This window comes from Chaetodon trifascialis, chromosome 3 (genome assembly GCF_039877785.1).
Source record: "Chaetodon trifascialis isolate fChaTrf1 chromosome 3, fChaTrf1.hap1, whole genome shotgun sequence".
Classification (NCBI taxonomy): domain Eukaryota; kingdom Metazoa; phylum Chordata; class Actinopteri; order Chaetodontiformes; family Chaetodontidae; genus Chaetodon; species Chaetodon trifascialis.
In genome coordinates this window covers 22692272-22836450 of record NC_092058.1, presented here as the reverse complement: position 1 = coordinate 22836450, position 144179 = coordinate 22692272, and the positions used below count along the sequence as shown (strand labels likewise).

Below are 144179 nucleotides of genomic sequence, written 5' to 3'. Positions count from 1 at the left end.
CTGTTAATTTATGTTCTGTTTTTCATGTTTTTTTATATAAGTATGTCTTATCTTTGCAGAGAGGCAACAACAGTAACTAACAGGCTCAGGACAACAAATCGTTTCCTGGAGTCTGACTCACTGGAAGCGTGAGAGGAAAGAAGAGGATGTTTGGATTTCAAAGCAAAAATGTAGCGACAGCTTTGATGATGGTGAGTTCATCCTGAGCCTGGCCGCTTTGTTTCCAACAATTTCACTTGGAAGTTGTGTGCAAGAGTGTATCTGTTTGCTGTGCAGAAAAGCATTTAGGTTAATAAGGCTACTGTAATTCCACATTAGCAGATGTAAATAATTAACGAAGGTACTGCTGCTGTACCACCTGCTTAAATTGCACACAGCCCCTCTCTCAATTTGAAGTCACATGTGTCGATGCTGAGATGGCCACAGCTATTTAATAAAGCCAAAGAAATGGAGCCATACATTCTACATTTGTTTGGTCAGCATGGGACGGTGCCTAAAGGCTGTTTCAAGCCAAAAGTGTCAGACTGTGATGTGAGGGAGGTGCTGCACTGCAGCACTAGAGCTGCTGATTGAGCTTGTGTTGTTGCAAAAATCGATTGCTAGCTGAAAATTGAATACTATTTATATAGGCTACGTATTACAAAGTTAACATACATGGACAAAAGAAGGAAAAGGTCCTCAGCAGGCATGTAGCTATTCCACAAGTGCTTAAACATTATTTTTCTTTACAACTGTGTACTGCACCACTCATTTGTACCTATACTCCTCTCTTCATCACAATAAGACTTGAACAGTAACCCAACTGGATGCAGATTATAATGTACTGTTTGTATTGCATATATTTCATATTATTTATTACACCATCGCCTTTGTGCTCACAAATGATATAACACAATGTGGATGTGTTGCCTGCTCTAAAATAGGCTATTTTTTCATGCCATTTCCCACCAGTCCACAGTTTGACCCCTCCAGAAGCGTTGCTACAGAGACAAAATACAAGCAAACAGAGAAAACATCAACATATTGTTTATAGTCTGGAGCATTTGCCTTTTTACGCTTACTTATGTAATGTCATGTGGGCAAATCTATTTTTTAATTTGCTTGTTGGACTTATTTACTAAATTGCTTTTTTCTAAATGCAATGCATGCGTTGTCAAAGTGCTTCTCTGGTAAAATGCAGTGTATTGTTATTTCTGCCGCCGTACACGGCAGCTAAAGGGAAGATCACTTTGATGGTCACATAAATTTTGAATGCGAAAACAACAGCTGGAAACAGCTGTCTGTACAATGCATGGTGATGAAGCTAAACATGGTATATAAGATTAAAATAACAGTATGAGAAGGATTATACAGTTTATTAGAGGCCATAATTATTAAGTAAACTTTATGATAAGAATTTTACAGCGCATTGTCAAAGAAGTTGCACTGTTTATCACTGTAAGCTATTCATTATTCCAAACACAAGTCAGGGCCAATGCAGGCCATCATGTCTTTCATATTTGTTTCATCACTGTGCTGTAGAGGAAGCAATCCAAAACACTCCTGAATGGTGCCACACTACAGCTTGCGTGTTACTTTGTGGAGAACCTCTTTTCTCGAAGGCCCACAGCACTTCATTCTGCATCTCCAGTCGATGAACACTATGGCACATTGCATTGTGGGAGTTCACTTCCAATTAATTTATATTTATCTGTTTCTGTTGAGCCAAGAGCAGACATTTCTCAGATGTTACAGCTCCAGCAGCATTTCCAAAGCTGCCCTCTACATTACATTTCACCTCTGTCTATGGTTCTCTTTTCATCTCTTTCCTCAGCAGCCTCACTCACTGCCTTTATATTCATCGCATGCACATACGCGCAACTGTCACATACCTGATTTAAATGCATCTCAGTGGGTATAAGAGCTCAGAAACTACTTTAGGTCTCAGTTTGGCTATTCCAGAGAGCTGGCCTTGTAAAATGTGCAGTGGCTCTGTGGGATGGACTGAGTGCCTGTTTGGGCTCATGGCGGTGGTTGAAGCAGAGCTGCTGAGCAGGCGAACCCGACGGTGGTGACACATGAGGCAAGGTCATGTCAGTGTTCAGGCTGCACATTAACCAAACCAAAGTCATTCTCCAGACGAAGCATTTGCCTGAAAAAACATAAATCTGTTGCTTAAAGGCCTTGATACCCAATTAACTCACAGACAAAGGGACAAGCACAGCAAAACAATATCTTTTTTTTTTTCTTTGATTTAGATTTTAAGGTCATCCTAGTACACAGCAACCCTGTCATTTTTACAACGTCATGCTCCAGTCTTAAAAACACTGGCCTGTGAGAACAAATTTATGTGTCATTTTCTGCTATCATACAACGTGCAATAGTGGAATTTTGCATTTAAATGAGCTTGAAAAGAACTTTTTCCTTAAGTTGCATTTTGCACACAAATTACAGTGAAGTTTGACAAAGTGTGAAGATCGTGAAACATGAATTTTCATATCCCTAATGCTCCAGTTTATATTAGGGAGACATGTTTGCATGAGCACTGATGAGATGGTAATTGATAAATTCCACACCATGGGAAGTGGAGAAGAATGCTCAGCTTGCGTCATACATGGATGGTCTGGTTGAACTTTATTTCAAGTGGACTGAGGTCAAAGCAGCCTTTTGTAACCTTGAGCTGGAAAATCAACCTAGACAGAGATTTTTTCAGAGAAATACACTTTACATGAGGACAATTTGATACACTAACAGATGTGTGGCGAATGCAAATGTTTGCTTAAGAGGAGCCACACGGATTCTTGAGAGTGCAGTCTCTCTCATACAGTATCTCAAAGGCGTCTCTGAGTGGAAATACGGTGCAGAAGTCTCCGCTGATCACAACATATGACATCTACAAAATGAGATGCTTTATCTGAACACACTGTGAAAACCATAATTCCAACAAATCTGCACTTTCAGATCAGATTTTTTTTCCTGCTCAGTGCCACAGAACAGATAGCGCTGTCTTTGGTTATCACATCATATTTTTTCCTCCATAGATCACAAATGGTTAAATGCCAGATCACATCATTTTGACAGCCCACTCAAGCATTTATAAACCTATTCATACCATCTGGTAGCAGCATACACCACTGCTACCATTGTATTTACTGCACTGCTCTGGCCCACAGCCCCCGTACTCATGTTCAACCCCATGCTCCCATTCAGCATTGTTATTTCCATGGCTTACAGAAGATATCTTTGGACAGTCAGTTACTTCGACATCATTGGCTGGAAATGACAATGAGGCCACTGTTGACTAGACAAGAAGAGCTGCTGGTCTGGAAAGCGTTCTTGGCCTTTTACTGTGATATGGGATATGATCTGACATCTCTGGTCAAAACCTAGACAGAAATGAAATGTGGATCTTTGGCTTGTACAATCAGTGCATGCTAACCATGTACAAGTCTAAGTCGTGCTATTTGCTTTTTTACATGCAGTCGGCACAGTGCTTTCCTGACTTCTTTGAGCTTAATGCTGCTGTCTGCATGCTAACATGCTCACAGCAACAATTCTAACCTGCTGATGTTTAGCAGAAATGATTTTTACCTTAGTTTACCATGTTACCATGGTAACATTTGCTTATTAACAGTAGATATAAAAAGTACAGCACAGGCTGATGAGATTGTCAATAATTTTGAAGGTATCTGGACCAAAGATTGGGACAAATTTAGACCTGATTGAAGGATCACCAAAGTTAGTAGAATTCATTTGGACTGGCACATGAACGTCTGCACCAAATTTCATGTCAATACGTTGAGTAAATACTGAACTATCTCACTCTTGTCTCGCACCACCAGCTGACAGAAAAGTCAACATATATTTACATCAAAGTTAATGCCAATCCATCCAATAGTTGTCCAGATATAAGATTAAGATAAACTAACCTCATGGTGGCACTGAACCAAACGTCACCAAAATCTGTAGGATTCATCATCTGAGCACGTCCAAATAAAATTTAATTGCAATCCATCAGATATTGCAGTCTGGACCAACGTGGTGGACCGACCAACAGATTGAGATTGCCATCTATGGAGTAATGCCTCTAACATGGCGAAAACATGGCAGATTCAAAATAAATACAGGTCGTAATAAGTCAGAAAGTAGATAACTGTGGTTCATTTAAACCATATATGCAGGGACACACTGCAACAGTAGTTTGGAAAGGAAATGCCAACAAGAAGTTGTATGTTTCCCAGAATAAGATAACAATGGACATCTAAGTGACACGCATGGAAATGTCAGCCAGTGTGTGTCTAAAGAAGGAGCAGCATGCAAAGATGTAAAATATGTATATTTAACATTGAGAGAAAGTTCAAGCAGTGCTAAAGGTCATCGAAATGAGTCTAGAGGCCAACTGGATGACATCTGACAGTATGCTAATTATACAGCCACTGCACTGCTCTCACACTGCTACAGAACAGCCACTATACTCAAGGGGTTTCACGAATGTGCTTTAAAGCTCTATGTGCAGACTTTTCTTACAGTAAAATATTAACATTTCATTTTTGCCAGTAGATCAAGCAGTTTTATAGACAGTTAAGGGGAACTCCATTAATTTTACACATCAAGATCAATTTAATCATCATGTGGAGCAGAGAAGAGCTCAGCCTATGAATCTAAAAAACTGTAAAATGTCTTTTGTGGCTCTGGAGGAACTCTGTAAAGTCTGAGAAAACAGCCTTTCATGATGTCATCAAGGTTATATTGGCTTATGCTTGAGACTACAAATTTTTTATGGAAATCCTGTGTTAAAAATGTTGGTTGGCATGGCTGGCAGGAAGAGTCTATGAAAAGGTAATACTGAGTTGCAGTATGCTTTTTGTTCGGACCGTGAGGGACTAAATATCAGGTTCTGCTGCATCAGTTTTGAACATTTTTTCTTAGCCACACTGTGGCAACGTCAGTCGGTCCAGACTGAAATATCCCCACAAATATTTGATGGACTGATGTATAAAAATTTGTAGAGACATTCAATGTCTGCTGAGGAAGAAACATTTTTGCAATCCTAATGACTTTGGTGATCACCTGATTTCTTGTGTTGTGTCATGATGAGCATGTGATGAGCATCATCCAGTAATATATCTCAATATCTATTTGTTGGATTTGGTACAGACATGAATGAACCAGACATGAATCCTAACGACTTTGGTGATACCCTCACTTTTCATTCAGCGTCTCCAGCAAGTTTACAAGTTGGCCAGATTGCCATGAAATTTGGTACAGATATTATCGTCTCCAGGGGATGAATCTGACTAATTATTGTGATGCCCTGACTCATCATCTGTTGCTATCATGAGGTACAATGTATATTTTTCAAATACTTTGTTTTGTGACAAACATGTGCAAAACAAATGAATAGAACCTTGCCATTACAGCATAGGTCAACCAACACAAATAAATTATGCACAACAGCTATTGGTGTAAATCCAATATTTTGACACCAAACTGGAATACCTTAAAATACATATTGCTTAGACAATTTGTAGCAGTGATGCTACTCAGACATTTTACCTACAGAAGATTGTGGCGTGGTCTTTTAAGACAATTTGACAGTTTAGTGACTAATAAAAAGGGCTGCGAACCGTAGTGAATATGCCGTTATTAAATCTGTCACTTGTCAGTCAACTAACTTCACTGAAACTACGGTCCTAAAATGCTCAGAATTGCCTACTCTGATCTGTGGTGTAGACTGGATTTTAGCACTGGTTATAATACAAATGTTTGTTTTTGTTGAACAATGATAAAAAATGTTAACATTTGTGTCTTGTTCCACCATGATTTGCAATCACCAGGCAGCTCACTCTTGTTTATTGTCTAACAAATACAACACTGCATTTACAAAACTGGACCTTTTGTCCAAGGTGATGTAATTGTTCCAAGTTGTCACGTACAGCTTTAATTGAGAAACAAGTTATTTATCCCGCAACATAACTTTGGGTAGAGGGTAAACTGTTGTTTTGAATAATGGAGTGTTCAGCTGAGGAGATCAAGACAGGATAAGTGTGGCAGTCAGCCATCTCTCCCGCAGGAACACACTGAAAAACACAAAGTGTCTGTTAATTTTCTCGCTGGCTGACGCCTCAGGGGTAGAACAACATTTGCGAAGCCTACTCTGGAAGTGTGACCTTGGGCCCTGGCCTAGTACTTAGACAGGGAAAGCTTAACAGGTTTTGCATACCAAGAGAGGTGCCTCGTTGTTTTCAGTCCAGCGGGGAGTCACATTATAGCAGACTGAAGCAGGTCGAAAGATCCCTCCCTCCAACTTCCCCTCTGTTTACTTTGTCCTGAACACCTGCCGTCTCTCAGCCTGTAAATTAGAGGGTGCAACATAGGAGCAGTGTACAGTATATGTGGGAGTGCAGCACACAAGGATTAATTGCCAGCACAGTGATAAGAGCCCTCCTCCTGTCTGTTTCTCTCTACCATCTCTCCCCAGAGACTTCAGAACTCCTACTTCCAAAGCCCTTCAAGCACCACACCACCTCGGCTAAAACAGATCCCTGTGAGTGAACAAGGATACATATGTGGTGACAGAAGCAAACCTCCCAGTCATTTATATATTTATCTATCCGCTGGTGATTTTCAGAAGAATATGAAGAAAGTGATGAGCTGGAATGACTATGGGGAGAGCGAGAAAATGAGGAGAAGAGGCTGAAAATGTGTTTTTGTCACTTATATGAACCTGTTTGAGGAGTGTAGACCTTAAATATGTTTTCCAGCTGTCACCAAGCAACTGTATCAGAAAACAGGAGGAGGATTGCATAGCCTGTTATGCATCTATCCATCCATGCTGTCTTATCCTGTTCAGGGTTGCAGGGGTCTGGCAGGATAGTCCACACCCGGGAATAACAATGCAGTATGTGACATATATTGTAAATAGACCGACAACAAAGCCACGCTCACATTGTCATGCACAGGTCTTAGACATCCCAATTCATTTAACCTAACATCAGCCCAGATGTATTTGGACTGTGTGTTATGCAGCTCAGCTTAATTTGATCAATGTTCAAAAAACCTTCACAGTCCTTTAGTATAATCAACTCAAGCCTGAATCACAGACCAAATTGAGTCGTATCGCAGCACCAAACTTGAATGTGACGGCAAAGGATAATTTACATACCTGCCCATACGCCGTTGATGGAAATGCCCTCGGAAAAATCCAGCAAAAAGGAAATGATGCACATACTTGTGCAAAATTATGGACGCTTGGAGTCGTGAGATTTTGCGTAATCACTGAGAACTGTTCACATTTATATAATGTGACAAACCACATTGTGGGATTGTTAGCAGAAAGAAGTGTGTATGCCATTATGACTACTGTTTAGTTTATGTTGGGGGCATTTTTGTGTGCGAGTACAAATATATAGGACTATAGCAGGAGTGATTTCATACAAAGTTTGTTCTTTAAAAATGCAGGAAGTGAGTTTGTCAGAATGCTGAATGAGTGCTGAATGAATGTTTTAAATGTGAATGAATGAAGTCGGTTTTATGTATGATGTGACCTTCCCGGGGGTCTCTCTGTAAAACAGCAAAAACAAAAGGTGTAATTTGATGATGTCATGAAGGAGTGTGGGATCATGGGGCTTGCTGTCTTTATTGTTGCCGCCAATGAAAATCTACCCTGACATGACTCAGACAGGCAGACACGTTCACAGACGAGGTAATGCCTTAACGTTTTATTTAAGTTATGTTTAGTCCTCACCCTCTGACATATCATCTAATGTTTGCCATGTTTTTCCATAAAATATAGCAGCTAGAGGTGTAAATAGAATACATCGCCCTTGACAGGTGACCAAGTGAAGCTTTAGCTTGAATAAAATTATGGATTTCTCCGGGTTTGAATATTGGAAACATTTGAGATAATGTTGTAGGACATTCTAGTGTGGAAATGATACATATTAATACCTTTAAATCAAAAAGCACTTAAAGCTGCTACCAGCTGAAAATGAAATAACTTTGACAACTCTCAGCCTCAGGTGGTGGGGTTTTATTTCATTGTCACAAAGCCAACTTGCCACTAGCTTTACAAACACTTACAATTTGGATTTGGTAGCATGCACATGTCTAAGTTGCTGGAACACCCACTGCCTAAACAAAGTTAAATAAAAATAAATAAACAAAGTTCAGTAAACATTGCTTGCATTTTTAAGTAGGTTATACTCATGTAAATATGTTGAGCTTTTTTTTCTTCCTTTAAAATAACATTCTGGCCCACAGAACTCAGAACACAGGTTTTATTTTTAATTGCAATCAAGTGGGGTCCCAGGTGCACTGATTAGATGGCTCCAATTAAAACCTGCAAAGCTCAGTTTAAAGAGGATCACACTTGAATCCTATATTGTCTTCCTGTAATTAAGAAGAGTGGGCTTATATGAATGTTTTCTTCCCAGTAATTTGTTTGTTTGTCCTTTTTTATAATAAATAAATATAAGTATAATGATGTATAGGTGTATGTGTAGAGTACAGACAAGTGGGGTCATTTTTTTGTTGTCTGTTGTTCATTTGATTTTAGATGGCCAGGTTCTGACATGGGGCGGCATGGTGGGGCAGCAGGTAGTGCGCGTGCCTCACAGCAAGAAGGTCACTGGTTCGATCCCCGGGTCGGGCAGGGCTTTTCTTTGTGTGAAGTTTGCACGTTCTTCCCGTGCATGCGGCTTCCTCCCACAGACCAAAAACATGCTCATTAGGTTAATTGGTGACTCTAAAATTTCCCGTGAGTGTGAGCGTAAATGGTTGTCTGTCTCCAGGATAGGCGGTATAGAAAATGGATGGATGGATGGAGGTTCTGACATGCCTGAGGTTCCTGCTGCCAGTTACGATGGTTGGGACCCTCAGAAAAAATGACATTTCTAGAAGAAGTAACATGTTCAGAACAATGTCCTGGTTATTCAAGATAATCCACAGACCTCACACCTCACTTTTAATTGACACTACTTTGAATTAAAGAAGTAGTCCCAATGAATACTGCTCTGATCTACTCTCTGTCCTAGCATTAGCACATAAAATTCATCATCATAGTATTTCCTTAGAAACATGCAGTTATGCAGATGACATTTATTTTTTTACAGACTCCCAGCTTCCTTCACAGCTTCAGTCATAATACATGGTTTTGCAGGACACAATTTTCAATATTCATGTGTACCTGAAAACAATCAGTATCAAATCTCTTCCTTGAACTTCGGTGGCTTTATAAATTTGTTCAGTCATGTTTTGTCAAATTTATGAATATTTCAGCATCTGCAGTCTCCAGCAGGACTGATAAAATGATTCATGCATTTTTCTGCTGGAACCTTGAAACTTTTGGGCAGAAGACATTTTTTCCAACATCACGTCAGCTCCTTTGCAGTACCTGCCAATTTCAAAATTACATACCAGACTTTATGCGGCCTGATGACGGATTATTTCAATGAACTTTTAACACCTTCAGTGTTAAGATCCAGCAGTTCAAGTCTTTTAGCTGTCGAGGAGCCCAGGTTAAAGTCACGGGGGATGGAGGTGTTGTTGTACTGGATTTGAAGTTGTACAGTTAGTATTCACTCTGTTGTCTGTTTTTAAACTGTACTTCAAAACATATTTTTATAGATTCGCTGTTCTGACTAATGGTTATTTTGTTGTTGCGTTATAGTGTTTTGTCCTGTTCCCACATCCGTCTGTTGGCTTTGCTTTTATACAGATATTCTTACTGATAATTTTCTGTCTTTGTGTCTAAAGTTGATTTAACTTCTTTTGTGCTACAGATGATCTATATTTTGTAATTGTGTTTCCCCTCTTCAGAAAAGAGCTTCATGCTTGAAAAATAAACAGTTATTATTTTTACTATTTGGGGCTCAGCCAGTCAAAGTTATAAAGTGTAGCTTTAACAATGCAACAATCAGAAACAAATTTTATGCTGATTCACCTGCTGGGGCAATTTTGGAATGTTGGTTGAGCGAATTTGATTTCAGTTATCCCACACGGCTTGTTAATAACAGTAATAAGGAGCCTTTTCAACAGTGTGGATTCTTTTCCTAATATACTCAATGCAGAAAAGATGGAGCTGCATCAGTCTTTGTATTTAATTAAAGGATCGCTTAACATAGGCAGCATTACAACTTCTCCCAGAATTGATTTGACAGCCCTAAGCCTGCCTCTTTCTGTAGCTTGCACACCCCATCTGTTTGTCACCTCTTAATATGAACAGAGTCACTCAAGCTGAAAATGTGTTGCAAGACTAATATTTACGGAATACGAGTTATCCTAATGCACGCCAGAGCTAGCAGCATAATGCCTGAACACTGGGCTTATGGTGCACTCTGCATGACAAATACATGCTGGTGCCCGTGATACATGTGATTAGAAAAGGCAGTCCCTGGAGCATTACACGGTTCTAATGGAGCAGCACTGGTGAAGAAAAAAAGGCTTGACCATGCTTGACAGTAATCAGTTAAAGCAGCAATGATGATGTAATGAAAAGCATTGCTTTAACATGGACACTCAATTCTGTTTACCAACATCATTACTAGGTGACGGCCACCTAATGGCTGCGCTCAGGTTCCTTCATCATTTTAACCTCTTCATCTCTGAACATGGTTCTGAGCAAAAGCCTTCTGCACTCCATTCATTCATCATTTAGCAAACATACAGCAACATAAAATAAGGCACATAGCTGCCCAAGCAATATGTATTGTCACTTTGCATGCTGTGTTGGTGATGTAATATAATGCCCTCTTTTGGGTGGAGAAAAGGGATTTTTAACACAAGTTATTTTCCAGGGTGCACATTACTCAGTTCACTGCAGCTGAAAATGGTAGTTAATCATCTGAAGATTGATTTTGCATTTTTTTCCTCCAGACTTGCCTGCTTTAAAACCCCACTGAGCATTTTAATGTGACCGTCATCAGTGCCTGGAAAAGCGTCCTCACTGCACAGGGGCAGAGTGAGCGAATCAACAGGCAGAGGGATATCAAGACCTGACAGAGGCAAACTTCAAACCCAGAAGCTTATCTCATATTAAATTATTTACACGCCGAAAGAAATCAATTTTCAAAGGTAATGGTAAATATCTTCTGCCGTCTTCTGAAGTATAGTTCCATCTTGTGTTTTCAGCACACTGCCAGAACCTTTTCAAAATCACATAAATATGAATCAGCACAGATTTTTGTAACTGAGCTACGATCAGGGACAATGCTGATATTGTTCTGATTCCCTCCTCCAAAGCACAATCCCATTTGATGTGTTTAGAGCTGTGTCAGATCATTTTTAAAAGCACATAAATATAAATCAGCAGAGATTGCTTTAACTAACAGATTCTGGAGCAGCGGCTGATGCTCTGACCATTTTTCTCTCAGTTATGCTTGCATGTTTTTATCATGTTTGTGTTTTCTGAGGCAGATTGCAAATTTCACCCTGTATTAACATGGATTATCTGGATAAAGCATCTAATCATAGGGTCTTTGCAATTACACCTGCTATCAATAACATTATCAATATTGAAACTGTGCCTGCTCTGTGATCAAATCTAAACACTGTATGCCAATTACTGTATGCAGACAGCGCGGGCAGACTCAACAGTCAACTCAGGTCTAAGGACACGATGCAGGATCCTCTTTAGGGACTGCTATGACCATGGACATTAAGACAAGTGGATAGTAAGATTGTGTCCATTCATTCCAATAAAAGCTGCTCACTGGGCGCACACACCAAAAAAGTTTTTCAGGCTTCCTAAGGTTTTTTTGGCCCGTATAGCCAAGGCACCTTGGTGTGTATCAATAGTGTTTTTTCTCCACTTGCCCTCGTGAGAATACAGTTGACTCGAGTTGACTTGAGATCGACCTTCTGAGAAGACGGGAGTGAGTGAACAATGATGACTCACACCATGCATACTGCCCAGCACTGCGTGGTTGGCAAAACCAGCATTGTTGTTTTGCTTCTGTGTTTTAAACCTCCCATGCTTTTTCTCACAGAAAAGTGTGATATAAGTTTGAGTGTTGTGCCGCTTTTATGTACCTGGGTCCAGACCTCCAGATACATCAAGCTTTCAAGTCTTTTGAGTTTTCTTTTTCCAGGTTTATTTTTTCTTTTTTGGCATTTTGGCACTTTGGCCTTTTTTTCTGACAGGGGTAGTGGGGATACAGGCAGGTAATATGGGGAGAGAGAGGGGGGCATGGCATACAACAATGGTCCCCCAGCGGAGCTGTAGAAGTTGCATGTGCCTTAACCATCAGGCTACTGGGACACCCTGAATTTGTTGGCAGGCTACGATGTGTGGATATCAAGTGGAAGTAAAGAAGTTTATGTTTAGTTTTCCTTCCAAAATAAGCTGTAGGCTACACAAAATTGATAAATTCAAGAAGTGGTTTACTCGCTGTGACTCTATGTGAGCATCATTTTTACAGTAAATAAACAAAAATCCACCAACTCGGATGCACATTGTATCCTGACAGTAGCAGAAATAAGAAATGACCTGGAGACAGTGAAAGTTATTTAAATCAAAATGCAAAACAATTAATAACACGAGCAGGCACGAAAAGTTGTCCATCTCCCAAACTTCAGCAGTGAGTCGTAGCAGCAGGAATCGTATCCACCGACTAATAAGCACTGAGTCTTCTGTTTGGTACATGAATGAATCTGCTGAGCCGCAGAGAGGTCTCTTCCACATACAGATAGCAGTTCAACATATCGAGGGCAGCTAGTATATGTGAGAGCTGGTATCAGCTGCAGCCGAGTCGAGTCCAGTAAAACAGAACGGTCTCAGCAGCGATACAGCTACATTGAGCCCCGAGGGGAAAACACGAATCTGACAGTCAGCACCTGCGCTGCTTAAGGCAAGCTAAATGTTGTCACCAATGACTGAGTTTGAAATACCTCCATTTTGATCAATGGTCACTTAGAAAAGCACAGCACATGGGAGAAGGCGAGAGCCTTTGTTGGAAGCAGAGGGATGTTTCCTGGGGCAGTACATGCCAGTGCAAACCCGGTACAAATTGGACTTGCAAACGTATCAGAAAGGCAGATTTTTAGTCAACACAATGCAGTGCTTAGATAGTTGAAGTGCCATTAAGTTCCATTCAAAATCTTCCCAGCTGCCTTGCTCTTTGCACTTATGTGGCATATGGTGGCATATTCTAGAAATACAAGGAGTCACTTTGAGGTGCTGGTACTGCTCAGAATAAAATGTGTTTTTACAGCCGTTTACACCTAATGTCTGCAAGGAGACGGGAATGATTGAAAACTTTCAAACCTGTCAACATCTGGTGCCCTGGTTCATTGCACCACCCTGACCACTGTCCACATACCCCTCACAGTTAGAGAAGGCCAGACACAATGAATCCTAAAATCACCACTAGGCAACCACTCGCTTCAAAATATCAGAGCAACAAGGGTTGTGTTCACAAGTTCCTATATTAAGTGACTACAGTTTGGTGGTCAGAATCAGATACCCGGCTGAAAGTGAGACACTGTGAATATCCCTGCATTATAGAAATGAAAACACAAATCATAAATTCACAGTATAATTTTGTACACAGCACTCGAAGGATATGCAGGCATCACTCACGCATTATGATTCAGTTGTGATTTTGAGAGAGGTTGCTGGCAGGTGAGAGAATGGGTAGCAGAGGGTGATTATGAAAATGGATGGCAGCGATAGTGTAAATACAGTCATTGGAGGAGCATTTGTTTCTGAGCCTCTCCGGTGAGCTTATACTTGGCAGATTTGTCCTGCTGGCTCACATCCATTTTCTCTCAGTGTGATACACTGAAATCTGTGTGACATATTTTACAAAAACCATGACTTTGATGAACGGGTATGCCTCCTCCCAGTTGGTGAGATACGTGCACAAACTTTTAGCCGTTTTGGCAGGTGCTCCATCCCTCTCACGTTCATCCGTCTAGTTCTTGTTATTGTTCCTTTTCTTGCTCTTGTTTTATTGGTGGTTGCTGTTTTTAGAGAACGACCACTCGACAACAGATGTTGCAGCTCTACATACTGCCACCTGCTGTGCTGAGGGTGGCAGTATAGCAGCAAATAGACATTTCGAAAGTTAGGCCTCCTCTCAATGAATCTTGGAAGAAAAGGGGGGGTTTGAAAGGTCTGGTTTTTCAACTGGAAGTATTCCAACATGGGGGCATTTGTGGGGATACAGTGATGCGTTGCATAAAAAGAATATGAGACAGGAGCGTTAAGTGGGGCATCAGTGGCCCCTTGGACCCCCTACTTCAGGCTGTTTTGATGCTAACATCACTGATGCTGTAAAAAGTTAATCAGAGAAATGGAGAAGCATGCCAGTGTGAATTGGATTGCATTCTAATTTGGATAACCACATGGATATAAATCATAATCATATGTTCATAACAATGTGACCAGGGTCATACAATAAGGTAGGCTTTTATGCAAATGTATGTAACTTTAATTAACAAGACTGCAGACTGGTACTTCATATGACTGATATCCAATCAGCTCACTTGTCAAGCTCACACAGCCCAGCGCGGTCTAAGACACTGTGTCTTGTCTGAGTAAATGTTATCACTTTAAGGACAAGCAGCAAATGTTTCACTTTTGTGTCTGAATTATAAATGGAGGAATGTGCCATTGATTTTGTCTACATGTGAGTGATCCAAGTGTTAATTAATTAAAGAGCCCCATCTCTTTACTCTGCTCCTCAATTACAAGTGAATTAAACAATACCCAATGTGAATTATCGCTAATCAGAGGAATAGATTTGACCAATTAAAGTGTCCTCCAGTCTGGAGGTGAGGGTAAAAATATGTAGCAGACTTGCTCATAAATCCAAGTATTGATTTGAACACAGAGGGAGGGTGATTCAATAAATATCCCACAGCTCCCTCTGTGTATTGCAATGTCAATTTCTATACATTAAAAGAGACAATGATTGGAGACCATTAAGCTGAGTGCTGATGGCATCAGGAACGCAGAATATTGTTTATGTCATGTCATGTCAGAGGAGCTGTCGTGACTTTTGTTCTGAAAATTTTAATGAGAGACCTTTGCCAGCATCTTTGTATTTTGTATTCAATTACAGAGCACATTGTGAAGTTGCTGAATAGACTATAGACGAGGATGCAAAACATCCTCACACCTAAATCACTGAACAGATTGATTGTCAGTGACTCCCAAAACAACATATATGACTACTGCTGAAATATATCATCATTTGAGACAGAGGAATTGTCTAGAGATGGCCACAACACATTGTTAATGTGAACATACAGTGCATAGAATGTTTTGTGTGCATTAGTATTCCACTAATAATAAGCTAAAACATAAACAAACTGGCTGCATGAAGGTCTAGTTTCATGGTTAGTCCCCAAGTAGGCCACGTTAACAATGATGAACAAATAGGACCTCCAAAAAACAAAAACACAAAAATTCGTTATGCAAACCCTGGGTTCTACTTTCCTCTGAATTAACTCCAAATCACTAATCTGAATTATATGGTATGCCGTACATAATAGCCTGTACTGACACAATAAAACAATTAGTCTGTGTGATTAAAAAAACAAAAAATAAAAAAAACAAGCTCTGATAAGCTGACATCATCAAAGCTGTACCTCTGCTGCAGTGAAATAAGCTTGCAGTGTGCTGCACATTGTTGTTCAGATTAAATAAGAACAGCAAAAAGAATTATGATTATCATGATGAACCCATGTATGACATGATTTGGGGATCAAGGCCTATGACTGATGTAAAAAGAAAATGATGCCTTGTTGATGTGCAATCAGAGATGCAGGAACATGAAAGAACAGTGCAATGCTAACTATAGCACAAGCAGCACTTCTATGTGGAAGTAATAGGCATCTCATTAACAAATGGAGACATTGCACTGGATTTTCTATTTATCTCTTATCAGGACTAAAGAAGTGACATGCTATTATCACCAGCACCTGTAATAATCATAATCCAGAATTTACAGACAGTGAGAGGGTGAGCTTGAGCGGCAGACATCAAAATAGGATCGAAAGAACTGCGCTGATACAAAATAGACTGGACAGTCAGAGCAACTCTAATCTTTCATGGCTTTAGGGCAAAACTGAACTTTCAGTTTACAGAAATACAAGCTGATGCATTACGTGGCTGTATCAGGACAACATTAGAAGACCGGAGAAACTGAATCAGTATTAATGTACTTGTCTCATTAATGTCACAACTGTGTGGAGGGTGGGGAGAAGGAACTGCCTGAATATCAGTTCAGAGGCTTACAAGTTACACTTCCCATTTGTAAACGTCACTGTAACATCCAGCTGGAGCTTGTCTGCCAAAGTCAAACCTCTCACTCACCTCACTGTCTGAATAGATGCCCGTGGATTTGCCTGATCACAGGTGACTCTCTTGTTGTAATGCCCTTTATTCATTTATTCCGTAAACAAGTCACACTGTCATCGTTGTTTTTCTTTTCTGGTTGCGTGATCATTTTTTTTTCCATCATTATTACCATGGATACTAGTCTGCTCAATACTACTTTTAAAAGTTACACCCAGGCATAACACCAACATGGCTCAAGTCTAAATGGTTCATGAATCACAACCTTAAGTTGGTAGTAACTCTCAGGTTTAAGTCAATCATAACGTTACACCATGCAGGCGCACGCTGCTTCCAGGGTGAAAGTCCTGTTTGTTTGGTCTACCCACAGCTACACCACACCGTCCTCTGTATGATCACTTTCTTGCTCTTTATACTACATCACCTTACTTCCTCCTGTGCTCCTATTACTGCTGCCACTAGAAGCTGCAGCCTAACATTAAACTTAAGGGCGTAATAACCTGCTTGCACAGTCGACCTATAAGGCAGTTTTTTCCAGTGAGGACGGCTGCGAGTGTGTACCGAATGAGAATTATTTTTCTTCTAAATTTCATGTTGGAACACAAGAATCCTTAATAAGTCAGTCAGATAACAACCTTGAGCACTGTGTACCTATAGGTAATTTATTATTTAGATTTCTTATTTAATGATGATATGCTGAACTTTAGAGTAGAATATATGACTTGAGGTGCAGTACCATGTTAAGTATTCTGTTTAAATAATGACATGCTTTAGTATTATCAGTGCTTATCAATGTTACTGCTTTAAAAACTGAATTGCACTGTAGGCGCTAAATAAATATGCAAACGAAGACAATAAAGGGACAACAAAATAAACCCCAAATAACAAACCTTAACAGTTTCATAGCGTGTGCCAAACAGTGCATATGTACAAAAGGGTTGCAGACGCAACCTGGTCTGAGTGCAGGGCCATCAAATATCAATGCTTCATCACGCCGCTCGGTGTCTCACACACAAGTCCAGTGCAAACCTTTCTGCTGCAACATCAGATGCTCAGAGCAAGGTGACATGGAAAGCAAGAAAGTCCACAGATGGAGGAATGTGGGGTGGATGGATGGGTCAGACAAATGCATCACTGTGTGCCATTTAAAGTCATGTTTAATGCCAAATTTCATGTAATTACTCTGTGTGCGTAATGCTATGATTCTTAGTGTCGACGTTGCGGGTGCTTTTATTTTCCTGTATTTATGTTCTTTTCATTTTCTCTGTAATGTGAAGTATTTTGTAAAGTCTGTTTCAGTGCTGTTTTCGACATTTTGATTGTATTTTTGATGTGTGACAATAATGAGATATCATACACATGTTGATTTAGTGATAATACAGGCGCTCTAAATAGCCAGGGGTCTTAAAGACGAGTGGCGTGGACAGAGGTATTTCATGAAGACAGTTTGTTAAGCTACATCTATTTATGGCTAATGTAGAAGTGTTAAGCAAAGGGGTTCCACACGCTGGCCTTGTTTCACAATGATTCACTTTTTAAAAACAGAAACCTATAACTTTAGACATCTGACTAAAAGAGTCATTAACATGCATGGTTTTATCCATCTGTCCCCAGCAGTGTGCTGCCCAAGCCCACAGGTAAAGACACAGAGATGTGGTTATCTGCTAGTCAGAATTATACAAGGTGACCAATGCAAATTTAAGTTAAAATGTAGTATACTGAAGTGTAATTAAAATATCTTAACATGTTTGCTCAAGCATGAACACCAAGATTCATATCATTTGAAAGTGTTTTAGTGTGGAGCGAAGAATGCCAAAACAGTGTTGTTTCATAGCATGTTATCTAATATAAGGATAGTATATTTGGAAAAGAACTGAACCCACAATGGACCCATGGAGGATATCACAGTGATGACCTGAACTCTCCAATGGCATCAGATAAAGTTCTGTTCAGCAGATAGAGAGAAAGCAGCCTAAAGCAGTGGCAGAGATGCCAGCCCAGAGAGTAGGAGTGAATGATCGTCTGTGTCAAAACCTGCTCTGAGATGTAGGAGAACTAAAACAGGATTTTCCACCTTAGTTACTAAAAGCAAGTCATTCATCACCTTGAGAGGAGCTGTCTTTCTGCTATGAGGTGCACGAAAGGCAGATTGAAATTTCTTCAGAGACTATTACAGCATGAAAGATTAACTAATTAGTTTGGCACTTTTTTTGAAGAACCATGGGGAGAAATGGCAATGTAGAGATTAGTCAGTCGCAAGAAACAAAGGTCAAGAAGTATAAAGCAGAGGTATGGAATAGCAAGGGCTTTCTTTGGGGTTCGGGATGGATGCATTAAAAGTAGTTTCAAGTACTATAGAATGAATTCTCCAATTTTTAAAATACAACACAGTGATAAAGCATCAACAAAACGTTATAAAGGACAACCAAACAAAGCAAAATTAATAACTGAACAGACCTCAGTTACACAGAAAGCAGATAAGAAAGGTGATAATAGAGTCAGTGCTTTCATCACACCTGCAAATTCTTAGCTATTCTAGCAGAGGTGCACTGGGGATGGCAGTGTTGATCCCTCGGTGTGTGTGTGTGTGTGTGTGTGTGTGTGTGTGTGTGTGTGTGTGTGTGTGTGTGTATAGTCATGAAATTTTGTGCAGTACAGTATATGGTCCTCAGAGGATGAATATATAGCCCTTCAACTACCACCAACAAGAGGTTTCCAAGAGGTTAGTTTCAACAGAATAACTAAATTATTGCATTTCAGGCAGCCTCAGCTGCGCTGCGTGATTAATGCTAATATTGCATGCTAAGTGGTCCTATTTCTGCTGAATGTGTTGCTTTGTGATTCCTGTTGTCCCACAAGGTCTTTGTATCTGTATTTTATGATCTCAAAAATGTTTTCTTTCTACCAGGAATGATACAGTTTTTGCTTGAAACTGACACCTAAATCCCAAATTTCCACAGATTGTGTTGCTCCAGTCTCAGTACCAGTGCCATAATTTGCTGGGCATTGTTTTTTTATGGGAAGGTCCTGACAGTCAAAGTTATTTTTAATGCAACAGTAGATGAATATTTAGTGTCATACATAGTGTCATTGCTAGTTTCTGACCAACTCAGGGTTAATTTTCATGCTCAGCATCCACATTGCACTGCAAGCATATCAGTGTGCCTACAGAGGTGCTGTTCCTAAAATGAGATGTGGTGAGGTACATTGTTGGTCCAGCATAAGAAGATTGGATCATTAACCAAAAAAAAAAAAAAAAAAAACTGGTCTAAAGTCAATGGTGTAATATTTTCCTGCTATCGAAAGGGTGTATTATTCAGAAAATAAGAACCACAAACTTGTGCCTCAACGAAGATGATCGAGTATGACTGTAGACTTTGCTTATTCTGCCAGACTGTAACAGACATCTGTAATCTCCTGTCAAATGATTTGGAGACTAATGCCAGCTGTCCCTATGCACTCCGCATTGCTGTCAAAACCACTGCTGTGCTGCATTTCTTTGAAAGTGGGTCTTTCCAGCATTCCCTGAGTTTACACAGTCTACTGTAAGTTCGGCCATATACACAGTTACATGAAGCCTTGTTTGGCGAGCCAATGATTTAATTTGATTCCCTGTGACACATGCGAGCCAAGAAAGGGTTAAGTAGGAGTTTTAGGTAAAATCTGGGTTCCCTGGGGTCCTGGGTACAACAGGAATGTACAATGATGTGCAACATTGGAGAACACTGATATATCTGAATGCAAGGGAACCCATTCCTTCAACAGCCAGGTGATTTGCAATGCCACATGTAAGGCTATACATGTATTTGCAAATTATTCTGGACCAAGCCAAGACTCTTTTACACTGACCAACACTGTTATCTTTGCAGTCTTCCAGAGGGATCCACGCTTGGGGGGGATGGCTTTTGGGGGACAATGGCAATCTGGTAAAAACATGGCTAATTTCACATGACTACCATGCCAACAACAGTGGGTGGTGTTTCGTTCAATTGTAAGACACACAAAAGTAAAAGTAAATACAATGTTTGGACTCAGATGTTTAGATAGGTCAGGTGGAACATTACAATAAAGTCCGCAAGAGGTCGGAGCATCCTTTGTGGCATGTCGCGTGTTGCATAACATTGTATTGAATCATGTATGCCTCTTGGACATGAATGAGGACACATTATAGGACTTAGGACGGACTCATGCTGAGCTGCGTGTGCCACTGCCAGTGAACCCAAATATGCCAGCAGCGGCACAGGCACTGAGGGATCAGCTGGCAGAAGAGCTACATCATCTGCAGCCTGGTAAGCAAACTGACTGCCTTTGTGGAGGGATTACTGCATTTAATTCATATTTTTAATTCAAAAGGTATGAATGAAGTTAATTGAAATAAAAATTAAGATTTGACTTTAGAAAACAGAAAACTAACAATGATTTTGTAGACTTACAAAACTAACTAAAAATATATATATATATATATAGAGGAGATGTCTTTAATTTTTGTCTTTGTCAATTTGGTCAGATTTGTCAGATAAAGCACAAGGAGGCATTAGTGCATATGTTTATTTAGACTGGGATGCTGGATTTCCCAGAATGGGTGGCCTTTCGGGCAGATGATTTCATGTTGTGATTTGGGTCAACTCATCGTCTCTTCTCTTGACCTTGATGATGTTTCTTCTTCTGTCTCCTCTCCCTTCACAACTACCCCCTGCTGCTGCTGGCTGGGTCTGTTTGTTCTGTGGGAGAAAGGCAGCATTGCTTTGATCAATCAGACATTTCATTGTGCATTACACTGAATAAAAGGCTTTTTGTTCTGAAATCTCAGTATACAAATGACATTGTGTATTACATGTACGACAGTTGTCACTGCATTACTTTCAATGCCCACCTCTAGTCCCCCAAATCCCTCCATGCTTTTAGCACTCAGCTCTCAGAGGATAGAGGCAGCGATGTCCTCAGTTTAAGTCAGATCCTCAGTAGCCTTAGTAGGTGGTCCACTTCCCATTTCCACTTAATGTTTTCAGTGAGTGGTGAGCTTTTGTTTTCCTCGTCTCTTGACGTCATTATACAGGGGTGAAATGTTCAGTCAGACATGGGGGGGCCAAGATGGTATAAGGTGATAGGCTTATCTTGGACTTTTAGCTAATTAATGTTGTGACAGCTCTGACAGAGCACAGCATTCATCCATAAGGGCTGCTTTATTACAAACATTTCCACAGTATAAAACTGGCGGCTGACAGCTGACTTGTGCAGCTGTGTAGCAGAACACAGAACGTTAACTGCCGTCAGATTCTGACCAAAGTTACGACTGCTGTGCCCTGTGTGTAAATGCACACATCACTTTCTCAATTTCAAGATGGACTTAGTGTTTCAGCTCCTGTGTGATGCTGCAGGTGTTTAATAAACTGAAAGTAAAGAATCTGACATACAGCCAGCTGTGGACAACTAACAGAGGAACAGTGCTCACGTGTGCAGAATCCTGAATACATTCGGTGACATCCGAACAACAATATTTTGTAAGATTCACGTGTTACTGTAACATGTTTCAGACCTGCCAGAATCCCATTGATAGCTGTGTTTTGATGGATATTTCAGTAGATTATGAGATATAATACTACAGAAAAGTAAAGGAAGGAAAATACTTGAGAGTTGGTTTGTGATGTTGGAGCTTTGTGTGCACCTCTACTGACTCAAGCCAAACAAACTGAAACTTTTGTGCTCTCTGCAGTTTTCATTATGGACTTTGCTTATCTTATTAGAACTACATCATTGGCCTGTCCGTGTGTCTGGTCATATGTAGCACTATATTCTCCCTCTTCCTCTGCCTCTCTGTGCCAAGTTCTGCTCTGTTTTAAAGCACCAGTTCTGAGAATCAGAAATATGCAGGGCAAGGCTGAAAACATTCAGGGCTGAAACTGTGGTGGCCCACAGGACCTACGGGAGGGATCCAAAGCTTTGGCACTGTGCACACAGCCGCCATGTTCACTGTTGCTCCAAGAACTGCACATCCAGTGTCTTTTGGAGTCGGTTTAACTAAAGATTGGGTGGAAAAAAAATGTGTTGTCTTTCAGCCTTTTGGGGGAATCTGATGTGTCAAATTTCAATTTTTCATATATTTTGTGGGACAAGACCCCTTGTGCCCAGTAGTGATTTCTTGCACGTCATTATAGCCCTTTGGCATTGTGCAGCTGTGCTGGTGATGCCAAAAGATGAGGACACACTCACTGATACCTCAAAGTGCTTCAGCCTAGGGAGTCTTGGTGGATTCCTGCTGCTCATGTAAATGGTCTGGCCATGCACAGTGACAGTGCATGTCAAATAGCTAGCATCAAATAACAATGCTTTGTCATGCCCATTGATGTCTCATACAGACACACAAAATACCCTTTAGCCCAGGGGAGGAGAACCTTTGATTTCAGATTTGAATGCAGAGAGCTGAGAAGCTGGCTGGAGCATGAGGGTCAGCTCTGAGAGGTTCTTGGTAATGTCCACAATGAAGGTAAATGTTTCCACAGCAGGTTTCTCTTCACTTCTGAATTATCCCAGACAAACCAACACTTTGGAGGAATTTTATTTTGTCCAGTGTTAGCAGCTCCACAGCAGCAATAAGGCACTCCTTCACAAATTCTCCTTCTGAATGTGGCTTCAGCATCTTGGCTCATAGCTCACTCAACACAAAACTCTGTCAGAATATGATCTAATGAAAGTTGAATGTTGGGCATCCAAACTCAGCCCAAGAACTTTATTCAAGCACAACTGTCCTTGCAGCTCAGTCAGTTTAGTATGTTTTGAGCTTTAATGACTAAGACACACTGGTTTGCCTTTTACTTAAACAAATAGATAACCTTTTCTCCGTGTCTCTTGGAAAGTGTGACACTCCACATTGTTTTTCAGCAGATGCCATGATGCATTGGCGTGATGTCAGCCACTACATACATATGGCATTCAGGGACCACTCAGAAGAATGTGTTAGTCGATATTTAATATTTTCTTTTATCACTGAATAATTGCTGTTATGCATTTATGAACTGAGCGGCGGGTTGCATAAAAGGAGTGGTTCCCCAGCCGTCCTGTGGCATCTTTGTGAGATGCACCCGTTTTGAAAGCTGGACTCCAAATGCAGGACACAGATACAGATGGATTAATTAAAAAAAATAAATAAATAAATACATAAGAGGGAGATGATCCTGAGACACAAGAGAGCACAGTTTAGTCACTGGGAAAGACAAAGGCACTAGGACAGCTAAATGGCTGAGACATGTTAACAGACTGTTGAGTACAACAATCTGGCAAAGACTGGCAAGGAGAACCAGGTATTTATGCTGTGACTGGTGGTTAGTCGATTGGTTGCAGCTGTGAAGGCTGATTGGCACAAGGAACAGGTGTAGGTGAATCATGGCTGAGGAGGAACTGCTCAGTCCAGACAGACAGACACACACACACACACACACACACACACACACACACACACACACACACACACACACACACACACAGACGTGCATAAACACAAGCGGAGGACTCACAAGACACAAAGGGACAGCAGAAAACACACAGAGAGAGAGACACACAAAGGGAGACATAAACAGCAAGAAAGTCCTCAAATGGAGGAAAGTAGTTAGATGGATGGGTCAAACATCCATCCATCCATTTTCTATACCGCCTATCCCTTTCGGGGTTGCGGGGGGCTGGAGCCTATCCCAGCTGTCAACGGGCGAGAGGCGGGGTACACCCTGAACCGGTCACCAGCCGATTGCAGGGCAACATGCAAAGACAGACAACCATTCACACTCACACTCACACCTAAGCCAATTTAGAGTCACCAATCAACCTAATGAGCATGTTTTTGGTCTGTGGGAGGAAGCCGGAGTACCCAGGGAGAACCCACGCATGCACGGGAAGAACATGCAAACTTCACACAGAAAGGCCCCGCCCAGGGATCAAACCAGCAACCTTCTTGCTGTGAGGCACGCGCACTACCTGCTTGCGCCACTGTGCAGCCTATGGGGCAAACAAGTACATGATATTCATCCAGGAGACCAGGGTTCATGTCCCCTGAGAAATGAAAAGTGAACAATCTTTTTCTCAACCTAACCAAGTAGTTTTAGTACCTAAACCTAACCTGTGCCATTTTATAACAATGGCCACATCTTAAAAAGTCTTTGCAGCAGGAGCATTTGGTTTGGGCATTTAATAATCCCACAGATGGAATTAAATTGCAGTTAGCTGAAAGCCCAGTGTGTGTCATACAGACGCACCACAATTAAACACCTAATTCTACACAACATGTTGGTTGTGAAGATCACATGGATGCTTACTAAATAAAATTTAAAAAGCATTAATGGAATCGAAAACAGGATTTTCTGGCATTTTCACATACTCTACCACCTCCGAAACTCTTCCAATTAAAAGTTTTGAAACATTCATTAAGACATTTCATAAACTTGGCTAGAGCATACTGTATCTGAGATACAATATATCTACCAAATATAGATGTAGATGCATTTTAAATTAGTTGTAGTTGTATCAAGAAAAAAAAAAACTCAATTTAAGAATGAGATTAAAAAACGGAACAAATTCAGTGGCATGTTATTTAAAACATATAAGATTTGAATTTCCTTGCACTCTGCTCTTTTAAAGGGTTGCCAGGCTCTATTACAGTGGGAGACAATCTTCCAACCTCACCTCCTGGAGCACTTGTGCTGCTTTACAGCACACCAGTCACCAGCCATGCCTTTGCTATTTAATGGATAATTTGGTGCCTAATTTGACAGTCCTCACTTCAGCCTGTCTTGCCTGTAGGTTCAGAACAAGCTCTGCATCTATTGCAAGCTATTTTTACCTGAGTGCACATCCCTTGTTGAGGTAATTGTTGAAACCCTTCTTCTCATCAGCATCAGAGTCTGGAAGCCTTGTATGGTATTGCAATCTATTTCTTTTTACTGAGGAGGGGATGGTGGGAATGGAATGGTGAAATAGAATAAGGTCACAAAATTGTTTTTATTCACTGTATTATTTTATAGTGGTAGAGAATGGTGTTTCAACAGATGGAGAAAATTGAAACGCATAGAAACCAGGCATTGCATCAAACGTTCACCTCTGGATTTCTGCATCACATTTAGGAAGCCAGCCCAATTACTAAATGTGAGCCCTTCACAGGGAACTGTTGCAGAAGTCATGCGATTATCCTTTTATAGTCATGAACCAAAATCCTTCCCAATCCTATTTGTTGATAACCCCTACCTGTGCTGGCTTAAGAAATATTAAATGAAACCTGGGAAACAGTATCCATTGAAGTTGCCATTCTCTCCAGTAAACAGAATGCCATTATATCTGCCTGTAATGTAATCGAACAGCACAGACAACCCCGTCTCATCTGCAGTCATTGCCGGCACTCTGGAGATGGACTCCCTGTGCACATTCACTGTGTTGAGTGTTTTATCAGCAAACAATGATTCAATGCTTTGTGGTCTACCACAAGCTGTGCTTCTCACACATCAAGTGGAGTGCTATTAGAGAATATGTGGGGTGAAGAAGGGTGGGGGTTGGTGCCTTGGGATGAAGTCTCTTTGCACTGCAGGAATTGTGCTGACTGAGCCATTCTGATAGACAGGCCAAGTCTGTATTCAGAGCTCAGCGAGGTTCAGGACCTGATGTGACAGCAGCAATGTTTGCCAACTGGGGAGAAGAGGCCACAGCAAAACAAACACTGTGCCTTAGTCCAGTGGAAAAGTCTTAGAGCTGGTCCTGTTTGCCAAAGTCCTCAGGTCTCTCTAAAACAGGAGAGATGAGAGGTGAAATGATCAGCAATGAAAAAGCTTTTTTTTTTGGGGGGGGGGGGGTATTATTATAGCTGTATAGTACACATATTTCATCTCACTTAGTCTATAATCTTAAATCTCTGCAAGCTCCAAAGTTGACACATGCATTTGAGCATGATATATAGAATGAATTTGAACCAAGCCTTTTGAAGTCACACTCGGACAGCAGCACAATACTGTACAGACACTCTTTTGTGTCTGCAGCTGACATTTTGTTTGACCTTGTAATATTTTTATGAAAGAGACAATTGACCGGCAGACACAAAAACCAAATCTGAGCCACAGCTTAATTTCCATGGATGTACTGTTCATTTTTCCACATAATGATACAGTTTTAAATTGGCAAAAAATAGAGACAGAGCATGTGAAAGAAAGCAAGTTTCATACAATATTATGATATCTGTGGGGTTTCAGCAGCCAGCAGTTCAGGCAAAAGGTTAAGTGTCTCATCCAGCCTGAATATTATACACTACGAGTTCTTAAACTGTTTTTTGGTTTAAGATATTCAGATGTCCTGTTGAGTTAAGAGTAGAAAAGCAGTATTAGCATGGCTGACTTTGACAGCACTTAAAATTGTACAAAATAATTCATGTCTGTCAAGAGTGAATACCTCACTTGTAGGCAAAGAAAAAGTCTTAGCAAAAACAAAATGAGTCCATCACCACCCCAGCATGCAGGTAAAATCTATTTGGTAACCAAGGTTACAGGAGAGAAATTACATGAGACACTGGGTTTTCAAGTATCGGGGTAATTTAAGATGCATAGATATTACCCGCAAATATTATATCACCCGCAAATATTGCAACACTAACTTCACTGTGTTGCAATGCTAGCCCTGTTGTGTTGTCTATGAGGCTAAAAAGAGATCAGCGGGGCAAACCAGATACTGGCTTCTAACACCACAGTTTGCTTGGAGCTATCCCACTGGTTCTGTGAGAATGTGGTCCTGTGAAAGCTGCTTGTTGGGCACCTCAGAAGAGTGTTGACTCTCCAAGCATGCTTTTCCTTGCAAGTCATCCAGTTCAGCCTGTTTTGAGCTGTAATGATGCTCGAGATTGACCTGTCACTGTGAGTGCATTTCCACAGACTAGCACAATGGCTTCAACAAAAAAAACAAAACTATTGTTTGTCTGTTTCTTTTGGAAAGTTCGACACTTGGCATCCATGTTTCTTGACAGTCGCCATAATGAATGTCATTGATGACCGCTGCATGTCACGCTCACCCTGACCATTACCCGGACAGACATACAACTAGAAGCAACCACCTAGAGGGTGTTAGTCGACTACTATTAATATATTACTTGCCATCCTCGTAAACTGCTGGCATAGCATAAGGTTAGATAATTCAAGTGCATGACATGTTTTCCTTCAGGGCTTTCTGTCAGAAAACACCATTTTTAATGAGTTTAATGAGAATAGTCGAAGGTGAGCAGGTATGCTAAAGCTGCAGATGAGTGGGTGGAGATAGAGTGGGGAACTATTTTCATATCCATAGATCTGCGCATACTAACTGCAGGTAAGGGTGTAAAGTTACACCTAAACTTTCAGATATTTTTAGCCACACTAATGACATCTATAGATGTAATGTTGGTGTCTCTTGGACAGTCCACTACTTCTGTGTTGTAAAAGAAGAAATGCCATACAAACTGTTGCATGGATTGCTATGACATTCATGGTCCCCAGAGGGAGAAGTATACTGATTGGTGATCCTTCATTTCTCCACCACCAGCACCACCAGCAGGTCAAAGTTTTCACTTCACACTGCCTAAATATCTACTGGATGGATCGACACAAAATTAGACATTCACACATTGTTAGCATGCTGACATTAGCATAGCATGTGCATGAACAGTTGATAGTTATTTTAGTTTAACGTACTATGAGGATTTGTTGGTGTGTAATCACATATTGTTAAATATGATTTTAACTACTCTGTTACAAGAATATTCCCTTAAAATGTCTGTATGTATGGTTGCAACTGCAATACAGTGCATTATAAACCACCATATTATTTTATATTCTGCTTATAAATGCTAAGTAGGAGAGGTTTTAGTCAAGTGTTGACCCACTGTCAAACCGGAGAAGCTCACTCGCTAGATGTGTTGTCATAGCATGTCTTTTCTATCTCTGCCGCCCACCTCTGCTACAGTGTGAATAATTCAGCAAGGTTGCATGTTTAAGGCCGGTGGCATCTATGTGACCACTACTGCACAGATCAGGTACAGCCCTGGGCAAGTGAGTCCTGTGTCAGTGCATAGGGAGGTTGCAGCTGGAGAGTGCACAGTATACCACACCCCTCATCCCTTATAGAGATCAATCTGATATTCAGGAGCTTCAGTCCCCTTCAATCCCAAGATCCTCTGTTATGCCAATAAATTTATGAGGCAGCAGACATATTCAGAGCAATTGAATAATCCTGAGTATTTATGAGGCCGCGGAGGACCTCCAAAGCAGTAGCAAATAATGAAAGAAGATGACGATGTTGTGTGAAAACACTGACTGGAAGAAATGTGACTAATATTAAAAGTAACCTAATTGTGTGAAATAAAATGCATGTAGGGTTGTATAAAGGGGGGAAATTTAGCTCGCACTAATATGGAACTGTCAATTCAATAATATGTCCTTCAAGGTGCAGAATCTTATTCAGTTCAGCAGAGGTTAAAACTTGATGATATGACCAGACAATTCTCCAGTAGAACTCTTATTGTTCCTGACAGCCAGGTAGGATGGCTTCGAAATGACATGCAACAAAACAATGAGAAGAATAAATACCTACTGCCTTTTCAGCTGAGCAAAGAAATGTACATACTATGTGTATAGCCAGTTTGAATTATAGGACCAAATAAGTATTAGCTTCTCTTTGAACTGTTAAATTCCAACCTCAAAACTGTTATGTAGATTGTACAAAAGAAAACATTAATGGAATACATTTCATGATGTCATGGACTTCATCTCAATTCCAGTCAGCTTGGAACTGTTCACACAATTGCATGCATTAGTGCAACAGTATACATTTTGATGCTGGAACATCCCAATCCAACGTCTAGGAAAACACAGCATGCCCGGAATGTAAAATCAATCGCAACCTTCATTAGAGTCAAGCAAGGATCTCTATCGACACATACAAATGTACTGAAAGTGAAATGGATATATTCAACAACACATTCTGTGTGTGTGTGTGTGTGTGTGTGTGTGTGTGTGTGTGTGTGTGTGTGTGTGTGTGTGTGTGTGTGTGTGTGTGTTGTGTTAACCTTACACAACATGCCAACCGTGGAGACTGCTCTTTCCAATTAATGAGATTAGCTGACAGCGTATGTGCAACAGGATAGTCTCTGTTGCAATGCACTCTTCACAAACTCCACATGCTGGTCAGATTTACTGTTCCAAGACGCCAATGGCTTGCCAGTATTGTAATGTAGTATCCATTAGCTTTCATATTACCTCCGAATTAAGAGTCATTTCAGTAGACACAGTGGATTAATTTTACATCATAACAAGATAAGAACAAACTCCATCTTATTGGCTGTAACAATTGTGATTATTCAACACCTCATTTTGTGGAGGAAACAGTCCCTAAGTACAAGATTCTTCATATAAAGTTTGCTTCTTTTCTATATATTCTTACCACTGCCTTCCGGCATAAAAATCTGTCATATTATGGTGGTTTGCGGTGGCGGATGGGTTGTGAGGGCCGGGGGCAGAGGGAGGGATGCAGTTGGCACTGGAGTGCCTGTGTGCGTGTGTGTGTGTGTGTGTGTGTGTGTGTGTGTGGGCATGTGAACTTGGCAGAGACATGAGATGAGAAAATACACTCACCAATTCTATTGTCTCCTGGAGATTGTACATCACAGTTCAGCCTGGGTGGTGTGTTTCTAAGCTCTGTGCTGCATTTACCGTCCAAAGGCAGGATTAGCGAGGAACACGCAACAGGATTTGTCTTTTCTCTGGAATGGCTCAATTTTCATATCTCCTTCAGCAGAGGCTCAAGTTAGGGTTCAACAAATGGTCGGAATTGCAAAATGGCATGAATGGATTCTTAAATAAACGGAAATGTGAGAGAGATATTATTGAATAAATTGGCTGCAGTAGATAGCACTGATTTTTGATGTTAGCTGACAAAACAGTCGCTCATCCCATGACCTTGTGAAATAATATTTTGGAATTGTGAGCTTGAGAAATATTGAGCATCAGTGATTTGCACGTGGTAAAATGGTGCTTTCATAGTGGAAGGAACAGCACCCCAAAGTGTTCATTATTAAATGAATAAATAAATAATTAGGAATTTATGTTTTATTCCATAATGGCATTCATTTGTTCATATATTTTACATTGTATGCTTAATAATATATGCTATAATATAGCGTACAAAGTTGCTGCCAATATACCAATACGGCCAACACACTGAAGCATCGCAGCACTGAACAGCAAGTGGTATCGTCATATACTACCTACCCAGCTGGCTGACTATAGGCTGGGTTGTGAGCTGTGAAGGGACAGTGTTAATAGCAGCAGTCTATCGGTGGTTCCTCAGACACACTCAACAAGAGCAAACTGTCTTTCACTGTGATCACTCTAGTCAACAGGGGCTAGCTAACACTGCTAACAGTGTCTTCTCTCTGTGATGCAAAAGAGCTAATAATCTGTGGTCACTTGGCCTAGATAGTTAACCAGCTAGCTAGGTAGCATTAGCAGCCTTGTTTCCCAAATGAATGGAGTGGTCAGTTACTGGGCAATAAGATCTCCGCAGTCATGAAATGACATGTAAATGACATTTACATGAAATAAATGCACCTTTAGGAAAAATGCCATCATGACATAAAAACAGGCTGAAATAAAAAAATCTGTACATAAATAACAATTATATTAAATAAACAATATGAAAATAAGAATGATTAAAATATAATTTAAAATAATGAGGTTGAGTTTTAATGACTTCAGATTATTTCACAATTTATTTGTTCATTCATGTGTTTTACACTTATGATTATTATTTCACATTGACTTTTATTTTGTCAACATTGAACAAGCTGGGGCACCATAAAATGGATATTTTAAAAATGTACATTATAAAGCTACAGAAGCATAACTGTCCCTTAAAATCTGTAATATGTAATCAAAAAGTCAGATAGTACATTATATGTCCAATCTGATAATTTCTCAACTCAGCAAAAGTAAGAGGATCCATAATCCAATTTAGGATTATGTATCAATGCAAGAGAAAAGATACTGAGAGAGAAGTCAATGGAGCACCTGGGTCCATTACCTCCATCGTGTTTCAGCCAGTGTTTGAAGTGCGTGCAAGCCACGTTGAGGTACGTCTGGGGTCTCTGCAGTGGAACCTTTGAGGGAAGGATTAATAGGAGTCGGGGTCTGCTGATGCATGCTCTTGCTCCTTCGGGTCTCCATAATTCACATTGTCAGCTGAAGAGCCAGTGCCGAGCGCCAACCCGGAGCTGTCTCTCATCATCACACACAGTCAAGAGCCTGTCAGAACAGATGAAGCCACCGGCTCAGCACTGTCGAGGAACATTGAGCCGTAATTCACATTCTCCTGCCCCGACAGGCCTCACTAAATCCAGGTCCTGCCATGAAAAGCTGGCGTCTGATCAAGGAGGCCCTGTGTCACAACCACAGGAGAGCCACTATGCTATGAACTAGATTAGCAATGATCGACTCGCCCTGCCTCCCCATCAGATGATATTGGCACCAATAATTGGTATGTGGCTTTCCACAGCAATTCAGTGTGTGCCCGTGCATGAATTCTCACACTGTAGAAGAGAAAATTAAGACATATCTTTTCTGTTCATGGCTTATTCAGAATGTAGCAGATGTGTGTGACACATATAATAACTTCCTCTCTGCGTTTTTCTTGAGCAAATTGTATTTCAGTGATATCAAAATTAAACTCTGAGGGGTTGTCGGGGATTAAATTAGTGTAATGATACGCAACATCACACTGCAGTGTCCTTTTGCCACAGCCTAGAGAGGCGTGTGAGTTCATGCCACCCAGTGTAGCTGAATCTCTTCAACAGTTATCAGCAGCAGAAGCAGAGGCAGCAGCAGCATGATATTTGTGCTGATATACACATCTTGGCAGATGCACACAAAAGCTTCAAAGCCCCCATGTCCTTCTCACAGCAAAAAGCTCCTGTGAGTGCATTTAACAGAATTTCCACACCATCAGCATACAGAACCCACATCTGTGTTTGAGTGGCTTAATTAAGCTATAATGAAGAGCTGGGGATGCTACATCTAGCTCAGGGATTTCTGATGCCCAGTGTCAGACCTTATTTATACCACTAGGCTCCATGATTGGCACCTCAGTCTTCAGGAAACCTCGGGGCAACATGAACACCACGAACAGACTGAAGAAATTATGTTTCACAGGACTGCAAGCTCCAAGGAAGACAAAATACCCCAAACTTACAAACTGAGGAATTCTGGAGAGATCCAATAGTGAAAAACAAGAAAATATTGCTGAGACTTTTTCTCTAATTTCCCCTTAAAAAATATTTTTCATCGGACACAGATGATCGTTCAAGAATACAATGAAATTGCACTTGTGTCAACACTGGTTGATTTAACATAACAGCAGTTTAGGAATGTTAATCACCAAACCATCCATTGCTTTAGCGTGCTGCTGATACAAATGTATAATTCAAACAACTCAAATACATATTTAATTTGCTCCAGGCTTGTGTGCAAAAGAACAAATTACAGTGCAGAAAAAGAACTGACATATTAACATATGTCATCTGCCAGGCTCTGGTTTTATGCTAGCTGCTCAATTAAATGCCTGTTTAAATTTTCCATGTGCATCTCTTAAAGCTGCCACAGTTACACCCAGACTGCATTAATGGCTTGCTATGATGCATGCAACTTACAGGGCTATACTGTAATACATGTATTCACCCTGCAGTACTAAATGTATATGTGTAAATAACTTTGAGGAAATTATGTAGAAATTCTGTGGTCTAGGCATTAGGATGTGTCACTCAAGTCTTATCTATGCTTATGCATTAAGGGCCTACACATATAGCTGCTGTAGTCCATGCCATGGTTGACCTGCTCCTCCTCAATAATGTATACACCAGGGCTACAGATTTGCCATGTGTAGACTGCAAAAAACAGTGATTGATGCTTTTTCTGCTTCTGTTTTAGAGCTTCTCATGTAAATGAAGTTAGGGTTATCACACATCTTGCGAGGCTGTTTTCACTGCAAACTATCACAGTTGAAATAACTGTGACCATCAATTATGGCATGTCAATGGTCTGCTATTCAGTGGTTAGCCATGCAAACCTTTTTCACAGCACAAATGTAAAAATGTTAAAGTTGCACTAATTAATATTTTATTCTAAGTCTGTTTTATTTTCCATCTTATTTTATATGACTGTCCTGTCCCTGTTTTTATATCCATTCTGTCTTTTTGTTTTCATGCAAAGCACTCAGTGCATGTAGTTTCCTTTGTTGTAAAGCACTTTGAGCCACAGTTCTTGTATGAAAGGTGCAAAGGAAAAGTATTATTATTAACAATGGGTCAGATGTATTGTGAGAGAGGGGTCATTTGTAGCGACATAAAGACTGTGAATGTGATCAACCAACTCCACAGCTGCTCTCAGCTCTACATCTGCCCAGCACCAACTCGCAGGAAGTTAGCAAGTAGCTGGTGAACATAATGGAGCATTTTCTGTAGTCTCTAAAGACCCAGATATTTTTTTCAGGAGTTGGTGGAGACCAAAGAAAAAGCTGAACAGGGTGACTCAGCTTGCCTACATAAGTAAAACTTTTTGGCACTCATCGTAGCAGTTTGTCGGTTTTCTTTTCCTTTCTTCTTTTCTTTTCTTTTCTTTTCTTTTCTTTTCTTTTCTTTTCTTTTCTTTTCTTTTCTTTTTTAAATTGGGCTGGTGAAATGAAGGTAAAAATTATTTTGTTGCAACAAACAATGTCGCTGAGTTCTGTGGATACAATTTTTCCTGAAACTCTGCTTGTGCACCAACGAACCTTTAAAAAGCTCTATAAACAGAGAAAAGAGAATAAACTAAAATTGTTCATCCTTTCAAGACTTTCAGGTTGCAAACTTAAAACTCCACTCTTATCAGTAAGTATAACGTGTCTAGTGTATATCAAGTCTATCTATAATTCAGTTTCAGCACCTTATTGCTTGGATCCAGGGTACGATTTATCATTAAGGTTTATTATTTGAGCTTTGGCATAATCCTTTTAAGTTCTTTTAGCAGAAAATTCTTCATGGTATAGGAAAAATTATAAAGCATGAAGAAGATCATCTATCACTGTCTTGATCACCAAGCTGCATGTACCGGTATAATTTGCTTCCATGCACTACTTTGTAATAAAACTGGCAATGGAAATATGAATCAAAAAAGATTCACCAAAATGCAATTAGACAGGTGCAGGGGGAAAAGGCCACTGGTACATATGTTACAAATACAGTATCAGGTGCTTTTTTCTACCTTTGCTCTTTTCAAAATGCACATCTAGTGTTACACTACACAGGTTTCCAACGAAATGACATCCAATTTTAAATATCAGTGACAGTATAATCCAGAAGAATCCAAACATGCACCTGTGTGCTACACATCAGCTCCCATGTTGGAATAAACTATTTGAACAGTTGTAAATGACAGCTGCTTCTGTTCGACCACTGTCGAGTGATAATGAATCCAGAGTCAAAGGATTAACACTTACAGCAACTACGGCTGATGAAATTGATTTAATCATCAGTGAATTCAACAGCTTATTAGTTTCCTCACACAGATCCTGATGGAAACTACACTCCAAGACTGATCAAACTCAATGTCATTTGTTTCCCTAGTAACAACCATGCACTGTACATTGATGTGAGCTTGACATACAGTAGAAGTAAAGGTTTATTCTGGTTTAAAACAGTCTGGCACTTCCTTTGGTAATAATAACTTCCTTACTGTTCTCGCCAAAACATATAGTCAAGTCTCATCAATTTTAGTTGTACATCCAAAGACCAGATATTTGCCCTCAAAGGCGTTCTGTCTGGGCGATGTTTGACACTGTCTATCCTGAGGCTCTCAGTACAGATAAGGAAAAAGTCGTACCCCATAACGGCAAAAAGAGACTTCAGAAAGAGTAATACAGGAGGACTACTGTGTGTTGCACACAAGACGCAGTACTCAAGGGGACCAGCAACACAGAGAAGGGAGAAAAGGCAAGGATGCCATTCAACAGAAACATAAGAGACAAGAGATGTCAAAAAAGCAGGTAATTGTAGACAGCACATGGTGTGAGTACAGTTTTGAACAAAGACAGAGCCAGGAGTATTTTCATTTGATAATAATATTTCTTAATGAGGACCTTTGCAACAGAGTCGTGGGGAACAGCTACTTTAGAGCTCTTCACGCCTCCACTGGAAGGGCACCAAAGTCTGGCAAAGTCCCTGTGTGGGTAGCTGGCCGAGCGGTCCTACTCCAAGAGACTCTCCCAGCGTGTGTGAGGGAATGCCAGAAAATAGTCATAGCCCTGCCATTTATAGTGGTTAAGACAAGGCTACTGTTTGTATAAAGTTGAGTATCACAGTTGCAGGCCCCAAGTGTTGTTCTTACTGCCACAGAGGAGGAATAAAATTCTAGTTCATGTCAAATCCTGAGTGGTGTCACTCTGCCTGGTCTGTGACAGCTTGTTAACATTAGCAGCTATAAAGTCAGGATAAAGTGACTTACAACTGGAGGTCTCCAACATGGTTACCTGCAGTTCATACAAATGAAAAGTAAATAATGAATGGAAAACATCTTTTTTTTTTTTTTTTTTTTTAATTTCGGTGTAACAGTCAACACCTCTCTTAACCTTAACCATAAATGGTCCCCAGCCTTAACTAAGTAGCTGAAGTTGCCCGGACCTAACCAAACCATAGCCATTGCAATGGCAGATCAGAAAACATTTACTGTATGAATGAGTTTTGTCACGGTGATAGTGTTGGAAGACATAGACAAATAATGTCATTCTGGTAACAGGGACGGCAGACGGTCAAAACAGCTATGTGTAGATCATTGTCATGTGGTCAGAGTGTTTTGTCAGCTGGTTTCCTGGTCAATAAAAAACTTTCAATCTGGAAGATCCAAAATATAATAAAGAGGAGTCAGCCTCTGAAGTTATTAAAATAGGTCAAATGTTAGCTTCTCCCTCTGGTTATGGGTTTTCTTGAAATTGCTGTACCTTCAGGAATTCATAGAAAAAGGTGGCAGAGACTGTTTTTAATCCCTTTAACATCCTTGTGTGGTCACATTCTGAGCTTGATCTAAATCTGATCTAGGTCGCCCTTCGAAAATAAACTGCTCTTAGTATTCAGAGGCACATGCTAACCTTGTTTTTTCGAATTTGCTAACCCTTATCTATTGCAAGATGGCAGATGCCAGGCTTCCCACTCACACAGCTACATCTACAGCCACAAGCTGCCAAACACAGTCACAGTCCTCTGCTGTTGACCACAGAGTAGAGCTACAAGGGCAAATGGGGGTCAAATGCCTATATCAAGGGTAGTTCGATGGTAGTCGTTGAGGGAGGAAAAAAACATTCCCCATACACTTTCCCGGCTCAGATTTTCCTAGCTGGTCTGGAATTTGAAGTGGAAACCTTTCAGTTAGAAACCTGCCTGTCTAGCCTCACCCTCACTAGTGGAAAAAGCACAGAGAGACCAGTACTGACAAGCTGTCTTCTTTTGGTGCATTTTAATCAGTCTTGATCTCTACAACGTAGAAAATGTTTTAATGTTTGTTCCACTTTTACCATCAGAGCCTTCCCACGTCACTGCTGTAGAGCTTCCAACAGTCATCTGAAATCACTGGTTTGTACGACAGAAAGCAATGGCCTAGTTCTCCTCTGAGGTGGCCCTGTGTGCCTGACCAGCTGCCTCCTGGAAGGAAGGACTTGCCAGTGGTTATGAAGTCACCCGCAGAAACCACCAGTGCACAGCCACTGTCTCCTGGCCCTCGATGCCTGACCAGCTGCCTCCTGGAAGGAGCCTTGAATTTAACCTACAGGGCTCAGAGAGATCTGGCACCTGGTTGAGGTGGTTTGGCTTGAGCCCCCTGTGAGTCAAAGCTCCCATGTGAGGTTCCCTTGACCTCAATGGACTGGAAGGGAGGACCTTGTCCCAGTTTGTCCCTCTCATGTCAACATTTTTTTTTTTTTTTTTTTACAATCAAGACTTTACCACTCACGGCTACATTGAAATTATGTATATGGGTCATTTCTCAAATGTAAAAGAAATCTAAATCTGACAGCTCCAACCACATTTATTGAAATTATTTCCAGACTATTTCCAATAAAACCTATCCTCTCTGGAGCTTCAAATATTCAGTAGATTTCTCACAAATTTCATGTGGTGCAATTCTGTTCCCTCAACCAAACAAAGATGGAAACTATAATTTACATTTCTCCTTGCTCACTATGTGCAATATATCACCACAGCGCTATTCCTTTCTTTCATCTAGATTGATTTCATTTTCTGTTATCTTCATATGGTCCACCATCTCCATAGTTTCCTTGAACTGCACAACAATTTATATTTTCATTTTCTCTAAAGAATATCCTGCATACAAATAGATAATGGCAACGGTTCAACAAAAGCTGTGTTAATTGTGCTTGGGCTTTAACACCCAGGGACATGTTTGAGGTTTTTGACTATTTTTAGCCATGCCAGTGCAGTGCTTTTGGGGGTTGCAGTGTTCTCTGGTTGATCTACCACTTTTGTCCTGACATCACAATAACTAAAATTCCTTTATTTATTATATAGCTATTCACTGTTTGCCACCATGATTTTGTGACTTTTCATCTACTGTTCTGCCACCAGCAGGCTCCTATCGCCCTCTGTTAGCGTGTGTTCAGTGCTGGTTGGCAAAAGCAAGATAACAGGCTAAGGTAATTTGTTGAACATGGTAAACATTGCCTGCTAAATATCAGCATGTTAACACGGTCATTGTAAGCATATCAGCATGCTGATGTTAGCATTTAGCTCAAAGCACAGCTGTGCCATAAGTACAGGCTCACAGAGCTGCTAACATGACTGTAAACTCTTAGGCTTTATAAAACAGTAAGACAGTGCAACTTAAAGCCTAAGCTGTACAATGCCACAGAAATACCACAGGCAAGTTTTATTTTTACCAATGTCAGGTGTGCTGAAGTAGCTCACACACTGAGAATGGATCATTCTTTTTTATATCTTTGCTGATGTGACAGTATTGGAATAGGAAGACAATCTATGCAAGTTCAGACCCTGCTGACTGTGCACCACATTTTAAGTATTCCAACCTACTGATTTTGTGGTGATGAAACCGAGAGGAGAAGACGGAGTTAACCAGAATTTGTCCAAAACGTGTTTATTTCATTTCACAAATTGACTTTCTGTAGAAAAATCACCTGCCATGACATAAAATAGAATATGTTGTCTGTCGCTGTAGGCTAAGTTTAAACTATGAAGCTCCTGGGTGTATCCAGTAGTTCAGTAACAGTAAATTCTGAACGCTGAATCTCTCTCTCCCTCTCTGTTAGAGAGGTGAAAACAGCACCAGGGAGGTCATAGAATGACATTCAGGTGCTCTTTAAACAGACATTCATCCAGGTTCACTTAAACTGAATTTTCCATTTTAACAATAGCAAACATTCATATTTGAGGTCTAAATAATTACATGCTATTTGGGAAGATTTTTTTTTTCTTCACTTGTGCCCACATGAAAGACCGCCTTTAAAAGCTTTGCTCTGTTGGTGTCTCCATGCAGTTTCCACAGTGATGGATGGCGCTCTCCTCTGAATGCTCCTTCTCATATTGTTCTCTGGCCACACAGGGCAGATACCCCCTCATTAATAAACCTCAGTGATTAATTTTCAACCCTCCCTCTTGTGTTCCTTCCCTTGTCTGTGAAAAAGCACCCTCCTAATTAGTGAACACTGATGGAGCATCTATAATGCACAGTGACAAAGGTAAGGAGCAGTACTGCTCTCGAAAAGAATCCTTGAATAATCTACTCGCTGTGGCAGAACCCTCTATCTGTACCTCATGTCTAGTGGATGTTACCTGAAGTTATACGTATCATTATATGATATGTATCATCATTATATATTTTTTTATTCAGAATCACATATTTTAATGGATTTCCGACTCAACAAAGATTATGTGACACCTTATCATAACAGCGCCTGATGAACTGATGCATTAAACATATACTAAGCTCATTATTTCCCTTCAAATCATTCTTTGTTCATGTTGTGATGAACTTGCTATTTCTTCTTCTTTAATTTGTGGAATACTCTGTATCACTTACTTCTTTAATTATGTGACACTTGGTACAACAGTAACCTTGTAATACGTAAGACCTGATCCCAAGAACGGGGTTCAGAAACATTCAGAATTTGGCACAGATTTTAATCATTCAACTTTGATGGTATCTTCATTTACTCTGTGTACTGTTGCCAAGTTTAAGTACTGTAGCACTGTTACTGACTGCCTACAACTACAATGACCATTATTGCTGAAACATTGTAGTGAGCTTCCTGCACTTTAACTCCATTACACTGAAAGATAAAACAGGCATGTCTAAGGTCTAAGCTCAGCTGAAACAATCACAGTGAGGTAGACTGTTAGTACACAGGGTAGGAAAGGAATATTGACATTTTGTGACATTAATTCACTTTCCATGCTTGGAGTTAGATAAGGGACTGATACCACTCTCAAGTCTGTCCATTTAATACGAAGGCGGAGCAAGTAAATAGTTAGCTTGGCTTAGTATAAAGCCTGGAGGCAACTAGTCGGGCTCTGTCCAAAGGTAACAAAATCTGCCTACTAGCAAGGGCAGTGAGCTTCAACACTTCACATTTCACCTGTCTAATCCATAAAAACCTAGCTTTAAAAACAGCCCTTCTGTTTCTTTGCTTCTGCTCCCAGTACTTGTGCTAAGCTAAGATAAGCTAACCACCCTCTGGCTGTAGCCTTTTATGTCATGATCGATCATCTAACTCTTGGCAAGTAAGTGAATAAATGTATTTCCTAAAATGTCTATTTCTCATATTAATCTAACTTTTGAATTAAATGTACCGTTGCTCCCTGTTTTTTTCTAGCATGTAAGAGGGAGTGTGATAGATTTTGTGTCAAGAATGATTGGATAGATATTTTTCCACTAATTCGATATTGAGTCTTTTTAAACCTATTAAGTAAAGCAGTGATTGCATGGGAGTAAGGTCGCACTGCTTTGATATCTTATGAAAAGTGGTGAAATACCATAGAAATGTACATTTATATTGAAGCTTGCATTTCTGTGTGAAAAGACCAAAAGACCTTTTTAATTTATAATTTATTATATAACCCTGATACACATACTGCATTAAGAATAATTAAGAAAGTATGAAGTGGCCTTGAGTTGTTCATGCACATCTCAGTTCTAATAAATGTGTTACTTGCAATTGCTGTTGCTACATCAAGAAAAAAACTAGCCCTGTGAGTATTTACTGTCATTCTGAAATCCTTTTACATGAATATTTGTACAACTTATGAAGTATCCCTCCTGTTGGGCTTGTCACCATATTTTAAAAATAATCTACCCACAGTGCACAAAATATCACTTTTCAAAACTACAATAGACCACAAGAGCACCAACAGAGGTCCACTGAAGAGAAGCTTTCATTTATTTCTCATTACATCGGGACATTCAGTGTTCATTTGCATGCATAATAGATTGCATCTCTTCTGTAAAAACCGAACAAGGAGGTCAGCAAGGGGTGAAAGCAAATAAGCAACCTTTTCAGACACATAAGCATGAGTTCAAATCACATGGATTGTGTATTACTTAGAGACGACCTCTGGTCAGAAATAAAGAAGCATCTATTCTTCATAGATACTGTGCCTGTGTGGGGCTAATGATGGGTAAAATGCACAGCGGAAAAGGCAGTGCAAAGCTGCGCTTTGATGAATCGGGTGATTATTTTCTGAAACACTCCTTTGCTCTACAAACGGCTGTGGCATAAAGTAATCCTGTTTAGATATCGCTGACTAAAAAAGCCTGCTTGCTATTGATGTGTGAATCCCACAAGCAGAGGGTGTCAGCCGTTCATGCCTCGGATTATGGAAGGAGACACCTTCAGTTCAATCAAGCATTGCTATAATGTAACCATTTATGTTTCATCTCAATTACACATTGGATTTCACTTGATATCTGCAAAGCCCTGGCAATTAAGAAATACTCAATGGCAGGGTCTGTAGATCTATTCTGATCCTAAAATGGGCCCTGTTGTTGATGTCAGGTGTCATTTCTACTCAGACCACAAACACTGCAAAGGTTTTTACCCTCTCAAATTTAGTCCTGAGTTGGTTGAAGTCTTGATGCCCTTTGGACCTGGTCTGGTCTCCAGCTTCACTGACTTTGGGTCTGATTTTGACTTTTCTTGACTTCAGATTATGGCTGGATCATTATTTATGTTTTTAATTGTTTGCACATCTGTGTTGTCCAAATAAGGTGACATTTAAAAACCTTTCTACTTACACGTTACACCAGAATTTTGTCTCAAATGCATAATTGCAATAATTATTTAAAAAATATCAAAACAGCCAGATAAACTACAAATTCCCATTATGCACAATGCACACAGCAAATTCTGCCCAGAGATCCAGACACTAACCAGCCATCCTAGCTGGAATATCAAATACCAAAGTTCTGCATGTGTCAGTCAGTTTGTGGTAATTATGATTGAACACAACTTAATTTAGAAATATACACAATGGGAGAAAAATAAAAATAAAATTAATCAGACTCTTAAAACTAGACTAGGGGCAAATAAAAGGGAAAAGCTTAACACTGGCTAATAATGTGGACCTGCAGTAGCTGATACTGAAATTTAAGGGAGCAAATTCTCCAACAAATTTGCAATTACTCAGGTAACCAAAAATCAATTGACATTAACTCGACTTGGGCCATAAGGATTTAAATGTGTTTTTTAATGAAAGAGAGTATTGGTGTGTGTGTGTATGAGTTAGGCAGAAGCAGGCGAACAGCCCAATGGCTGGAATAAACATTTTTATTAAGTTATAGTTTTAGAAAAAATCCAACACAAATTCACAAACAATGATCAACATGCACAATTTTAGTATACAAGACAAAACAGTTACTTTTCAATATGAAAATGCCATTCTACATGTCAGTATCTCATAGAGATCATTGATTAATACACCAGTATTAAGGTCGGAGAACACACTATATAAAAGCAATAAGGTTGTCTTTGATGGCCATGTTTAAAAAATATATGGAAGCTATTTACACTGCACCAGGTACACTCCTTCCTAGCAACAACAACCACAGAAACCAATTTAAGCAAACTGACCTTATGGATATAAACAGATATGTTGTTCTGAGCTCAATACATTTCAACTGTTCCAGCTGGTGGCTCCGATCACTTCCTTCAATTTCCTTTAGATTGTACTTTGTAGGGTTTACTAAAACACAAGGCCAGAAACTATAGTTTTGTGTTTATATGTCAACATGAACAGAGATAAGAAACAGTAGGCTGAATTACAACTATGTCGCCTAATAATGAGAAAACTGAAACTGCCACACATTTAAGCACTGCAAATTAATAACCCACGAGTCTGCCATCTGGCGATGAGGTTACCATATTTTGATATTAAAGGAATATTAACACTTGAATCACGTATTTGCAAACACAAGCTGCTTTGAAGCCAGGTCACACCAGAAAGTGACACAGCGATTTTCATCTGCACGTCTTTATGCTAGAGGCTTGGTGACAGAGTGAATACTCACAGGGCTAGTTTGTGAGCTACTGAAGCTGTCAAGCTCACGGTTAAACACGCTAAACAGCGGGAACATACTAGTTCTAGTCAGTCTCTTTTGCTCTCAGGATTGTACATATTATTTATTGAAACTCTCCACGCTAGCTAGCCAGCTCACTATCAGTTAGCAAGCTCATTAGTTTGGTAAATAACGGGACATTAAGTTCACACAGTTTATTCAAAAGATATTCGTAGCATCAACACTGGTCTAAAAAGCATACCTGCTTTGGGAAGAAGGTTATACTCAAACAGAAGAGGGTTACATGAAACTGGATTGTGCAACACAGCAAATAAGCTACGTTGAATTCCTCCATTTTGGATCCTATGGTTCCCTCTAAACTAAGCAATGTCAAGATGGTTTGCTATTGCTCAATGGCACAAAAAGCTGAGCTCCATGCAGAAAATTTACAGATTAGCCCCACAAGTCAATCTGCTGATCACAGCAAATCCGTTGAAATGAACTGACTTTGCAAAAAAATGTTAGTGTTGTAAATGCTGGTGTGACTGGGCTTTTACGCTGTTGGAAAGAAAGATACGGTACTGCTACGGCTGACACACGACAGCCCAACAGTAGTTGTGTTCAACATGTAACTCAAAAGAATCAACCAGCCAATCAATGTCAGCTCACTACTCCAATTCAAAGTCACAATCTACCACTACACTACAAAATACTTGTAAAATATGTGGAAAAAAACTATGCAAATACAGTGAGATGTTTAATAAAAGCAAACCAAAACACAACAGAAAAAGGGATGCCTTTGACGTTGTCTGATAGTAAGTAAAGTTGTGGAGGACATCTGAAACATCATTGACTGTAACACAACAGAACGAGTGCAATAAGAAAGCAGCCATCACTCAATCAAGCAGCTGAATTGTGACAGCCGTAATAATGGGGCCGGAAAATCAATATCCCATTGACTGGTCTGCAGCAGTCTAATCAACGAGCGCAGAGCTTTATGAAACCAGTCAAGGAGCAGATAGGACAGCCTGATTATGTCGGCCGTTTGGACTTTTTACGAGGCCTCTGGGGTCTGCACACCTGTTCAGACGGCTAAGTGAGGACATCCAGTCACCTTGCATCAATTCCTTGTGCTTTCATTCGACTTTGTGGTGGGGCAGAGAGTGCAAAATACAGACGACAGCCTCTGAGCTAATGACCTAGACAGCCCCATGTTCAGCAAAGGCACAGTAATGTGTAGCAGTTCAGTTGACTGTATCCTTCCACATCCACATGAACATTGTCAGGACCCCAGTATTCACACCTCAGCTCTTACTTGGGTGGCTTTTGACAGACTCATCCTTGTGATAAAAGGGCGTGAAAAGTAGCTCCCTCAGCAGAGTAGCAATGTTCTTTTGTTACTGTTCAGTCTGGTATGTATCCAATAGACGGTAATGGGAAGGGGGGAAAATGACAGCCATGCCTTTCGCTCCATTTCCAGTCAGGGCTCTTTCACCGTGGTATTAGCATCAATTATTCTGATGCCTTAATAGCCCATAAATTATGCCACGGATGGAGTCATACATTTATTATACCACAGACCATAAATACTAAAACCAAAAATTCTGACATATATTTCAATCCATTGCGGCTTTACTAAAGCTTCCAACCCTTTTTGTCCCAGTGTACTTGTCTCAATGAAAATTTAATCAACATACCCTTTCCAATAATGGGCTTCCTCTGCATTCTGAGTTTCCTGTCCTTCCTCACTAATTTCTTCAGAAAGAAAAGCAAACAATGCCTCTTCTGCAACATCTCCTAAGCTATTTGAAAAGGAAAGGAAGAGAAAAAAATCCGAGTGAGCTCTAGTGAAGGCACTGTTATCCTGTAGTCCATTGTGCACTGGGCCAGCTGGTCATCTGGGGTGTAAATGGTACATGTTCAGTGATATGATATACGTATCTAGAACACAGGTCATCTAAATGTAGAGGAGGAACAGCACACATGGGATCTGCTTGACTTAGTACCACCACACATCTCTGTTCTCTGCAATCCTGGCTTTTTTGCTAGACTGAGAATGCAGAGAGTGATAGGCATTTATTATTTAGAGGAGCATGAGATAGAGGGCAAATGCCAGGATCTATCAGAGTATTGTAGACAGGCCTTAAGCTCAGCAGCCAGTGGCTCTTGGACAAACCGAATATTATTTCAGTACACAGAGATAAGTGGGTTTGAGGCACAGTTGATCAATTCGCTGTGTATCTTTCATATATCTGACAAAACCTGGGAAAACTATTAAGCCTGCAATGGATGTTTCGTTTGGCAAAAGCTGCAAAAAATGCTAGAATTGTGGATATATGTTAATATTCTATCAGTGGAACTGATTTAGTTTAAGATTTATTTTGAGACAATAAAATATGGATGCAACCAGTGGCCAATCACCTGCTTAGAAGCTGATCTTGAGAAGATAAATTCTTGTGAATACACTTTTTTGCAAAAGATTTTTATATTGAATTAAAGAAACCATAAAGCAAGCAGCCTCTGTCACCTACTTTGGTATGGACTGTTTGTGTAAATGGGTTTTAAGGCAGTAGTATCTCCAAAGATACTAAGAAGATAAGTCATGTAGACATCGTAACTTCTAAAATGAAACCTAGCGCATGGTGGCACTTAACGATGCTGGAAGAAATACCGAAAGATATCATGCATGCAAATCATCACGTCGCTATCTGATGGTCCTTTAAAAGAAAGTGGCATGGTCCCTTTAAGAATTCGATGGAGTCCAGTCCTTTCCAGTCTTTCCCAGCCCTGCCACTGAAGCCCAGGCCTTGTGCCAGTCCAGTAGAGGGTTTACATAGGACAGGCTGTCTGAAGGGATGGGGGGGGGGGGGGGGGGGCGCTCCATGGGCTCTGATTAGACATCACCAGGCGGAGCAGAGCAGTGCACTGATGAGGACTGCAGAGAGGTACAATGGACTGAGGCGGATCGCTCCTGATCCCCGCGCTCCCATGCCTGCAACAAAAAAACCAGCAGAGCATCTTGTGAAGAACTCGAAATGCCCCTCCAATCAAAAGAAGAAAACCTGAACTCTGCTGTGCTATCCTCTAAACTTCTGAGTCATTGTAAATCAAAAGCCAACTGTGATTTTTTTTACATATCTACATTATTACTGGCTTTCAACAGGAGAGACCATGTAAGTATCCTGAGAAGATAAAGTTCCTATTACATCAAAGAGGAGAACGGAAAACTGACTGACTCACAATTTTGCACAGCAGTGGGATGGGAGCACAGACCTGCTTTATATGCTGCAGCGCTGTGCAGCCAGTCAACAAGGAATAATAACCCAATGGCAGAGATGGATGACACCGCGCACGCATTTCTAAAAAGGTCGCATTTCTCGTACTTGAAATAAGTCTATTACACATGGTCTGAAAGGGATGCAATGAAGGCAAATTAAGAGTTGTCACTGAATTATTGAATTCTCACGTAAGTTTGTGGAAAAAAAAGGAAACGATATAAAGAAGGAGAGACAACAGTAAACTCACTTAATTTATGGATGTGAATGGCTTCACTGCCCACACCTTCACCCCCCTCACTCATGGCCTTGATCTGAATGAGATAGTTGTCACTGGCGGACAAGCTGAGCTCCACAGTTGTTTTGTTGGTCAGCAAAGTGTTAATGTCATTATAGCGATGTCTCTTCAGCAGCACCTGAGGCAGGAGAGGGCGACGCAGAAAAATGAGCTAATGCAAAAACCGTCATCCTTGATTCTGGAGATAAATCAGAGTTTTGCAGTGAATAGGGACGTACCAAATATCCTGTGACCTTTGACTCTGTCTCCATAGCTACTACAGGATCCCAGTGCAGCGTGAGTGTGGAGCCAATCATGGTCCATTGTATGTTGAGCGGAGCACGATCTGGAGCTAGACAAAGATGCGGAGGTAAATGTACACAACTGGATATGCTGCATAACTGTTTCCTGTGTTTGGTTTTCTAAAGCAATGCATGTATATAAAACAATTTAGAGTGGAGCTACTGCTTTGTATAGCAGCTCCACTTGGAACAATTTTGATAACAAAAACCCTCATCTTATCTGTCAGAATAATAAATTTAGGCTCCAGCACAGCACCCTCTCTAATTAAGACAGAGTGAATTCTGAGATGTCTCTGAGAGCTCAACACACTGGAAAAAACAAAAGAAAATAAAGATAACATTTTCACCTCTTTGACAACAAGCATTTAGGAGCAAGCGTGGCACGATGAGACCGCAATTACCGCCTTGCTGTTGTATGCCTCCGCTGACCAGTCAAGTTGCATTTATATCAATGTCTGTCCTGAATCATAGAAGTAGTGAAGACTTGGAAGGAATTTAAGAAAAGGTATTTAGGGTATTTTTTGGTGAAATGGAAGTTATCACTATATTGACATGTATGATTCCAGTGAATAATTTCCAGTGAAGCATGCTGTCTTCTTAGAGACTATTTTTCCAGAGGAGGACAGAGGACTGATAAAGAGCTTCATCACATGGTGCAACGACAATCAAGTGAAGTTCAATATCAGCAGAACCAATGAGCTGATGGTGGACGACAATGCTTCAATTATGGATGCTGCTGCAAAGAAGCTACACATTGTGGACGCATGTGATTCATGTGGATGTGATTCATGTGGATGCCTCACACAAATCTTCAACCCTGCAGCATAGAAGATCTATACAGTCACCACAGTTTAAAGGTGGACACCAAAGACTAGTGTCACCAGTTCAGTCTCTGATCAAATGTGAAATATGGTCACAATGTCCCCTTCTGTTCCTGAGCCATTGTGCTGAATAATGGCCAGAAAAAGTGTTTCTGTAGAACATTATGACGTCAGAGTGAAGCTGACCTTCAACCTCATTACTTCAACATTTTATCCGATGAGACATTTATGTAAACTTTTGTCAGAATTAGTGCATGAATTGAGTTATGGCGAAAAATGTGTTTTGTGAGGTCATCGTGACCTTTGACATTGGCCCACCAAATTCTAATCAGTTCGGTCTTGAGTCCAAGTGGGCGTTTGTGTCAGATGTAATGAAAATCCCTCCAGGCATTCCTGAAATATAGCATTCCTGAGAATGGGACAGATGCATTATACAGTATGTTCATGCAGATGGATATACAGACAAAACATAATGCTTCCAGTACCAAGATATGCTTTTGATACAAAAACTATGCTTTTTTTCTGAATGCTACACATTTTCAAATTGGTTGACACCCTCTTCATCCTCTTTTTTTTTTCATTGCAGTGCATTGAGCTTTCAGGGCTGCCATAGAATTTTCACTATTTTCCCAAGTAAAATTGTGGTGTCAAGTCTGGTCACTGGCAGCACATCTTTGGCCACAGGAAATGAAAAAGAGATATGGCAAAAGAAATCTGGACCCTAATGATGGTGCCATGAAACATGAGCGTGCTATGGTTACTTTTTCACTTAAATTGCAGAATGTCTGAGGGGTGAAATCCCTAAATGTCAAAGAATCTAGCTTGTGCAGCAGTTATCTAGTTTAACTTTAACATCACTTCTCGATTTGAAAAACCTAAATTGTCCCTGTCACTGTGTTCCCCTCAGCCCACTGATTTATCTTCTCTTCCGTTTGCTTTTGTCCCCCCAAGGTAAATGGAAAGCTCTCATCACACTGAAGCTGAAGAAATGCTACGCTTGTCATGTTGAGGACAGTACGACGTCATCGGAGAGAGACATGGTTCGTGAACGAGAAGCATTTAGATTTCAGTGCCCCTCTGGGATGCACTCACGTGGTTTCTTTGTGGTGGTGTTGATGGGAGCTGACTGTGGCCCGGGGCCAGCTGTATTGAAAGCAGCCACAGAGAGGTAGTACACTGTGTTAGCTTTCAGCCCTGTGATGTTAACCAGCGTGTAGTTTCCAGATATGCGCACTTTGCCAACAGTGTCAGGCTTGGTGTCATCCTCCCAGTACACGACCTGTTGGGCAAAAAACAAACAAAAAAGTCACAATCATGAGCACAAACAGCCAGATTCTAGTGGTGTGTTTCACTGCATTATTGAATTTCGTATTCCATCATGAAATCGGAAATGCTGTTTGTATTACATAACGGAAGGCATGGAAGCAATGATGAATAATAAATTTTTCAATAGTGGCATCTCAATTACTGATGCACATCCTCTTCTCAACCACCCTGGCCATATAGAGAGGGCATTAGTGGGTCATATGATAACTGAACTAGGAAGAAAAATTCACGATTACTGCCTGTTTCGATCATGAAAACAGCCTCAGCTCTTACTTTAGTCTGAAGACACTGGACATTAAAAGGGAAGAGGTCTTGGATAAATCTTACAAATATTTTAAAAAGCTTTACATCTACTAAAAAATCAACACTTTCTACAACACAGCAGGATTCTGCACTCTGTTAAACACGATGCACAGTTTGCTTTCAGGCTATCAGCCTCCAATTACAGGTGTAGGTGAAGAGATATTTGATAAAGCAAATGGACTAATTTGCTGCTTGCTTTGGGTCATCTTCAATATTCATGTGTCTGGTATTAAGTGACTTCAGAGTTAAGTCGATAAATAATTAATCTGAAATGTGAAGTCTGCCCTCGGGGAGATTACTGCTATAAATTATTTCATTTCAAATTTGTTATCACTTAAAGCTGTGTATGATAAGCACCAGAATTCAGTTTGCAGAAATGTCATCTTTTGAGCAGTAATAATGATAATTACATTCAACTGAAACTGGACTGCATTTGCAATCATAACATCTAATTAAAGGCCGAGCGCCATATATGTGAGGTCCACAGCTCCGGATCCATACTGTTGGTAGCCTATTGAGATTCAGCAGCTTACAGCCACTTCAGGGGCGCATTTGGAGGAATAAGCTCTGTTCTAAAAGGACAATGTGGCCACTGCTATGGAAACTGAGAGCTTTGTGCTGAGGGCCAGAGGTGACAGATATTGAAAGAGCACAGAGGGAGGAAAAAAACAGCAAAGCCCTCTTTGCATTCTTGAAAGGCAGAGGGATTTTATTTTCCTCTAGCTGGTTTGCTGTTGGTGCGCCAAAGTGTTGAGGTCATTTCATGATATTATTACACTTAAAACAAAATCTTCGCAGAGATACATGAGAAAATATAGTAGAATATTATAAGCTAAAAAAGAGAGGAAAAACTCATTTTAAGAGCAATGAAAGGACAGTTATGAGCTGATAAACAAGCCACAGGGAAAAGCTCAATTATCATGTTTTTTGAGGAAAAAAAAAGGATGATTTTGCAGAGAGTCATAACATACCTCATATCCAAGCACTCTTTCTGGGATGGCAGGGAGAGCTTCCCAGATCACTTCAATTTGCACTGCAGACACACTTCTAGTCCTAACCCTCTTAGGAGCCACACTGGGGACTGCAGAAATAGAGCGCTGGTGAGAATCCCAGAGACTGAACACCATCACACACACTAATAGCAGTAAGAGGAAAGGCACAGGATAGACCTGTAGTTTCACTGAAAAGCTATTTCCCCAGCTCTCTTTTAATGGGATCTGTGACTGACATAAGGGAAGACTATCTGCCCAGCAAATTCAATTAACAGAATACCTCCCTGACAGCATGGTGTGGTAAGTGTCTACTAGGATTTCTTGTAATCTACCAGCATGATAACTAATATCAAGTTGACATTCCCAGCTTGAGAGGGGAGGAAAATAACAGCACTGGGAAAAAAATCATTTCATCATTACTATTCCAAGGTCATATTTGTAAGGAGAGAGATTATCGCTTATTTAAGCATCAATCTCTGCTAGGCTGTCAAGTCTGTATCGTACCTTCCTCTGCTGAGTACACGGTGGCAATGGAGCTGAAGGGCCCCTCTCCTCGGTTGTTGTACGCCCCCACTTTCACATCAAAAGGCGAGAAGGGTGGGATGGTGTCGTTGCGGAAGACGTAACGCGCCACGCCAGGTGTGGAGATAACCGCTCGCGTCCACGTGACCGTGCTTACAGGCCTGAAGGCGATGATGTAGCCGAAGCCCTCTCCATTCTGCAGTTCCTCGGGAACAGGCTGGGAGCAAAACACAAAACTATAGTGATATTAAAACGCATACAGACGAAGAAACAGACAGGCCCGTCTCCGCGCTCTACCTCAGCAAAGGCTTCTGTGATTAGACACAGCCTCTTTCTTTGTTGTTACTGCCCAGAACACTGTGCAATCACCTTTTGCCTTATCTTTTCCCCCTGCACGGCTCTGTAATTGTGGCTAAAGTGCAAAACTCTTCAGAGGAAGTGCTCTCTGTCCCTGCTTTCTGAGGGAGAAATGGCACTCTGAGGCTGTGCTGGAGGAGAGGTGTCTCGCTGTAATGTGGGTCATAAAATTGCTCCATTCAATTCTGCACAATTAAGCAAAACCATTACTCGGCCATGAAGAGAACAGTAAAATGTGACAGATGACTTACCTCCCATGTTATCACTAATTCAGACTTTGTGCCGCCTCCACCTCCGACATCAGTGGGAGCTGTATCAGGAACTGAGAGGTAAAGCCCAGAGGGGAGCAATTAGAACACAGTTTACAAAGCTCAACGACAAGCCTCAACTATACTTGCAGCCATATGACAAGGGTACCTGCTGCAGAAACTGTCTTCTAGTTTACACCCCACAAATCCCTCACTCTGTGCAAACACAAACATTTTGCGAAATAGTGAATTACTGATATTGGCCAAATGTCACTGTCCATAAACCCAAAGACATTCGACTCAGCCCACTCCCATTCCCACTCAGCCGTTTGTGCACGGCAGTGTGAGGCCAAAGCTGACTGTGGATACAGAGGAGCATTTGTGCATGTCCTTATAGTATCCTTTAGTAAGCGGAGCATCACATTTAAAGTGTCTGCAAATGGTTTTTGCAGCATGTATGTCTGATGGTTGTCTATTTGGGTTGAAAATGGGAACTGAGATCCTAATACCTTGTGGGTATTCTCACCTGAAAAATAGCTGTACCTGGATTCTTAACACGCGTGTCTCTGGCTGTGTATTAATTAACTGAAGACTATGACCTGCCTTACCAAACCTCACGTTATTGTCACAGCTATATTGTATTACAGTGATATATGTAGCTCTTAAATATTATTTAATCAAATAAGAGGAAGCCAAAAAGCCACTCGATGAAAATAAAGCTATACAAGTTATATGAGCGACCTCCACAAATAGGACAATGTTTCAAAGTCAGGTTTAAAGTCTCAGCACCGAGATTGGTCTATAAATATTACCAGGAAAGCAAAACGCAAGGAAGCGAGGAAAGCACAGCACATCTCCAAAATCATAAAATCTCTCATGTATGTTGAATTTTGCTTCTTTGACTTTTCTCGACAATTTTGCATCTATCACAGCTTGAAAAGTTAATTAAAATTCATTCAGAGTCCTGAGTGCCATCAGAGCTGTCAGGACATTTTTATTTTCGGCAGCCTGTCAAACACTTGCCAGTGTGTTATTTTCCACCTCAAAGGTAGTGTAATGGAATTGTTGCTCTACTACCATGTACCAACTAATTATTACAAATGAAGAATATTCAAAAATTGAAATAAACATCCTTTTTAGAAGTAATTAACCTCAATACTCTGGTTAAAATATATAGTGACAAGTCCCAGGAAGAGTGTAATAATTTTATGATGAAGGCAAATTCTTCACCACTCTTTTGTAAAGTGTATGTATGTGTGTGTTCAGTGAAGTGTTTCACATACTGGCATCCTCTGTCCTGGTCTTGGTCGAGGCTGGGCTGGGCTCCCCCAGGCCTACGGTATTGCGGGCCACCACCCTGAACTCGTACTCCACCCAGGCATTCAGACCCACCACTGTGGCTGTCAGCATGTTACCGTTGACCACCTCTGGCACTGCAAAGTGGAAATGAGTTCTTTAGGAAATCAGGCTGCTTTTCAAATGGACTCAAATTGAATGATTAATAAATAAAAACCCACATAAGAACCTGGATAAATGCTGCATGGGGACAGGAGAGGTGTTTCACGGTACCTGTGTCAACAGCCTGCCAGCCCACAGTAAAGGGCGTCCGGGCCTGAATGATGTAGCCGGTGATGGGGCTGCCATTGTCCCTTCCGGGAGTCCAGGAGAGCTGGGCGGTGCTGTCTGTGATCTCCTCAACTGCTACCTTGTCTGGAGGACCTGGTGGACCTAAATCAATCAGACAATGGGTGAACCTGAGGTGATCACCCTTCCCAAGAAGCCTCCCCTCATCAAACTCATAAAAATTTCTGCACCATGTTAGATATCAAGGCCACTGCGCTCGCTTTAATTAAAGGCTACGTCCTTGATGTGTGCATGCAGGGACTTCTGATTCAGTGCATGTGTGCTGTGCAGGAAGTGATTACTGAACACGGGATCACCAGCAGTGGAAAGAGACAATGGATTGGATCATTCATGAAAAAAAGAAAGAGGGACTACATCTGATCATACACCAGAGAGAAGAATAAAAGGAGGTGTTTGTGACTGTTACACGCTCTGGCTTTACCATGTTCTGGTTGTTTGCACTCCTGCTCAATTATTCAGATGCTTTCCATGATATTTTGCCGATGTGTAAATGAGCCAATTATAGTCATTTTCTGTGATAAACATTGCCTTCTCAAAGCACCTGGGACAGCTATTACAGTTTGTTAAGGGCATGAATACCAATGTAAATCACCAGAGATAAGCCCACACAGTGAGCCAGATGCACTGTGCACATATCAACGAAGCAACCTCAGCCTGAAGTCACACATGCCAGTTTGAGTGTGCGTGCTATTGTTGCGAATTTAACCACCACGTATAGAATGTAAACAGACGCTGACATGACTCTGACTGAGGCAGCATTCTTTTTTGCTTTGCTTCATTGTGTATTTACAGGAAGCCTCAGGGACTTCTCACATTTTTCTCTGTCAAACTTCTTTCTCCTTGGATACTTGTACAGATGCTTCAATGCCACATCATTTTACAGTAAACATACTACGGTATTCAGCAAGCTCTTGAAATCAATTGGTTCTCTTACCTTTGACAACCAAGATGGCAGAGGCGGACAGGCTCTCCACATCAGTGTCAATAACGCAGACATATTTCCCTCCGTGGTTCAGCTGGATGTTACGAATCATCAGATCCCCAGATATACTCTTGAATGGAATATGATCATTGAAAAAAATAAAGCTAAGTAAGAGCTGCAGTTTTATTTCATCACTCTGGCTCTGGGCACGTCTGAAACATTTATAATGCTTTGCACAATCACATCGTCTCCAGGCCACTGATTTTTGCATCTCTTCAAACACCAACAACAGACATGGCAGATGTACTGTGTACAAATGATGCTATTGGCTGCCCTTCAGGCACTACCCAACCAACCAGCCCCCCCCCCACCCCATACAAACAGCTACCAGCTATACAGAGGACACACAAAACAAACAGGTCTAGTAAATTGGCAAGAAAATCCTAATTATTCAGTAATTACATAAGCTCAAGCAAGACATGAGCATAACTCCCAGTGTAAATAGCAAATATTATCTTACATAAGCAGAATGCATGTGGTAACCACGAAGGAACAAATCAAATCAATAAACTTTGAGTCAACCTCCTAATCCAGATAAGGACAGCTGAATTATTAGTCGCTGCGCTAAGGAAAATCTTTCAAAGGATGAGGCTGTTCCTTTCTATATTCTTCTCACCGACAACAAATCCGGTGAAAAGCACCACAAACAACAAATGCCCTTTTCCACTGCATCACCCTGCCTGTGCTACTTCTACTGAAGATTAAGATACATTTTTAAAAACACATAAACTCTGTATAAGTTTTCATTTTTGAAACAGGTGAAATAGTGTACTAACAGTGGGACACTGTTGTTTTTAGAAGACATTATTGAAACAGGAATAAATATTGCTTTTGTTGGGGACTAATTTCAGCGGTGGATTAACACATATTTGTTTCTCTTGTGTCTATTCTTGTACCCACAGCAGCAAGACTGCATATATGGTACATGTGGTAGTGACTCAATGTAAACTATATGATGCCCATGTTCATCATAGTGAAGGAACAGGTCATCCACTACAAGAGTGTGGCCCACTGATGCTTTTCTTGTAGTTTATATATAAATAGTTCTTGGACAACAATGGAGCTTTAGCGCAGACAGCTTAAAAAAAGAAACCAGACTTTGGATAAAGAGACAACACTGTGTAATTTGGGCTGTCCCAGAATAAACCTGACATCTGTGCAACAAACGTGGCAAAATCTTGTGGAAGAGTGTTCACACAAAATTTACGATCCAATTCTCATAATGTCATTTTTAGAACAACTCTTCATCACACCCCCTAAATGACACAGAACACACTGGCCCACACAACATTGCAAGTAGCCACGGGCACATTTACACATAGATACCAGATTGATAAATATGTTGTCACTTTGAAAATAATGTTACAATTGACCAAACATTTATTGAACAATCTGACATGTCTAAGAATTGGTATCGCATCATCTGAAAGAGGTCACGAACAAAATATTATTAGACCAGTCATGCATGGTGTGACATTCACTGAACCTCTTAGATTGCTGTCATCGTGCAGTGCAAAGTGTCCTTTAGTAAGATCAATTCATTGCTGGTTTTGCTCTTCTGGTGGGATTTGATGACAATAACAAAAATATAGAATGTCGCCAGCCTCATCCATGTATGCCAAGAGTAATTTACAATGTTGTATTAACAAATTTTACCCTCACAGAATTACTGATCTCACTTTGAACGCATAAGGGAATCCACCTTCTGAAAGCTGCCTGTCACAAAGCATGTCAGCCTGTGAAAAGTGCTGTGTTGTTTTAGAAACAAGTCACCTGAGGGGTGAGTCAGGTGAGACTCGCTGCAGTCATCGCAGATTTCATCACCCCCAGCAGCTACTGATCATAGCTCCACTCCGCAGTAACTGGGCCAGAACGGCCGTGGATCTCCACCCCTCTAAAGCACCTGACAAAGCAGCGCTGAGCTGAATGGAGCTTCTAGGCGGCCACGAACTAAAGAGACTGCCTCTTCTGTTCTCTTTTACGCTTTCCCCTTCCTTTCATCTCCCCTCCTTTCTCCTGACAGTTTTTTCGCATGGCTCTGCCACGTCTGATTCTCCCCGCAATGTCAACCACCACCTGGCCAACCTGAGAGCTCGCGATCGAGAGCAAGGCGTCCCGTCTTGGCAGGGAGGAAGTGATGAGGCAGATTTGCTTTAATTATGTTAATTAATTCATCAGAAGCTGTTGAGCGGGGGGCTGGTAATCTCTCTGGACAGGGGAAACAGATTCTGTGAAAACTATATCTCATTATGTGCCTATGCACAGTTCAATGTCATTAGTAATTGCCATTTGCATTCACGAAGATATGAATTTGGCATGTCCACAACACTACACTTCAGATATGATATCGACCTTTAACACGTCAACGGCAGTGATCAGACTGCTGACCTTGGATGATAAATGGTGCTATAATAAGCAAAAAGAGTGTAATTTCATACTGATAAGCTCTGAACTACTGACTTTGCCCTTCATCAAAAGGAACAAATATTCAACAAAGAGTCGTCACTTATTATCATTTTAGAGCACAAGGATTTAAAATGAACATTTACTAATGCCAGGCCTGCCCTTGGTGAATGCCAACCAGCTCATTACTTAATTATTTTGGGGCTCAAGATTCATAAATAGGTATGCAAATTCAATTATGGCAGAGGGAGATGATAAGAAAATGTTCTCCCTTGAGGTAAGGGAATTAGAAGTTGAAGGGATAAAAAATATTAAGACTTTCTAAATGAAGACCCTCTGTGTGACTGAAATGGCATTTCACCAATATATCTTTAGAAGTGTAACACACAGCAGCTCACACAGCCCATTCAAAAGGTAAAAATCAAGAATACTGACCTGATACTGCCATTCACTGAGGCTTTAGCAGCATGTGAATGAACAAATAGGACTGATTCTTAACAGATATCTCTATCTTTTTGATATTCCATCCACCACTGACCACAGGGAAACTTTCAAATGGACCAGTCTTGGCATTAATTTCTCTGCTTGGGTGTTATTGGTGTCTAAAAAGCCCTCAGCAGGGCAGTGGAGCATACCCTTGCACATCACACAGTATGTCCCAATTAATCCCAGAATAGGCAGAAAGTAGCTGAGTTTAATGCTTGAGATGACTCACCCCGCCCACTCTTTCGAAATGATCGCTGTCTCGCTGGAAGTCGATGAGCTGGCCGTTGAATGCCCACGAGAAAGACACATCCAGAGCTGGATCGCAGGCAATCTGGCAGGGTAACACGATGCTCTCGCCAACAATAATTTCCATGTTAGTCGGCCTCATGGTGATTCTGGTGGGCTCTGGCCAGACAACAGACGACAGTGTAGCATGTTAATATCTCTGCCACGGGAACCTTTAACACCACCGTGACCCCTGCAACTGCCATCTCACTTCTATTCACGGCTAAATCAAGTCACCATCATTAAATAAGCCAGGCATGTGTGCTTCTCCTGATTTTAATAAGCACTTAAATTCTAAGCCTGTCCATTAGCAACATTTAATGACATCACAAGTTTGCACTTCGTGTTCCGAGATCAATTTGGAAGCAAGTGTTTGAAACAGGATTACAGAGAGGGAAGCACATCCTCACTGCTGACTGTGGTGGATTGGAGGAATCAGAGTATGTTGAGGAAAGGTCACGGTAATTAAATTCTATGACATTAAATGGTTCAGCTGTCAGCGTATGAAAAGAATAGATGCTAATGACAAAAATAAGTCAGGTGGCTCCACACACATTATATTAAACTGGAGGACTACATGTACGTGTTATGTCACTGCAATCATAAATAACGACCTTTACCTCAATCAAGGATAATGTTTTGTTGCTTACTTAACTGCTATTTTGCATAATGTATAACAGCCATATTAATTTGAAAATAACCTTGGTTGTTAATGTTACACATGCAATATGACTTGAATATAAAGCAGTATAAATGAGGCCATTCTCAAGCCATAGATTGACAAGAAACAGTTGACCTTTATTTTTGAATGACTGAAAGCCAATTGGACGCCATGGCGTTGCAGTGGTTATCACTGTCGCCTCACAGAAAGATCTTTCAGGCTCTCCGACTTCCTCCCACAGTCCAAAGACATGCAAGTTAAGTTAATTGGTGACTCTGAATAGCCTGTAGGCGTGAATGTGAGCGTGAATGATGTTTGTCTCTGTACTGTATGTCAGTCCTGCACTGCTGGTTAAAGCTTTGGATTTCTTCATATGCTAAAACTGTGGTAATGGGGCTGTAGAAAAAGCAATGCTTGACACCAAAAGAGCTCAGAGTGTGGCATTTTTTTTATTGCCTTTTCAAAACACTAAAGCAAAAGTGTTAAGAAACTGTGTGTTTTGGATTCTTGGAAATATTACAATGGTTGCTAACTAGTGTACCACCAGTTGTTGGTGGTACTTCCAAGAGTTAACATATCATTAACTGGCTACATAAACTACATTATGTGCGATTCCATGGTACTTCGACAATGCCTGTTCAGGACAAACGCACTGAAAGGGTGAAAGTTAGAGGCTCTGTATCAGATTTGGGGCAGCTTAGTTTAGATGACTTTGCAAAACTCATTGGTTTACCCCCATCCTCAAGTTCTTTTTCATGTTAAAGTATATAAGGTATAACAATTTTTAACACTTGTGCTTATTGTTAAAGTTACAAATTTTGCATTTCTACAGAACTCTGTTGTTTATGTTTTATATTACATTTTTTTCTTATGATATTGAAATTTAATTGTAGGGCTGGCTGGCTACCCAGAATTACAAAAACAATGCTGCTCTTTTGTTTCCATATCCTCTACATGTTAACTGCTGAGGATGTCAACTTTTAGGCTATATAAGCCGATAAGCTTCAGCCTCAGTCTTTCGTAGATTATTTGAGTATTGAATTAGCATGAAATCATGTATGTAGAAAAGTTCAGGTAAGATTTGGAAATCTGCTTATTTCTTTTCCTGCCAAGAGTCAGATGAGAAGATCAATACCAGACTAGCTGTTTCCCTGTTTACAGTCTTTGTGCTCACTTAAGCTAGCCACGCTGCTGGCAATTGCTTCATACTTTGTGCACAGACATGAAAGAGGTATTGATCTCATCAAACTCTCAGCAAGAAAACACATAAGCAGATTCAGAGTCAGCCGGAAACATTGAGAAGTGAGCCAGAAAAGAAGTGTTAAACCAACTCACAGATTTAATGGAAGCAGGCTAACCACAGCTAATAAAATCTGCTAACGATGGCTCAGTGGCTAGCACTGGATCTGAGCATGTATGTTAGGTTAATTCTCCTGTCAATGCCCTTGACCATGGCACTGGCTTGGTACTGGAGTTGGTCCCCAGGCACTGCTCAGTGGCTGCCCACTGCATTATAATGCATTTCCCCACGGGGATCAATCAAGGATAACTTAACTTAACAAGAGTTGTCATTTCAGCTGTCAAAGTCCACAGTTGCCAGTAAGAAGCCACACATGTGTGATGTTTGGCTACCCTCAGCGCTTGAATGGAAAGATTAACAGACATATTATTGCCAAAGGAGAGTGTTGCGAAGGGTCAGTTGAGGGTGAGTTGTTGTTGGAGAGGAGCAGGACTCACCAGTGATGAGCAGCCTCCCAGATGTGCTTGCTGTCCCAAACTGATTCTTGGCAATGCAAGTGTAGATGGCTGCATCCCGTTTGGTTACATTGGCGATCTTTAATGTCCCATTGGGGAGCAAAGTAATCCTGAGGGAAGCAAAACAGCTTTTTACTGTACTGACGAAGGAAGAGAGAGCAGTTAGACTGAAGTACTGAGTTTTGTATTGCATCTGCCTGTAGTCACTATTTTGTGCTCCACATCTTCACATGTGACAGTTTAACTTATTCTCCCTGCAGCAAGTCCTCTGTACTTCCATAGAATAGTATTCTTGTCAAAATGGGAAAGCTTCTAAAGCACTTTGACCCCTGTGGTAGCCTACCTTAAAGCACTCCACTAAAACCCAGAAAAACGAAATTCTGAGAGGTGGGTTAGCAGCAGGCAAGGTGACCTACCGCCCTGACTCAGTGGTGGGCTAAACTCTGGGACATATTACTAACTGAAGAAATATTTTACAAACAGCAACACTGAATAACTCAATGTATAAATAAAATGTGCTTTACAGGCTTTATGTTGCAAAGGTCAGTGAGGAAACTCTATCACGCTGGGAGGTCACTGACTTGCTGGATATTCAGTAAAAGCCCAATATATCTCTACTAGCTAAAGACATGATAATACAGTGCTATAAATGCACAGGTATTGCCCCGCAAAGTATATAGGTCCACAGTATGTTACAATAATTTTCACAGTAATGTTCAAAACTTGTTCAAGAAGGTTAAAAAAAATAAACATACATATGTGATAAAGATGAAAAGATGTGAATTGAATATACCTTAACTGAATGTTCTCGTCTTTTAAAATTTTATATTTTGTTTTATATGAAGACTTTGGATTAAGATATCTGCCTGAGAGTCTGAGAGTTTTGCCTCCATCCCAAATGCGGTGAGGGCGAGTAGAATTTTGTTTGTGGTGCTCAAAGAATTGAAAAACTATGTAAAAAAAAATAAATAAATAAATACTGGCTGGCTAAATCACAGACTTCACTTTTATTGCAGAGAAATAGTCCAACAAATAGTCCCAATGCTTTCTGCAAATTATCCAGAGTAACAGCGGGGTGGAGGAAGATTTTTACGAGATGCATAACTGAAAACTTGGGTAAATCAACCTATTATTAAAACTAGACACCATGGGGTATAATTATGAAGACATGTTTTCAATAATTTGGGTGAAATTAACTTTAACTGATGTGGTATTAAGTGACTAAATGTGTACTCAAATCATTTTCTAAATACTGCACCAATTTACAGCACGACTGCATACATGACAAAACATTTCCCATCCAGCATCCAGCACATCCAGCGCATCCAGCGCCATGCACCTTCAAAGACTATACTTTATGTAGGCTTCACATACAGTGTGCTAAATGTCAGTCAGCATGGGAATTTTACCAATTTCCTGCAGCTATAGATGTAGCTCCCCATCTGGAGCCAACTAAGGAGCCCCAGCACTGTTTTGACAAGATGCTTGATGCTCGTATTGTTCGCTTTTAGACCTCCTTTTGAATAAGCAGCATGGGAGTGATTCAGACAGCACAAAGTTAAGCATTTCTTTAGTGCGCTGTAATGCCTGTGTTGGAGTTGTTTTTATTCAGTCTGTCCTGCCTGTTGTGTGTGTGTGTGTGTGTGTGCGCGCGCGCGCTAAGCATTCTTGACATGCATGTGTTGAATGTGTCACTTCTCGCCTCCGATTTACTTTTGAATTTCTCCACCTTTTAATTGGTTCTTTAGTATTGTGTAAAATATTTTCAGTGGCTCAAATTCTGCATCTGGTGTTTCCAATAAGAAATCAGACAGAGAAGGACAACAAACTAAATTGAGCACCACTTAATGCTGGTTAAAGTGGTGCTTGAAGTCTGCTCATTACTCATTGAGACGACTCTACTCTCTAACTTGGAGCAAGGTTTTTGTCTTTGCAGCTTCGAAGCAGACTCTATTTGTATGTCATGATAAAGCTTTGATTACATTGCAACAACTTTGTCTACCTAAGAGCAGACAGACTTCATCTTCAGCCATGACTCTATTTGGTAATCTTTCATCTTCTTGAATATTCCATGCATGCTGTGTTGATACGACCAGCGAGCATCATTCCTCACACCAAGCTATTTGCACATGAGGGTGCACGCAGTATATTCGCCATGTGCAATTTTCCTGGTGGGTGCCCTGCTCTCAGTCTCCTCATTAGCCTTTCCCTCTATGCACCTGCACAAATGCCAAATACACTATTCAAACAATTCGGCTTGCAGTGAATCTGAACAAAAGCTGCAAGGAATATGCACTTGGACTTTTATCCTACCTTTCAGTTCTCTGCAGGATCTCACTCCCTTTCTTCCACAGGCTAATTGCTGGGGGTGAGGCCTGAGGCTTGCATTCAAGAGTGACTTCGCTGCCTGAACGAGCTTTTAGCAAGGCCCGTAATGGACTTTTGGAGAAACGGGGAGGTGAAGCTGTATGTTGTGTGTTGGGGGGAGAGAGAGAAAGATATCAGATTAAAAAAAAAACAAAACACCCAAAATACACATCAGCTGTCCTATATTGACATTGACTCTCCTCCAGCATCAGTCATTGCAGCTCAAAATCTCAACATGAATGCATCAGCAATGCCTATTGGGCTCAAATCTGTGGACCCACCTGCCACCCCACAAAAAAATCCACCCTCACCAAGCTTCCAACCTGTACAGGTTTCAGCTGTACTAATTATCACATTTTGTCAGCCATCATTTGGACCCCCAAATGTCATCAAATGTATCAAGACAGAATCTAATTTCTCATTGAGCAAGTCAGATAGAAGTCATCAAAGCTTTGCAAATAAATCAATATCCCATCTACATGAGAAAGCGTGCACAATGCCACAAAGCAATGCGTTTGTAGTATCCAAATCAATAAGATGAAACGAGTCAAAGTAAAATGAGACACTCTATCAGATTCATATTTTTGCTGGCAGAGCCCATAGTGATACCAAATGAGTCTGCAGACTGATTGCTGAGGAGAGCTATACCAGGCTGCTGGTTTTTATCTGAGGAGATGATCAAACGCACAGACAGATAAGCAGGATAAAAGCAGAGGGAGGGATACAATCTTACCTAACACCATTAGTTGGGCGCTGGAATAAATAATGCCATGTTTGTTTTCAGCCACACACTGATACATCCCCGAATCTGACAGGTTTAATGCAGCTATAGAAAGAGCCCCGTTTTCGATTTGTACACGGCCCTGCAGAAGAAAGAGAAACAGTTCTGCATATCCATTGCAAGGCCAGTCTATTATGTCCAAACGCGCAGCAGCAATTACTGGTGCACCATGAGGGGAGGAGGACAGCAGGAGAGGAGAAAGAGGGGAAAAAAAAACAGTTAAAGAGCCTTGTGGCACGTATGTTCAGCTTGTAATGGGGGAACAATTGAGGAGGCAGTGGTGAAAACTGCAAACCTGCATCTTAGATATACAGAAGATGTATAAATGTAATGTTGACAACAGCACCAACATCATATTAAAAAGCCATTTGTTTTCTGTGGTTGTTCAGTTGGAAACACTATGATGACAGCTTGGATGATGGCTTAGAGTGGTTTTTAACTCAATGATCTAGTCAGAGACCCTCTGGTTTCTTACAGTGCTATGTTAATCATAGACATATAGAAAGCTGTAGCTTTGTAAAAGAGAACACAGTGGTAATGACACTGTCACATAAACACCGCTAACCTTCTGAGTGAACATCTAACTTGGATTTGTAGCATGTTTCTAAAGATAATTACTAGTACTGTCAATCGTTTAAAATATTTAATCGCGATTAATCGTATGAATGTCATCGTTAACTCACAATTAATCGCAAATTAATCACACATTTTCATCTATTCTAAATGTCCCTTGAATTTACCATGGCTTAAACTTTCCTTTCTTAAGTTTCCTTTGAACATAGTAGCATCCATATGCCTCTGTCGAAAGCCATCCATTGTCGCCTGTTTTTGACAAGGATGCAGCGGAGAATTCGCATTCACCGTGTGTTTGGCCATCAAGTGGTATTTCAGACTGGATGTGCTACGTTGATAATTCAGTTCACACCGACAATACACACAGATAACTTTGTTCTTGTCAGTTGACCCATCTGGCAACTTTTTGAAACTAAACTTTCCATTCACAATCTTGTTCGCATCCATTTCGGCGTTTCGCACTCGACATCCACACAAACCTAGCCTACTCTTTTACAGCTAGCAAGCAGGCAAGACCAAACACGTACGTGGGGTGTGCCTATTGTTCTGTTTCCGGTTTACAATCGGATCCTGTAGTTTTTCTTACGTTACTAGCAGTGGCCACAGCATATAAAAAACTACAAGTGCACTAGGTCACAAAGAGTGTTAATCTCGCGATAAAAAAGACGCTATTAAAATTGATTTGCGTTAACGCATTAAAAATGCGATATTTTTGACAGCACTAATAATTAAATTTTTGCGCTTTTTGCTTTGTTTGCTAATACAAAGGGGCATGTTTGCACATCCACAGTCATGATAGGTGAAAACAACTGAACAGTATCTTGGGGAGGGTTTCAGTGGAATTTGAGAAAACTCTGAGGACATCATCTTGGGTTTGGGTTTTAGGGTTTTAACAAAACCCTTGTGTAAAAAAGACTGCAGGTACAGAGTCTGAAACATGTGGGAATCTACATGTGTCATGAAAAGATGTTATTGGTTGCATTGTGAGAAATGTAAGGGATTTTTGGAGCTTGAGAAAGCTAATTTTGACCTGACATTACTTGCACAAAAGTGATTGCTTGAACATTTGTGTTTATTTGCCCCAATCAACTTTGCAAGCAATGTTCACGCTGATTGTGTCTGTGTGTTTGTGTTCAGCTCAGTCTCTGACTAAACTCAGAACTCAAGAGAAACTCTGGTTCTTCCTCTTATTTCCTATTTTTCCTCTTCTTCCTCTGGTCTGTACATTTATCAAGCAGATTTACAGTATAAGAGCCCAGGATACGTACAAACTTTTCACTCAAATTGAAATATTTTCAACTCGCTTCTTTGCATCAATTCACATCAATTTACGCTGCCCTAGTGTCTTTCCATTTACTTTTTCATGCAATCTCTCTCCATAAATTTCCCTCGCATGCTGTCTGAACACACCCCATTTATACCTGTTAGGAAGGGTTCGGATGGTAAATGCACACAAAATTCATTGTGATCAGAATGTGAGCAGATCGGCCAAAAACTCCAGCCCTTCCCGCTGGCTCAAGCAAGCGCAGCAAAAACACCTAGAAGCAGCTCAAAAAGTGGTTTAAAATAGAATGCACACTGAGATCAAAACACAATGCAGAAAGAATCAATGTAGCATGAAAACTTGATTAATACCGGGTGCACATGCAAAAGCCTTTGAGCCCGATGCCATTAAGCAGATCATGAGTACAGATGCAGACACTATCTTTAAATGGGGCCAAAGTGTCCAGATACCTCTGCCTCCTTTTTAAATATGTCTACAACATTATGAAAACACAGTACTTAATCACTGGAGTACCCTATGAATTTCATGAACAGTAGTTCAACATTGCAAGTGGAAAATGAGGACTGATTCTAGCTGTAAAAAGACAATTGTGATGCAGAACCTGCCTTCATCCAGAACAGGGTTAATTCATAGTTAATTTGTCTCTGTACAGTTTGGATTCAGTGTAACTCATTACCAGACCTAACTTGCTGTGTCACCTCATCAAATCGAGGACAAGTTTTAGGCAGTATGAAAGCTGTGAAAAAGATATTATAGGCTTCCTCGACAATTCAGTAGAGAGAGACAAGTTGAGCTTCAGCTTAGCTTCTCAGTAAGCCTCAGAACAGCGTCAGTGCTCCTTAACCTAGATTTTCCTAGTGTGTGGAACTCATGTGGAGGGATGAGCATCATTCTTGCAAAACATATTCCCTCATTTTGTGTTTTAAGTGTTCAGTTAGATTGTATGAACACGTCTTCACATTTACTCATGCTTTCAAATTGTCACCCACCTGTATTACAATGAGAAATCGAACAGATCTCCATACCTCAGCCGCCACCTGCTCCCCATTCTTTAGCCAGCTGTAGGATGGTTTAGGCTTTCCACTGGCTTTACAATCCCAAAAGAAGTTTTCCTCAATGGACAGAGCTGTGTCCGTCACTGTCTGGAGCCAGTGAGGTTTAGCTAAGAATAAATGAGAGGATTACCTTTTAAAACATGCATTTTAATTAAAGAAGCAGTGGATTAGCAACATGGTATCAGGAATCATAAAGCTGTTGATGCAGCCTTGCATTAAATCATCAAAGTTTTAACTCAGCAAGTGGATTATCAGCAGAATGAGGAATACAGTTTGGTAAACAGATTTGAATATTGACTGGAAATGAGTTTGGAGCCTCTCAAATAATAATCACTTTTTCCTTTTCAAGCCTGGGTCCATACCCTCTCTTGTCACTTCATGGTAACATGCTATAGATAAACAGATTTTCTCTCAAACAAATGAGATTAAAGCAGCTGGATGCATGTTTCCTGTAAAAATCTGCTACAGATACATTAATTTCTGTGTCCATTCACTATCCCAATTTGAAATGCTTCACTAACCATGGAATGAAATACGACCCCGTGCAGCGTTTTTGCCTCGCCGATTCTCTGCCATACATTCGTACGTCCCTGCGTCTTCCTGCTGGAAATTAGGGATTTCAAGGACGGCGTTTGAATTCTTCATTTTGACTTTGCTGGGGAAAGGGATGCCGCTGGTTCTCCTCCAGCTTATTTCTGGGACAGGGCTGCGAACAAAAAAGTTCCCATGGTGGCAACTGTCAGTCACAGTGATCAAAGTCTGATTAATCACAGAAGAAAAGAAGTTGAGGCAAGAGCCTTGTGAATTATTGTTCCCTACAAATCAAACTGTGATTGCTCAGATTTCCAAGGCTCTTAAAAAACTTTGATTCCTGCTCCCTTGTCTTTTCATGCTAGAGCCCTTGCTCTCCTATGGATTGATGAATCTCAGCATGAGTAATGTTACGTTTGAGCATTCTTAAATCATCTTGGGTAGCACTATGCATGGATGAGCCCACAGCTTACTTACACACACACACACACACACACACACACACACACACACACACACACACACACACACACACACACACACACACACACACACACACACACACACACACACACACCAGCTGACTTACTTTCCCAGGGCGAAGCATTCCAGTTTCACCACCGATTCCTTCGCAGCTGGAACTGAATCAGGGAAATGAACTTCTATTTTGGGTTCATATTCACCCATTACTCCTACAAAAGGGAGACAATAGATGACAAGCTTTTTATATCAATAATTAATAGCACACATCATGCACATGCTGGATCAAAGCGGGAGCAGTAACACGGTGGGACAGCGAACAAATAGTCTTCGTGCATATAGAGCAAAAGTGACCTGGTACAGAGGGGCAAAAAAATCAGGTGGTTTATAAAAGATTCAGAGAACACATCATGAAAAAGACTTGTTTAGTAGAGATTTATCATCTGTGGCAATGCGACTCCATTTATTACTGTATTTGTATTCACATCACTACAACAGGTCAAAGACTTCTTCTCAGAGATAGTATGCCCTTTACTATTATCAATTACAACCCCAGTCTGTCAGCATGAGCTGATTTGGGGTCCAGTGCATGTTTTCAGATTAAAGGTCACTATGACTGTGAAAAGCTGTGATAAGTGCGAGCATCTTACACAGCACAAAACATGGAAACTGCATCTCCTTCAACAAACAATCCATACCCTCAGCGCATGGTCAGTAATGATCAGCAATAGTTTCCTGTCTAGAAACATCTCTGACTGACACAATACAACAGTAATTCAAACTATAAATCAGCTCAGGAAAGCTTTGACATTTCACGTTTTAAGTTCCAAATGATGCTTTGATTAGGATAACAGCTGGAAAGAGACTAAAGAAAAACACTGTACCACATTCTAATAAGGCACTTTACTAATGATTAGCCGATTATTATTAGTGCTTTATTGATTAGCTATATGCCATTAATAACATTTGGATTGAATGGGTGTGAAAAATGTGTGTGGCCAATGTTCACCCTTTGTGTTTTGTAGTAATATCACTGTAATTGTTTTTTTTTTTTTTTTTGTTTTTTTTTCTAAGCCACCATGTCTGCAGTAATAAGCACTATTAAGTCATTAAAAACAACTTGGGGGCCTGATAAATACACGTATAACAGGTGCCTTATAGAAAGTGGTACTAAAAACACAGGACTGTGCTGACCACACTGTGTGACTGAGAAGAAAAACATAACAGCACAGCAGCAAAGATTTGGTGATTTGCAGGTCAAAGACATGCAGATTGGTTGAAACACTGTTTTGTCTTTTTTAACCTTTTTTTAACATAATTGGCAAAAAGCAGGTCCTACCATCTTTTTCATCAAATATAATCAATGAAATTTTGTTCGTACAACTGTGAAACAATATGTATAACAATACAGAGCCGAATGATGAAATGTTTTTATATTGAAATTTAAAAGACAAGCAATTTAATTTCTAACTTCATCATTAACAATGTCTGACGACACTGAATGGTTAAGTCAGCAACTGCAAAATCCAAATGAGAAATAATGGTGGTTGTTTGGTTAATAGGCTCTCTGCATGCACATTTGGCCAAAGATGATTTTGTGAAAGAACCACCACTCTGCATCATTTCTACAAGAATGTGTGTCTTTCCACTGTTTCTAAAAGACAAACAGGCTCGCCTTTTCCTACATAACAATCTCGGTGATTGCCTCATGTCACTCTCAGACAGGTACCTAGCAGTTAGCTTGGCAGTTACATGTCGGACAGCTGGTGAACAGAGCTGTCAGAATGTCCCAGTTAAACCTCTAACCACATCATATCATCACTGTAAGATCGAGACCATGAAAGCTCTGAATTGAGATGCCCAATATTCAGAGCGGCTCACCCTGTCAGTCTGTGAGGCTAACATTAACATTAGCTCAAGCACGTCGAGTGAGCTGTCAACAGAATCGTTAGGTGTCATCAGTCCGATATCAAAAACATGTCAGGTGTGACTTATTAACAGCTTTTCATTACTGTAACTTAAATTATGTGGTTGTTATCAATGAATGTCATACCACAAAATTTCATAACCTTGCCTGAGTACTGTAAAATAATGTAAAGTAAACCACAAATGTAATAAAAATGGGGGCTAAATTGTTATACCTATTTCTGCAGTACATTTGAAAGTTTACTGACTTTCCTCTGACTGACTGACTATAACAACAAAAAATTGCATTATCTGATTCTATTCTTGGAGAAATAAGATGACTTTGTGATTATGCTTGGTATTATCATGTCTTGTTTAATAGTCTATAAATAAAGACCTAATTTATCTAATTTATGGGAAACAATCACAATTTAAAAGGCCATAGCAATGCACCTCAATTATAATGTTATAATAATACGTAACCTAGACTTGTGAAAAATTGTCTCTTCTTTTCAAGCAAATTTTGCTCAGCTCTAACTTACTGTAGACAAATGCCAAATTGGTGAATACAATGACCACATATATCAAAGATGGATTACCTCATCACAGATTACGGTTTGAATAAATGTGATGCATGAGCAAAAAAGACCTTTTCTATTTTGTATTTAAGTGGACAGTGGGGTAAACGAGTGGGGTTCAAACTAATTTAACTTGTTTAAGACATTTACCGTCACTTCTGAGGACTAGTGGTGTAGGAGAGCTGAGCACCTTCTCCCTCGTGACAGTGTTGTTCACAACACAGGTGTAGTTGCCAACATCTGAGGGCTCCACTTTTGAGATGTACAGACTCCCGGTCTCTTGAGAGATGAATCGCCGATTATCTTGTTGCACAAAGTACGGGTATTCATTAAAGATCCATGCAAATGTCAGCTCTGAAAGGAAAAGGAAAACAGTTCAACTTAGAGCAGTGTTGGTCCACTGTCACTCTTTCAAAGCACGACTGATTTCCACATGCAGTATTAGATACATCAACCTCTGTGACTGGGGCGGCTGAACCGAAAGAAACATACCCTACTGTGGCCTAAAAATGTTAGCAGTTTCCTTGGGTAGCGATACCATGGCAAATGTAATAGCTATCAGTGCAGAAGAAATGGGAGACCTAAGGAAAGGGAGCGAAACAAAATGGATTACAGCGCGTCAGTGGCCCTCCCCTGACACATGGCCTCCATTCCTTGGTTCCCTGAGTGACTTGGTTGGTTCATGGGAGGCACGAACAAATGGGCGGATGGATTGAGGGATGGATGGACTGACGTATGGAAGTAGGAATATGTTCTGATGCCCCCTCACAAGCAGCAGGTCTACCATAAGAAAGGACAGACCTGCCAGGATGAATTAGTGTGTCATTTTGAGAGGCACACACTGCACAGATTTGCAGGTGCGAGAGGAAGCTCTGTGTAATCTACTACTTTGGAGGTGAGGGGCTCCGAGTCAAAAGGTGTGTGCAATGACTGTCAATCATATCCGATGCCCCCCGAGGGAGCGAGTCTCTCGCCTTTGGATGGGATCGAGAGTCCGAGCTGGGTGCAGCGATGCAGATACAAAGCTCTTTCTGATTAGGCAAGCATGAGCCACACAGAGTCAGCATAACCTCCATCTGAACTATGTGACTGTAATGAGCACTGATAGAATTTTGCCAAACAATTGAAAGTGAAGTAAAAACTGGTAATACAATACAAGGGCTTTTATGCAACACAAATGCGACTTGTGCACCAAAAAAGCCCCTCAAGTAAACAAATGTCTGTGATGGAGCACAAAAGTGATACAATCGCCATTGTTTGTGACAATATTGTATTTTTCATATCTGAGTGATGTGATAATGGAAGCGGTAGTGGAGGAAAAAGCTTTTGCAGAATTCAAAGTCAATGAAGCATAATGAAAACCAGAAGGGATGCCTTATAGGTGTTAGATAAACTTCAGTGGAGTTCAAGGCTATGTAGCAAATCGATGCTTTCAAAATTCAAGAGAAAAAGAAAGACAAGGGGAAGAAAGGGAGAGGAGGGAGAGAGAGAGGGAGAGAGAGAGAGAGAAAGAGAGAGGCAGAGAGAGGCAGAGCCAGAGAGGGAGCAACAAGGCAAGAAAGGAACAGCAGGCTTACTTTCATTCACTTCTGAAAATGTGAGAAAACACAATAGCGCTACGGTTACAGCAGCCAACCGCATATAAGCCTATGTCAGAGGAAAGCTGTCAAACTGTATTTCACACAAAGTACTCTGACCCATTATCCCATAGACCAGCTGTACAATGCACTGGGCTACAAACTGTTCTCTTGTGAAGAAAATTGGTTGTTCCAATGTGCAAGCTACTGTATCAAGAGGGAGACAAGTTGGGCAGCAGCCATTGTCCATGTCCTCAGTTTCCTGCAGATACTCAGGGGGGTGAGCACACTGCTTCTTTATGTCCAATTTGTGGCCTCTCATTTAAAGAATACATATTCAGCTTCTCTGAAAACCAATGAAAGCATTTTCTTTAAATGTGTGAAGCTATAGAAGTACGAGTCTATAGCTAGCAGCTGATTAGCTTAGCATAAATGGTGGAAACTGCTAGCCTAGCTCTGTCCAAAGGTAACAAAATCTGCCTATTAGTGCTTCTAAAGCTCACTAATTAACACAATATATATTGGTTTTATTTTCCCAAAAGAAAAGAAAAGTTGTGAAAGTTACCCCAACTGACTAAAAAGTCAGTAGTTGTTGATCAGCATATAATCCCCTGTAAAACCACAATTTGTTGTTTTTACACTTTGGTGTTTTGTACAGCAAAACAAATTAAATACCATGTAAATCAGTGAGCTTTAGTGCTACATCTATGCTGATATTTTCAATCTTGGAGAGAACAATGCTAGCTGGCAGCCCTGTCAGATGACTGGAGTCTGCCTTGAATGGCAGCTTGGAGTAGCTGGGGATTGTTTGTTGTTTAACAGTTTGTTGTTTGTTGTTTGTTGGTAACAGAACCGGGTTCAGCAGCCTCCCAGTTAATATGGTCGGATAAGGACCAAACACAGTAAAACACTGCCAAGGTGATCAGCAGCTCTGACCAGGACTCTGACTACAGGGATGATGAATACACGACAGAAGAGGCATGAAGCAGGAGAGGAGCAAGAGGAAGGTCAGTCATCACCAGCGTGGAAAGGCAGCGTCTAGAGCCAGAATATTTTCACATCTAGCCAGAGCTGGTCATTGTTGGAACAGGGGAAAGAGAGGATGGAGGACGGCTTTTTGTTGAGTTTTATTATGTTTCTGATGAGCTTGAATCAAGTGAGTCTTACAATGTTAACTTGACAATTAAACTTCTCTTACAGATTCCTTTTTCAATTTATTAAAGACACAAGGTGTGACAATATTCCCTTTCTGAACATTTTGTGAGTGTAGTTTATTGATTAGACTGAAAAAGCTAAGAGAGCTTGTGAAATTCACTGTGCAAACTCACTGCTCACACACATCTCCCAGCTGATAATATGGGGGGAAATCAGACTATTGGTAGGAATAAGGAGTAATCCGTTGACAATGTATATGTATATGTGTGGTGTGTATATAGATACACACACACACACACACACACACACACACACACACACACACACACACACACACACACAGATATATATGTATGTATATATAGGAAACTTACCTCCAGAATGTGCAGGTGGTCCACATAACAGCACCACTCCCTGGCCTTCACGGACATTGACAGCACTCCTCACTGTTTGAGTTTTGAAGTTATCGAGATCTGATGAGTCAAATAAGATGGAAATAGGATGAGACAGCAGCTGAAACAACTTAAAATCATCAACAGCATTGAACTGAATATCAGACAGGCAAAAGTATGTTTTTACGCAGTCTATATTCTCAAGAGTTTCTTTGAAAATGATAGTTTTGAAAATAGGAGACATAAGTTCTCCCAAACGTCCTACACTGATTCAGTGAGGCATGTGTTTGATGCTACATTTCGAGCACTGGGACTTTAACAGGGCATTATTGATAGCCCTGGGACACCTCCTGACAGCCTCCGACACTTTCAAAGGCATCTAGGGTGCTGATGAAATACCTGGACCTGACTTGGTGACGTTTACTCTGCAACGCTACACTTTAACACATGGAAGAGATTAGGCTAAAAGGGATAAAATGAACAGGGGGAAGGAAATGCTGTGCACAGACTGAGCAAACATAGGGAGCATGCATGACAAATAACAGTTTGCTGTGCCAGCAGCAATAAGTAACATCATTATTAAATGTGGTGTAATCTTGCACTTAAAAGCATTAGCTTCACCATCAATACTCTCGGCACAATCTATCCCCTGCAAATGAATGAGCAGTTGCTGGCAGACAAAACCTAAACCTGGGATGATAAACCACCCCTGGCTTCATGACTGATGGAGGGAAGCTGCTGCAGTCTGCTCTGTACTCTGTCTGCACCCTCTGGCTAACAGCCTAGAGTAAGCCTTCCAAACACAAACAAAAGAAAGTCAGTGTGACCGATAAGGGAAATTAGGAGAAGGAAGATTATGGAGAGAAGTGGGACAGAGTGTTGGTAAGATTAATGAGCCGCTCTGTGATGACCGCAGTGGAATCAAACAGAGCCAAGTCACGGCAGGACACAGAGGAGGCCACAGGAGGAGATGGCTGACTTGAAATACAGACAGAGGCGATGTCCTTCTGATCTCACCAGGCTGCCTTAGTAAATACAGAGTCCTTCTCCTAAAGACATTTATGATTCTGTGGAGCGGTGCCGGAGTGAGATTCATACACTTGGTTTGATTGAAAAAGCCTGGCATAACAGCAGTTGATAATTATAACCGCAACGCTTTTGGAAACAGCAGGAGGAGAATCAGAGAGCTACTGATAATTACTTAGTGGACGAGGAAAGGCTGACTCCTTCAAGAAGATCAAGCAAAATGGCACAGAAGAGGGTAGAGATGTAGCTGGGCTCAGTGCTGGAGGGGATACACTCCTCTCTTCTCTGGCCTCTGAGCAGAAGAATAATGGGCTTCACTGGCGTGAACTGACCACACACTGTAACTCTGAGAGCTAGAGGCCAAACTCACTGTAGCTGCAGTGATTCCTTTGTAAGCATAATCAGTCTCTGCCGTAAAAGAATGGCTAGCCTAGATATTACAGAGAGCAACCATTACAGCTCGAATATGATTGGTCTGGGCAATGGCGCCAGCATATAGACATTCGCTGCTATAAATTGTGTCCAGCAGTGTTCCTGAGCAAACCTACTTTTACCTGCTCCAGAGGCAAGACAATAAAGCCACCTCGATGTTCGGCTGCTATTTCAATAATAATAAAAAAAAATCTGCCTTATTACAACTTGAGTCTATTTCTCTTGTAGCTTTCTGCTACCATTGTTGCCGTTGTTAGAATCAGTTATGATAACACTGTACTCACCTATGCAATTGCAGAGCACTGCAAACAGGACAACGTAATTACAATAAAATGCAACAAGGGCAAGAAATGTATGCTGTCAGATGATCACACAGGTAGTAAACAAGCCAGTAGTGTAGCCAAACTATTTAAAGCAGCATTTATTATTTGGCCACTTGGCAGCAGCAGAATGAGCTTTGAACCCAATGCTGATATATGATCACCTTGAAAGTTCATATGGTGCTTAATTTGATGAGATTTTGCCAACAATTTCTTATTACACATCCAGCAGACACATAGAAACATTATCATTCTTTTGTTATCATGTTTGTGGCCACCAATGTGAATTGGAATGTAAATCCAATAGTCACTGTCTTTTAGCTCTGCTTTGGGTCTCCACACACTCCTGATGGAAACATCTGGCTACTATAATTAGCACCAGTGAAAAATGGTTGTGTAGGTCGTTTATTCAAATAGGTTATTAAAACCAATATATATTTTACTGTCAAAAAGTTCCACTGAGGAGATGGCATGAATGGATGGGTCAAACACAGGACTTTCACCCATGAGACCACTGTTTGTGTCCTGTAAGTTAATGTTGACTTATTTTGACTGACATAACACACAAAACAGTAATGTCTTTAACTCAAATCATGAGCTTTTCCGAAACCTAACCATGTACTTTGGATGCCTAAACCTAAGCAACCTGCTACTATATAACAAAGTTAACCATGTGGAGACAAAGGTGCGGTAAGCATATCCCTGGTACTCTGCAACCTTCACGTATGTTGTGTTGGTAGTCAATGGCAATCAACCTTTTCAGTCTTTCAGGTATGGAGACATGTTGCAAAGTGTTCCATCATGTTCATCAGCTCTTCACTTGCTGTGTCTACTGTGTAGTGCTGATGCAGGAAGTGTTCAGTGGGTTTTTCAGAGTTTTTTCATGAATCACAGCTGCTGGCAATGACACTGATGAGAGAGCTGAAACTGAACCAAAGAGCCAATTGAGGGCTATAAAACCAACAGTGAGCTGAAAGACACTAAAAGGCTATATGGAGCTAAAGTGAGCTACGGAGCCAGGTGACGTGTAACTTCTGTGGGTCTGTCACAGTGAGGGACGTATTTCACACTACACACAGTTGTTTGACCCATTGTTAATGCATGCAAGAGCAACCTAAACTTATTTATGCTTGCTCACTACACTGGTCAACTGTGCACATCAAAGTCAGTCCATAAACTGCATGGCTGTATTAAGAGAGCTGCATATGGTGCGACAGTCATAAACTAATTTGCCTCAGTGGACTGTACTGTAGTGGTACTGCAAAAAATGTTTCTTACAGTCTAGGAAGCATTTTTCCACATTAACCACCATTATCAAACAAGATGCTGATAAGACACCTCCACACCTCTTTTTTTTAATTTTTTTGTAGTTTTACATTTACAGAGCTTTTTAAGTGTGTGACATTATCCCAATTTACTGTGAGCAGGCCTGAGAGGACAGTTCCAGGAGAGAAACATTAATGTGGATGTGCAGTCGGCCAATGTTGCAACACTCCTAGATATCAGCAAATGACTTGATGAGCACAATGTTATCAATAACCCTTGACGATTGCCAAAGCGATAAAAATAACACCCAGATTGTATGAAACCAGAATTTCTCTAAGGCAGTTTGAATTAACTTATCAGCAGTACGGGATGTTGATGCTGTAGATTGCAAATTTGTGTGTAATTCCATCCATTATTCCAGTTGCTTTAATTGCAAGTGTGAGCTGTGGGAGGACATGTTGGCTTATAGTGGTTGCAGCTGAATTCTGAAGGAAAGCAAAACAGCAAAGAAGGCATGACATTTCTATCTCAGGGCAGTGGCCTCATTACACAGAAAAACAGAGTATCAGCCGTGCTGATCTCCTAGACCTCCCTCACTGTGCATTAAGCAAGACAATAAATGTCAAGCAGCTCTGCTCTTCACCCGGTCCCCAGAAGTGAGATTCATTACTGGGCTATAGGGATAATAGCAGTCCATCTCCTGAGAGGAAGTGAAAGGCTCTCTATCCTTGGGACATGATCAATAGTCAGCAGGCTTGATCAAGAGAAGAGAGGTGCCTCTACAGTGCCTGTCTGGAAGGTAGGGCCCCACTCCACAGCATCACTTTTCAGCCTGCCTTTTGTCTTTTAAGCAGAAAGCTGACAGAGAAGCAGACAGCCTGTCACTATGTGATGCGCAAATAATCTGCTGTATATGTTGTACAAAAAGAAGTGGCTGGTGATTACATAGATGCAAGCGCTTCTTAGGCATTATCTGTGTTACTCTCCTTTAAAGCCTGGATCACAGGGGCTGGCGTATCACTTGGCAAAATATGAGTCAGTTCGGACTGAGCGTAGATGCTGTCAGAACTGGAACCACTAATGAGAATCAATGGAGTTCAGAAGCAGTCAGAAGCTGCCTCACTCACTGTGTTTGTTGCATCTGACATTTCATTCGATTACCATTTCCCCTCTCCAAAATCTATTTGCAAGCAATCTGAATGAGAAATTGGACGTCTAAATGAAAAAAAAGGCCTGAGCCACAACTATATAACACATGTCAGACTGGTATACAGCACACACAAAGAGATGCCAGGATGTCATGACTGTCAGAGTCATGCCAGAAACGTGTTAGCAATTGTGGGATCACTTACATGCAAATTGCAGGCTGGCTCTGCGGCTGAGGATGGACCCCCATGTGTTGAAGGCCGTGCACTGGTATACCCCTGTGTCTTGGTCCTTGTCCAGGTTGCTAATGATCAGGCTGCCCCCAGACATGTGACGCCGGTAGTCATTCCCCAGATCAATGAGCGTTCCGTTTAGCGACCATCTGGAAAAATGCAAACACAATCAGTAGCTGATCCCCCTGGAGATGCACGCTCACTGTGTTTGTCACAGAGATCGATTTGATCAGTCCACCCACATCATGCTGAGAAGATAAAAGGTGAGTAATAAGAGTCGGGTTCTGTATTATTAACAGAGAAATCTGAATGTTGTGAATATCCCTTACGGCAACTTACCAAGAAACATGCTTCACATTGAGGACAGCTACAGTTTGACTTCAGTGAAGTATTTTGTTTTGCTGTTAATTTAGGCAAAATTCCAAACAGAGCAAATCTGCTGTGGTGAGTATTGATTTTCTCCTGCTTTCATTGTGAAGTGGATTTTATTTCATCTCATTTTTAATTACTTCCACTAAGGAGGTTATGTTTTTGGTGCAGTTTGTAAGTCTGTTAGCAGAATATCTGAAAAATGTTAACAGACCTCGTTGACATTTGGCAGAAATTTAGCTAATGTGTCAGGGTTCAAGTGTTTGTGTGCAGGTAAGAATACACTCTGATATTCCATGGCATGTTTTGCATGTTTGCTGTTTTTTTTTGTTTGTTTGTTTGTTTTTTTTTTTTTTTTTGAAACTATTGCATTAAAATTTTGTCCAGACATTCATGGTGCCCAGAGGATGAATCCCACTGACTTTTGTGATCCCCCGACTTTTCTTTTAGCACCACCATGAGGTAAACGTTTGTGATTTAAGGTGAACAATTGTAGTTCTTTCATGCCCCCCTCAGGTTGAATTGTGATCTTTTCAGAGATTCCCTCATTTTTTGCATCAAACTTGATGATGTTTGATTTAAACATGACTGTCTGTGTCGTGCTGATTCGCAAAAGACAGTGGTGGAAGAGGTAATAATAACATCACAGTTTAAAAATACTGCAATTATGATCATGGATGCAGTAACATTCAAGCTGCATTTAAATGCAGCAACATTGTTGGTTGGTTTGACTTGGTTTGACTGTATAACGATGCATTTTATTTTTTCATTTTATACATGCTCTTTATATGTTTATAAAATCTTCATTTGCAAAGTAATTAGTAGCTACAGTTGCAAACTAAAGTAACTCAAAACTAACTCACTTCAGCACAGTACATGAGTAAATGTACTTAGTTGCTTTCCACCACTGATAGCACCCCAAACTGACATGGCTGACATCATAAACATCAGTTTATGATGTTTATGTCATGTTAGCATTGCCATTATGAGGATGTTAGCATGCATATATTAGTATTTAGCTCAAATGCACCATTTTGCTCAAGTGCAGCCTTACAGAGACACGAGCATGGCTACAGACTACATTGACTTGAATACAAAATGAAACAAAAAAGAAGCTAGAATGCCATGATCATATATCCATCCATGAACATTTTGATGCAGGCTCAGAAACAGCTGCAGATTAAAAATACCTTATGATTTTGTGCTTTTGAAATTAAAAGTCTAAAGGACTGTGCAGCCTTGGCAGAGGTATGCCTTCTCTGAGTGCTTTATAATTAGTTTGTTTGTGCTTTTGTGTTTCTGACTTACTGCCTTCTGACACCTTCATAATGCATTGTCTACAGACCATTTACTTCAAGGAAAGGTCATGAGATACTCTGTCATGCAAGCTCAGTTCAGAAAGTAACAGCCATTAATCACAGCTACCAAAAGAGACAAAACACTGAATAATATTCATGGTGAACAATGAAAACCCTTTATACATGATTCATTGACATCTACAATGTCAGTCTGACAGCGACATGTTTGACAGACATGCAAACTGAGTGATACCTTCATATAAGAGTAGAGACTTTTTCTCAGCGCATTTACACAGAAGAAAATGGACTTTTCCTGTTCCTTACAGAATCAGAGAGAGCAAGAATTATTGGAATGCCCTGCGTGAGTGTGAAATGGCCATTCCAATTATCAGGAGGCAAGAATAAATAAATAAAATCAATATGTTTTTCCCTCCCAGGCACACTAACAGGCAGTAAGAATGATGCCTCATTCAGCCAGTCATGGCTCTCGCCAGTCTCTTGCCTGACAGACTACAAAAGACAAAGCTGTCTTTCATCTTGTAGCTTGCATTATTCATCTAACAGTGTGCCAGTCACTTAATCTGACTGATTTTGCCACTATTCTAACAATATTATGCTTAAATGCCCATACTTTCCTGACAAAGCTTATGTTTCTAAAAATGCATTTGAAAACGCACGCTCATATATAATATGAACATTTCGAATATAACACACACTTTACTGTTACATCTGAAGACCTTTTATTTCTCCATTTGAATTCTCCACTGTCCTTTTCCTCCTCTGTTTGTGCCGAAGGCAGGATTATTGTATGTGCAAGAGGGGAGGAGGTTAAATGGAAAAGGATGGGAAGCTAGTTAGACTTGCAGCCACCCAGCATGATTGAACTTAATGGGTGAAGAAGGTGGGCAGCCTGGACAGATCACACACCCCTGGAGCAGACAGATGGCTGGGTGTGATGGTGTCTGTGTACTGCAGACACAATCAGTAAGCCACCTACCTACTCTCACTGCAGAAACACCTGAGAAAGGCTCTGATATTAGAAGACACGGGGAACCTGTCATCAGAGAGCTCTTGTTTGCTTTTTGTATGTGAACCCAGAAAAGGTGGATGTGACTTGAAGATAAAGAAAGATAACAAGAGCAAATGGGCAACTGTCATTTGCCACAGGTGGCCTCATACCTAAAGCTGCAGTAGGCAATATTATTTCATTATAATTGCGTTGAAATAACATTTTTTTTTATATAATTGCAGGTCACTAACAATGTTCAATAGAAGGGTTCTTTAATACTCAGAAAAATGTAAAGAAACATCAGCACACTGTATACAACATGGTTAGAAACTAAACTGTGCTGTGATCTCTTCAGACCAAAAGCGACTTCATGACTGACCTCCTACATCCACCACCTGATCATCAGTGTAGTGCAAAACGTCACTGATCAATCAAGATTCTAGCTGTATCCAAAATCATTTATTGATTCTCTATTCACTATGTAGGCAATTCTATGTAGAGCCTTTGTATCCTGTCTGCACAATACATGTTAGTAAATAAATCAGTATTAAATCAAGACTGTAAAATGTAACTAATGATTTTAATAATGGTTTGTAGAGCAGTTAAAAATAATTAATAACATCAAGTTTTGGCTTTGCAGGTTCAATTCAATTCAATTCAATTCAATTCAATTCAATTCAATTCAATTCAATTCAATTCAATTTTATTTGTATAGCGCCAAATCACAACAGAAGTTGTCTCAAGACACTTTCCATATAGAGCTGGTACAGACCAAGCTCTTTTATCTACAAAGAAACCAACAATTGGTTGTAAAACCTGATTACATTAAGGTTAGTAAAAGGCATTAATAAAGAGTTTCTGGAGTTAAAAATGTTAAGTCATTAATGAAGGATAATAAACTAGTCATTAATAAATTAATTTAGATGGGTCTTATGAATTAAAGAGCTAAAAAAATAATAACAACAGTGTCATGCTGAAGTAAAAAACTTGTGCTCATTAATGGCTTACAACTGACCTGAGAACACTATTAAATGATTTATTCACCATGAATAAAGCCATTAGTTGCAATGTATAAAGGATTTACAAGATGCATCTTGGTCAGAGTCCACTATATAGGGTATAATAATTCTCAGGACTGTATGATGAAAGGTGAATTTCAGACACAAGGCCTGAGTTCTTCTCTCTTTAGACACTGAAACTGAGACAGAAGTCTTTTTCTGCAATTTCTCTAATTTTGCTCATGCTGTTTCCTTCTGAAATACCGGGTATTTTCACTTCTTCAGTCCTCGAAAAGTGATTTAATCTCTCTTTGGTAGAACTGCTCACAACTAATGTCCATGCAAGACTTTTCTTTGTTTCAAGGGGCCGCAAGCCAAACAGCTTCGTGAATAACCACAATGCAGCAGCCTACTCATTTTGAGGAAATTCAAGCTTAAACTGTTACCATAATCAATAAGCAGATTTATACTTATGGCCAGTTTACTGCTAATGAGCACCAGACATCATAGCAATTTGTTCTCATTTCAAAAATAATAATTCCCTTGCTCCGTTATTATAATTCCCTCTCAAACACAAACTGGATGGGTAAAAACAGACAGGTGAAGCAGACAGAGCAGAGGTCTTAATGGGAGCACAGCCCAAACTGAATCATGTTGAATCCACCACCCCATCAGCCCGAGAGGAGCTTACAGTAAGTCCGACAGAGTCCAGGAGAACAGACCTATTTGCTGCGGTGTGCTGCAGGCGCGGGATGATCTGAGCATGCTCTGAATGAACTCCCCATGACCTTGAGGTTCACATCAATTTTGCATGAGGTCTCCTCATCAAATAGACTGGGGATTGTACTGCAGCGCTGGCTCACCTGGATTTCCTTGAGGCCAGACACCCACAGAGACGGCAGTGACCACACAGACCACATACTGTTCACACACACACACACACACACACACACACACACACACACACACACACACACACACACACACACACACACACACACACACAGCATAGCTTAGGGCTGATAATGGAAATTCAACTGCTGACCAGGGTACTCTCTACAATTATGTTTAGTGGGTTATTGCTGCTGCTTTTTAATAAATTGATGTTCATTTGGCCTTCAAGCCAAATGTGGCACAATAAATATTCCTAAAAAAACACCGTATCAGTGTGTGTTTGTGCGTGTGTCGGGTGTTATCTGCTTGCGTCTGCTTGAAACCTCCTATGGAATTAGAACAAACATCGTATACAGTACATGTGCAAACACATATGCAAATACACACACACACACACACACACACACACACACACACACACACACACACACACACACACACACACAGAGTTATAAACCCTTATCAGCAGGCATAATACAATTTACAATTACAAATTATAGCCTCGATGATGTTCTTATTCAAATTAAAAGTAAAATAAGTCAATATATTCATTTTCACCAGGTACCAATAGACTAAACAATTTAAAGTCCATATATTGACCATCCAGAAATTCTAAAATATTGGCTTTATTTAAGACCTCAGGCCTGCCTTCTTCTAGTTTATCCCATTGGTTTTGAGATGATCTCATAAGCCCTACGGTCATAGAATTTTCTCACCCTATAAAAAGACAAGTGACCCTCTCAGAGATAAAAATCGATTGAACAATCTCTAGATTCAGCCCTGTATCTAGCTCTACACTGGCACTGAATTCATAACAAAAAAATAAATAAAGAATTGTCTAATCACACCCTCCCAGTTCTATTTATGTCCCTGTTACCCTGTACCGAACAAAGGTAGAGTCATACATCTGCCTGAAGTCACATTACATGCTAGCAGACACCAGCCAGAGTACTTTTTTTTATACCCCCTTTCCAATCACTGCTGTGCCCTTGATCCTGTGTTACAGCAGATTCATAGTAAACACAGTGACAGGTGTATTCATAAAGCACAGCTCTGAGCCCTGGAGTGTGCTCTGGCGCTACACTGGACTATTTGTCAACTGAAGAACTGTCAGCACTCCCGTTTGTATATTCACGGTGTCATCGAGTGAGCAAGGTGGAGCGGCGCGAGGTATTGGAAACAAAATCAGACAGTATGAAACTAACTGGCAAAGGTTACGAGCATAAACACAAAGGACTACCTGACATTCTCATTTTATCATATCTGCTATCTGCACTCTTGTATTCAAATCAACCAGGGAGAATTTCAAAGCTTAAGCAACTTATTAAATGCCTTATCCACTGCCATATCACTGTTAGATAGCACCAAAGTGTAATTTTATCTATATTACAAGATAAAATCACACAGTTTTTCTTTTATATTTTAGGGATTTTCACTTACTATATATACATAAATTCCTCTGTGCTAGAGCTACATTATCTGCCACTACCTTCATTACTTTGAACATGAACAATGTAGTTTATTCTGACTACATACATACACTGTCCTGCTGCTGTAAATACTCATTATTAGAGCACAGAAAGTGTTCTGCTGCAAAAAATAGTCCCCAGTAAATGCATACTTTCTAATACTTTCTCATGTTTGGGAATTTTTGTGTGCATTCTGACAACTTTATTTGGTATAGAAATGAACATAAACATTCTATTTTTTTACTTTTATTTTGAAAAACAGGCAGCGTAATATAATATTTAATTACTCTCAGCATTTCAACATATTGTCTGAATAATAAAAAGTCAATGTGGGCTGTGCAGTTCTATGTTTATGACACAAATAAATAACTACTATCACAACACTGTTTTACCTGGTATTATTACATACTATGCTATAGCTCATTGCAGCTGTGCTGGAAATCTGTTGTATGGTATATTTGGCCACTGTCCACTGGATTCAGGTAATATCTGAATAACAGTTTAATTATTGACATTTTACATACCTTTATTACGGTATGCAGCAACAAATCTGAAACACTCAAGAGAACGCAAAAGAACTGACATACTCAGTGCTACAGTGGCTCTCCAGCAAGGGTTAACGTCATCTTCTCTGACAAATTCAATATTGTGTGACCCAATTTTTTCTATGGATATTAAACGAAATGGATGAATTTTTCTTAATAGCTGCAGTAAGTGAGGAAATTAAGTGTGGAGCTCTGAATGTAATACCCCCTCACTTGGCATATCTAATTATACAAATACTGTTCATTTGCAGGGTCTAGTCCCATGCATAGTTTGCAGACTCTGGTGAAAGTCACGGCATGACCACTTCCTAAGGGCATTTTTTCAGGCTGCTTAGGACATTTTGAGGTTCTAATTTCAGTGTTTGAAATGGCCAAGAATTTATTCTCTCTATTTTATCATCAGGACAAAACAGTCCTCTCCTTGCCCGAAGGGAAACAAGTCAAGGACAATCAGTGTCAGAAACACTGATGCAACCCAAATAAAGTAAAAATTTTATTCTTTACTTTGAGGATAGACTCATCCCTCCTCAAAGTAAAATTAATGGTTGGAATTGAGTGTCTTTAAAAGCATTATCAGAAATGTCAATCCACAGTGGTGAGAGTTTGCTCACTCAAACATCAATTCTTCCTTTTAAACCTGGTTTCAGATTTTTTTATCCATAATTGAGGGCACTGACTTCAAACAGTGGAACTACTGACCTAGATGAATATTGCCAGAGAGATATATGTGTTGTTTTGTACTACAAACAGGAGCTGAGTGCTTCGAAATGGAGCAAAATCAACGAACTTCAGGTGCTGCAGCCCTGAGAAAACACCAGAAATAGACAAAATAAGAGATGAGTTACACAAGGCTCACTAGAGAAGCAGGATGATGATAAATAATAGGTTTATCTAAAATCAAAGCAATAGAAAGGGTCAGAAAAATTCAATTGATCTCTTTAAGATGTAGGTGGTCGATATTTTGTAGTTTGTTTCAATTAAACAACAAATATTAAGGTTTTAATAAATGACCATATACTGTAGTGCATCACATTTCCATCCATCCATCCATTTTCTATGCCGCTTATCCATTTCGGGGTCGCAGAGCCTATCTCGGCTGTCAATGGGCGGGAGGCGGGGTACACCCTGGACCAGCCGCCAGCCAATCGCAGGGCACAAGCACACAACCATTCACACTCACACCTAGGGGCAATTTAGAGTCACCAATCAACCTAATGAGCATGTTTTTGGTCTGAGGGAGGAAGCCGGAGTGCCTGGAGAGAACCCACGCATGCACGGGAAGAACATGCAAACTTCACAGAGAAAGGCCTGACCCAGGAATCAAACCGGCGACCTTCTTGCTGTGAGGCACGCGCACTACCTGCTGCGCCACCGTGCAGCCGCATCACATTTCAAATACAATCAAAAAATCAAAGAACATAAAACTACCATTTTGTTTGCTTTGTTTGTTTGTTTGTTTCTGGCCACTGAAGGTCCGAGCTCCACAACAAGCTAAATATCACACGCAAGACCAGTTATTACCACATAAAGTTGCTTTGGCTAATGTGTTAGCAGCTAATAGCAAAATATTGCTAATTTACACATCCATCAGACGTGGAGCAACTTTGACATTCAATTGGAGTTGTGGTCCTGTGACCTGAGAAATTTAAGTCTAAAACTGACCTTTAGCATTCAGTGAAGCAAAATTTCAGATAAGGATGAGGAAAAGCTCCCCTCAGAGAAAGCAACTGCAGGAAGAGCAACAGAGGAAGGATCCTTTTTCCGGGACGGAAGTGGGATCACTATGTTCACTAGCTGGTCGCTAATGTTGTTTGTCTGCCATCTGGTGCTGGACAAGTAGCCTGAAGTCCATTTATCAGAGCCTTTTTTGCTAAAAACAGCTGCCTTCTGCTGCTGGACCCAGAGTTGTTGAAAGCAGTGGGACTAAACCAAAACAATAAAAGTTGCAGGATATAAAACAAAAATGAGGTTTAGGACACTAAAACACTCCATAAAGCAAAAGGGAAATGGAGAGTTGGCCATGAATCTCTGTGGGTTTGTCATGACGAGCTTGTCCTTTCACATTCCACACAGTCATTAGATCCACTGTTCATATAAAATATTGATTGCTGCAGCTTTAATATGTGGCTAACATGTCACACTATAATAGTGATAATCCGTGTATAACTGCCCTTGTAATATTACGTGCTTGCTCAGCTGGAGAAATAGTTGCAGATCATACTGACAACAACAGCGTTTCCCACTATTGCGTTAACTCCACAAAGGACCCGAAAGAGAAAACCTCTTCAACAACATCACTGAACGCCACAATGTTTTTAAGTTGGGGTTGAAATAATGAAAGCGATGGTTTCAGCTTCATCTCGGGATAGCTCAGGCTGCACAACAAGTATAATGATGCCCTCCGTTGCTGTGCCTGGGCCATGTTTTCAGCGCAGACACATTATAGGAAATGTAAGCATTTAACAGAATGTCACTCACAAGGTTATTGCCTCTCTACCCTGCTTGCTGTGCATCTACATGGTGCTGACCAAGCTCCGAAACACAATCTACCGCAAAAAACATCGCCAGCTGCCATTTTCAGGCAGGCTCTCTGCACCACAAGAAAATAGCCAGTGAGCTATCAAAGGATCTGTGGTGCAAATGAGTCACTGGGATCTCCTTTTCTCCCCTAATGATTTCTTAAGCTGCGCACCATGTTATAAATCATCAGCTTTAGGCGTACAGTGGCTTAAATCTTTTCATTAATAAAGTTAACCTCACTCGTATCTGAGGAGTTGGCATATTCATCAGCCACATCAATCTGACTCTAACTCTTCATCATACAGTAGCTCAGGCTGAAAATAGATAAGCTTTGTTCAATTAGAAACTGATGCTCAATTAAGCAGTTGCTCTTTGAAGCCTGTCTTTTAGTTGGATGGTGCATAATCTCTCTCTCGAGCATTTATGTCCAGAAAACATTCTTTCACAAATCAATAGCAATCAACGCGATCGGTACCCTCTTTGATTTCCGTGGAAGCAGCAATGAAGATTCACAAGCAATTAAACAGCAATGGATTTTCAGCATGTGATGTGGATGTCGAGTCAAAGCGGGTAGACAGTTTAGCCGAGGCTGGTGGGGAATGTAACTTTGATGTGGTAATTTACCTGTACTGTGGAGGAGGGCTGCCTTCTGCCTCGCACGTGATGGTAGCCTGCTGGTCTGGGGAGTTGATCGGTAAAATGAGGTCACTTGGCTCCGTCCTCCATCTTGGCCCTTGAAATATGACATCCTCTGTACAGGCTGTGGAAAGAGGAGAAAGTCTATAGTAGTACAAGCCAGGAAAATTGCCTCTTTGACCTTAAGAGAAAATACTGGAAGAATAAAGAGGAAGCACAGACAATGTAAGGAAAAACAGTTTATCTTGTTGAAATACAGCGACTTTCTGACACAGAGTGTATACTGCTTTTTCAGTGTAATGTATATATTGTCTCCTATTCTCTGAGCGGTGTTGCATTTTCCAGAGAAAAGCAAAGAAATACAATCTCCAAGATTTGTTGTGTACACCCTTTGCTCCTCTTGCTCTAAGTGCAGCCCTTGTTAGGCACTGATTCCTAATGCTGACATATTTGCCATCTGTTGCACTTTATGCGGCTGCATTTTTTAAATGAACCTGACGCACAAAAACATGGACCATGGTGCCTACGTTTACTCCAATTTTGCACGCAGGATGCGTTTTCCATAGTGTCAGGCCCCACTCCTCAACTTTATCATCATGATAAATCATCATATTGTTGCTATGCTGTCCAAGATATTAATGATCTCCCTGCTTTAAAGTTCTTGTGTAAAAATGCAAGTAAATAAAAACATTGCAAGTTTATCACTTAATGCTTTGATTACTGTGTAAATATTTAGCTGGCTCAGCGGTTGGAGAAATTTTAATGCAGTTGCAGAGAGCTCACACCTACTGAGTGACAGAATTAAACTGAGATGTTCAGCGTTGTGACTTGCCAGGAACAACATCATAATAGCAGATAATAAAGGTTGAGGATTTAGGATGAGTGCCTAAGTCTGCAATAGTTGTCTACTGATGTAGCAAGCTAATTTTCACATATTTCCTGAGTAATTAATGATTCCCTGTAAGTGACAGGGCTGATAAATAAAGCAGAGTGAGCTATTTTCAGAAAATCTATGTCATACTACGCATGCACCGGTTAATTGAGGCCATAAGGATGCACTCATCTGGCAGCAGCTTAAAAGGAAAGGATGTGGAACACAATCTGGTACTAAACGAAAGCGGAGTCAACAGACGGCCAGAGTAGGCCTAATTAATATCCTACTGCTAACAGATTGCAGCATGTGGCTAGCAGTACTACACGTGGTTTTATTTGGTGATAATATGTCAAGGAAATCAACATATATTTCACTGTGTGATAAAAGCTATGAAAACAACTATCACTGCAACTTTTGGTGGCTGTTCAGAAACATGGAGTATTAAGTTAGATTTAGCTTCTGCTTCATTCACATCACAGTTTAATCAGCCTCTCTTTAATGTGAATTTGAATAACACGCCATTCAGGCTAACATTTAAGCTGTCAGTGTATTTTGTGAAGTCCCAGACAATAGAGCCAGACAACGTGCCGCTTCAGATGTTCTAATGATTGTTATCAGCTGTAATTATTTTCGAGGGTTTCCACGTACACAACACCGAAAAAGAACTAGCACCTTAGGCAGCAACCAAGGCCCTGTTAAAAACACTTGTCCGCTAGGAAGGTGAGACAGCTTGGATCTTGCTCCCTTGAGTACTGGGTGTGAATTACCCATGAGCCAATTTGAATAACATTCATTGGGATTTACAATGTCATTTGAACAAGGGTTGACATTCTGGTAGAGTGTCTGTGCTTCTCCTGCTCAAATCCCTGATGGCTTCACAAGGGCAGGATGAGGCACAGTGGCAAGTAGATTGTGCTAAAATGCAGGGCTGGATTCATTGCATGGATCCTGATAATGATCTGGACAGGCCATAAACAGGAATGGGATCGGACTCCCAGCTGTCCCTGATAGTGTACTGTAAATGTGCAGCAGGACACAGCTCGAGGCATTGGTGAAGGACATCATGCTGGAACGCTGTACATGTAATGACTGCAACTTAATCAGTGCGAGCTTTTTGGTCAAGAGAATGAGATTCCTGACATTATTTATAACATTAATAGATCAAACTCCATATTTTTATAAACACTGTGAAGAATGAAATGGTATTCATAACCTCACAAGCATGCATTTAGTCTGTGCAATTATAGAACAACACAAAATATAACAGCAGTAGCACTCTTCTGTAAATAATATATATTAAAAACTATTTATTCAGTGAGATGTTGTCAAGACATAAACAACAAGTGCAGTGAGACTCAGCCATATTATGTGTTAAAATGTCTTACCTGCAAGGCATCCAGTGATTGATAGCAGAACAATTTGTTTCCATGGTGACATCATGTTTAGTTGCCGAGGGTTAATAAGACTCTCATCCAATTGCTTGTGAATGGAATTCTCTCCCTTGAATACAAGAATTTTAATCTGAAGGGAAAGTAATTATGGATGTTATTAAAATATGACATTTTGATCCAAATACGACAAGCATTCATCAGCAAAACACATGATTATAGAACTGCTAAGTTACATAATTTGTTCTTGTTATTTATCAGTTATGGTGAGCGAAGAGAAAGTGAATCTTGAGGAACTGAGAGGCGACGGGGGCAGAAACAACAGCAGACAAAAACCTGAGGACACAACCAGCCAGTGCAATTTTCAGGTGGCACAGAAGAAGAAACATCTGCTAAATGAGTATGTTTTCTTCAACCGTGTGTGTTTCTCATGCCGCCTGACAAGCAATTCTGCAGCTTTAAAGAGAAGTGGGGAAGGAAATGATTGACCTCAAAAGATAGAGTACTTCTCTCTCCGTATTTGACTATTAATAGGAGCTGGCAGACTGTGTACCAGCACTCCACAAAATGCCACTTCATACTTTAACAAAGAGTTTGGTGGAAGACTGAATGTGAGCAAAGTGACTGTTTTTGATTTTATATCCATGCATCATTCCCTTAGATCAACCGAAAAGCAAGAGGGCCGTATACTAAGGCAATAAAAGTGGTATGTTTCATTGTCAGCTATTAGCGTTGGCTGGCACAACAAAATATACTGTTAGAGGAAGGAAATTTGTCAACTTAGAACTTTTGTACCAGGGTATTTATCTCTTTAAAAGGGCACTCCAACAATTTAACACATCAAGATCAGTTTACTAGCTGAGGGAAGCAGTACTCAGCATGGGAAAATAGATGTATGTCCTTTGTGTGCTGTGGAGGAGCTTTGTCACGTCTGAGACAATGGCTGACTATGTCATGAGCATTACTGTCATCAGGAGAATACTGTGTCAGGCAGTCACTGTGAAATGCACTACAGCACCGAAATTAGTGCTGTCAGTAACACGTAGTGTAAGGAACCACATTTTAAAATTCAGTAATTACAGTGCAGTTACTAATCTCTATAATGCTGCTTCTTTGACAGTTTGGGGGTGGGCTTGTTTGCTGTTTAACCAGGAGTTGGGCTGGACAGTTAATATCATTTTAGAGAGGTTTTAAGTCAGGACAGGAGCTGGAGGCAGGAAGGCATCTTGTCTCTGCCCAAAGTGGAGGAATATGCCTGAAAGGTACAAAACTTCAAAATAGTCTATTTACATTTTGAGTCTTCTTAACGAGCTGGCAGGCCTCTAGTGTGCCTACATTCAGGAAGTGCCTGGTTTGTCCAGAGCTCGAGGATGTGTGAAGTAGCAGCTACACTGTGAGGACGGGACTTTAAGTGATAGATGCAGTGACCAGAGCTAAGCTAGCTGTCGATCAACAATGTTCTGGAAAATAGATGACTGTCACTTTTTATTCAAAACTCAAACTACCATTTGACAAGAGAATCTGTGAAGATCTGTTCCAGTTCACTCTTACCCGTTGCAGACCCTGTTGCTCTTTCAGTCAACCGGCTTTTTGATGGTCTTTTCGTAAACACAGAAAGCCGCGCTGAACGTATAAGCAAACCATCCATGAAGTTAGAGGGCATTTTGAATTCAACACTACAGTGGGAAAAACTGCGGACTAAGTTAAAGATGATAATTTTGTAAATTGCAGCTGTCTTGGATTTAGGCATATGGTCGACAGCAAACTGGTGGATGATCATTTTAGGGGATGAGAGCAGGATGGGAAAATGACTTGATTCCAGCAACCCTGACGGTGGACAGCATTTCCACCCAAAGTTAATATCTTTCAACTCTTTGCAGCCATTCACGACTGAATTTACAACTGGATGTTGCGTAGCTCCCTCACACAAAGAGAAAATGGGCGATGACAATGAGAACAAAGAGAAACTAAAAATGAATAATCACTCATCTAATAATAAATGTATTACTAATGCTTTGGAAACAAAACAACATCACCGTAGTAACATATCAAGATCATGTGTGTTTCATTTTGCCATCCTGCCCTTCTGTAGGGTTTTTAGTTTTCCTGTGGTGTGGAGCTTTGCATCAGTAGCTGTGTTTCCATCAATGTATTTTCTGCACATTTTGAAGTGTCATATTAAATGAGATTGATGTAATTATAAAATTAGAAAGAAGAAGAAGCTGTTTCTGCAGATTAAAAGATCTCCTCATCACTCCACCCAGATCTGATCTAACCTTCCTTATGTTAATATATGAAACAAAGTGAAATGTCAGATTTCCATCAAGTTTTCTACATTTTTTTTTACTGTTTAAGGTTTGACTGATGCTCTTTTAATTACATTATTTTGTTGTACCTTCATCTTCTGCAATAATGATTTTTGCAACAACTGGCACCACATACTGCTTATCTCTGTGAACTAACTCCTAATAATCGGGTAGATGGAAACATGTATTCATGTCCACTGTCTTTTGAAGATTCTCCAAAATTCGGTTCAAATATTTGACACATTTGGATCATAAGTTAGCTTGTCATTTGAGCGAAGCAGCAGAAGAATGAGAAATACAACATAAATTCTACAACGTACGCTATTAACCTGCTATAGTTGGGTTGAAATTAATTCAAACAAGCTGCAGCACAAAACATGCTGATGTGTGAATTATGGAAAATGGATCCAGTGTTTTGTCAGGATCTCGTGGCCTCTGATGCACCTATGGTTATAATATAATAATATATAATATAACACTTAATTGCTGGTGTACCCCATTATCTCTGCTTATATTAGACCATTGCTGGCAATGTTGCAAAGAATGAAGCAGAACTGCTTCATAGTGCCATCAATATGATGGTGTGCCTTGATTTAACAGATATTTAAGTGCCTGAACTACCCAAAATCAGATTTCCCAATCTTTATATCACAGTATTAATCTATCTTGAGATACGATTAGAATGTTAGAGACGATTTTACCCTTCCAGGCGTCTCCCACTCCTGTCACCTACAGTATCAGCGTCACAAGGACCTGCACTCACAGACTAATCATCCACAAATTGTTGCATCAGATATCCAGTGATCAATGATCTAAATGGCTATTCAACTTTTCCTATGTGGAGGTGGAACAGAGAGCTCTAAGGCTGTAATTGTAGTATCAGTGGCACAGGAGGGGCTTTGCTCAAGCTCTGACCTACATCACAGTAAGTGGAAACTGATACGCCTCTCAGGATTAAGAATTTAACCCAACCCCTCATCCTTACAACACAACCCTGTTATGCGGATTAACCCGGGGCTATCTTTGGACTTCTTGAAACAGACCTAAATACTAACCACTCGGTTGTTTCATCAAATTGTAACTGTAGGATTGTGGCGGTGGTTTGACGTATAAATCATGTCTACATAATCTTATGAAGCAGTATCTTTGGGGTGTGTGGGGGAATCATCCTATTTGCCTGATCATAACTTAATGGCCAGTGCTGGCTTAGCTCAACTGTCCTGGTGCCAGTAATTGTTCCTCATCTGGTGTAATTGCAGGCACAGCGAGATTCAGAGTGGATTTCCTGGTGTCTTTCAAAATTTAGGGGGCGTTTTGCCACTCTAAAAATCCATCACATTGGATTACACGGTTTGAGACTCTACTGGAGCAAAAAAATGTGTGCTGCATTTTTCAGTTTGAGTGCAGTATTAACCGCCATCCACTTTCTGGAGGATCCGACTTCGTCATCCCAGCCCATCAGTCCAAAAAGCTTCAAGATCCTGAGAGGAAAATCTCCTCGAAAAGACTTTCTTTGCAAGTTGGGTGTTACACAGTTCATGGCACAGTGTCTCTGCTGATATGATGGATGTTTGTCCCTGGGCACAGCTTCATTCTGCAGTCTGTAAAACATGCAGTGACATTTTCCTTCTTGAGCGTTTTCTTCTTTGGTTGGTTTCTGAATAAATGGTTCATTAAAAAGCCCAAAAGATGTTCATTCTTGCAGCCATTGTGTGGGAAGAGTGTGCCACTCTGCCTTGAAGAATTTCTTTTTCAGTGGACAGATTTTCAGTGGCTGTCAGTGGAGAACTTAAGTGTCTCATGATGCTTCAACAGCCATTTCATAGCTGCTATATTTGAAGAAAGAACTGTATCACTTTTGACCTTCAAAAAACTGCACCAGTGTCAAAACTTACAGAGCTGCATATGAGCTGCAGCTTTAGCAAATCCAAAAGAAAAAGAACAAAACAAACTCCGGACACTGAGAAAACTGGGAAAAAAAAACAACCCAAAAAACGTCTGGGCTTTGAAGGTGAGATGGCATTTTCTCTCTTCAGCTTTCTCAACTGAAATGATGAGCAAAAGATTGCTCTGCCAAATGTAATGAGGCATCACACTTTCACCTCCACAGAAGCTAAACGTAATGGAAGTCATTGGCTAAACGCATTCCAGAGTAAATGAGATGACTTCTTGGTTAGTGGGGCTGTTGTTTGGCACATAATTGATAGGAAAGGTGGTTAAAGGCATCCATTTCCCCCCTGAGGGCAGTATAATTGCAAAAGAATCTAATAAGGGAGGGAGGAAAGGAGAGAGTTTCTATCATAGGGGTGTGCACGCTCAAGGTCTGTATTCAGATCACAGGCGATACACAGAGCCGGGAGATCCAGATATATCTGATCATGCAACCCCACCCTTCACCCCCCACTTTGCCGAAACTGAATGAATTCTCGCTACAGTACAAGATGCATTCATTTCCACAAAGTTATTGTCTTTATGACTATCTGCTGCCGTCTCCATTAAATTAGTCAGCAAGACAACCTGGGAGACAAGGATCTGCCACCAGGGACGGACTCCATCTGAACACACAGCTGCTCTGTGCTTTAGCAAATGACTGAAGAATTCCCGATCAACGGTGCACTGATGCCTCCTAATTTACTCTGACTGACTGAAGACCTGCACAAGTCTATTTTACATGAGCCAGGGAGGATAACAAAAAAATAAGTGGCATGATTAACAAATAAAAGCAAAGCTTAATGTCTGTATTTCATGGCTAAGGCTTCTGCAAAATACTTGTGAAATGAAAAGAGGAAGCAGAGTATGAGTAATTGTTTGGTATTGATTGCACAATAACTTTTACATTATCGAAGGTGAGTGAGTAATGCGTCCTATGGCAAACTATGCAATACAGTTTCAAATAAAAAGGCATTTTATGTAATTGCCCCCCCCATCCATCCATCTCAACAGCTGTGACATTAACATTCATGAAAGAATTGGTTGAATGCATATTCTCTCCTGAGATGTTTCTTCCATTTCATTTCAAGCACATCCTCGCAGGCTAAAAGACAGTAACCACTTCACATGTGTTACTGACACGGCGCATGTATGAACAGGACAGCATGATTGGAACTGAGGGTCAGGTCACATTTGTACGCTGCAACACAGCAATGGATTAAAATAGGGAGCTCCGTGTAAATAAATATTTAAATATAATCTAAATATTAAGTGAAAAGCAGGGACATATGTTCAGTATGAGGGCTTTCAAATGAAACATTAAAAAAAAGAAATTTCACACGCGCTTCTGACCTCTTCTGAGATTTTTTTTTTCTTCACATATTAAATATCTGTTTACCACAGCAGGACTAAACATCTGGGCAGGACCCTCTGCAGACAATATACAGCTGTGTATATTCATGCGAAAAATCTCTGAATCCCTGGAAGACAGCAGGACGCCCCCAGTGACTCCTTTCAGTGTTAAACACGGCTGCATCCCTCAGCTGCTGCCTAACACAGGGGCAGGAGAGTAAGTGCACTTAAAGGAGAGGGGAGCAGCGATTCATTTCTCAACCCCATCATCAGCCAGGCACATCCCCAGACCCTCACCCTAGATACAGCCTCAAACACATGACTGGCGGTCAAGGATGAAGAGCAGTAGACACTCAGGAGTGCTCTTTACGGGTTTTTTTTTTCATGCTATTTAATCAATTTCACTGGCTTCCCTAACAAGAAACTGGCGGTACAATGTTATTGCCAATCTGCTTCAATCAAAAAGGATTTTTCATCCCTGCACTGCCATGCTGGAAATTGCTGCGTTATAGAATAATTCACCGCATGGCTTCAAAGACGTGTTTCACCTCTCATTTGGCTATTGCTCAAAATATGTGCAAAGGATCTATAAATAAACATGAATAGAGGGGAGAGCGATTACAATCCCTGCTGAATAGTAGGATACTTTGAAGATGGAGCAGGCTGAGCATTTTTCTCGCACTGTTGTTGGGTCTCTCCTTTTGCAGTCTGGGTGGGAAAAAGAACACTTGTGTGCAGACCACTGGTGGCCAAACATTTGGTTTTCCAGAAAAATGAGTGAGGCTGAGCTGTTGCTTTCATTTCTCTAAAAACACTCTCCTGCAGGCGGCAACTATCTTAATCCTATGAAATGTTTGTAGAAATATGCTGTACAAACATCAGAAAATCATGATGTCAGTTGGCATGCAGATACAATTCACCAACATAAAATCACAATGAAAAAAAAAAAAAAACCCTGACCCTTTTCCTCTGCAGGGACAGGAATAATTGCTTTAAACAAGTTAGAGAGGGAGCTTTTCTCCAGGCAACGGTCCTGATGCTGTTTCTCTGTGTGACTGAGCAGAGCAGCACCATATGGACTTTGTCCTAGATGAGGGAAATGAGCCCCAACAGTAGAAATCCCAGTAGGACCATCCAAACCATTTGGGGCTCGTCTAGAAAGGCAATCATCAACATCATGCATGTGTGACCAGTATCAGCACGCACACTCAGTCTCTGTGCTCCTTTCTCAGATTATACTAAATTAGATAAAGACATCTCGGCACGGAGGCACGGCTCACTAGGTTGTATCATTTTGCCCTGAGTCAAATGAAGTTGCATTCGCTGTTATTTTTCTGCAAAGCAAAGACTGCAAACTTAGCGGCACACAGTTCCGTACATATTAATGTTAAAAGGCAGGGAAATAACGTGCAAATACGGCAAAGATGATTTCTGACCGGATACTCACTTCTTCTAGGATGCAATTTTTTCCTCTTCATTAAACTGCTTTGATTGTAATTCCAGTATCCGTCGGATGTGCTCTTTCAGGCTCTACTGAGCGGGTAACATTTCTCACAGCAACTCTTCTCCTCTCAGCAGCCAAAGAGGAGACTGTTCTGTGCTCCAGCAGTTTAAATTCTGCTCCGTCTAAGTGCGTCTCTCGGTCTTAAAGGATGGGACTAACAGTAACCTCTACCTCGGTAAATTCCACAGTTAGTGAGTTTGCAGGCTGAGGAAGATACGCGCTACGCCGGGATGATCCTCGACCTCCTCGTATTACACTCCACAAGATGCTGCCAAGACGCAGAGAGGACAGCGGTGCCTCTGAGCGGAGACTCACATTGTGCGCATCCCCGGGCTCTGCTCTCTTTGTGCGCAGGAAGAAGCGCCCACTGGTGACGCGTGAAAACACCCATCGCACTTCGCAGCACAGTAATGCGCCACCAGCTTGTGGGCACCTGCCATTCCTCTGCTTAAGTGAGTGCATATTTAATCTCTGGATATTTACGTTATGAAGACTACAGATGAGGTGGAAATTTCGAGAAATGTTTTGGAAATTAGCAGCTATTCGATGTAAACATGAGAGGAAGCGCTTGGGAGAACATTATGAAGGCGAACTAAAACTGATCATTTACCACAATAACCAAACTGCCTGATGCCTGATCTTGGCTAGTTCGTTTTTTATTTGTATTTTTTAATTCTTTTTCTAGTGTATTGATGGTAAATAGATGCAGGGATTATGCAGTAGATGCAGTTAACTGGCTTTCCTCTGGCTTCTCCTGACCAACTGCTGATGATCAGTATCAAAGAAGGGGGAGAGGATTCAAAAAAATTGAAGCACTGGACAAACTGGCCCACCAGAGGTTTTTAATTTTTATTTTTTTGTTACACATTGAAAAAAAAAAAAAAAATCAAGAATAATCTTGGTGGATGTGGAATGAGGCCACATTTCAGCCAGAGTCTTTGTAGCACATCATTGGGTTTCATCCTGCAGCACTTTAACGGATCGTGGCTAGATGTGCACCAGACGACCACACACTCAGGTGCTTTGGTGCCTTTTGGCCTATAAATATGGTGCCACCTACTTGAAATTTCATTGTTTTCATGATGCAATCATCCGAAATCACAGTGTTTTGGAGGAGTTTTCTCATAGCTCTTTGCAAAGTCTTAAGTGTAGTTCTGTGAAGGCATTCTGCCACATGCTATAGGCTTTAAACATATGTGCTAATGGCATGGAGTTATTCTTACTGTACACCTCTGCAGTCCTAGATGCTTGTTTTGGCCAGGTGCATGGATACACATGTTCATAAATATGTACTGTGACCTCTTTTGTAAAGGTGCTCTTATCAATATCTTCATATTAACAGTGGATCAAATGACTATATATAATGTGAAAGTAGATGCTTGTAGTGAAAAATCCAAAGAGAATTGTTCTCTGATTCTGTAGTTTCCTTCATCTCTTTTTATGGTTTTAATATTTTTCAGCTCATTATTTTGGTTTTTATCATGCTGTCACTACTGTTTGGTTCATTCACCAGCAGGGGGGGTAGTGAGGGGAATGGTGGAACTACACTCAGGGGTCCAACTTGGAGAGAGCTCTCAAAAAGCCTGTCATTAAAAATGTGTTCTTGGTTACAATTGTTTTAATTAGCATTATGAGCAAATGATTACTGTTGCCTTTCTTTTATCTAAAACATTATTAGATCCTGTCAGAGTGCCTCCCCCCCTGAAAGGTGCACATGGTTTCGTCCGCTCCAGCAGTAGGGTGGACAAAATTACTACTCCAAATGTAGTAATAGCCTGAGGTGAACTTTGAAGCAAGTATGTCAAAAATACGTCAAATCAAGCTTCCAAAACAGCAAAAAAAGAAAGGTGTGAGAAAGAAAACAATCAGGGAAAGCAGTTGTTGACAAAAGAAAGAATTTTGTGAACACAACTCAGACCTGTCAACCCTCCCGTTTGTTTTTCCAGGATTGTCCCATATTTTAGCCCCCTCCCCTGCTGTCCTCCTGTTTAAATATTTAACCTTTCTAAGAAAGGTTCGCTATAATGTTGACAGGAGGCATAACCGAGTTGATGTGTTTGCTAGATTCCCCTCCGGCACAGCAGGTGGCAGTATGTAGAACATTAGCTTTAACATCTGTTGACAAGGAGTCATTCACTCAAATGCCACATTCCAATAGAACAAGAAAAAGACAAACAACAAGAAGGATGAATATGAGAGGGATGGAGTACCAGCCAAAAAGCTTAAAGGTTCTGAAAGTATCGCACTTTTTGTACAGTATGCCACACAAATGGGCAAATCTGTCAAGTGCACAGCCAAGAAGGACAGACACATGCTCCATATGACTGTATTCACAGTGTATCTTTCCCATCATTTTATCTGATGTCATTGTGTTGGTGTTGTTGATGTTCTTTTAGGATTAGCGCATTGTTTTCAGTTTCTTTTTTTATATTCAGTTTTCTGTTGCAGTTTGGTTTAGGCAACAGAACTACTTGGTTAGATTGAGGAAATATCATGGTTTGGGTTAAAGTCGAACTTGTCCCATGTGTGTATTTTTCTGGTCTTTTTCCCAGAGTTATCAAAACAGTGTGATTGGTCAGTTGCAATGATATGATGATCATAATTCTGATGTTGTAGGAACAACACAGACACGGTCATAGCAGATCAATCCTCTCTGATCCATTTTCATAATCACCCTCTGTTACCAATTGTCTCACCTGCCAGCAACCTCTCTCAAAATCACACTTGAATCATAATGTGTAAGTCCTAAATTTATGTGTCCCATTATATTTTCATTTATTTAATGCAGGGATGTTTCACTTTCATCCAGGTTTCTAAGTCTGACCACCTAACTGTAGCCAGGTAATGTAGAAACTAGTTAACCCAATCCTTGTTGCTCTATTATTTTAAAGCTTGTGGTGATTTTAGGATTCACTGTGTCTTGAATGTTTAAATGACAGAGGGATGTGTTAAGGGGGTGGGAAATTTCTCTTATTCTCAAATCCCAGTGTTGACAGGTATGGCGCAACTTGCAAGTGGGTTTTCAGAACAGTTAAATTTTGCTATGTAACATAGCTGACTTGATAATATTATAATAGATAAGTGATAAATGAAGCAGCATCACCTTCAGTTTAGCAACCGTTTTGTGGCAACCTTTTTTTGGATAGACGGATTGTGCTGCCAAAGTCTTATTACACGACTTCTATGTAGCAGCTGGGCTAGTGCTTGTCTATGAGTAAGACATGATTCCAGTGAAGTCTTGTTCGGTTGTCTTTTATTATGAGATACAGTAACACAATAAGCCTTTCTCAGTGAAGCTGGCAGAGTGGATGGCTTTCCACCATTGTCTATACCTAGGCTTTAATGGAGACCAGTTCTTACCCTGATTTTTTTGTGCTACGCCACTGCTCACCAGTCTCACTAATGTTGCTACCAGCTCCAGAAGCAACATTACTCATTTAATATCAACATTGCATTTACAAAAATAAATTGTTGCTGCTTTAACTGTATCTTGAAAAGTATGTTCAGTAATATGTTTAGTGAAAATATCTGCAAATGTCCAGGATTAGCAGAGCCTGCAGAACCACCACGACACAGAGCTTCTTTATCTAATCCATCAGGATTTGTCATCTACTTGATTTATAACTGTAGGGAAGCGAAGCAGACTTTTCACCATCAGTACAGATACTGAAATACATCTGGTATTGATAACCAATATAGTTCATCATTATACTGAATAATTGATTGAAGCCTGTATTTTCAGGGTCAACCGGCAAAACTTTCCTCCCAGTGGAGATATTGCTTACTTCCTCTCACAGGAGAAGTGCACACAACTGAAATGCTTTGATTTCTGATGTGAAGAAATCCAGAGGTAATGCAGCATTACAGCCTCTTTTCAGGCACATACCGTCCAGTCCTCATCCAAGTAGCCCCCCAAAAATAGTCAAATGAGACATGCAAGGTTCACTATCATTAAATCTCAATGAAAAGGGGCTGCCACTTGAGCTCTTTTAGCCATTATATCCACAACAATCTACTGGATGGCTCTACAGTTATAATTTTTATGGCGTCAGCGTCTGTGAAAGGGTCCGTGTCACTTTTTGTTAAAAGTGGATATCTCACTTTCAAAACTCTTCATAAGCTGTGCCAGCAATTCTCTTTAAGTTATGGGAAGCCTTGAACGACGCACTGTTGTCAAAAAAAAAAAGAAAAATAGGCGAAGACGAAGGAGAGCGGCAGACATTCAGCCTCATGTTTCACCAACTGTCACTCACGACACAAAATAAATCTCCCTATCGCTGCATAGATAATTGCTGTTAGTTTTATCTGGTGCAATCCATTTGATTGACTTAAATATTAAAATGATGGAGATATGAATATTTAATGTTTCTGGGCAGAGGAGAACTCCAGGGGGCTTTCAGATAGACTGATGGAAAATACAGAGGAGGTGAAATGCCATTAATTAAGGTCATTTGGTATCTTATTGGGTATGGAGAGGTGTGTGGGAGTGGGGGTTTGTGTTTGGAGAAATGACAACTCAAGGTCAGCAGAGATATGAGGCTACCAAACACAGCGCCACTGCAGATAATCCACCTTCATCCACGGGTAAGTAAGCTGGTGAAATGAGTAATGAGACCATTCTGAAAGTACAAGCATGAATTTCAGGGAGCAGAAGTCTTGGAGTAAAACACTGGAGGTCAACCAGGTCTGCAGCTGCTTTAGAGCTGAGTTCCAACTCTGACCTTCTTGAAGGAAGCAAGAGAAAATTAATAATTTTACAATTAATGTTGAGGTGACGCAGTATGTTTCAAAACAACGTTCAGTTACATTTAATCTATAAAGTTTCTGGACAAACTTTGAAACTTAATGTGTCTTGCCACATTTTACAGAGTATGCCAATAACTGGCCCCCAAATCCATTTTAAGCATCAAATTTCCACTTCTGATAAATGAGGAGAAGAAACCCAGACTATTGTTGCCTGGTTCTCACTCCCTTTATTTACAGGTGCACGGCATTGTCATTATCTTGGGTATGACATATATTGCTATTTTTGGAATTAACAAGGCTACTCAGAAATGCCAGTTTGTAGTGTCAGTGGTACTATACATGGTCTAGGATGTGTGTTATAAAATATTTACACACACACATCCTAAGCAAACAGTTTCCTCTCCAGCACACAGACACACACACACACACACACACACACACACACACACACACACACACACACACACACACACGAGAAAAAAAACAAACAAAAAAAAAACACTAACATAATGTGAAATTTACTCATTTTGTTGCCTGTGTGTCCAAACACAGCAGATATCTGAATATGAATGAATACAGGAGAATAGTTTCAGGTGGAACTGTGTTGATAGGACATTGCAGGAGTATGTACATTAAGGGGAAAAGAAAAGCATGAATTTTTCACTCCTACTGTTTTTATTATTACTTATATGATTCCAATGTAAAATTGAGATGTTTTTAGATTTTGCCACTGAGGTTCCCATTGTGCTTTGGGAGGATGTAAACAGAGATGATGGAAAACCAGGAGGGACAATATGGTCTACATTTATATTTGATTCATATACGCATGTGCATATATGTTTGATTCAGTTTGTTTGTGTGTTTCAGTGTTCCAAAAAAACTACTCACCTACTTTTCATGAAACTTGGTGGAAGGGTGTAACATCGGCCAACGAAGAACCCATTACTTGCCGGAGTGGATCAAATCACAGGGTGGAAGTCTGCACTTCTAAGTGCAGCATTTGGATTAACCAATTTAGAATGATTCATTCATTTAGGTTTTTGTTAAAAATGACACTTGATCATTATGAGATGATGTGACAGGTGAGATGGTGCTGAATGAAACAAACAGCCTCCTGCAGGACAATACACTGTCTACAGACTACACTCCCTGGTTATATATGTGTAATAACCCCGACAGTCCACCGTCAGATACAAACATTTTAGAACTAACACTAATGCCTACAACAGAGAAGCAAATGTAAGATGTTTGTAAATTAAGACTTTTTTAATATATTCGATAATACATTTTTGAGGGAATTAAATTCAATGCTTTTTAAAAATTTTCAAGACCCCCAGATACCCTGCTTATGGTTGAATGCAGGGTCTGTTCCAACACTTAGATCTCAACAACATGCAGATTCATACACCTCCTGGTTAGCAAGTGTGTTCCAAATCTCAAAAATGGCAAAAACAGTACATTTAGCTCACAGTGGATGCTCAGTTACTGTATTCTGCTACCATTTGGGGGCAGCATTCAGAGCTAAGCGCATCCGACAATTCATCATCAGTACAGCTGTGAATTGTCCAGTACACCTATCAGCTGGTTTGGACAACCCATTCTCCAACTTCCAACTCGGCACACATACGGTTGCTTGGTCAGGACCCCCACCTTTTAAGGCACTAGGTACCTAGGTACTAGGTTTAGCATCATTTTTTAACGTGGAGGGTAGTCCTACATCCAAAAGACAGCCCATTCTCACTCCCAATGAACTGAATGGCATAATATAAAGAGCAAGAAAGGTCCACATGTGGTTGGATGGATCAAGCCCAAGACTTTCACCCACATTACGGGGTCCGAACCAAGCATCTCTATGTATTCGTTTGGTTATCTAGACCCATGTGCGTTCAGATAACTCATTTAACTGCAGCAGTTTAACTAACTGCAATTATCTTACTTATCCCAGCTCCTGATGGAACATTTGATTTTCAATGTCCCCAAGTTTAATGTTGCATCTTTTTTGTATTTGTATTTTGTATGAAAATACACTGAGCCAATATATAATCTGAACTCAAGTGAGCCATCGATTTGCATTGGCGTGAGTAGCGGGATGTCCTCATTAAGATGTCTTACTGTGCTCTGTAAAACCTCTTGGCCACTGCAGGCAGTAACCAGAACCGCATCGTTCAAGTATACGCGCTTGGCCACTGGCAAATACTACGTGGGTAGTGTGGGCAAATCCTTACATTTTTTTCCCTAACAATGAATTATATATATTATACAAAACTGCAATGATGGAGGTACAACAGTCACCTTGATAGTGCTGTCAAAGTCTACGCTTGATAAACATGGGGGAAGATCTGAAGTTCCAAGGGATGCCTTTTTAAATAATTTCAAGGAGAATAACAGACATTTGTCCTTGATAGACTCTAGAGAAATGTGAGTTGTTTGACTGAGTTACAATTCTGACAAGAGGGGCCACAATGTAGTGGGTTGACAGTGGCTGTTGCACCAATTTGAGGGATTCTTTCATATGTGCCATTGTTGGCATGAATATATGCAAATCAGTTTGAAAAATTCTTAAAAAAGAGGTCATGAGGCTGGGAAGCTTTTAAGCTTGCTGCTCTTAAGCACAACAATGATTCCTATCCTGCTCTGTAGCTGACTGGCTCATCTGACCCCTGGAGCAGGGAGCGCACATGGAAAGAAAATGTTATATATCTAATTATGAAAGGATCATGCAACTTTACATGTTCTCTCTGTTTTTATACTTAGGATTGAAGCTGTTCTTCTGAAAGGACACTGCATGGGGAGAGAAGTTAGAGGAAAAAGAAAACAAGTGGAAAGTGATCTGAAAGATGCAATTCACCTGAAGGTGTACAGTGCTTTCCAGTGAGATATACAGCTTTGACTGAGAGAATGGAGAGTTTTTTAAGCTCCAGGCTTGGCAGCATACAGTACTGGTCTCATTGTTGTTACTGCCAGTTCTCTAAAGTTGGAGGTATAACAACATCCACTGGCGAGAATAACACTTTATGTTTTATTGCTGCACTTTGGGTCTGTGCTGCAAAGAAAAAACAAGAAATGTGGATAACACCTCACCATGAACTTGTCAAAGGTGGAACAAGTGGAAAAAAGGCAAAAAAAGGCAAAAAAAAAAAAAAACCCAAAGAAAAACAAACCAACATTGTTGCATACTGTATACAGTGCAATGGATGCTAAGGAAGGAAATCTAAATGGAGACAGCTGAGTCTAAAAGTAGAATGGTGCAATACAACTCATAATACATGGATACATGTGCAACGATATACAGTAATTTTACGTTGCATGCAAACATTATACAATAAAGACCTGCCTGGCTAACAACAGAAGAAAAACTTTGGCCGATGCTGATATGAGTGTAGTTGTGTATATAATATATTTTTACAATACCCACTATGATCATTGATAAATGTTTCTAACATGGCTTAAATACATTCATTCATTCATTCATTCATTCATTCAACCTTTATTTTAACTCGGAAAATACATTGAGGTAGAGACCTCATTTACAATGTAGCCGAGTAAAACAATAAAAACAAAGCACTTAGACATGGAAAAAGCCAAAGAGGAAATGACATAAAACTTACATAAAAATGAGTAAGAAGAAATAGCAATAAAAGCCATAGAAGAAGGACCCATTTTAAACGAAATAAGATAAATAAAAGCAACAACGAGTAAAAACAGTAAAAATGCAGAAAAAATGCAAAAACCATTGATCAAGTAAAACAGGAGCACCTAGAAGCAAGGAAGGAAAGCTTTAAATGGCACTGCATGTTGTTCCATGTTGCAGGTGCGCAATATGAAAAACTGGATTTTCCAATTTCAGTAAAAACAGCTGGCACATGCAGCATCATCCAATCACTGGACCAAGTATGATAAGAACCCACATTAAAGAGAGCATTGAACTAATGTAAGAAGGTAAAAGACCAATAAGAGCTTTATAAATAAATAAAACCCGGTGTCTTTCCCGTCTTACACTGAGAGAGGGCCACCCAACCATAGTATACAGGTCACAGTGATGGCTGTCATAACATTAGATACACACTGAAGGCAGTGTTACATAGAGTAAGAAAACAAGTGTACGCATTAGCATGCTATTGTTAGCATTATGCACAAAGGGCACACGTAGGCCAAAATGTTTTCCTTCATGACTGTGGATGTGTTTCCTGCCTTGGTTCAACCTATTGACACATACCAGAAATTGTATTTGAATTGGTTTCTTTCACTGTGTGAATGCATAATTCTATAAATCCAAGTTAGAATATAAATCATCTCAAAGTACATTAAATACAAGAGTAAATTAAATTAAAGACTGTCTGCACTGTGTTGATTATTCACTTGTGGTTGTAAGAGACAGTGTTATTGACTTGACAGCTGTTGGTTTTATACTATGATCTTGAGTGGGTGCATGTGTGACCTGTGCCTTCTTTGTGTGTACAGGCATTGTTCAAAGCAGCACAATCATCAAAGTTAAGACAGCATCTTGGCATCTTAACATGAATATTTGGCAATGTGCTGCCCAGCATGGACTCTATCTGTTATTACAGAGCACTTGTCTGCATCTTGCTTCAGTGTTTTCCTCTTCTTTTCTTTTTAATCAATATTTTGTTTTCCATGCTGCTGTTTGGCTCTCCACCGTCATGTGTAGAATACTGCCAAACTCGATTAGATGCTGACCATTGGAACATCCATTTTAGCGAGGGTTTTATTCCCTCCCTTATGTGTTTGGATTTGTATGTGAAGACAGAGAGACTGCAAGTGCACAGGTCTATCAGCTCAGGCTGCAGCAAGACTTAATATTGCTGGTTAGCCCACAGTAAGCCTGAAACCCTCTGGGATTTGACTCAATCCTTGTCATTACCATTCCGCCACTGGCAACATACTATAGCTAATGCTTTACGTTTTCGTTAAACAACAATATGTGTAACATTTTCTAATAAAGCTGTGTTGTCTGTGTCTTATGTTGTGATGGCTGCTCTACATGTACACTCTTAGTTTCATGCAATATACTGGAAATGAGCAAACTCTGTCAGGAAGTGTGCTTAAAATACTGAAATAGCCTCTGGTTTTAGCATGAAACAGCAGTCTTCAAGCTGTTTTTATCACATTTTACAATGCCATTCACTGGAGTTTTGCCTCCAAATCCAGTCAGTTAGGCGTTTGCAGTAGCCTGAATGCTTACATCGTGTTTCCACACACTGTACATTCACTGACCAATTCAGTGAGTCAATGCGTAGAATATTTGTTTTGTAGCATTTCAGTTTGCATAAGTAGTAGCAGTTGATGCTTGAGGTGTTGTGTCACTTTCTATTAAACCTTGTTCAACATTGTTAGTTCTCACTAAACTAATGCATATTTATTTGTTCTTCGAGTACATCTGAATACTTTCATGTGTGCAGGTGATGCTGTGAGATGCCTCTGCTCCTCTGTGTAATTGTTGCACTTTCTTTCCATTTCCTTAAACTATTTTGGTGGAAGCCTCATGACATTTATCGTATTATATAAAGCAAACAGGTATTGATTGTACATATTCTCCAATGCTTCATGCGATCCAACATCATAATCATGTTAAAGGAACAGTCTGACGGTTTGACTTCCTTCCTGAGTCATGAATTTCCATACACCAAATATACAGCAACAAGCAGCAGATAGTTAGCTTAGCTTAGCATAAAAAGCAAAGGAAGCTGCATCACAGCACCTCCAAAGGTCACTAATTAACACATTATATCTTGTTTGTCTACTTTGTACAAGAAACAAACTGTAAAAACAGTGATTTGTTTTGTGAGGGGTTATGTGTTGGAACTGTTTCTCTTTGAGAACAGTTGCCAGGTAACCAGTGGATACAATTCACTGCTCCCCCCAAAAGACCCACGTAAAACCAACTTTAATTTTCTCTGTTATATGAATACACAGGCATATGACCTACCAGCCCTTTAAAATAGAAACAACTGGGATATCTGGGACACCACAGTCTCCAGAGCTGTTCATGTGATTATTGTATTTTTTTTTTAACTGCTCATTATGACCTCTGTTAGAAATATGACCAAGTTAAATCAATACGAGGAACTGTGTGACATGTAACTTCATCTACAACATTTTGAAAAAGAGGTTATGTCAAACTGTAAAATAACACTACACTGTACAAACAGCTTAATTGTCATTACTTATTCATCACCGCTAAGCCAACAATTGCACACAGTAGATGCTGGAACATGTCCTAGTCATGCAAATTTAATTCAGTAACATGTAGAATACAGTAGTTAGCTTTAGGAAATCTGAACAGCTACATACAAGAAAGAAAAATTTAAGCAAAATATGCAGAGCTGAAAAAAAAAGAGGACACATTTTCTGATAAGGTAGCATATCAGCTCATAAGCTGAAATGACACTGAGTCATGGGCTATTTGAAATGTGTAAATTCACAGGTTTATGATGCCCCTTGGCGGTTAATATGTTAATGGTTTTAATTGCACTCATTATTTCTCATTATTTTTTAATTAAATAATGCTTACTACATCTAGCAATCACTTATTTATTTTTGTTATATATATATATATATATATATATATATATATATATATATATATATATATATATATATATATATATAGAGAGAGAGAGAGAGAGAGAGAGAGAGAGAGAGAGAGAGAGAGAGAGAGAGAGATTTCTTTTTTCTTTTTTTTCTTTTTTTTTTTAATATACTCAGTCATGGGCTGCACGGTGGCGCAAGCAGGTAGTGCGCGTGCCTCACAGCAAGAAGGTTGCCAGTTCGATCCCCGGGTCAGGCAGGGCCTTTCTGTGTGAAGTTTGCATGTTCTTCCCGTGCATGCGTGGGTTCTCTCCGGGTACTCCGGCTTCCTCCCACAGACCAAAAACATGCTCATTAGGTTAATTGATGACTCTAAATTGTAGGTGTGAGTGTGAGTCTGAATGGTTGTTTGTCCTTGAATGTGGCCCTGCAATCGGCTGGCGACCGGTTCAGGGTGTACCCTGCCTCTCGCCCATTGTAGTTGGGATAGGCTCCAGCCCCCCGCAACCCCGAAAGGGATAGGCGGTATAGATAATGGATGGATGGATACTCAGTCATGTAATGTTGTAGTTTGAATGCTTTCAGACATTATTATTTACCACACTTCATTCACTACTAAGGCAGCAATAACTACAAAACAAGTGATACTCAGAAAGAAATTGTCATGTCTTCAGACTGGCCAGTAAACTATGTAACAAATAAACAAGAAAGGCTGTAATGCCTTCATGTATGCTAACTTTAGCTCTCCCAGTTTATCTAGTTTGTGTTAGAAAATGAATTATATGAAGGTAAATATATCCTACTTGGTAGGCAGGTGTCTGTCTGTCTACCTACAAAAACTAGGCTTGCATACTGTATAATGTATACTGATGTATACTGATTACATTGAAATCTACCTACCTCTGTAGTAACTGAAAATCTTTCATGCCATTTAAAAAAAATAAAAGTAAAGCAGATATTAAGTCAGATTATGGCTTCAAGTTAAATATGTTAGTCAATTGCATTTTTCCTTTGTAGAGAAGCCATATCATATTACATAGTTTTGTAAAAAGTTGTTCAAACAGCAGTATTATACAGCCTGTACAGCAGCAACAATACACTGAGTAAATTCTTAGTCTCAACCTCTAGGCCAAGATATGGGCTACTCATGCTCCACTCTGATTCAGTAGCCTAATAACATAAGATTATCCTTTATTATGCCACAGTGGGGGAGCTTGCAGTGTTAACAGCAGCAAAGGGAATAGTATTATAATAAGAAGAAGTAACAATAAAAAAGCAAGATATGATAAATAAGTAAGTAATTGAATAAATAAAACAGACAAAGGTTGAATTCATATTATTGTACCTAGGAAGTATTGAGTCAGTTTTGGTGTGTGTGGTCTACAGGGAGCAGTGTTGACTGTAAAGTCTGACAGCAGCAGGAGGGAAGGACCTACGGTATCTCTCCTTCGCACACCGCCGGTGAAGCAACCTGTCATATATTGCTGCTTTTGTTGACCTGCACATGAACTTCAGTAACATTTTGTGACCACTGAACTGATAAAGTGCTGCAGACTTATGACAATCAAACACTGCATCTCTATTAAGTGCAAAATGTAGAAAGAAAAGGGCTGGGAGGTTATAGAGGGAGGTTAGGGAGGCATAAAGATGGAGATAAAGTGTGGACAAATTAGACTGTATGGAAAACATTAGCCATTATACACCCCCAAGCAGCATTTGGCACACTAATTCACTACAGGCAGATACTGGAATTGGAGGAGAGAGACAGTAAAGTATAATGCAGAGGGGAAAAAAAATATCACTTAAGTTTGGAAAAGATCTTTTAGACTTTCTGGAGAAAAAAGGTGTTTCAGGCTATAGTATGTAGAAAATCAGATGCCTAACACGTGATTTTTCTAATAATAAATCCGATCAAATCACATCAAGTTAGGTTTAATCATAGTAGGACGGATAATGGGGTTCTGTACTGACAGCTCTGACTGTATCTGGGTCAGTGGTGTCCTCTCATAGTAGTTTGTTTCATCTCCACATGCTTATGAATTCAGTATTCAGATTTTTAGCTCGTGTTGGTCACTGTTGTAATTCAACCTTGCAGGAATAACAAAGAATGACAAATGAGTTCTATCTGTATTTGGTAAGTAGCAGTGTCTTGTGTTTTAGCTGCTTTCTCTTAGAAGCACTAATAAACACATTGGGGAAACTTAATGAAAATAGCCAGTTAATGTTTAGTGGTCTAAGTAAGTCTTGGAGGAGCATGGTGGTGGTGAGGAAAGCTAACGCTATTCTCTGCTGCCCCCGGGCATCAATTTTCAGTGTTAATATAGGACTAAAAGAACCTGGTGCACTGTTTAGAGTATTTTTGTAATGTCGTTGATTTGCATTTGGTCCATGTTATTATTATTTATTTTGTGTTTTTTCTGCTGATGTGTGCTGTAAAGTCTGTCTACAAACAAGATTTCTTCTGCAGGCAATTAACTTTGAGGTGAATTGAACTGAATCAGAAGCCTTGTTTCATATCTCCAGTCTTGTCATATGTTAATGAAATTGTCTTGTACTGGCAATGATAGAACATGTCAAATCACGATGATGGCACAGAGAAATGTAACAGTATGAAGTGGCTGTTTATTTCCATGAATGGTAAGGAAGAGCTGAGACCTCTTAGGGAGAGATACAAATAGTGTATGAAGCTGAGAGCCTCTCAGTGAACACACATGGCCTTTTCTGCAGATGTTGATACACTGATATTTAGAGATGTACTGGAAGCAATTCTGAGAGAACTGATCGCAGCATTTACCCAGATTTGCCAGGAAGGAAGGATCATGAAGACATTAATTGGTGTGATTCAGTCTGGTGCCGAGCACAATAAGCAGCTGTGTTGTCACATCTGAGTGAGACTGCGATCTTCTGCGGCTGTGACTGTGCGCAGATGTTTTTCTTTACCTGTGTGATTTTGAAGGTTGAGCCGGGGCTATGAAGATGTTCCTGTTGTTCTGTCACATGGCCCTGCCAAGCTAAGGCCTTTGTTCCTTGGCAGCATGCCATCCCACAAACCACTGCCAGAGGAACTGTGTCATGCCCCACTCAGTTTGGTTTGTAGACAGGGAATGCGGGGAATAATCCATTCCATTTGATAGCTCTCTGGCATGAATTTGAGTGGCTGTCACGCCAACTTAAGAACAGATTTGCTGTCAAAACTGAAATATTATGTATATCACTATCCATCTATTAAGGCACATGCTCACCCCCGGGCCTCACTGCTCTCTGTAAGCTGAGAATAGCTATTTATCCACGATCTCGGCTCGGCTCGGTATGTGAAGCTTCAGCAAGAAAGTTTGAAAAAAAAAAAAAGAATTCAGAGAGTAACTTTTAAGAATTCAATACATTAGTTTCCTGGGCAGCCTTCTAATATACTGGCAATTAAATTATCTTGTTTCTAATCAGTCACTGAAAAAATTCTAATTAGAAGTACAATTTGGGTGTCCGATTGTAGAAAGAGAGAATTAGAAAAACTGATCGGACAGTCATTACACTGACTCTCAAACATTTTCTTGTTGCAAGACTGACTGATCAAGGCCAAAGTCAGCCCAGACAATATTGCACCGCTGGACAGAAAAGACCCATTTAAACTAATTATTCCTTCTGCCATTTGCTTTTTTAATGATGTAGAAACGTAGACACCTGGCTTGCCTGTTGGAAGATGCAGGATGGGTGTCACGCTCAGCAAATGGGGTTAAAAAGTGTACCAGCCTTTCAACACCTTAGCAGGCGCTTAGGAAATGTCGCCTGACTGCCCCTCCACTCTGGTCCACTCTCAGCCCGTAGTACAGGTAATAACAATCACAACAACATTAATCTCAATAACAGTAGGCTAATGGAATGTACTAGAAACAGCACATTTGTCAGTTACGAACCCACATGAAACCAATACGGACCAAAGGCAGAGCTCAAACTGCTAAATGGTTTCAGGCTCAGCAGTAATTACTGAAATAAGAATGTTCAATTATATTATTCATCAAAAGACAACAAACGAGTGTTTGAGAGGGGACAGTGTAATAGTGATGAAAAGACAAACAAAAGTTTTGTTCTAATACCCAAATACGAATACAGTGCACTCATTCAAACATATACAGTATATTCTACCAAAACAACAATTCAACGAGCAGGTGGGTGCAGACATCTGTAGCTCTATGGTTGACTGAGCACCTGTCTTCCATGACTTCTCACTCAGAGACCTTCAGAGGTCCACTGGTATTAATTAAAACCAGAACGAGCTTCTCAACACAGCTTTTCCACAACCCCAGAGCTCCTCAATTAGGTGCCAAACAACTCGCCTTCTTGTTGTTTTCTAAGGTTACACAGTTTCAGAGAAATAAAGCGACATTGGGGTCCTCTGGGCATTCAAACAAACTGTTGTCAAAATGCTCGCATTGTTCACTTTTCTCGTAAGACAGCATGTTTTTTACTCTTGTTGTTGTTGCTGCTGCTTCTCCTTGTACTGTTTCTTCCTATTGAATGATAATGCTGTACTAAGGACTACAACACTGTCAAAGAAAACAAACAAAAATACAGGTTAGTGATGGCTATACTGGCATTTAAAATGGGCGATGACAGACAAGGTTAAAATATTGTCATTTTCAAGCACAGCCATAAAGCATGTATTACCAGATATGTTATCACATCTAAAGGACATTGTTAGAACAACACTAAACTATACTATGAATGTGGCTGCTGAATAACAGGCACTCCACTTCTGAAATGATTCCAATGGACAATGAAACTATGATAGAGGTAAGGTTTGTGTAACAGATCTGGCGGCTTCTTTTTAAAGGGTGACATCTAATCATGCAAATAGATATTGTGGGTATCTCAAACTTATCCGTTTAGAAATCTGGAAATTCACACTACTAATTTCTCCTCCGTTTTGAGAGCAGCACATTATTGATGGCGGCAGAAGCCTTCAGTCATTTGTTGTGCACTTAGAGACATCAGCCCGTGGCAGGTTTAAAGTTCAGAAAATTTTGGCACAGCAATTTGTATGCAACTGGCCGCAAATACACCCAGAAAAAAAGTCTGGCTCCAGCAATGTGTTAAAAAAAAGTGTAGAATAAATCCAAGTGTGAACAGCAGGAGAGTTTGACAGAAGTAAGCTATTTAAAGCAGCAGCAGCAGAAAAAGGCACAGTGCACATAATGTCACACAGTAGTACACTGTAAAACAAAGGTGAGAAACTGTCGTGTAGTTATTGCACTTAGATGGGGGAGTAGTACTGGATTACAGCATTCAATGACAGCGTTTTCAAGTCCTCAAAGCCAATGTTTTTTTTGAACATGTTATTCCTACATTAATCATGCATTGCATCTACAGTAAGGTTAAGGTTAGGAAAAGCAAACCACTCGGATCAGTTAAGAGAAAGATCATGGTTATGCAGAATAAGCAATGGTTTTGGTATTAATTGGACGTCTGAGACAGGAGGCGAAACCTGTTACCTCTACACCTTTTATGTATGGAATGTAGATTTATAGCACCTCACTGTATAACACAGCAGGCCCAGTTACATAATAAAATGGGGGGGGGGGGGGGGGGGGGGGGGGGGGGGTCCTCCGAAATGTGGGGGTTCACTGCCAGACGTTACAGTGCAGACTGCATGGGCAGGCAACGGCAATCTAGAAAAGCATCCTGCTGAAACAGTGTGCAGTGTGTTACAAAATGACCTGTTTCTCCACTAATAACTAAATAAGATCAAACATATAATTTGAACATATGTACTTACTAGCATTGTAATATTGTTTTTACAAAACAGTAATTTGAAAAATAGCCACCAACGCACACATAATAAGTGAAATTAGCAACTGTCACAATGAAAGCCAGGTTAGGGGGCGGGACCAGTCAGGCCATTGAACCAGCAGTGTTCTTTTAACAATTTCAGTAAGTCATTATTATCCTCTGACAGAATCAAGGACATGGTGGAGTCTGCTTTGTTGTTTGACTTTTTGCACCAAAGACTTCAATAGAGACTAACTGGCTGTTCTGGGAAACATACATGTCTTTGATTACGCAGCCTCCAATAAACAGCAATGTACAGTGCTTTCTTTGGGCTTTTCCATGGAATCATCCTGAGTTGTCTCTCATGCAGTTTTGAGTGTCCAGAATAGTGTTAGGTGTTTCTATATGATGCTTAACAGACAGTTTGGATTACACAGTTGTCATGGGACTGTCAATGGGACTTCAGCCCCATTCAGACTGGCTGGGAGAATGAAATATTCACTGGGTTCCTCTGCCCTTCAACCATATGTCTTTTCTTGTTGACTGCTACCACAGCGTTCATATCAACTGAAAATAATTCAGTCTGATTAGCAGGCTGGTGGTGCCCCAAGACACAATCAAAGTCTACTAATGAAACTAATGAAATCAAATATTTAGCTCAAAGCCACCAAGAGACATATCAAGATACTATTTATGTGCAATTCATGTGTAATCAACCATGCAGAACCAATGAAAGATGTTACTGCAGGTTTCTGGGCAGGAAGGAGGAGAAACTATCTGAGTGCATAGAAGTTTGGGCATACTTTCATTAGCTGCCGCATGTTAATTGAACATCTGTTGTTTAACATGTCTATGGCCGGAGTTGATGTTTACAGTATGCACACAGTAGATAATTCTATGCTATATCAGAAACTCCAACCTCTCCCTTTATAAAGAAGTTTGATCTAACTGGCTGGTGGCCCAGAATGTTAACTGCAGGGTCCGGAGCTAATATATAAGCACTATAAAGTCCTATCTCTTACCACTTTCCAATTTAAAAAACATTTGAAAACAAATGGTGCTTTGGCTCCCACTAAATAATGATTTAATGAGTTAGAGTTTCATACCGTTTTTCTTTGTAATCACTGCCATTGCAGTTGTTGAAATACAAAGGTACATCCTCCCACTACATCTCCAATGCCCAGATGGGAAGTTCATAATCTTACTTTTGCATTTTTTAGACATATTCCTCAGTTCAAGAATGTCTAAGTCTCAGTATTGCACCATTCTATGACACCAAGTGCTTGTGCCTGGAGCAAGCTGAGACACGGGCCCATAAACATATCATAGTGTCTTAGATTTATCCTTTCAATACAAGAAGTTTTACTGACGTGTCTGGAGAGGTGAGAAAACAGGTGTCGTCAGTTGTAAATCCTGTCTCTGTGAACTTCTGGTGTGTCCCTGCAAAGAACTGTTTGCTGCATTGGCCACTAGCAAACCCTTGGCATCTTACGCAAAGACTCAAACATCCATTGTATCTGAAAGATGTCAACATGCATGCAGAGCACCATTAGTCCAGAAGAGAGGAGGTGGATAAAACTTATCATCACTGCACCATTAACCTTTAATGAACTGGTGCTGCATTTTCAAGACAAAGCTGTTCAGAAACTCCCCTTCCCAGGAGGTCAATTTCCTCTCGCTAGGCCGTCCTTGTCAACAAGAATTTTGTCTGACACAGCATCAGTAATAGCTTTAAAGAGCTGCTTTTGGATATGGAAAGAAAATATACCTGAGTTTACACTGTTCGTTAAGTTGTATTCATAGCCATACAGCATTCTCAGAAGAATGAAAGGCCAATTTAATCCTCAGAGGGATCATACAGTGATTTACGGTGCGCTCCGTGCTGGGCTGCGCTCATCAATAGAGGCATTCCGTCATGTTGTAATAGCTGTTGTTGATGTTGATGAGGTATTATTTTGCACATAAAACACCCCCACATGCTGACTATTTCAATGCTAATTATGTTTGGCTCATTTTTGATGTCTCTGTCGCTGTTGGCCGGCTCCACTCACCGTGCCACTGTGAAAGTAGAACCTAAGCCTTTTCTATCCAGCTCGTCTCCTCACAGCATGTGCTGACCCATACTTCAAGTACAGGCTAGGAACGGTGAAAAGCCATATTCATGCTTTGTTATGCTTTGAAGGTAGCTTCATCACCTGATGTGAATGGGCATATGTTTGAAAGCTAAATGAAATATCTGCCACATTAGAAAAGGATGTGATCTGGACATGCTGTGATTAAATGTCCCTGTGGTGGTTGGACTTTTCATAGTGTTTTAAAGCACTTAAATTGTTGGTTGTGTCATTAGCAAGGAGGTAGTAGAATGACATTTGGTCTTTAGAAATTAGCAGCAAGGTTTAGAGAAACGCAACTGGCCTAGTGTGCAGTAACTTTACCTAGGGTTCTGTGGATTCTCATTGGCTGTAAATAGGAATTAGGAATTCAATTAGTTACACATATTACTTTTATAGCCACTGCCCACTAACTGTGGCAATTTTGGCTTAATGGCACGTTGAATTTCCTTTAATTTCTAAGAGCTGTTGGACTTGGTTTCTGAGGCTCACATGACAGATGGAGGTAAGGCATACTTCGGCTTCTTTTAGCTGGCTAACGATACTGCAACTAGTTAAACTGTGAAGAAGCTTGCTATGACTAGTGCTAGCTTGGTTATCCCTGTGCCAGTGACTCTTACTGTACATTGCAAGGTTCCTCAAGAGTGGATGACAGTCACAAGCAGGAAAGAATACGTCTCCTGGTGATGGACAGAGTTATGTTTACATGCTAATAGAATAGTGTACCAGTGGCACAAGTAGAGAAGAGCCATAAGGTCAGAAAACTGACTAAGTAATAGCACAGCAATAGTTGTGTAAAAAATGCGAACATGAGCCAACAATAAGGCTGGGACAGGCTCTAATGTAGGTTTACAATGTGTTGTCTGACCACTTCTCAAGCTAAAACTATTCTGGCTGTAAACTTAAAGTCTGCGTGAAAATCCAGCCATTCCTGCAGTTTTAGTGCCACACCATCCACTGCTTTTATACAATTTAGGGCTCTGACCAGATCACTGGAGCTAACTCTGCACTGTGAGCTATCTGGACTGTTTGCTTCTTGGGATAACTGCTGTCATTTAACATTTTAAGTTTCAAAAACAGTGTTGATCCGTTTCATAAACTTTCAGCCATTCCCATTTGTCTTCTGCCCCCCACCATACCTGTCAACACTGGGATTTGAAAAAAGGGAAAATTTTCCGGTATCTCATCCTGGTCTGTCCCACCACCCTTATCACTGTCCACATCCCCCTTAGATTTAGACAAGAGAACATAGTGAATCAGAGCAATGAGGATTGGGTTCAGTAGTTCCTACATTTGGCTAACCCTTCCCTCTCACATTCATCCTCCTTGTTCTTCTTGTTCTTTATTTTTTATTTGCAGGTGCCATGTGAGTGAATGACTTACAGCTAATGTTCTAAATACTGTGACCTGCTCTAGCAGAGGAGAATGTAGTAAACACAGCAAATGGGCTATTCATGTCAACTTATTTTTTCATTTTTTTCTTCAATGTGGAGGGATGTTTCAGGTGTTGTTTGACAATCCAGCAACCTCTTCGTTGCATACCATGTTGTGTTAAGGCAGGATTTGGACCCAAGAACAGACAAAGGCAGACAGGGAGCAAGGGTAAAATAGGAATTTATTGAGTGCATAGTGAAAAGAGAGGGGAGAAGGGAGATTTGGATTGAAGTATGGAAAGCCTGGGGGTCGAGGCTTGTGGATGGATGATCAACAGCCATGAATGGAGGTAGGCCGGGGCACTGAGGTGGAGAGCAGCTCAGAGAGGGAGCGCACAGAGCTCAGGTGTGAGTTCATGAAACTAGATTGTGATGGCTGTGGACTAGAGGCTCGAGGTAGGTAGAAGCAAGAGGCTGGGCAGCGTGGTGGCAGAGACGCTGGAGCTGGAGATCGGTGTAGGAGAACTGACTGAGCACAAAGAAAAAGACACAAGAAATCAAGCACAAGAGAAACAACAAACCAAATATAAACTCCTTCTTGCAGGTAGCACTAGTAACGCAGCCAACTCTACCACAGCGGAAACAATCTGGCAACGAATCCTCTGTAGTCCACAGTCGTTATGCTGTGCTTGATTGTGATGAGTCCCAGCTGTGTTGGAGCCAGCTCCCAAGCCACCTGGGGAACCACACCCAGCCTCTGCCAAAAAAGGACACACAGGAACCAAAACCCACACCTCTCCTCAGTATACCAGAAAATACCAGAATTTCCCAAACCACCTCATACTGACCCTTTTAACTAACATTAGCTTAAGTTTCAAAGCAGATCTGAATCACGGGGCAGATACAGAAAAACAAACAAACAGACCAGCTGTTAATTAACATTATGAGGCTTTTGACCCTGGAGTAATAAAAGTCAAACATCTTAAAGTCCAATAGATGGTAGTAAATTGTGATAGAACATGGCCAGTTGTAGAAATATGATGACTCCATATGACAACCCACATCACGGGTACCAACAATCCTCAGAGATAGCGTACACATGAAGATGCTCAAACTCATATAGAACAGGGACAGTGGGTTCATGGGAGAACCAGTACAATACATTTCATGCAACTGATTATACTCTATCACACATCCAAATGTGAACTGTCTGCAATAAACTCCACCAGAAATATTGAATTTTAAGTTTCAAGAGAATAAGCATCATCAAAGACACTATACATTTTTGTACAAAAATTAGAGATACTAACAACATTGATGGAGAGAATCAAGGAGAAGCCACAACTGATTTCCCTTTTTTTTTAATCAATACCAATAAGAAAACAGGTGTTGAACCCAGTCAGTTTATCTGAAAATCAGAAATTACAAGTCAACAAAACTATGATAAGCATATGTGCATTTTGCTTTTAGGATGTTATTTGTTTTCTACATAGTACTGTGTACACAGTGGCATACTGCAGCATCAGGTCAGACACAGCGCTCTTTTTGTCTGCTGCAGCCCCCTCAGTAGCTACAGTGCGCTGGTTAAGCCGAGGCTGATTCCAGTCTCTGTGAATGAGTAGATAGGGAGGTGAGTCTCATATCTCCATCCTGACAGGCTCAACACACCCCCGCCTCTCGGGACTCCACACCAACCATCCCTGATAGCACAGGACTTGCTTCTCCCCTCATGCACTGAGGCACACACACACACACACACACACACACACACACACACACACACACACACACACACACACACACACACACACAAACACTCCCACTCGGCGAGACCCGGCACTCGCCTTTTTATTTAAATGCGATAAATATTTAATTTGTGAACGTGTTGTGAAAGATCACACGAGCACGCACAAAGGACCCTCAGCTGAATATGCAACGCTCTGATAAATTTTTCAGTACTCCATTTCCCCAACCCCCAGTTGACTCACCAGGAACCTGGAGCTGATCCGGGCGAGAATTAAACATGTTTTCCTTGCAATATTTATTCTTTAAAAACAGCCAGTGCCTTGCTGATTCGCTGATTTCAAGAGGTTACTGTGACCGGTCTTGATCTGGTGTCCATTTAAAGATGCTCGTTTTAATGACTAATATATCTCCCCAGCTCTCCCTTATGTAGGTTAGTAGCACAAGACTAATAACACCAATAATCCTCCCACTAACATTATGTCCCCCTACTGACTTTCTGCACCTATAAATAGCATCACACACGCCACAAATTTTACCTCTCTCTCTTTCTCACTCACATACAACACCTACATAACAGTAGCACTACTCCCTGTAATTAATTTATGTTGCCCCACAGAGCAATGCAAAAGTCAGAGTTTGTGTGTATAATGAACTATCTTAAACCTCTGACGCTAATTCCTAAGGCTGTTTTTGTTTAATGTCACAGTTTTACATTTATTTCTCCACAGGGAAGGTAATGAAACAACTAAGACCTTGAGAACATAAAGAAACACAAAGAACATAAATCGTGATTTCACCTAAAGTTACATTTCATTTTCAGAGATCAGGAAAAAAGCAGGAAAAAAAAAAAAAAAAAAACACCAGTAAAACGTTTTCAAGGGCAGTCCTTACCTGCACAACCACCCTGCACTTACCAGATTTAAATAAATAAAAAAGGCCAGCAATATTCATTTTGCTGCGGCGCAAAGTACCGTGCAAGCCTGGTGTGGTGCTCTTCCTTGTATGAGCGAAATTCATCAATAAAGCAATTGTTTAAGCTCCCACTAGGTTCCAGCACAGGCTGTAAAATTTATGAGCAGCAGTACAAACAGACAGTGGATGGATCGAAAAGGGTCCCGGAGGCAGCCGGAAGAGAGTCCTTAGCAATAACAACACAATCAATCACATCCAGCGCACGTCAAATCCAACCCCAAGGCTCCCCAGCAGTGCATTCAAAACATATTCCCACGTTCACATGATCGCAGCTCTGTCATCACATCGTACTGTGACAGCGGTTGATTTTATTATATGTGCAAGAGTATATACAGCCCTGCAATCTTTATGGTAATATCTATCTACAGTGCCTGTCGGGGTTATTCATGAACAAGCTGTTACCATTATATAATTACATTCTGTGTGACAGCCAGTCAATGCTGTGTATTTTCAATTTTCTGTTATTTGAACATTCAATAAAGGATTTTTAAAATGTATTTGTCCTATAATTATACAGAGGTGTGGTGAGTCTCCATACTGCATCTTAAATCTACCAATAACTTGGATTCAAATCTTGAGCATTTTCCGCTAACATTATATATGCAGCAATAAAAGCAATTAAATTAAAGTTAAAACAAACAAACAAACAAACAAACAAACAAACAAACAAACAAACAAACAAACAAAAACAACCATTGGTTTGTGTTGCTTCATCAGGACTGTGTAGGTGTGGTTTGATGAGTGACTGACAGTCTCTGGGAACATAACAGAATTTTGTGAGATCACCTTTGTCCAGCCCACTTTATTGAGCAGAAAACAAACAGAAATCTTTCACTGGAAACAATTAAAAACGTCAGCATGTGAGTCTCTGGGAAACCACATTGCTTCAAGAAACAAACTACTTAAGCAAATTTGTTTCAGGGTCTTTGAAGGACAGATTTGTTCTAGGTTTCTCAAAATGTTTTGTGTGAATCCTGTAATCCTTGAAACATGTTGAATGCAGAGACTGTCCACATCATAAAAACAACATTGGTCAATGCTTCACATGACTAACACGACCGATGTTTACATTTTCCCGACAAGCACCTCCTGTGGTTGAGCGAATAATGATTTTTGGGAGTGGAGGCAAGAATAGTTGGCAGCCTACCAATTTTTAGTCATAATGGTGCCAGATCAGAAAAGAGAATTGGACTGATTTTGTCATTTAGATTGGAGGGCTTGTTGCTCATTTGCTGGTTCATTGCTGCATTACTTGATGCATTACCGCCACCAATGGTCAGTCAGCTGAACTGCTTGAAACCATCGGCCACAATGCACAACTGTAAGTTGTGTCAGCTGTACGCTCGTGTGCCCACGTATGTATCCTTGTCCATGCAATGAACAAATGAGAAGGGAGCCCTGTCATCAAATATTGCTCTATCTATCTCTATCTTTTAACACCGTAACTATGCGTCAGATTTCATCTTCATATCCAATTTTGAATCCTTATCCAACCATGGTTTACATTAGCATTGAGGGGACAGCATTTCCCCATTGCTGCTCTAACGCTTTGTTTCTGTCCATTCAGTCCACACTAGTAGCAGCTGCAGCTTTCACCCCATGTGACTGAAGTGCGGATTTTCTTTTTGAAAGCCAGTAGGCAAAGTTTGCACAGAAATGTAAGATTTTTCCCATCCTCATTGACCTTGTCATAAAACTTAACTTTAAATGATCATACAACGCCTCCTTGCTGCTTTGTCACCTCCATGCTGCTTTTTATTGTGATGACGCATGCGGCGGTGTGATACCGGTGGCTGGTGTTGCCAGATTGGGTGTTTTTGCGCTACATATTAAGGCCTGTTTACGGTGTGTTTTAGCCGGGTTTTCACCTGAAGGGCTCTGTAGAAATCTGGCACCCTATTGAACAAAGTTAAACTGAGAGAGCGTGCCGTTCACTGACACCAGAATAAACGAGTTCACAGTAACGTTCATCAGGCAGTAACACAGTACGTTCAGTTCACGTTCGCCCAAAATATGAACGAGTTCATGAACTATCGTTCAGTGAACGCGTTCAGGCGCAACACTGCTCGTAGGCAGTATCTCCACAGGGTAGCTGTCAATCAACAAGTCAATCAATATGGAGTTTTAATGGCCCATGATGGGCTACATTTTAATGCAGTATTGGTGAACCAACAGATTATGCAAGCTTTAGAAAAGAAATTGTAACAGTTAATGAATATTTTGGTATTTAAGGATTATTTTCTACACTTAAAGATTACCATGTAGTTCCCACACTATAAGATCTATCATTATTAACTTTAGCTGTCAAAGGTTGTAATTGTAATTGTGGCTGTCAAAGGCACATGCATATATTGTAAGTTGCTCCTCTGGGTTGAACTTTTTTTTTTTATACTCACCCCAAGAAAATGCAGCAGCATACTGGTTATAGCCTCTTATTGTACTCAAACATATCTCAGACTGCATTTAATCATACTCCCTTATGTCCACAATCCCTCAGTGCGCTTGGAAAATTTGGGGGTCTCCCTGTTCACAGTGTTCATGCTTGGAGAGACACATGGAGGGCAGATTTGCCTCTGGCATGCTCACAGCATCAGCCAAGAATCTGCTCATTATTCTTACCATGCAAGTAGAGTGGCCCGGATAAGATTGGTAGGCCTGGACAACAATCTTTGCCCGCAGAGCTGGGGCCAGATAGCATTCTGATCTATGCACATGAATTTACAGTGAAAGGCGAAATAGAGAAACAGCTCTACAATTTGAACTGGAAAGCAGGAAAGTAAGCAGTGGGTAGCATGCACTGGTTTACTGCATTTGCTGCAGAGCTGTCTTCCTTTTCACAGCATACAGTAAGTGAGGAGATGGAGGGAAGAGACAATAGAATAGAATGATAGATCCATTTAAGTACTTGTAAATTAAGCCTTATACCATGCCTACTTACACCACATTGCTTTGTCATTATCTATGTCTTTTTTTTTCTTTTTCATTTTTTAAAGATTAGCATGGTACCATTGCTCTGTTCCTTTCACAATGCACATAAATCACAACTGACTGTATTACCTGTGATAATCATTTTATTATCAGGTACAGCACATACTTAACATCTGGCACGATTCCTGAAAAAATGAAACACCTGTGATTCTTTTTCTTGGAGCCAAATCTCTTTCACTGACATCATCATGATGGTTACATGCTGTTTTATGTTATCAAGGAAGATTTATTTTAGCATTTGAATATGACTGCCTCAATAGGCATATTTGAATAAAAATGCCTGCCTGGAATGATTCACAAGCACAACACAAAACTCTTTTTTGCTGTGGGATTTTCAAATATCACACCCACACAGAACTCCAAATAAACATTTCAGAGCCTCCACACTTCTGATCAAATGTCGATATCTCACATCCCAGTGTTACCGCCACTTTCATCTCAAGATGTTTCTGATGTAAATCACAGCGTGCTTTAGTGCTGCTGGCATTTTTAAGTGATACAAATCATAGCCCACTCAAAGTGGCATTCACAGTCACAGGATAAATTAGACACCAGAGTTCCTGGATTAAGCCACAAGTCACAGAGACAGCTGGTTAAAGAGCAGCTTGTAAGGTGAATTTTCTTACTGAATTCATACATTTTACATTGAAGTTATGTTTTGAAATGTTAATACAGTATACGAAATGTTTTAAGTGCTATAGGATTATATTATAGCCTGCATATCTACTATACTATATATGTACTATACACTTAAGGGAGTCAGTTACTTTATAGCACAATGTGCAGCAGGAGGCTATAGAGAATATGGGAAGATGTCATATACTCTGTCTTTTTTTCTTTTTTCTTTTTTTAGATTTAGCTTGCATTTCAAAATTCTTCATCTTGATACACTATTGTATGTATGTGCAGGCTACACAAATCCCAGCCTATCAAGACTTTGAGTCTCTAGTTTTCCTTACAGGAAAGGATGGTGCTAGTTTTTTTTTTTTTTTTAATTTTGTGAAGGTGAGAATACAGGACTTCACTGCTGCATCTGTAACTTGTGTGTCACACTCAGGACATTGCCTGTGTTTCATTTCCCTCTCTCTCCCAGTCTGTCTCTCTTTCCCCTGAAATACAGTTCTGTAAATCAATCAACATATGTATATATCCATCCATCCATTTTCTATGCCGCTTATCCCTTTCGGAGTCGCGGGGGGCCGGAGCCTATCTCGGCTGTCAACGGGCGAGAGGCGGGGTACACCCTGGACCGGTCGCCAACCAACCGATCGCAGGGCACATCCACACAACCATTCACACTCACACTCACACCTAGGGGCAATTTAGAGTCACCAATCAACCTAATGAGCATGTTTTTAGTCTGTGGGAGGAAGCCGGAGTGCCCGGAGAGAACCCACGCATGCACGGGAAGAACATGCAAACTTCACACAGAAAGGCCCGACCCGGGAATTGAACCTGCGACCTTCTTGCTGTGAGGCACACGCACTACCTGCTGCGCACCGTGCAGCCTCATATGTATATATATATAAAATAAAACACGATTAAGCTTTTTATGCTAATGTGTTAGCACTCACAGCACTTGCTTAAGGTTAGGAAAATATTGTGTTCTTGGTGCAATGCAGAAAAAGTCAGCAGCAACCACAAGCAGGACACACAACACTTTCACTTACTTACAATTAACTTTCCCTAACCTTAACAAAAGTCTTTCCTCCACCTATACCTAAACAAATTGGAACCTTGGGGTGCAAAGCCTGGTGGTTCCAACATTTGCTGGGTTTGGGTTGGGTTGGCTAAATTTGAACCTATCAGGGAACTTGATGTTTTGAAAAGTGATAGTGCTCAGCAAGCATTATGAAGTAAAACAACAAAGTGTTATCTCTTATCCATAAGATGTACAAATATGTACATTGTCAAGACTTTTTTTGGTCATTTCTGCTTTTATTATTCTAGTGACATGTGGTGAGAGACAGAAAAGGCAGGGGAGGGGGATGCAGCAAAGGGCCCGGGCTGGAATCAAACCCCAGCTGCTGCAGTAAGTTTGATACATGGTATGCACTCTACCAGATGAGCTACTGTTGCACCTTGTGTACTGACAACCTCACCAGTGTCAACGCACAACAACACCGAAGCAAACTGGGGCACTTGCTTCTGAGCTACACCTGTCTTCAGTTCATGTGCTGCAGCAATCTGCTGAGTCTGTGCTTTTCTTTTCAGAGGGGTCGCCAAAGATCTTGGGGTGGTGCACACAGAGTCTCCTGTTATTTGCCCCCAGCTCTGCTGTCATGTCACTGGCATCCAGTTCAGATCTCCAACTCTTGTGCTGGCCTCCAGAGGTGATCTGCCTTCGCTGCCTTCCTTCTGGCTGGTCCTCACATAGATCCTACCTTTACTTCCTGTGTCCCCCACCTGTCTAGCCTTGTACTCAAACTCAACCCAAACTAGTTGGTTCTGGCCATGTCTTCTGGCAACTGGTCAACCTCCAGAGCAGCTCCACCAATTTGTCTCCCCGTTGTCCTGCAGACCTGCTCCACCCTTCTGTTCAGGCCCCAGGCCATCTGCCAAAGGTTTCCTGCTCCACCCCTGTCTGGATCTCCATTCTTCAGCTTCCAGGCCACTTGCCTCTGAGTCCTTCCACTGTGCCACTATGCCTGGTGTTGCTGATGGTCTGCCTCATTGGACATCTGGAACCTTTGAGGAGGGGAAACAGTCACAGATCATAGACTCTGCTACCAGTCAGTGTTCCTAAGCTTTGACAGTTACAATTCCATTAGTCATTTGGCAGACGCTTTTATCCAAAGTGGCGTACATATGAATTGACACACTGGTACTGAATACTTACTAGTTCTTACTTACTTACTTACTTACTTACTACTTTGGCATATGGCCAAGACTGGCCTCTGCATGCCGACCTTCTGATTGTTGAGTGACCACTAGGTGTGGCACGGTGGCTCGGTGGTAACACTGTTGCCTCACAGCTAGAAGGTCCCCGGTTCGAATCTTGCTGTGGCCTCCTTTGGTGCCTGCTGCTTTAGGAAAAATAAGGGGCCTTTCTGTGTGGAGTTTGCATGTTCTCCCCGTGTTCACCTGGGGTATCCTCCATAAAAATACCCCCACTACATACATGGCAGCCCACCGCTCCTGGTCTGCCGTGGAGGAAGGACTGACCATGGATGGGTCAAATAGCGGGATGGAATTTCATATGTGTGTACAGTTTCCTCCACAACTGCATGTTGTGTGTAAAATATGTGACGAATAAAGGAAATTCTTCTTCTTCTTCTTCTTCTTCTTCTTCTCTACCTCCTGAGCCACAGCCGCCCTTTGATCCAGTTATTTACCAGTTTTGTTATTCTGGATCCACTTACTGTCTGCTCTCCAAGTCTGGTCCTATTTCTCCACTCCCCACTGCTCCTCTTGCTCTCCTCTGGCCCCTGTCTCTTGTCCCTTCATCTTGTCTGCTCTGCTCCCCTGCTTCGGACCCCAGTTCAGCCCAGTGACCCTCCAGATTCCAGTCTGCGCCTGCCCAGCTCATATTCCCACCTCATTTGCGTGCAGTAATTTACCTTAAATCTGTCACTTGTCTCTGTGTGTCTGTCGGCACTTTGGTTCACTAGTTAGCCCATTAGCTTACTGGAGAACCTGTTTTGAGGTGGACAAACTAGCTTACAAAAATGAGCCCAGATGTCACTGTAATGTTTATATAGACATTTTGAACATCTAGTTTATGCATCATTTCCACACACATTAATTAACTGGGGATGCCAGCCAATGTCTTTTTGATTGACTAAGTGATAAAATCACCATTATACATTGATTTATAAAAGAAAAAGTTCTATTACTGCACATGCATGCAACCATATTTAAAAAGTAATTCCAGTTCATTAAATCTTGGGTCTTATTTTCCCAGGCGTGGCCTTGATTCCTATTGATAAATATTTAGTTAACATCAAAATAATCCAGAGGGATTGTAAGCGTATGAGGTAATTAGAGGCCATTCTAATTGTCTCCATGTTCAGAGCACCTGTCTGTCAACCTTGTAGGCACAGAGCCCAAGGCTTCCAGCAGGGAATAGGACTCATCCAGACAGTGGTTCTTTTCTAACATGAATGACACCTTTGAGATGTGCAAACAGCACCGCATGTCTCATCATTACTGCTGAACAAACCAACACCTGCAGGCGGTGGCCTTGGCTGATTTGAAAGTGGTGCCTTTGAAATCGTTTGGCTTCAGTTCGACATGCAGGGTATGTTTTGACTGCAGCAGAAAAAGAAAATACTTTTTTTTTTTAAATGGCAAGATAATGGCCAACAAGCATCAAAGTCATCAAGAGATGGTCACAAATTACAAAAACTGACAGTTGCATCTAAGGGACAATAGAGCTTTAGCTTTGGTAATTTGAACGAAATAGATACCGATTTTGAAAAAAAAAAAAACAAAAAAAAAACATCATGTACACAACTTAAGGGGGAACCATGATGATCAATGTAGACCTAACATTAGCTAGCTTGCCAGCTAGCTAAATGAGCTAGCTATTTCATACTTCTAAATATGGATTTGGCTGGGGATAAGTTCATTCACTTGAGTTAGTAAACATAGTCTGTTCACATTTTAAAACCTCCGATTCTGGTCATGGTTAGTTTTTAACAAAATACCTACTTGCCGATGGTCCTGGCAGTCACCAGTCAACAGACAATACACTTATACTTGAAGATGCAATTCATGTGCTACAGAGATGCTGCAGAGATGGAATCTGGATAGTACAGTAGCAAACAAAGGTATCAGGATGAAGTAAATTGTTAACTTCATGTCCCAAATTTCCACATAGTTGCATAAAACTTCAGACCACTCAGCAAGATACAAAAGGGGGACATAAACAAAGTCGGCTTCTATTAAATACATGTTTACCATGACATAATTTGTTTGGAAATAATTTATTGGGGTGGGTGTTTTTTTCAGAAGTCGGAAGACTCCCACCAGATCTGTGCCCAGACCAGTAGTATTACTGCTAACACTTCTCATCATTTTAAACATTTGTTCTGCAAGTAGTCAGCAAATTTCCCTCTTTTAAATTACATTTTAAATGAGAATACAAAAGTAGTGTACAGGGAAGCTTTTTGTTCCTCTATGCTTTTAAAAGCATTAAGGGCTGCAACCAAAAGCTCTCATGAAAAATTGATTGCCCATGGGGAATAACAACACTTTAAACTGCAACAAAGCTGAAAAGTAGCCAGCATGTTTGCTCAGTTTATAAATAGACTATTCACCATACAAGAAGCCTGATGGAAAATTATACTGGAATGCAAACTCTCATTGTTCTTTTCCTCCTTGATCACACAATAGACGCATTCAGGGAGTGATGCTACTAAACTGAATATATCGGGGAGGTTGTTTCTTTGAGAAGAAAAAAAATCCTTGATACATTTCAATCAATTCTTCACTCTGAGTAATGATTTAGCTGAAATAAATAATGAGAGGTGGGAATTGGAGCTCTCTATTGCAATTAGTCATTTCATTTCTAAATATAATTTGGCTTAGTTGAAATGCCATGACTGTGATTTCACACTGTCTGTCTCCAAAGGTCAATCTAAAGGTTCTTCTTTCTTTTTTTTGTTTTTTCTCTTCTTCACTTCTCTTTGTTTCTTTTCCCAGATTTTCACAATTTCAAGTAACACATACTCCTCGCTGAGAAATGCCACCATATTGCTGAGGATCCTGGCACCCAATCTGCAGTAGTGTTATAGTTGTGACATTAAAGCAGCCCACACAGGACAACACTGGCTTGATTGAGTAGAACATGCATTGAAATGCTGTATGGAAATTCCCACATGACATAGAAGGACATGACAGAGGCAGAGGCAGAGAGATGACAGGTAATATAGTACTGAAAAATGCGAGGGGGACACTCAGTGTAGGATGGAAAATGTGCTTGTATAACAAACATGATATCAAATAGTAGCAAAAACAGATTTTTGGGTCCTGATTGAAGACCTGGCCTTTCATCCATTTCAAGCTACTATAGCAACAACAAAAGCTGTCAATACATCTCCTTCCTTTTACAGAAACATCCTTCCAGATCGAGATCAAAGTGCAACATTTGAAAAAAGGCATTTTGTCTTTGCGAAAGATCACTATGACTTTTAGTTCCAGTCTTAACAATAAACAATTCTGAAAGGCATTCCTTTTCAGAAACAAGCTCACAATGAGACCCTTAGAGTCTCTAGCAGTCTCCTGCTATTGTAGCACCATCAGAGCGCCATCAGAGCAGCACTGGGGATTACATGGTTTTGCAGTCTCAAATGGTTGCTCTGAGAAACAATTATCTGATTGCGACTTGAGGCGAAGGTATAAAAGGGTGATCAATCTCCACAGGGGCTTGTTGTAAAGCAATACCACAGCAAACTCCCCGCAACAGGTGCATTGTACAATGCATGCCAGTCATATTGTTGCAGATTAGCGCTGTGAGAATGACCAATAATTTGCTATAAACAGTGAATGGCTGCTGGATGTTGGCTACAAGAATGACTTGGGCCAGAAGGTCAATAGGAAAGGCTCCAAATTCAAAACAAAACAATACCGATGATTTTTCTTCCACAAGAAGTGAAAATCTTTTCACCTCTTAATGGCTGTATTGTTGCTGATTTTGAAATTATTTTTCCAGCAAAGGACATTGAAGTGGCACTCCACTGATTTTACACATTAACATTTACAAGATCAGGGGCTGTATTAACAAAGGATCTTACATTACCACTTGGTCCCAATTTAAACGGTCTATCGCACATGGCGTGTCCAAACGGTGCACAGCTTGAGTGCAAAATAAGGCACAAAGGTGTTGTATGCAGTCTGTTAATTATTCATAGGTACGTCCAGGGTGTAACATGAATTAAACCAATTAATCAGAGTGTCATCTCCCATTCCCTTTAAATGCTCGGTGTGTCTGCTATTTAAATGGCGTAGTCTGCAAGCTGGAGAAGTGAGCAGTTTTCTGTTGAGGAAAAAGATCTGCTCATGCACAATGTGAAAGCATGTGAGCAGACCATCTACAGGAGCTGCAACAATTCCCCCAAGCTCCCTGACGTGAAGCAGGCGTGGGAGGGTCTCACTGTCTGAATAATGCTCCCTTAAACAGCAGGAAAATAGTACGATGCTGACCACACCTCATTGTCAGACCAACACACTGATCCACATACATATTACTTATACAATGTATAACAACTGCATCGGCTAGTAGTCGGCAGCAATGACACTTTGTGTTAGATATATGTTTGACAGGTGACTGGTCTGGATAGATGAATGGGGGTTTGGATAAGTTGAAAAAAAGATAAAAAATACAAATATTTTGTATATTTTATAAACTGCATCATAGAAAGTAAAATATTGACTTGAGAGGATAGTATCAGGCATCAAATACCCTGTCCTCATTAAAAGGCTGCAATGTTATACCTTTGAAAGTGAAACATGGCTCAACAAGTCATACAGTATGACCTGCAGCCACTGACTGATTGTGAGTAGGTCTCAGTTACTTTGAGTCATCTGGACCACTTCTAAAATGCTCTGGCAATTATTCTTAGACCACACTTAACAGTCCTAAAGGCAGGACTAATTATTTATAGCAGTTTCTCCTTACTCAGTGAGTTAGGAGTAACTTTAAGCAGAAGAACATTTTGCGAATACAGCTCCAGTTAACTTGTAACAAGGAGTGCTACCCTCCTGCCAAATCATCTGTAAAATCTCTTCAGTGGCTGAGGAGAAGCTTCTAAAGTCAGAGAAATAGCAGGGTATCTCAGATTCAGCTTGGAGACTACAAATTTAAAACAGATAGCCTGTGTTACAAACTGAACATGAGAAAGGGCACTATTTGAGCAAAGGAGCCCAGTGGTTTTGGAGCTTGATGGTTAAAAGGGAATAAAAGTCACAACATCTCAGCCTTTTCCACTTTTTCAACTGTACTCCAACTTCATGGAAGTTTAAAGGCCCTGCAAGCAAAGTTACTCACTCAGCCTCTTACGATGAGCAATAAGGTGCAACACGAACACAAATTTTCCTGCTGAAGTTCAAACAATTTTGGTTATTTCATGTTTATTGTGTCATTTGTTCTGTTTCTGAGTTGGGTGGGGCTCAGTTGGGAAAAGGGCTGTCATACTTCCATGCACGAGTCAGGATTTAGCAATGCTTGAATCAAAAGTCTGTAAGCTGGTGTCAGTCAAACCACACACACACAGTCTTGATGCAGTTTACTGAGTTTCTGAGCGTTAAACTCCAAACAAGTAAAACTTGGATGTTCTTTTTTACTGTAACTGATTGTTGCTTATTTAGTAATTTTGAAGTTTTGAAACCAAGTCATCAGGAGGGTTAACGCTTAAAGAGGGGTACATTTGATAAATTGATAAATCAAATTAATCTCTGGTAGTTGCTCTTGCTCCTTGCCTTGACTTAGCATTTTTGGTGTCAGCAGTATTATGGAAAAAATGCATGGATCAAATCTGTTATCAGAAACACATTCCCATTTCAAACAAGGCACACAGCAGCTATTGCTAAGTGTTTTTTGTTTGATTTTGGCATTTACCTTTACATGAATTTTCAGTGTTGCTGCATATTGTTGTATTAAGATTTAATCACCATTTAATTTTTTGCCAGGAAGTGTGGTTACAGGTTCCCCTGTGATTAGTCCTTTGGCAGAGAATTGATGCAAATGTGCAAAATTGAATTCTAAATGTGCCAATGAACTGAGCCTGGATGCAAACGATATGAACACAGAGCCAGACTTATTGACTTTACAGTGGTGTCCTAGACTGCCTTCTGCCCCCCCCCCCCCCCCAAAAAAAAACAGATTAAATCTCACTCATTACAGTAAAACGTGAAAACATGACAGCTGATAAGACACTTCACTTATTTCATTTTCTGTTTTATTATTGGATCACTCTCAAGTCTCATGGTACTGTAATGTTAACCTCAGCACCTAGCAAGACACATTGCTACAAATGAAGGCATAAATAACTAACTGAGCAAACATACATGGAGCACAGCAAATGCCAAAATCTAGCACAAGGGAGAGGACATGGAGAGATTATGAGAGGCATTTCATTGTATTTGCAAAGACCTACTGTAAATCTGCCATCTGGGACAACAGTGTGTAGGAGGTGCTGTGATCTCGTCTTGAGCCATCTCATCTTTGGGACACAATTTACCATTTGCCTGCTACCTGCTATTCTTCAATCATTCCATTAATTATTTTTAATTAGGATCTCATTTGGAGCCATATGTCTGTTTGCTTATAAACAGCTGATTACTAAAAAATCAATTGTAACTGTCCAGGGTTTCTAAAAGTGTATGGCTTGAAAACAGTTTGATACCAGGCATGAGAGCGTACAAATACCAATTACCAGACTCACTGATTTGTGACAGACTTTAACAAGATTTAGGACGGAAAAGGACAGATCTTGCACTATTGTGATTTGAGAGCCTTTGCAGAGGCCAAATAACATCAGAAAAGAAAGACAGCTGCCCCTGCCGACACACAACTAGAATGTTATACTTTCAACAAATAAAGACAGTGAATTTTGCATAATTGCATAATCCTGAATGAATCTTTATTAATCCTGCTGCTGCCAGTAAAAGTCACGTTGAAATTTGTTTGCGGGAAGCAACCAAACACTAAACCTTATCCTATAATTAATTAATGACTAACCTGTAATTAATTGACATCTACATTTTAATTCACTGGACCCCCTCCCATTTTATAGTCACATTAATCATGGCAGTCAGTGTACGAATCACTCTCCTGGCAGTGTTAATTGTTGAACAGTAATGAAGCTACGGTGGTCTTATGAGAATAGCAGTGAGTTGTGATTGATTAACAGTTAAAGGATCATTGATTCACTGGTCTCAGGGTGCTGAATAAGCACTGCTGACAGCATCAGACAGCACCAGACAGCACCACAATGTCTAAGGTCCAGTCCAGAGCTTCTCGTCACAGAGACATAGCCCTTGTAGAATCTACACTATGAGTCGAAGTTAGAGTATTATCTAGTGGATGTGTATCACTGCCATGATGTCCTCCAAGTAAGATTATGGCAAGAAGAAATAATCAAAGCATTGATGCTGGACAACTCAAAACACAAAATTCTTTCAATCATCTTTTTAGTCCACAATGTTTCAAAAATAGTTCTACAATTTCTGTTAATGGCATCTATAGGATGGTGAAAACCTCTACATTCAGTGTTTTTATATTAACAGTGGATTGAATGCAGGTGAAAGGGGTTGCTTGAAATGCTGAAACCACAGATAATTTTCTGCAGCATCTTTTAATCAGTTCTGAAAACCCACTGTTCACTATCTGCCCAGCATCAAATGGCAGACAAAATTAGTGACTAGCCAGGAAGAGCAGCACCTAAAGAGCCAAATATTTTCCTCAAAGGGTGGTGGAGAACAAACCAGAGTATAAAAGTATAAAAAATACACATACAATGCTAGTTTTGCATCATTACTCCGGGATATGTAAGGATACTTTTTACGATCATATTTGTCTCATCCCTCTAAAAGGTGATATATCATTGTTATTGTTGTTTCTGGTGCCCCATTGTGGCTAATGCAGGTATGCACAACATGGTAACAGTGTGACGGTTACAGTGTTGGTACGTTAATTAAAATGAGTGATTTAGGTTGCTGAAAGATTCTGTTTATTGTCTGTAAAAGTACATAAATATACTTTCTAAAAGGATACACTATTTCCTTGCACTGTTGGCTCTGATTGGAAATCTGAACATAACATAATTCCTCTGAGCTGCAGAAGTTCCCAAAGGAGCAGTAATATGTCATAATGTAAACCAATCTAATGATAATATTGCAAAATATCTGCTTTGTTGTCTTGAGAACAGGGCATTTTAGCTTTGTTTGCACTGTCTCAATCACTGAATGCCAGCCAATGCCCTCAACTAATGCCAGAATAGTGGGAGGTAGTGGATTTAGATTTTCTAACTCCACTGGGAGAAAAAATTTGATCTAAAGCTGGAAGTGCATTTTTAAGTGAATTCTCAGCACTTGACAAAGTAGTCATTGAGTCACTGGGATTGATCAGCTGTCCTGTAAAGTCAACTTTGAAATACACACTGCACATCCTGGTCAGTTTGTGTAGTGGAGCAGCGGTAATGCATTAATGCAGCTTCAGGACAAAACATTAGAAATGCAATTGTTTTAAATGAATGCATTGACTGTCACCTCCAACATGAGTTTAATTTGATTTTGAAACATTAAAACAGCTCAGCACTGAAAAAGCTGCTTTTCAGGAGGATCGCGTTGTGACCTACTGTATTTCATGGCACTGTGCACCTTTACAGTTATGGTAAGTAGGCCACAATATGCCATGACATGGATGAAGAAAAGCTAATTAACAAAATCAAAAAATATCCAGGGCTGCCATAGTGTGGCTCATTGGTTTGCATTGTTGCCTCCCAGCATAAAGGGCCTGGGCTCAACTCCAAGCTCAGAATCCTGTTTTGTGTGGGTTACTTAAGGATTCCTCCTGAATTCACCTACTGCATGCTGGGAGAGACTCCAACCTCATATAAACCTGAAGAGGAATATACAGGTAAAGATAATGTCTGGTAATAGCTGCCATCAAAGTACTGCATAGTGTTGGTATGCATAGCTAACACAAATTTTATTGCATAGATAAACAGTTGCAATATAGCAAACTCAAGCTCTACAAGCTTGTCTCTAAATGTGAATCAACCTGCTGAGGAGGCTGTTGAGACGAGAATAATATTCTCATATTATGATACAGTAACATGACTCATTATGATAGAGAAAGTGCATAGTACTGGAAGCATCAAATATCATGTCAAAAACTGGTGGTCCCACACACTCACTTTTCAGAGATTTTAACAGACATTTGAGTTCTATTTTACAAAACAAAGTCTAGTTTATTGTTAACAGGGAAATGTGTTTGTAAGTTTGTGTTTGCTGACTACAAGTCTCTGATGGTTACCATTATTCTGAATAGAAGATGCCCTCTCCTATACACCCCATGGCAAACTGTCAGGTGAACACACCACAACATCAGTCAACATCATATTTCACTTTGAGACATTAAGTGCTTTGTTGTACACTGCCGTGCATTGCTTGTGTGGAGCCCTTTGTATAATGCATCAACCTTCTCTGGCAGCAGAAACCGAGAGCAAAACCAACAAAATAAATGTTTTACCTGTTACGTGACTGTCCAATGCATCAATTTCTCCTATGTGCCCAAAGAACAATAAGTCAGGAGCGAATTTTTAGTGACTGGCCACAGGCTGGGGGAAGTGGGAGGTTCATGGGACTACTGGGTAATGATATTTCCCATCTGGTCTTTCAGTCAGTGACCACATGCACTAGGCACTAGCCAAATTTCCAAGTACAACCACTTGGCCTTGCTTGGAAAATTCATCCCTTTGTGTGTGCAAACCTAATTGATGGAGATAATAGACTTTTCTCACAGCAGACATATTGACTTGTCAGTGGAAAAGCACAGGTGCAACTACTTTACAAAGATCAGTTCCTTCAAGTATCCCCAGTCCCAAAAGCAGACGTACCACTTTAAATCCCGAGTCATTTAAACGAGTCCTTGATGTCAGACAGGGGCGGACAAAAGCAGGCTTCTGTTTTTCTAACAGATTTTAGTAGCTGTAGTTAGCTTAGTAAACTTCTTGAGTTGATTGAAAATGTTGTCCCCCCAGCAAATATGCAGGCTGTGTACATGATAACAGATACCAAATATTGAGGCTAAAATGAACAGGTCTCTAATAAAAAGTCAGTATCCTCACACATGAAGTGTTGTTTGTAGAGGACATGGAAATAAAGGAAGACTATTGTTTTTGAATTGCATTTGAGACGTATTAATGTAGTAGTTCTAAAATAACCCTGATTAGCTTACACGTTCATATTACTTTTAACACAAGAAAAAAGGCTTTCAGGGAGAGGACTTAGCTAACCAATGTCCATGGCAAATGTTCACACTATCCCCAGTAACAAGTTTGGCTGTGACTGGAGGGTGAAGAAAAAAAAACAGAACAAAGCCAACCTTACTTTTTAAATACACTGCTGTTTTGTAAAGGGTTTAGTGCAAATATGCTGCGATGAGTAGTTGTATCAAGTGAGAGTGAATTAGCTGCGGTATCTATCCAAACTTAAAGGCTTTGCACAGTACAGAAAAATCAGCTTACCTTAGCAATGTTGTAAAGTAGTATGAAATCTATGAATCCACCCGTTTGACTAAAATATGTTCTCTTAAAGACTTGATCAGTTGATGAGAAGAAAGAATAAACCAACCTTGTGCTTTAATCATGTAATCATGTGGGTTGTAGAACTTGCCATGGACATTGTCACGACTATGATCAGACTGCATCTACAGTATTTATGGTCAAGGTCCGAATACACAACTACATAATTTACATCTGAAAGTGCAGAAAGATACTTGAACACACAAGTACTTATTTCAGATGATCCACAATCACCTTTCCCGCCAGGTCACGTGTAGTTCATGTACTATCAAAGCTGCAGTAGGTAAGATCGAGAAGAGAGCAGACTTAGCCTGAAAATTTGAACCAACACAAGTTCCACGTCACTACCCCTCCCTCTCCGCTACACTCATGCCCTGCCTCCAAGCCCCTCCTCCCTGAGGCGTCTGTGAGGCTGCCGTGACAACCAGTAACAGTTAGCCTTAGCATTGCAAACAAGTTAGCTCTGCCCAGCCACTATCACAGTTGCTAACATACCCTACGCACTGCGGTGTGTTACTGTAACAATCACCATATTAGCTTTATGGTTATTTTTTGTCTTAGTCATATGTGCTGTTGTTGCTCCACCATAGCTTTCACTAGCCTAAGTTCCCCTCTAAGTAGACCATGCTTGTATCTTTTCTGCAGTAGTGGCATTCAGTGGTTGGGAATGACTTGATGTGCTCCTGAATTTTGATCTTGTTTTTGTCAGAGATTTTGTTTGTTGGCTTACGATCTGCTATTGCTGTCAGAAGAAATTCCCAGTATATGAGTGATCTGATTTCCCACACACCTGGAAAACTTTTCAGAGACTTCAAGTGTTTTCCAAGTCTTTGCAAACTTTAATCTGCTTTCCATCTTTACTGAGATGATATTCAAATGTCTTGTGTTTTGTGCCTTGAGCTTCCTTTAGTTCTCAGCCTTCTTTGTTCTGTTTTCAGTAGATGGTTAATGATGAAGTCTTTTTGCCTGGCAGAATCTCCCATTGACCAAAAGAGTTCAAATATTTTCAACCTGTCACACTTGAGGAAATTCTCATTCTCATACCGACAAGAGGCATACTTCCTCTCTCCAACTTTTTTGGCCTTAACTTCTCAGTCATTTGGCTTTTTCCTTTTTTTTTTTTTTTTTGGTTTTGTGGCAGTGCGAGGGCTGATACAATATTATGGTAAAGATCTGAGCATATGAAATTTGAAAGGAAAACTGACAACACCACCCTGGGAATTTCACCCTGGGAATTTTGGATAAATGTAAATGGTAATAAAGAGGCACGCAGTAATACAAGGAAGGGCACGAGTCGTGGTTCGAAGTTTAACCAGTAAGTAACAAGTTTATTTAGTTGGTCACAATCTGGTTAAAAATGACTTAGAAGAAAACTAAAGCACCAACAGGAGCATCTGTGGTGTGCCGGTGATGCGTTCAGGATCCACTGGCATGCAAAGAAGATCACCGCCATCCCCTCAACCACGATGGACCACCGCATGGAGAACAGAAGAGGAAGAGGAAGTGGTGCCGTCGGGGGCTGATGACGGGGTCATCCGGAAGAGGAGGAATTGGAGCATAACCACGGTACATTGCAATTCACTTTTAACAAGTGTTGCAGCCTGGCAACTCCTGCGCAGGCAATGTTAATGTTTTGCACGTATTTAGCCATTTGCATGTTGAAAAGAGGGCAGCAGGTGAGCTAAGGCTAACGCTAGCGTGTCACGGATAGTGCAATTAAAGAGAATTCGGATTGTCACCTTGCGCATACTTTCATCTACTTTGCAGACAACGTCGGACATCGTGCTAACGATGGTCTTTGATTTGTGTGTGTGTGTGTGTGTGTGTGTGTGTGTGTGTGTGTGTGTGTGAGAGAGAGAGTGAGTGAGGGAGGGAGTGAATGAGTGAGTGAGTGAGTTAGTGCCCCCCGGGTGGGCACCTCGGCCGGCGCCAGCAATGACAAAAATGCCGCCATGTGCCCAATGTGCCACTTTAATTTCCGGGAACTCTAGGACAGGTTGGGAGTGCTGGAGCGGGAAGTGGTGCAGCTTCAGGACGCCTCCTCAGGGGCCAACGACTGACTGGGGCTGTCATGGTTCCCGCCACCGTCAGTGCAGAAGGGGAGCACCTGAGGAAGGGGGTCGCCAAGGGGACTCTTTGCAGTAGGTGTTTTCTTTCTTTCTTTCTTTCTTTCTTTCTTTCTTTCTTTCTTTCTTTCTTTCTTTCTTTCTTTCTTTCAGTCTGTCTGTCTGTCTGTCCTTCTTTCTTTTTAAGATGAAGTTCAAAATCTATGACCGACCAACCGAGGGTTTTCATCATTTTCGTCATAGACGACTATGAAGAGTTCCGGGTAGGGCCGTGGAAGGGCCAGGACAACGCCCGACAGCCCGCCATTCACTGCCAGTGGTTCTGCCAGTACATGGCAGAGGACCTGGCAGAGGACGCCAACACACAGGACCTCCGCTTCCTGGACTGACTGGAGAAGCTCAGGAGGTAAGCCCTCGCCAGATTTAATGCCTTCCCGGCTACTGTCGACTTGTCTAACGTGCGCCTGACTCTTCCGACAGCTACCCCTACTATCTGAAGAATAAGGACTACATGCCCACCACCGTCAGGTGCATGTTGACAAAGATCGCACTCTTCTCCAAACACATCGGCCACTCCTTCCTCCAGTTCAGCAGGTTGAAGGAGGTCAACGTGGAGCAGATCACCTATGAGCTGAAGAGGCTGCGGGCGGACGTGCGGAGGGAGGTGGTCATGTGTCGCCAGTCAGTCATCCACGCCAAGACGCCTAGGTTTTTTTTCCTTCCTTCTTTTCTTTCTCCCTTACATCCTTCCTTCTTTCCATTTCTCTGGCTTCTTCTGCTGCTTAAATAATAATATTATTATTATATCATCTCCGCAGGCAGTCAGCTGGATTTGGCCCAAGAGCTGGCCTTCCTGAGAGCAGCAAAGAAAAGGGTCCCGGAACTCCTTGGTAGGCGAGCGACGCCTTTCTCCTTTCTCTCTCTCTCTCTCCTCCGACATGTGACGCGCCCACCTTGCTTTTCAGGCATGTTGACTGCTTTCGGCACGCAGGCCATTGAGCACGCTACTCTCATGGGATACATCATGGGGTACCTGTGCATCATGAGTGGCCACTGGTCGACGGTCCTCACTAACATGTTGGTGGAGCACCTGCGGGACGCTGACCAGTGGGCCGACGGACAGTGGTTCCAGGTTCTGTTAAGTATTGTTGTTGTTGTTGCTCAAAAATTCTAGATTTTCATCTATCTACAGTTAAGCGAGAATCTGGCATTTTTCACATCTGTAGTATGGTAGTAGATGACGACAACAATGTGGCATTTTCCTTTCTTTCCTTCCCGGTCGACGATCACAAAACAGCCAAGTCATTCGGCCAGGCGTCTGTTGTGCTCAACGCCACAGAGCACTCATATGTCGAGCAGATTGTGCAGAGAAAGTGCTGCAACCCTCATGTGTCCAGGGGCTATGTGTTCCACACGCTGCTGGGGGGGGCGATTGGCAAGCCCCTGCGCGTGCTGCAACTGCCGTGGAAGAATGCCGCCTGCACGGGTAGGTCACCCTCAACCTCATCAGAAGCAGCATGGCCACCCAGGTAGGCCACCGTGCCGGCTTTGTTCTGCATGTTGGCGGACGGACGGACAGAACGACTGTCTGTCTTTCTGATTTCCCCGAATCTTAGGCTGAAAGGCACCTGACGGGGAGCAAGAGACAGAAGGTGGCGCAGGCCAAGTTTTACGTGGCCCTGCCCAAGAGGGACATGGCGTACGACATGCGCAAACTCAGGATGAAGGCCCTGAGGATGGACAGGAAGAGGGCCAAAGTGCCAACGGAAGGACCGGCCTTGTCACAGTGAGGTACCAGCTCGGAGAAGGGTGTTGAGGCGAGGGTCATGTACGACGACTGGCCCGACTCAGAGTTTACCATGACCTCCGGGGAGATCCGGGTCATGCTGCACAGGTGGGAGCAGCTCAAACAGAAGAGGCTGAGCTTCTGTCTGGGCAACAGCCATTCTTGACCACAAAACTCCCGATGATTGATTCAAACCATTCATATTTGAAAGGCTGGTATCGTTAACAGGTGAGCCCAGTGATCAGCAGAGAGTGCAAATTCTCAGAGACGCGAGTGATCGCAATCAGTGATTCTTGCTAATGTGTTGCCCTTTTCAGATCCGTCATCATGCGGGTACGGTGCAGTTTTACGTGGCATTGAGATGGGATACATTACCCGACCTGTACATCATATTCACGTGCAGTCCAAATTAATCACAGGCCAAGTCATAGCCAAGAGCACCAGGGTGAGCACCTGGGGGCAGGAGTCAGGAGGCAAGAAGCAGACAAGGCAAAATAGTCACAATACTAGGTAGAACTCAGGAGGCTGATGATGAAAGACAATTTGACGAATACTGGGTGAAAAGCTGCCATTTTTATATTGTATCAGCAGATGGGTTTTGATTGAATATTTGGTCATAGGTGTGCTCAGGAGAGGAGGAGCCCAGATCAGACCTGTCAGCCAAGCCCTGCAGTTTAACACACACACAGACACAAGACAGACAGGGGAGATACAGACAGAAGACAGAGGGGAAGGAAAAAACAAAGGCACAATAGGGCAGAAAGGAGGGGAAACTGCAGATGCTGACACAGACACGTTTACAATGTTAGGTAGTTAATGCTAAAATCAATATTTCTAGCTGCACAATGAATGCGTTACTTTCATATTGCCTACCTAAGTAAATATATTGTTTTTTGGAAGTTGGTATTCTAATTTGGGACCATGAACTACCTTGAAGTGTCACATTCAAAATCAGAAACTTCAACATTTTTCCAAAGTAATATGCAGACTTCCAAAACCAACTGGGTGCTGCCACATCTGCACGGCCACATTTCCACTGTCAGATAATAACTTGTAAAATCAATATGTCAGGAAGCACAATGAATGCATTACTTTAATACTGCTGATAGAATATCATATAAAAATATTCTTTTTGAAGGTTGCTATATTAATCTGGGACGATGAAAGACCTGGATGTGTCACATTCAGTATGATCAACTTCAACAAATTTCCCAAATTAATATGCCAACTTCCAAAACCAAATAGGTTGTCCCACTTATGGACAGACATATTTTCTGTTGAATGAATGATACTGTCAGATAATAACTTCTAAAATCAATATGTTAAGATACACAATGAATGCATTAGTTTCATTTTCCTTAGTTTCATTTTCCTCACAGAAGCAAAAGTATTGTTTTTGGAAGTTGGTATACTCATTTGGGATGATGGAAGTGTCACGTTCTACCTAAACCCTAGCCAACACGAACAGCTTAGTCACAGTTCTATCCAAGTTAAAGGAAATGTTCACTTTCTTCAAGCATGTCTCAAAACAACACACACAATTCCAGAGACACAATGAAAATACTGTTGGTCACTTTAGCTGCTTTAGATCTCTTCTGAAAACAATCTTCAATTTAACTTGTCAGGTATTTCAACTTTCCCGTTGTTAACCTGTCCATCTTTACAGCAGTTCCTCCTACTCCTTATCCTTGTCAGCAATCCTGTTGATATGTCTGAGTCATTGTTTCTCTCTAAATGACACTGATGTCCTGTCCAGTCTCACTGCATTTCACTCATCAAGCTGTGTGTGTTCTGTGTGGTTGCCAACTGCAGCCTTTCATACAAGGTACTATTATTAACTACTGTTTAGTTAATTATGTAATGAGTGACAAAGTGTTACTTTTAGGAGACAAATGTTGTCAGTGTTTTGGTACAGGAGAAGAATCTGAGATGTGTAGGGTTTTATTTTTTTTAGTATTATTATTATTTATTAGTCCACTGCAGAGCCCTCTTATGCTGGCCCGTGTAAAAGTCATGCCAATTTGTAAAGTTTCCAGGCAGGATGCTTGCTTTTGCTCCTTTGTAAAAGTTAATAAGAACATAGCATGAGAATTTTGCTGTCTTAACCTTCCTTAAGCAATACAGTTCTTTCTGAGCTTTCTTTGCCTCGGTGGAGATGTGTGACATCCATGACAGGTTCTCTGTGATGCTGATTCCCAGGAACCTAAAACTGTTTACCTGCTCCACCTCAGCTTCACTCATGTCTACACCTCACTCTGATACACTGATAAAGGCAGGTTTTAAGCAGACAAACTCAGAGATACAGTGTATAAAAGCTTTGGTAATTTACAGTGGTGGTTTCTTTTTTGTTGTTCTGTTTCTTGTAGGCATGTTTTTGAACTAGATCCTATCCGTGGTGTTGGTTGACGACGTGGGGGGGGTGTCAGTATTTGGACTAAAAATCTTGTCTCAGCATTGTCTGTCATTCCCAATAATAATAATAATAATAATAATAATGTTTGTTGACTTATTTTATAATTATAATTACTTCAACAGTAACAGTTGCTGATATAAGGTGTTGAGCTTGCGAGTCTAAGGGAGGCAGGGACCTGTCATTGGCTGAAAGGTACAGGGATGGTGACAACACCACTGTCATGGAAAATGACATTATGAAATCAAAAGTAACATTATGAAATGTAGTTTTAAGACCTTAACTGTTTTAGTTTATATAGTAGTCATTTGTCAAGTGTTTTTTGCTTCCATTTTTGGTGTGTGTCAAGTAATTAATGCACATGGGAAAAAAGGGAGGATATAATTAATATAGAAACCATGGAGTAAGAAAAAGGGAAATGTGGAAAGAAAGAATGTAAATGAGAAGATAATGAAGAAATTCAAGAAAGAAATAATAAGAGAGAAAGAGATGCAGCAAGCCTGACAACAGGTAAGTTTTTTTTTTTCAGTATGCAGCAGCAAACAAACAAAAGTGAGGAGCCCTGAAAACTGAGAGGAAGAACAGGAAGGAGAAGAAACCTTCAGGCTGAAATTAGTTGTTTTTAATGTCAGATCATTGGTTAATAAATCTTTTTTGATTAATGATTTGATAATTGAGAAGAACTTGCTTTTTATGCTTTTATTTGAGACCTGGCCAAACAGCACTACACTGGTGTTGTTAGGACCTGGCAGTGTGTCTCTCCCTTTTGTGTCATTTTCCCCTGTTTTCCCCAGTGTGTTTTGTCTGTTTGTCTCCCCCTGTCTGTCCAGGACCATGCAGTAAGGCTGCACCTGCCAGTCAAGCTCCACCTGCCTGCCTCCTCTCACACCTGCAGATCATCAGCTCATCAGCAGCTGCATTTAACCCAGGCTTTTCCCTCCAGTACTCGTCAGATCGTCTGCTTACCTCCGTGGTAGTCTGTCGTTCCTCTGTCCGTAGACTTTGTTCTTCTGTGTGCGTCCGGTCCATTCTGACCCGTGTTTTTTGTCTGCCCTCTTCCAGGAGCCTTTTGCCCTGTGGATAAGCCCTCAGCCCAGCCTAGCCTCGGTCGTGAGAGGAGTTGGAGCTTCCAGCAGAGTGTTTGTTTGCTCTCGCCTTTAGTTTTTTCCCGTTTTTGTGGACACCTTTAGTTGCTCTGTGCAGAGTGTTTGTTTGCTCTCGCCTTTAGTTTTTCCCGTTTTGGAGGACACCTTTAGTTGGACGTTGCAGAGTGTTTTTGTGCTCTCGCTTTTCGTTACCCGTTTTTGTGGACACCTTTTGTTAATAAACCTTCTGTTGAATTTACCTGCCTTAGTTTGTACTCTCTCAAGCCATCCCTTAGAGTTCACCTTCCTCTGGTCCTGGTGTGTGTGTACTCACATAACAGGTGTGTCAATACTCATAGAGGCTTGTCCTCCAAACTATCCTTTTTATCAGTCAGTCAGACAAAACAAAAAAGGAGGCATTACAGCCATTTTCTACACAGTTTATGTGTAATGACATTGACCTGGGTGAATTTACATAACTTGAATATATTTCTCTTGAGCTGAAAGCAGAATTATCAGGTGCTCATCGTTGTCATCAACATTATATCAAGATATTAATGGCTGTTTATGCAGGAAAACCTCATTTTTCCTCCAGGAACAACTGGAATGCTGAAACTCACTATTTACCTGCCTACCCCCCCCCCCCCCCAAAAGAAAAAAAACAAAAACAAAACAAAACAAAACAAAACAAAATAGACAACACTGAGATAGGAGAGAGCACAGAGAGCACATTAGTCCAGTTTTAGCTGCTCTGCGCCAGCGTCCTGTAAATTTAGAACTGATTTCAGAATCAGAATTCCTTTATTGATCCCCGAGGGGAAATTGTTTTTGTTGCAGTGCTCCTTACAAGGATAGAATTAGAAGAAAATTAGAAAAGGGAAAGAATATATATAAAGCAAGTATAAAAACAAAATATATATACTGAGAAAAAAACAGTATATACAATAGGATGTGCAAAGTTCAATTGGTCAACTATATATCAGTATTTTATTTTATTCTATTGCTTGATTTTAAGGTCATCTTACTCGTACACAAAGCCCTTAATGGACGAGGACCAAGCTACTTTGCTAAATCCCTTGTTCACCATTTGCCTTCAAGATCACTGCAATCGTCTGCTGCTGGTCTGCTTGAGGTTTCCAGCAACAGCCCAAAGAAAATCAAGGCTGCAGCCTTTGCCCATTACACCCCAAGCTCTGGAACACACTGCTTACAGATATCAGGGAGGCAGCTCGCTGAATATTTTCAAAAGAAAGCTAAAAACTTCTTTTTTCACTTAAATCTTTAACTTGACTTCCTGATACAACTGTCTATTTTTAACTTTATTTTATTACTATTATTGAGTGGTTTTGAACTTTCATCTTATGTTATGCATTCTCTTTATTCTACTTCCATTTATTTTCAACTGGGCTTTTTTCTCCATCTTTCCATTAGTTTTCTGTCCCTGTTTATATGTTCATTCTATGTCTTTCTTATGTGAAGCCTGTGATTTCTTTGTTGTAAAGTACTTTGAGTTAAAATTCTTGTATGAAGGTGTCATAAAGGGTTAGCACGTAGGACCCAAAAGCAGGATGGTAGACAGAAATCACTGCAAGCAGTTTTTTTAGTACAATATCAATGTTCAGAATGCGCAGCTT

The 144179-nt window shown here is 40.6% G+C and overlaps 1 protein-coding gene and 1 long non-coding RNA gene across 2 annotated transcripts; one reads left to right on the top strand and one right to left on the bottom strand.

Annotated features, from left to right (window-relative positions):
* Positions 1 to 42121: 42121 nt before the first annotated feature.
* On the bottom strand, positions 42122 to 96022 carry cntn3b (contactin 3b). Its single transcript, XM_070958619.1, has 23 exons — positions 95644 to 96022; positions 88606 to 88741; positions 86335 to 86470; positions 76582 to 76757; positions 72168 to 72266; positions 69212 to 69415; positions 66688 to 66790; positions 66089 to 66273; positions 65538 to 65674; positions 62607 to 62736; positions 61820 to 61970; positions 59489 to 59616; positions 57035 to 57210; positions 53869 to 53986; positions 52860 to 53018; positions 52574 to 52723; positions 51294 to 51364; positions 50668 to 50902; positions 50143 to 50252; positions 48635 to 48821; positions 46659 to 46771; positions 46393 to 46558; positions 42122 to 45859 (listed from the first exon to the last, which is right to left on the bottom strand). The coding sequence occupies exons 2-23, from the start codon at positions 88658 to 88660 to the stop codon at positions 45768 to 45770; spliced, it is 3081 nt and encodes a 1026-aa protein (XP_070814720.1). The 5' UTR covers positions 88661 to 88741; positions 95644 to 96022; the 3' UTR covers positions 42122 to 45767.
* Positions 45910 to 48606, top strand: LOC139328686 (uncharacterized). The gene is made up of 3 exons (XR_011602042.1): positions 45910 to 46040; positions 46694 to 46789; positions 48494 to 48606. It is a non-coding gene; the product is annotated as an uncharacterized lncRNA (long non-coding RNA).
* Positions 96023 to 144179: the final 48157 nt, after the last annotated feature.

What these genes read in the sequence shown, in the direction of transcription:
- cntn3b (XM_070958619.1), bottom strand. Translation starts at nt 88,660, where the DNA reads ATGATGTCACCATGGAAACAAATTGTTCTGCTATCAATCACTGGATGC. An exon ending in ACCACCTGCACATTCTGGAG is followed by an intron (nt 69,416 to 72,167) that starts GTAAGTTTCCTA and finishes TTTTCCTTTCAG; the next exon opens with AGCTGACATTTGCATGGATC. An exon ending in ACTAGTCCTCAGAAGTGACG is followed by an intron (nt 66,791 to 69,211) that starts GTAAATGTCTTA and finishes TCCCTTTTGTAG; the next exon opens with GAGTAATGGGTGAATATGAA.